The following is a 144,179-nucleotide window of genomic DNA, read 5'->3' as shown; positions in this document are numbered from 1 at the left end:
AGCCAAGCAGCATGGCAGAGGGAGAAACCTTTGAAATCATCAATTTGAAGACCCTGCCTTGAATAGGCAAGTGTGAAGAGGGGGGAGTAAAAATGACTCAAAGTCAAAGGGCCAGCGGTGGCTCCCCAGAGAGAGAACGAAAGCCCTTCGGGAACAGGTTAGGTTGAGAGGGACACTCTTCTGATGGGAGAATGTGGGAGGCAGATGAGGTTTTGTTAACTTGGGTCCTATGAGCATCTGGGGCTGGATGCTTCTTTGTTTCAGGAGCTGTACTGTGTATTGTAGGATGTGTAGCAACACCTCTGGCCCTGAATTGTGACTTCCCCAAAAGATATGCTGAAGTCCTAACTCTTAGTCCCTCAGAATGTGACCTTCTTTGGAAACAGTATCACTGCATATGTCATTAGTTAAAAAGAGGTCATATTGATATATGGTGAGACCCAAATACAATAGAACTGGTGTCCTGGAAAGAAGCTGGTCATGTGGTTTGGGGTTGGAGCTCAGTGGTAAAGCACTTGCCTAGCATGTGTGAGGCACCGGGTTCAATCTTCAGCACCACATAAACATAAGTAAATAAAAATAAAGGTCCATTGATAACTTAAAAATATTTAAAAAAGAAGCTGATCATGTAAAGACAGAGGCATACAGGGAGAATGCCATGTGATGACAGGGAAGAGATTATAGTGAAGACTAAAACTTTCAAACAGCACCAGAAGTTAAGACAAAGGCATATGCCCTCACAACACCTTGATTTTGGACTTAGACCCTTGAGAACAGTAAGAAAATACATTTCTATTGTTTAAGTGGCCTCTTCTGTAGTACTTTGTTATGACAGCCCTAGAAAACTAATGCAAACTCTCTCTAAAGTGGATCTGCTACCAAAGTCACATTGCATGAAGTACATTTTCAGGATTAGTACCCTGAGCTCCAGACAGGTACCTGGTCCTCAGGAGCAGCCTGTCAGAGGCCTGCTACCTCTTTCTAAGCCCAAGTCACTTTGCTTATCTCTCCTTAAATCAGTCAGTCCCTGAAATGGGATCGAAGTTTCTTTGAAGGGACTCAGATCAACTGTAAACATGGCCCAACCCCAAGTTGTGTCCACTGTTGTCCTCCATCCTTTTTCTGTATCTTTGATTTTTTCACTCCCAAACCTGACTCAAGTGTGGTTGAGAAACCAGAGTACAGTCACTGTTCTATGTTTCTGTGTCAAACAGTGGTAAAGTTAGCATCTCAGGCTCCTTGCACTTCTCCCTTCTTTCAGGTTTCCGTCTTGAAAAATATGGCTCAGAGCAGAAATTGTCTTCAAATGAGAATGTGCAGGTTTAAGAGACAAAAAGGGAAAGGGAAAGAAGATGAACTGAAAGGGGTTGAAATAGGCTTTTGACATTTTAGGTTTTTTTTTTTTAAATGTTTGGGTTTTATGGTAGTTCTATTTTTAGATTTTTGAGGCTCCTCTATGCAGTTTCCCATATCACCTGCACCATCTTGCATTTCCAACAATAGTGTAGTAGCATTCTCTTTTCTCTACATTCTCACCAGAACTTATTGACTTTTTGATAATGGTCCTCCTTACTGGGGTAAGGCATCTCATTTTAGTTTTGGTTTCCATTTCCCTGATGTTTAGTGATATCAAGCATGTTTTCATAACTTCTTGCTCTTTTGTATGTCTTTTTGGAAAATTGTCTATTCAAGCTATTTGTCCGTCTCAATCCCATTTCTGGGTATATAGCCAAATGAAACACAGTAACTATTTCAAAGATATATCTATGCTCTTGTGTTCATTATAACATTTTTAAAAATAACAGTCAAGGTATGGAAACAACCTAAATGTCCATCAATGGACAAATGGCTAAAGAAAAAGTAATATATACACAACGGAATGGTATTCACCCATAAAAAAGAAGGAAACCCAGTCATTTGTGAGAACATTGATGAATCCATAGGACATTATGCAAAGCAAAATAAGCCAGACAAAAAGACAAGTACTTTATGATATTATTTATATGTAAAATCTTTAAAAGTTCAACTTACAGAAGCAAAGTTTAGCTTATAATGGTGTTTACAGAGGGTTGGTAAAGGAGGAGATGTTGGTCAAAGGGAACAAACTTGTAGTTCTGAGGATCTAATCTACAACTTTGGTGATGATAGTTAAATATATTGTATTACATACATGAAATTTATTTAAAGAATATACACTGTGTTCTTACCACACCAAATAGCATTAGCTATGTAAGAGGATGGATGTATTAATTTAATCAACTCTCTCTTTATATATATATATATATATATATATATATATATATATATATATCTTTATATATATTTATTTATATATTTAGATATATATTCTTTATATATATATAAAGAATATATATATATATTATGAATAATATATGTATATGCATCATGTTTTAATTTTCAATATATACAATTTTATTTGTCAATTATACCTTAGTAAAGCTAGAAAAAAATAAAATAAAGGGTATATGGAACTAACAAAAAGTCAGAATTTAGATACATTCAAAACTCCCTAAGCCCTTTGCTTGAAGGTCTCCCCAAGGGTTGGAAGTATCCATAAGTCCCAAGTCTGGGGAAAGGCAGACAGAGGAAACAGGAAGCTGGGGTGGGGAGACAGCAGACCCCTAGAGGGAAGTTGACAAGTACTCCTGTCCACCACCCAGCCTGTGACCACAGTTCAGTGGCTTTTTTAATTTAACTATTAGTCTGCTTTGGCAGAGCCACCTAGCCACATAGCCAAATGTGCTCCTTCCAGATAGAGATAATGATAAGAGTTAATTATGTATTGGGCTGGGGATGTGGCTCAAGCGGTAGCGTGCTCACCTGGCATGCATGCGGCCCGGGTTCGATCCTCAGCACCACATACAAAGATGTTGTGTCTGCCAAAAACTAAAAAATAAATAATAAAATTCTCTTTCTCTCCCTCTCTCTCTCTCTCTCTCTCTCTCTCTCTCTTTAAAAAAAAGAGTTAATTATATAAATAAAAGCACTGATTTTTTTCCCTCAAAAAATTTGGGGGTGGGAACATATGAGAACAACTACTATCTTATATTTGCTTTTGATATACCAGGTGCTTTCCAGATTTGTTTCATTGAATCCTGGAAACTATCTTTGGGAGATTAACATAATGAGACCTGCTTTTAGGTGATATAACTGAGCCCCAAAGTGGTACATTTTTTTTGTAAAAAAGTTTTTCTTGAAATTTGCACAATTATGAAGAGCAGAGGCCAATCTGAATCCAGATCTTGCTAAAAGGAAGGGAGAAATTCTTTACTTGGCACCCCAGAGTGCTCCTCTCTGGGGAGCCCTGACCACTGCTGCAAGGTCTGAAGACTCCATGGTGTGGTGAATGGAGCTCAGAGAATTTGATTTGGAAGGCCTAACAATGCCACTTAGCAAGGATGTCTAAGAACATGTGAATGGGTAACCCTTTATGGTATTAGATGTTGAATTTTGTCCTCCCAATAGATTTCTTGATGTTCTAATTCCAGGTGTCGCAGAATGTGACCTTTTTTGGGAATGAGCTTGTTGCAGATATAGCTAAATTTGGATCAGTTCATTCTGGAATATGGTGCACCCTTAACCCAATATAATTGGTATTTTTATAAGAAGAAGGAAATTTAGGCACAGGGACTTAGAGAAAGGAGATTACTAGCTGGAAATGTAGCTCAGGTTTACAGTGCTTGCTTGACATACACAAGGTCCTGAGTTTTATCCCCAGTACTGGAAAAAAAAAAGAGATTGCGATGAGATGATAGAGGAAGAGATGGAAGTGTTGTAGCACAGAGGAACAGCTGTGACTATCAGAAGCTGGAAGAATCAAAGAAGGGTTATTCCTAGAGCATTTGGAGGGGGTACAACTTTACTGACACCTTGGTTTTGTACTTCCAGCCTATAGAACCACAAGAGAATATTTTTTGTTGTTTTTAACCACCCATTTACTGACACTTATGATAGCCTCAAGAAACTAATATATATGGCAAAAAAAGACTTAGCTGAAGTGAGAAGGGGTACAAACCCTGGAATAGGGTTATCATGGTTTATTAGGGTTGCCTCATTATAACCATAAAGTGTCTTTATAAGAAGGAAGAAATGGGGTCAGAGACAGATTTGAAGATACTATGATGCTGGTTTGAAGATGGAGGGAGGGGCTATGAGTCAAGGAATATGGATGGCTTTCTAGAAAGGGAAAAATACAAGGAAATTGATTCTCCTCTATAGCCTCTAGAAGGAAAACAGCTTTTCCCACACCTTGATTGTAGCCCATTGATATCAGTTTTGAACTTCTGATCTCCAGAACTATAAAACAACACAGGGATCCCATCTCATGGACAATAAAACTGAGTTTTGGAGAGGTTAAATTATTTGCTAGGGGTCACAAAACTAGTAAATTGCAGATCTTGGAGTTGAAGACAAAAATCTGATGTGAAGCAAAACCCTTTCCTACTGAATTAGTTTTTCTGGCAATGTAGTAATGTTTGTTTAAAAAATAATTATATGGATTAGCATCTACGTATCAGAGAATACATTTGGCCTTTGTTGTTTTGGGATTGGTTTATTTCACTTAGCATGATATTCTCCAGCTCCATTCATTTACTAGCAAATCCCATAATTTCATTTCGCTTTTTTTTGGCTGGGGCACCAGGGCTCGAACTCAGGGGAACTTGACCACTGAGCCAGATCCCCATCCCTATTTTATTTAGAGACAGGGTCTCACTGAGTTGCTTAGCACTTTGCTTTGGCTGAGGCTGGCTTTGAACTTGAAATTTTCCTGCCTCAGCCTCCCGAGCCGCTGGGATTACAGGCATGTACCACTGTTCCCGGCTTTCATTCTGCTTTAAGGCTAATCCACAGTAAAAGGGGTGACTAGGAAAGAATAGAGGCACTTTGGACTAAGCTGAGGGGAGTGAAGGGAAGGGAGGGGGTATGGGGGTAGAAGGACAGTAGAATGAATAGGACATTATTACCCTATGTACATATATGACTATACAACTGGATTGATTCTATGTCATGTACAACCAGAGAAATGAAAAGTTGTGCTCCATTTGTGTTCAATGTATCAAAATGCATTCTATTATCATGTATAATTAGAACAAATAAAAAATATTATATGGTAGAAAACAAATTTCATAGGCCACAAAACTGAGTTGTACAAGTTAGTTAAATATTTCCATATGTGAACTTAACTTCTTTCTTAAGTTCTAAATCTGCTGGATGCTACAAAGTGAAATGCTGGTGGGCTTCAAGGCATCTAAGGAATTTCAGGACTTAGTTCACATCAGGATCCTCTTGTCTATTCTTTTCCCTGGACTAGGTAATAAGGGGCTTATACAACCTTATGATAAGGGCAAGGAATGTGTGATGCCAGTCTGTACTGTGATATACACAATCTCCTATGCTTTTGTTCAGTGTTATCTCCCATAGAGCATTCTCTCAGAGATATGTCCCTACTTGGCCTCATGCCATGTGATCCATACCACAAACCTGCATCATCCTCTCTTTACAACCAAAAGGCCCATTTGTGTCTGCTAGCTAAAACTTTTTTTCTAATGAATGAGCATCAATCTTCCTTTTCTCTCTCTCACATATACCATTTGATGCTGTTTCCTGGTCCAATTTTGCTATCAACCTCTCCATCAGTTTTCAGTACTGTTCCCACGCTGTGATAGTGTTTCTCTTCTCTACCTTGATTCAGTAATGTTGCTACCATGAAGTCAGTATGTGTGGAATAATTTACCTGGGCTTGAGGTAAAAGGACGTTTGGTGTGGGAAATTATCAAAGGAATATTTTGGAATATTCTAACTTCAAGTCATTTTCACTCAAATATTAGCTATGTATAAATGCAATAAATTTGAGGAAGTTTGACATGACTTTATGTGTCATGGCAAGCCTCATACTAGTTCAGTATGTTAAACCGTGTACATATAATTGAATGACCATTTCATCTTGGAGAAGTTGGAATTTCACTTGGGCTCAATTGCACTTTGTAAAATGTGGGTTGTCAGGACTACAATGAAATTTGTGGGAACAAAAATTAGTACTGTTTGGGAGCCCCTCTAGAAGAAAAACAACTTAAAAACTGCAAAAGCAGAATTACAAATAAGATGGAATATGTGGTTCATTTGTGTCCAGCTAATCCAATTCTGGGGAAGTACCAATTTCTGGGTACTATCTCAGAGTTGGTAAGGAGCCCAGAAGTGATGAATATAAGTGTTTTTCAAACTGTGACTATAAAATTAGGACCAACATTAGAATGATAAATTTGATGTGCTACATAGATTTTCTTGATCTGCATAATTGTATGAAGGGAATTTTAATTTATCTCTCTTCTGAGGATCATTCCATGTTACTCTTGGAAATAATAACCTGAATATAAACCACAAAGCATTTAAAAGGGGGTCTTTGTGCTAAAGGCTTAAAAGAAATTGAGCCAAAACCAACACAAATCTATTTTAAAACAGGTATAGTGAAAATAAAAATGAGAAAGCTGGGAAGGAGGGATCAGTGTAATCAACCAGGATACTATTTCAGCATTGGAATGTGGTGGAATAAACCTGGAATTGAGGGAAAGGATAATTGAGTTCAAAGCTATCTGAACTTAGCTCTCTGTAACTTTGGATGTTTTATCTTATCTGGATCTCATTTTCCTACATTTGAAATGAAAATGATACTAAATAGTTCCCCAAAGTATATACTCATTGATTTAAAAAATTATAATAAGTCCAAATTATTTTGCTCATATTATAATTTTTAATCATTTATTATGTAAGGAATACAAAGAAATATAACAAGAAAGTTAGAAAATCACTTCAAATGGCTAATATTTCAAAACAACCATGTGAATATGAGATTGGCATAATCTCAAGTGGATCTCCTACACATTGAAGGATGGAGACACATAGAGAAATCATTATAAAATGGATTCATACCATACATGCTATTTTTAAACAAAAGATACTATACTTAATTTTACTTGAATTTAGAAGAAGAGAGAATAACTGAAATGAAACCATCTTAACTCTGCCACTAGGTAAAAGAAAACCCTTAAGAACTTTTAAACCATCATATCATATGTATTTTCAGGCCACATTCACTGGAGATGTGTGCTGTAAAAATGGTAAGCAGAGCCGGATGCAGAAGCGCATGCCTATAATCCCAGCTGAGGCAGGAGAATAGCGAGTTCAAAGCTAGCCTCAGCAACTATGAGGGGCTAAGCAACTCAGTGAGACCCTGTCTCTAAATAAAATACAAAATAGGGCTGGGGAGGTGGCTCAGTGGTCAGGTGCCTCTCAGTTCAATTTTTGGTGCCACACCCAGTGAGTTTGATGTGGCTCTGATTTGGTGGAGATGTAGCTCAGTGGTAGAGTGCTCCTAGTTTATTCCGCAGTACAGTCAAAAGCAGGGGTAATAGGAATGATAGCAATGATGAATGACACTTCAATAGTAATGGTGAGAATGAGAAGACAATGGAATCATACCTTCATTATCCTAAGAGAGAATAATTATCAACCTAGATTGCACTCACAACCAAAATTAGGCAATTAAAGATGTCTTTTTTTATTTATATATGACAGCGGAATGCATTACAATACTTATTACACATGCAGAGCACAATTTTTCAGATTTCTGGTTGTATACAAAGTATATTCACACCACTTCATGTTTTTATACCTGTACTTTGGATAATAATGACCTTGAGATGAACAAAACTTGGGTGTCTATTTTTGAAAAACCCTCAGTGATAGAAAATTTCTAGGCAATCCTTGAGATAAGAGAAAAATGATCCCAGCTAGAAAGTCTGAAATATTGTAAGAAATATGAATTAAGATGTTGGTTAGTATATGTATAAATTTGAAGAAACATTGACGATATAGGTAATAAAACTGTAATGTGTGAAGTAAAAACTAATCTAGGAGTAAACTATCAGCCAGTGATATCGTAGTGTTTTGAATTAGTCTGAACCCTTGACTCTTCTGCTTTCTGGACTTAATAGTCCAGAGACAGTTACATCTGGACTTCAGATCTGGACCAATATCTGTTGCTGTTTGTTGAAACCATGGGAAACAGGAGGGATTCATCCAACTGGCTGCCTTTTGAACACTGGGCATGGCTCCAAGCCAGGCAGCTGTGCTTATGCTGGAGCTAGTCTAGCACTCCATACTTGCTGCTCTACTAAGGCTAAATGAAAGAATGGGTGTTGGGCTAGGCATGTGGACATTTCTGCCACAGCTGTAAACCTACATCTGACTTCCTCAAGTTGTGGCTGGGGAAGATGGGGACCAGAGGAGTTACAAGAAAGCCACATGTAATCCCCTTGCTCTTAGAGCAATGTTATTTTGCTTCCATAACTTTTTGACACAGGGCGTTTGTTAAGAGGTTAGCATTTAGATCTGATGTCAGCCATCAGCCTGTGGATTAGCTGCCTCAAGGAGGATTAATTCGGGATCTTAGAGCAAAATTAGACAGAGATCCCATCTTTACGATTTTCAGTACTTTCTGAGGGACGATTTTAGTGAACTGGGAAATATTTTCCTTACTCAGGGAAGTCACTTCAAACACCAGCTCTCAGAGGTCTCATAGCCCTGACCTCCTGGGTGTTCCTCTGACCTTGGAGTAACCCAAGACTATTGTTTGCTTCATTTACAAGAGGAAATCCTTTCAGATTCACAGGTCTTTGTGGATGTAGGTCACATGCCTGGTGTAACATTAAGGCAGAGGTAAATTTCTGGCCTCAAATTTTGTAATAAGGGAATTGACATTTGACAGAGAGGAGCTTGAAGGCTTAATTGGAGTCTTAGATGGTCAAAATAACAATGAGCATGGTGGTTCTAACAACAGTTTATGCTGGTTTAAGGCAGGAAAACTGGCTGCAGAACTTAGAAATAGACCAGAATAGAAAGAGAGGGGGTGTATTTTCAGGGATTTCAGGAAAGGGGCCCTCTAAGATGCCAGCAATATGACTGGCACACTTTGGAAGTAAGTAAATTAGCTAGTGTCTTTATATTTAACAATAGCTTGTTGGAGGGAAGGAAAGTCTTCCGAAGAGACCATGAAATTCTGATAAGAGGATTTGCTTACATCACTCAAGTTAACTCTACATTTTTATATCATGTATGAATTTTTAGTTAAAATAAGTCTTGCAGGCCTGCATATGTAGCTTAGTGGTAGAGCATTCGCCTAGAATCCTACCATGCATTATATCCTGGGTTTTGTTCCCAACACAGAAAGAAAAAAGTTTTGCTCATGTGTTGCTTATTCTTTTTTATTATCGCAACTGATATTTTTTATACTCAGCTTAGATGAAACTTTCCATAGGAAATGTTATAAAACCTTTGTGTCATAAGCAATGCTCCTTTTTCTGTGTTATCACATTTACATGCATGAAATATTGTGGTATAATTTCCTGTTTATTTGTTCATCTGTACCCCCAGTGCTCTCTCTGTACCTGGTACTTGGCAGACCTTGTTAATTATTAATTGGATGGAAGAATGAATTAATAATAAGTAAATTTTTGTAAGAGTTTGTAGGGGTATTTGTATTTGATTGGGTGGAATAGATAGTCCCTAAAATCTTTATCATTAGAAATATGTTTGGAAAATATATAGAACTTCATAAGGGGGCAGGTGAGAGGATTCAAATGAAGAAAATATCCTGGATAAACCATTGAGGCAGGAGAGGTTATTCATAATTTCATGATGTCCTGTTCAGATTGACCAAATTAGTGTGTTTCAACCTTGAGAGTACATTAGGATCCCCGAAAGGTTTCTCAAATGGGATGGCTGGTGCCCACTCAGAACCTGAATTTCTGATTCATTATGTCTCTAATGTGACCCAGTAATATACATTTCTAATAAGTTCCTAGGTGATGGTGGTCCAGAGACTTTGAGACCTACTGGTCTGAAGAATAGTGTATTTGGAAGGAGTGATAATAAACAAAGCTGGAAAGGGAGATTGGAGTTATACTATGGAAAGTCATTAAATGATGAGTATTTTGTTTTATTGGTAGATTAAGGGGAGCCATTTGGGATTCCTGAATGTGGAATTAATTTTATCAGAGCTATTGCTTTAGGAAAATTAATCTTACACTACCCAAAAGGATGGCTTGGTGGAAAGGGGGAGTTGGGGGTTGGGTAGAGAAATTGGAGGAAGAAGACTGTTTGGGAAGTAACTTCAATAATCCAGGTTACAATGAACCATTCTAAATTGCTGAGCCTTACCTTTTAAAATGTTAATAATTTTGGATGGAAATCTTCCTAAAATATATTACACACTCTCAGCTTTCCTACAGAGAGAACCCTGAACATAATGCATCCTCTCGATGGCTCCAAGTTATCGTGGTGCACATCAACGATTGCACTGGGTTGTAACACAGTGTGCTCTCATGGGTATGGAAGTGGAAAGAGCTTTTTGCCTGATTCTAAATGTGCTAGAACTGCTGGGATTTTTTTAGTTTTGTGTTGTCAATTGATAACATTTCTGACTCTCCCTTGGCAGCTCCTCTCTCCATTCTAATTGGCTGATTCTAATCTGCAATGGGCTGGAAAACCAGATATAATTGTGTGTAATGTGAGAGTAAATAGAGTATGGGTGAAGTAGCCTTCTATGATTAAAGTCTATAAGCTTTGGGGTGTGAACACTGCAATGTTTACTTGGGCTGCTTACAGATCCTTTGATGTTCTTCCTATTTTATGGCTCCATTCCAGGTAAGTAAGATTTCTAGGAATATGAGAAATAATGTGTTGTCAGTGGGAGTTTCATGTCTATTCTTCCCATATCAGAATACTCGGAAGTCTTTATAAAATTCATAATTCTGAGTAAATATACTTCAATGAAAAGGGAAATAGCATTTTAAAAGATGAATTGATTGTTCTCAGATCACCTCCATCCCACCTTACCTGATAGTCACTGCAATTACACTCTGGACCTCAAGTGATTTGTGATATTCCTCTTGAGAAGACACTATTAAAGATGCAGAAAAATTTATAATGTTGGATATGATAGTGTTTATTAAAGTGATAAGATAAACTGTTTTGTTGGTAGACTATCGAGCGGTAGGAAGGTAGGGAAGAATCCCATTTGGTAGCATATTGAGTCTCCAAACAGCCTGCATTTTTTTCAAAGGAAGCGAAGGCCCACAAAAACTCTTCAGGCAACTGCATATGGGCCCTGTGGAGTTTATTAACTTGTTTTTCACAAAGTGTAAAATTTGCAGATCCAAATACAGTTGGGGGAGGGGAAGAGAAGAGTGGGTACTAAGACAAAATATTTATCACCACAGTGACAATGTAAACCACTTAGATAATATTTACTCATAAGTTTGAGTTTATATATGTATGCATAATATATATGTGTGTATATATATATACATATGAATATATATACAGAAGAAATTGCTTATGAAGTCATCAAATTTTATCCTTAAAAGAAAAAGCCAGAAAACAAGACCACAAATGACAAAAAATTCTAGTTAGAGCCCAGATGGCTGCATAAAATAAATAGCCATTTCCTTGATGGAAGCATAGGCAATTTGGCTGTGTGAAACTGCAATTCCAGCAGAGATCCTTGAAACAGATGTTGATATTGCTTGTGCATCAAAAGTTTCTCAAAGAGCAAGATGTTCAGGTAGCATGATAAACAAATAACGGGTACCTTCAAATCCTTATGTCAGTGTCGCAGGGAGACAGTGCTCTCCCAAAGGGAGATTGCTTCAAGATACCCTGAGCAGAGCACATTGGCATGACAACTGGAAAGGATAGAATTTCTCTATAGTTCTGTTAACAGACTGAAAGATCTCCCACATCTCCACATTACTTGTGTTCATTTTGATTCTCCTATTCTGACTCACTGTGTAGATCTATGTGGTTCTGCCTCCTTCAAATCATGTCAGAGAAAATGAAAAGAATGTAGAGAGGAGAGTGACCTTCTCTCCTTTCAGGTGCAGCATAGGAATTAGGACCATGTCAGATGGATAAGGGGGAAAAAGCTTTACCAGTACAGGGAGTAGAAAAAGTACAGAGCAGGGTTGGATAAACGTGTGATGTGTTTATGGGTTGGTGACTAGAGAAATGTGGCCAGGCCTTAGGGTTTGTAGTGAGGAGGGAAAGTTGGAAATAAGTCTGGAGAAACTGAGTAAAAATGTGCATTCAAAAGCATTTTTCGAGAAATCTTATAGTAGTGATAATATCCCTTTTGATACAAATCACTGTGATAATTTCTCAATTGATATAATATTGATAAGAATCACTATGTTCCAGTAAGTCCAAAAACATTTACCTTTAGATTGGGAATAAGTATCAGGAATTATTTTATTGGTACATATTAATTATACGGAACGCTGGGTTTCATTCTGGAATATTTATGTATACATAAATATAATTTCATCAGTATCACTACTCAACAACTCTCCTATCCTCCCTCCCCACCCCCAATGAGATCCTTCTTATACCCTGCTGGTCTCTCTTCTAATTTCATAGGTCCTCCCCACCATTTTTTTTTTTTACCCTTCTAGCTTCCACATATGAGAGAACACATATAGTACTTTTCTCTGAGTTTGACTTTTTTGCTCAAAATGAGGTCTTCAGTTCCATCAATTTTCCTGCAAGTAACATAACTTCATTCTTCTTTATGGATGGAAGAAACTCCATTTGTGTGTGTGTGTGTGTGTGTGTGTGTGTGTGTTTGTGTTTGCATATATGTGTGTGTATATTCATCATATATATATGAGGAGGGTACCAGGACTTGAACTCAGGGTCACTGGACCACTAAGCCACATCCCAAACCCTATTTTGTATTTTATTTAGAGACAGGGTCTCATTGAGTTGCTGAGGCTAGCTTTGAACTAGTGATCTAGCCTCCCAAGCTGCTTGGATTACAGGTGTGTGCCACCACTCCCAGTCTTTATATCTATCACATTTTCTTTATTAATTCATTTGCTGATGGATACCTACACTGATACTATAACTTAGTTATTGTGAATTGTGCTGCTCAAAATGTGGGTATGCATACATCTCTTAAAATATGCTGACTTTAATGCTTTTGGATAAATATCAAGCAGTGCTATAGTTTGAACATATGGTAAGTTTATTTTTAGCTTTTTGAGGAACCTCCATACTGATTTCCATAGCAGCTGTACTAATTTACATCCTCAAAGTTTATGAGTTCTTTTGCCTTGCATCTTCACCAGCATTTATTGTTATATATATTCTTGATGATTACCATTCTAGTTTGAATGAGATGGAATCTGAGTGTATTTTGGGGGGGGGCGGGTGGGTACCAGGGATTGAACTCAGGGGCACATGACCACTGAGCCACATCTCCAGCCCTATTTTGTATTTTATTTAGAGACAGGGTCTCAGGGAGTTGCTGAGGTTGTCTTTGAATTTGCAATCCTCTTGCCTTAGCCTACTGAGCCACATTACAGGTGTGCACCACCATGCCCGGCTCAGTATATTTTTTTATATTTATTTTTTAGTTGTAGTTGGACACAACACCTTTATTTTATTTATTTTTTATGTGGTGCTGAGGATCGAACCCAGGGCCTCACATGTGGTAGGCGAGTGTTCTACTGCTGAGCCACAACCCCAGCCCCTCAGTGTATTTTTGATTTGCATTTCCCTGATGGCTAAAGACGTTGAACATTTTTTATATATAGTTCTTGGTCTGTTCAATTCATTTGCCTATTTATTGATTGAATCATTTAAAAAAATGAGTTTTTTGAATTGTGTATATAATCTGAATATTAGTTTCTATTGGAGGAGTAGCTGGCAAATAATTTTTTCATTCTGTTTGTTGTGTCTTTAATATGTTAATTGTTTCCTTTGTTGTGCAGAAGGTTTTTAATCTGATGCCATACATTTATTGATTCTTTCTTTTATTTCCTAAATTATAGGGTTCTTATTCAGGAAGTTTTTGCTTGAACCTGTAAGTTGAAATGTTTTTTGTTAGTTTTTCTTCTAACAGTTGCAAAGTTTCTGGACTTGTACTTAGGTTTTGACACATCTTGAGTTGATTTTTGAACAGGGTGAGAAATAGGAATGTAGTTTCATTCTTGTATATATGGAAGCCATCCACTTGTTGAAGAGGCCTGTTTTGCTTTCTTCTGCTTGATTTAATTTTATTCTTCTACATATGAATATGCAGGTTTTTTTTCCCACCATTTGTTTAAAAAAGGCTTGTCTTTTCTCCAGTGTATGTTTTTGGCATCCTTGTCAGGGATCAGACAACTATGTGTGTAGGTTTGTCTGCATATTTTGTTACATTTTGGTTTACATGTCTGATTTTATGCCATTACCATGCTGATTTAGTTACTCCGACCATAGTATAATTTGAAATCAGGTGTTATAATGCCTCCAATATTCATATTCATGCTTAGGATTGGTTTGGCTTTTCTGTTTTTTTTTTTCCTATGAATTTTGGGGCTTTTTTCTAGTTCTGTGAAGAAGATATTTTGATGGGAATTGCATTGTATCTGTAGATTACTTTTGGTAATATGGCCATTTTAACAATATTGATTTGTGTCTATCCATGAACATGGGAGGTCTTTCCATCTTCTGGTATCTTCTTCAGTTTCTTTCTTTAGTTTTATAATTTTCATTATAAATGTCTTTCACCTTTTTGGTTACCCTTATACCTGGGTATTTTATTTTATTTTTTTGCAGATATTGCTGATAGGATTAGTTTCCTGAGTTGTTTCTTAGAGGATTCATTCTCAGTGTATAGAAAAACAGTTATTTTTTGCTTGTTGGTTGTATATCCTGCTATTTTGCTGAATTTGTTTATTACCTCTTTAAGACTTGAAGTAGAAATTTCAGGGCCTTCTAAGTCTAGGATCTTATCAACTCCAAATATGGGTAATTTAACTTCTTCCTTCCCCATTTGTATCCTTTTTCCTGCCTTTCTCTTGCCTAACTGCTCCAGCTAAAATTTCAAGTATTATATCATATAAGATTGGTGAGCGTGGGAATGTTTGTCTAGTTCATGATTTAAGTGCAAATGCTTTTAGTTTCTCCCCATTAAGTAAGATATCGGCATTGAGTATCCCAAGTTTTTTCAGTTTTTCTTTTTAATTGTGAAGGGTGTTGGACTTTGTTGGAGACATTTTCTGCATCTATTGAGAAGATCATTTCTCAGATAATTATGAATATTGTTCTGTTTTTGTGTTGTACTATAATTATTGATTAACCTATGTTGAACCATCTTTTGTACCCCTGACATGAACCAACTTGGTTGTGATGTATAATATTTTAAATGTGTAGTTTAATTCTGTTTGCAAATATTTTACTGAGTATTTTTTAATCTATGTTCATAAGTAATTTGGTCTATGGTTTTCTTTCCTTGAAGTATCTATATCAGGTTTTGGTAACAAATAGCACATTCTTCATAGAATGAGTTTGAAAGTCTTCCCTGCCTTTCAGTTTATGGAATAATTTGAGGAGAATTGACATTAGTTTATTGTTACAGATCTGGAAAAATTCAACTGTGAATTCATCAGGTTCTATGCCTTATTTTGTGTAAGTCTTTCTATTACTGTTTAAATTTCATTGCTTGGGCAGTTTAAGTTTTTTATCCTTTTTTGGGTTGGTTTTGGTAGGTCATATGTATCTATATTTTTTTCTGCTATTATTTTATCGAATAAGTTTTCAGTAAAGTTTTAATTTATTCCAGATTTTCTACTTTATTGGAATATAAATTTTCAAAATAGTTACTACTGATCCTCTGGATTTCAGTTTTGTCTGTTGTAATATCCTTGTTTTCATCTCTAACTGTATTAATTGGGGTCTTCAGTCTCTTTTGGTTAATTTGTCTAGGAGTTTATTAATCTTGTTTTTTCCTCTCTAGGAACCAACTCTTTGTTATTTTGTTCCTTTGTACAGATCAATTTAGTTTCTATTCATTTCATCTCTAATCTTTTTAGAAAATACTTTATATTTAAGTTAATTTCAACTATAATATTTCTTATTTATTTCCTTCTATGGGTTTTAGAATTGGTTCATTCTAGTTTTTCTAAGATCATACAATGCATCATTAGGCTGTTTATTTGAGATTTTGTATAGGCACTCATAGCTATGAACATTCCCCCTTAGCATCATATTTGCTGCAAATCAGAAATTCTGTTTGGTTGTGTTTACATCTTTATTTGAGGTATTATGAAATTATAATTTATTTTTTCAATGATCCACACTCAAAAGTGCAATTTTCAATCTCCATGTATTTGTCTTGTCTCTGTAATTTTCTTATAAATTTATATTTTCATGTCTTTATGATCTTGAAAAATGGAAGAATTATTTTAATGTTTATGTGTTTGCTCAAATCTTTTTATGCCATAATATACTATGAATTTCAGAGGAGGTTCCATGAATGGCTGAAAAGAAAGTACAATTAGATTTTGTTGGATAAAATATGTCAAGTCCAATTGATTTATGCTAAGGTTTAAATATGATATATATTTTTAAAATTTCTGTCTGGATGACATGTTTATTACTGAGAGAGGATTACTACCCCCCACTATTTTGTTGGGATCTATAAGTTCCTTAATATCTAGTATATATCTTATTTTATGAAATTGGGTGCCCTGACATTTGGAGCATAAATATTTACAATTATTCTATCTTCTTATTGGATTGTTTTCTTTGCCAATATGTAATAGCATTCTTTGTGTCTTTCAAATAATTTCTGCTTTGGAATGAGAGTGGCTACTCCTCCTTGCTCTCTTATTCCATTTTCATGTAATACCATTTTCCATTTTTAAAATTTTGAGTCTATGAATGTCATTGCTTATGAGGTGTGTTTCTTGGGGACAAGATACAATTGGATCTCATTTTAAAATCCACTCTGCCAGTCTATGTCTTTTTTATTTTATTTTTTTTAGTTAAATGTGGAGAGTGGTGATAGTGAGGGGGAGACCAGTGTCTGAGAGTGGGGTCTCTGATGACTTCATGGCTGTGGCATGTTTGGTGCCTGGGAAAGTTTCTGTGCAAAGGTGAAGGATGCCTGGTTGCTATGGTAATGCCCTCATGGGGAGGCTCTGTGCTAGAGTCTTATCAGCCTCCATCTTGCTCTCAGGCATGCAGCTCCTGGGAATGAAGGAATTCTCTTGCTAAGACAACTACAATGTTTCACCAGCTTTGCAGCTCCTTAACTTGCCTGCATAACAGTAACTTTAAACAATGAACTTTCTTGTGAGCTACACAATGCTCTTTACATTGCACACCACAACTGTAAAATGTAACTGAGGAAATAGCTGCATACTGTTGCTAACTCTGTCACTTTTATGAATATAAAGAATAATGCTTACATATTCTTTAATCTGATTAATGAGACATATATAATAAAGATTGCTGGCATAATTTCTTTAGACCTGCTTCTCCATCAGAGAGCAGCGCTCCACCAAAGCCCAGCTGTTTTATCTTCACAATCTGCATATGTGAGTCTTATTTCTTCCAATCTCCCATCAGCTATCACTGGAACCTGCTAGTTTGGACAAACTGCTCCTGACAGTTGGTGGCCCATACAGATCCAGACACAGGAGAACTTCTTCTATCTCAGATGAGGAGACCCTTCCATTGGGCACACGCCCTGTGAGATGAGAAAATGCCCCAAAGTAAGGAGGTGTGTGGGAGGTCATTTATAGTTGGGTGTAAAACATGGGAAATACAGGATACAAAGAGAAGGATCATTATGTGTCTATTCTTAAAAATATGCTTAAGAAGAAAGGTAGTTCAGTTAGAAGAGCACAGCTTTTACAGTTTGTACAATATATTACTGAGACTTTTCCTTGATTTCCTGAAGAAGGAACAGTAAATTTAGATTTATGGGAGAAAATTGGCAAACATCTCTGTGCTGGACTTAAAGCTGAAGGCTGGACAACTTGCCTATACTTACTTTTACTTTATGGACTTTGGTTTGAGACTGTCTTAGTCCTCCTCAAGATAACACACCATGGCCAGCTCTTGTTTCAGGCCCTAATCCTGATAACACTGTTAAAGGTGATAAAAGGTTGCAGAGAGGTATTATACCAACAGCACCATCCCCTCCTCCACCAAAACTTTCATCTTCTGATGATGAACAAGAATTAGATGAAGGGATGGGGCTGGGGATGTGGCTCAAGCGGTAGCGTGCTCGCCTGGCATGCGTGCGGCCCGGGTTCGATCCTCAGCACCACATACCAACAAAGATGTTGTGTCCGCCGAGAACTTAAAAATAAATATTAAAAACTCTCTCTCTCTCTCTCTCTCTCTCTCTCTCTCTCCCTCTCTCTCCTCTCTCACTCTTTCTTTAAAAAAAAAAGAATTAGATGAAGGGATTGATTTGGTCAGACATGCTCAAGGTGGAGGAGATACATACTCTGAAGAAAATTATGAAAATGATATGGATAATAACAGTGTGGCCAAACTAGCAGGTTCCAGTGAGGATGAATATTCCAGAAGAATGCATTTTGACATTTTATTCATATATGGAGTACAACTTTCCATTCTTCTGGTTGTACATGATGTGGGATTACATTGGTCATGTATTCATATATGAACATAGTAGAATGTATTGAACATACCTTTTTATCTTTCCTATTCCCATTCCCCCTCCCTTCCCTTCATTCCCCTTTATGTAATCCAAAGTACTTCTATTTTTCCCTACTCACCCGGTTACTGTGAGTTAGCATCTGCATATCAGAGAGAACATTCAGCCTTTGGTTTGTTAGGATTGGCTAATTTCACTTAGCATGATAGTCTCCAGTTCCATCCATTTACTGGCAAATGTCATAACTTCATTTTTTATGGCTGAGTAATATTCCATGTGTTTATATATCACATTTTCTTTATCCATTCATGTGTTGAGGGGCATCTAGGTTAGTCCCATAGTTTAGCTATTGTGAATTGAGCTGCTATAAACATTGATGTAGCTGCATCAGTGTAGTATGCTGATTTTAAGTCCTTTGGGTATAAACTGAGTGTGACAGCTAGGTCAAATGATAGTTCCATTCCATACTTCTTTCCATAATGTTTGCACCAATTTCCAGTCCCTCCAGCAATGTATGAGTGTACCTTTTCCCCTACACCCTTACCAACGCTTACTGTTACTAGTATTCTTGATAATTGTCATTCTGACTTGAATGAGATGAAATCTCAGTGTAGTGTTTTTTTAGAATCTTTATCTCTTTATTGAAATGTTCTTTCATATTTTGCCTTTTCTCCTTAGTTTCTCCCTTAGGTTTTTTTTTTTACTTCATTGATCAGTTAAATCAAATTTTTACATTCATAGTCTGGCATTTCCTGTACTTTAGTATCTCTAGATTTAGTTTTTGGACAGTTTTGTACTTTTGTAGGCAGCATATTGCCTTATTTTCTTACATTGTCTGTGTTTCTATGTTGAAATTTGCTCTGTTATTGGGATAGTTATATCTAGCACTGTTATGTGAGGGACTTTATGATGTGACCCAGAGTGGGGTTGTTTTAGCCAGATTTTTTGTTGCTGTGACTAAGAGATATGACCAGAATAATCATAGAGGAGAAGTTTATTTGTGGGCTCACAATTTCAGAGGTCTCAGTCCATGGACAACAGGCTCCATTCCTTGGGGCTTGAGATGAGGCAGAACATCATGGCAGAGTATGTGGCAGAGGGAAGTTGTTCACATGATGATCAGAAGGCCGAGAGGGAGACTGTACTCACCAAATACAAATATACACCCCATAGACACTCCCTCAATTAACCACTTCCTGCAGCCATACCCCACCTGCCTCCAGTTACCATTCAATTAATGCCATTAGGGATTAATTCACTGATTATGTTGAGACTCTTACAACCCAATGATTGTCCTCTGAACTTTCTTGCATTGTCTCACATGTGAGCTTTTAGGGAACATGTCACATCCAAACTATAACAAGAGTTTCTTGTAGCTTCAAAGCACCCATTCAATGTGTTTGAGCCCCACTCTACTTTAAGAGGAGAGACTAGCCATCAGTAACAGCTGTAACTTGAAAACAAAGTATATATGGGCATACAATAAAAACTGATCTCTACAACTCCCTTAACCAAAGAGATAAAAGGTAGAGAGATTACATAAAATTGACTAAAAATTAGGCAATAAAGGTTGTAAAGTTAATATTAAACTATATAGAAAATAGAGGGAAAAGGGAAGGAAGTGAAAAGAACAGACAAACGAGAATAAACAGCTTTGGGGAGGGAAGAGGGACAGAAGAAAAAACAAGAAACAAAATATGGGAAAAAATAAGGGGAGGGAATCCAAATTAGAAGAAAAAAATCTAATTAATGAATTAAAAATACTTAAAATTACATAAAAGTGTAAAATAACAAAGAGTGACAGTAAACCAAACACACCAACATAGAAGAAGACAATATAGATGAAACAAAAATCACATTAACAAAACCTAAAAGTTCTCTTTGCTGAGAAAAACAGCCATATGTTATGGGTATAGACAATATACAAACTTTGGATGTATATTTTCTGATTGGATCTAGGCATGGAGACATCATCTGAATCACTTGGTTCAACATTGAAATGTCTAGATTAGACTCTTGCTTCATAAAATTGTGTAGAGATCAGCCTATACATCCAGAATATTCCATCCTCCTCCTTATCTGCTGTGCATTTAAGAAGCTCTGAGTGTTCTGCTGAGGGCCCATGAGCTTGTGGTCTCTCTGGGAGTTGTGCTGCAAGTCCAATAGCTCTCTGGATAAAGAGGTAGTTTTGTGTGCTCTTGGGGTTTACTTGGTACATGGGCAGAAGCACTGCCAGCCAGGATTGCTCACAACATTTTTGCCCTGGCCTTCTCCTCTGGTGCAGACCTAGTTGTCTCTGGAGATTTCACAGCTGGTCTGGAACACGTGGAGACCCTGGTTTTACAGAGTGCTGCTGCTGTAGTTGGGGTTTCCTGCCCAGCAGACCAAACCATCTCCAGCATAGATGGAGTGCTTTGTGTGTACCTTGGAGACTTTCTTGTGTGGGGAGATGCACTTTGTACCCAGGTGGTGGATTAGGCCCTGCTATTTCCTGTGCCAGACAGCAGGTATCACTGGTTTTAGGCTCACACTGGCACGATCTACCAAACATTCAAACAAGAAATAATTAGTTGTAAACAAAATTCCAGAAAACAGAAAACAAGTGAACATTACTTCTCTTGTTTCATGAGGCAAGCATAACCCTTATGCTCAGAGACAAAAGTATTAAAAGAAAGGAAAAATGAAGGACAGTTCTCATTTATTGTCATAGATGTGAAAATTCTAACCAAACATTTGCAAATAGAATTCAGCAATATATAAAAAGGGCAAACCATCAAGATATTAGTCCATTTTTTTCTGGGTAATTTATTAATAGCAGAAATCTATTTTCCATAATTATGGAGATGAGAAAGTATAAGATCAAGAAAAAATATATATATACATATATATGTATGTATACATATATATGTATATATATGTATATATATACATATACACACACACAAACACACACACACACACTCGCACGCACATATGGTAAGCATCGTTTGAAGGCCATCCTACTATTTTATACCATGAAAGAAGGTAGAAATGAAAAGGAGAGAGGGGGAAAAAGCAGATGGACTTGCTATTTTATGGTGAACTCTCTCTCACATTAATTATATTAATCTGTTCAGGAAGGCAGAACCCTCACATGCTTTTCACCTCTTTAAATTCCCACCTCTTAGTACTGCTACAATGCCAATTAAATTTCAACATTAGTTTTGGAGAGGACAAATATTCAAACCATTGCAATGACAAAGTAGGGTGTGTCCCAGGAATATATAATTATCTTTATAAAATCAAGCAATGTAATACACTCCATTTTTTTATTGAGGAAATTTTCTTAATACCTATTATATGCCAGGTGTGTGTGTGTGTGTGTGTGTGTGTGTAGAACCAGTGGCCAGAGACAGCATGAATCTTTGGAGGCACTGAAAATTGGGCAAGTAAAATTGAATAATGAGTAAGGATGCAGAGGGTGACACAATGAGGAGACTGGAGGAGTAAAAGCATATTTTGTGTGGTGGGTTTGAGGTTTCTCACCAGAAATTTGAGGTTTCTCACCAGATGCTTTTCATAGAAGAGTTTGGGGGGTGCTGTGGCTTTTGGATGTCTGTCTCAAGTGTTCACTGTCTCAAAAGGCAAATATATTATAAACTTAATTTTTGTGAAAGAATCTCAAGGATAGTGTAATAAGCATTTCCTAAATGTACTTTTGAAAGTGAGGAGGGTGGTGGATAGGAAGAACAGTATAGATCTGTATACTTCAAGACCTGGATTCTAATCATCTGGAATTTCCAACAATTAGTTACAATCAAGTTGTTATTTCCAGAGATTTTCCAATGCAAATAAGTTGCCAATGTATGGAATATGTCTCTTTGGAGCAATAATAACTGTTATATATGAATGCTATACATTTTACCTGCATTATTTATCTTCACAATAATCTTGTGAGAAAGACAGTATTGTCATTCAATTTTTACACATTTGGGGGGATTAATTAATTTTCCCAAACTCCCATAATATGGTTTTATTCCTGACAAGGAGAAAATAAAATTTTAATAATCGGCTATAATTCTGAAAATACATTCTACTGAAACTCATGAACAGCTACTATATCAGAAATTCTACTACAGCTCAATGTTTTCTTAACTTGTTAACGCAGGTAAATCTATACTCTGAAGGCAGTTATAGCTCCAGAATGATGTGCACATGATATTCTTACCTTAAAGGCATTTGATTAGGGCATTAGGGACATTTTGCCTCCTACATATTGCTTGTCTTGTGATTTTTCCTGCCCAGATTCTGGCTCCCTAACTCTTTTTTGAGGGGTGAACAGGAACTGTAGAGAGAAGCATGGAAACTGGCATTGTCTACACCTGAGCTAAACTTCCATTTATGCCCATTTTCAGACTCTGGCTTTTGGAAAGATTCTTCATTTTATTAATTCCAGTGTTCTCATAAATAAAACATGGTACAAATTAGCACCTATATCATGGCTGCCTTACAAACCAAATGAAGGCAAGTGCCTAGCATGATTGATAGGAAAAGTTTCCAATGGAATAACTTCTACAATGATAGATTTTCTCTAGAGCTATTCTGTCTAAAACATAGGCACTGAACACAGGTGGCTATTAAACACTTAAAGTATGGCTAGTGAAAATAAGGAACTGAATTTTTAGTTTAATGTAATTTTAATTTACATTTAAATGGCCATATGTTGCTCCTAGCTACCGTATTGATCAGTGTGGGTCTAGATTCAGAACTAAATTCTCAATAAATAGAACTGTTTTATTACTGTGCAGACATTTTGCATAAATCACAGATCTTCTAGCTTATCGTCCTAACTTCCTTGGACTGTGGAATTCCTGCATTAACTTCCTTATTCTTACCTATCTTACCTGATTTGTCTATACTTAATCTTGTAATCCTTGAATTATAGTACGTGTCAGTCTAAATTTTGTGATCTGGCATCTTGATGTTACATATTTGAATACAGAAAACCTATGAAAATTCTGGTAATATAATTAGACTGTGGACTCAATATTCTTTGTCTTTATATGACTTGCTGAAGAAGGAAGGTTCTGTATAGTTTATATGAAAGGAATGCATCTTTCTCCTCAGTGAACTCCCAGTGGTGACAAGATATAAAAGGACCCAGTGTATGCTACAGGGAAAATAACAATTTTTTCAAAGTAGTGTTTTGTTGTTGTTGTTGTTTTTAGATTCGTATCATGGTCAATGGGTTGTTAAAGAATCCTGCCTGGAAATAGACATAGTGTGGAATGTCTGACAAAACAGTGAAAAGGGAAATAGGAGTCAGGAATCTATCATGTGTTAATTTATTTTTAGTATCTCCAGTCATGCATCCATACATACTTTTAATTGACATTTATTGGATACCTAATATGTGCTAGTCACCATAAAGCAAGGGATGAGACTTTATAACTGCTAACAAATAAGTGCAATGCAGTTATATGTTATGCACACTGGAGTGAATTTTCCCAGACTCCTTCCCTTCCCCAAGCTACCCAAAGAAATCTCTGTATGTGCCAGCCCAATTATTATTGACCTCTGAGGACAGGTTATTTGTACTTATCCAATTCCTATAATTTTTGGATAACAAATCAGAGTAAAATAGGACTGAATTGAAAGTAGATTAGAACCTGGCCTATTTAGCTAGAGATATAAAGTGAATATGTAGATAACTGAAGGACAGGGAGGAAGGAAGGATGGAAAAACAGACAATTTGAGCCAAGAGTAGAGGTTAGAGTCCCCTAATGGCAGTGGGAGATTGGTAAGTGAGAGTTATGGAAAGTTCAAAGAGTAAAACAAGTCAGGGGCGGGGGGGGAAGAAACAAGTGTCTTTCCTTACAAATAACCTGACAATTTTTTTTTTTTATTGTTGGTCGTTCAAAACATTACATAGTTCTAAAGGGGAGGGAAGGGGAGGGGAGGGGAGGGGAGATAGTAGAGAATAGGATAGAAAGCAGAATACATCAGACACTAGAATGGCAATATGTAAATCAATGGAAGTGTAACTGATGTGATTGAATAACCTGACAGTTTTGATTTAGGAAGTTAGCATTTTATTTCTATAACCAAATATCTGTGATAACCTATAAACAGGAAGAGTTTACTTTGGCTCATATTTTCACAGGTTTCAGTCCATAGTAGTTGGCCCCATCACTTTGGACCTATGGGGACATCACGACTGTAGTTCAGTAGAACAAAACTGCTCACATCATGAGCCAAAGAGAAAAGAGACAAAGAAAGAGGCCAGGGTCTCACAATTTCATTGAAGGGCATGACTCCCATGACTTAAAGGTCTTCTACTAGGCTACACCTGTAATAGGTTCCATGACCTTCCAATAGTGCTTCCTGAGCAACCACACCTTTAATGTATGAGTCTTTGGAGATAAATGAGATATATGAGGATGTATCCTATGAGACACCAAAATGGAGATATCAGTGCACTGTTGTCCATTTTGATAGAGACTTCTAGTGCTCACCTGTTTCTGTGAGCACAAGTGGAGGATTACATTTGAAATGAGATGAGGTCTTCTGACTAATTTTAACCAAACCATTGTGAGCAGAAGTAATTTGAGTTGTTACCTCTGGGCCAAAGCACTTATTTAGGATAGTTCTCTGGTCTCTCTTTCCTACTGTGCTAACCAAGAAGGTTGGCTATCCCATACAGGGTAACCATAGAATAATGGCATTTGCATCAGCCTGATTGCTGAAGGACATGCCTTGCAGTGTTACCCAGATCTGTATTTCACTATAGAATACATAAGAAATCAACTTTAGTTTTGTTAAATCAATGCGGGTTTGAATTTTTTAAAAAATAATGGTTTTTAAAAATACTTTTTAGTTGTAGATGGACTCACAATATCTTTGCTTATTAACTTATTTTTTATGTGGTGCTTAGGTTTGAACCAGTGCCTCTCACATGCTAGGCAAGCACTCTGCCACTTTTTTAAAAAAATTTATTTTACTAGATGGACTCAATATCTTTATTTATTTTTATGTGGTGCTGAGGATCAAACCCAGCGCCTCACAGGTGCGAGGTAGGTACTCTACCACTGAGCCCCAGCCCCAGCCCCAAGGGTTTGAATTTTTAATACCAAATAATAACATATTCCATCCCTATTAATAGGGAAATTCCATCTAAAGTTCAACACAGCTTCTGGACTACACATGGAGATTTGGAATCACTGCAGTGTGTAGATGTAACTGAAGCTCTGGTAATGTATGTGACTGCCCAGCTGGAATGGAAGAGAATGAGCTCATGATAAGAACCAAAAAACCCTGGAGTCTAAGGGAAGAGAAGCCTACAGAGAGTGGAGTTAATGGGATAGGAACAAATCCAAGAGAAATATAGCATCACGGGAACAATGTGAGGAGAATATTTCCAGAAAATTGATTACCAGAGTCCAATGTATCAGGAAGGTCAAGTGTGATTAAATTCTGTGACTCTTGCAAATGATTTTTCAGCCAGAAGATGGTTAGAGACCTCAGTGAGACCATTTTCAGAGGAGAACTATCCTCAGATTTAGGTTACATTGAACTGGTGATTGGGAATTGAGTATATCATGAATGTCAACATAGGTGATTCTTTCAAGAAGTTTAAGTGAAGAGAAAGTTACAGGTTTGTGAAAAGAAAAAATATGAATACAAGAGAGATGTAATTCTGACAGCTAGAAGAAGATGTAGGTGTCCAGAGAGTGATGCTGCTCCAGGTAATGCTCATATACTCCTACTGGAATTGCTTTGGGGGTAGTGGTCCTATGTGGCCAGGACAGGACTCCACACTGGATGTTCCTAAACCAAGAGGAAAGGGCAGCATCTGGGAGCAACATACACAGAAGACTGATCTTTACCAAAAAGATGATCTTTAAGGGAGCCAAAGATTTTCCTGCTCTAAGTGGTCCTAAGATTTTAAGCTACAAGTTGTGAGCCAGGAGGTAGTGCCAAGAGTGAGCTCTCTACATTCCAAATTGCAGGGCTATAGGCTCATATAGGTTTCTAATGAGGACAAGTCAACCTGTGTAGGGGGCACTGCAAGGGCTGAAACAGCCAAGTCTAATAAATGGGAGCAGGGAATGAACCAGCAACCTCATTAAGGTGAATGAGTCAGAAAACAGAGCAAGATCAGACCAGTTAGGCTTGGTAGAAGCAAATGATGAACTATTCACTGGAAGGAGCCTTCGAAGTAGAGAGTGTTCTTGGTTCTTCCCTTTTTGGTTCTCCAGATGCTAGCTCCAGGTATTTAGGCAAAGTTCACAGATGGAATATGTGTGGCATACAGGCATGCAGGAGGACTTAGGAGTCACCTATAACTTTGGCACTGCCCTCTAAATTAAAATATTTCCATCAACTCTTGAAAATTGCCTGAAGAATAATACAAAATAAAATTGCTTTATTTTTCAGCCACAGTAATAACATAAATCAGGTAGATTTTCTGACTAGACTACAAGGACTAGGTGTTTGTCCAACTGTTTCACCATGGTGTCCTGACTGCTAGGAATAGTGTGTGGCTCTAAGTAGCTGTTTAATAAATGCTAAATGTACTAGCAACATGGCTAAGTCTTTTAAATAAAGAAAGATTTGAGGGAACAGTGCAATGATAAGGTGGATCAACTGATGAAGAAGTGTTAGGTGAGCCACATGCCTGTATCAAAGTCTTCAGAAGGATAAAGTGGAAGAAATGGGAGGTAAAGATCAATCACAGGGAACTGCAGAATCTTCTAGAAGCCTGAAGACCAGGAGCAGTAACAGAAGACTAAGGAGAACATAAAAAGGAAATGCTACAACTAAAGCAACAAAAAGTACCCACCTTTCAGTCCCAAAGCCCTGGAAATTTTGCATAGTTTAAGTACCATCATGGAACTTAAAAAATATCTATTGGAACTTCAGGGATGATGTGAGGATGTTGGAAAACAGATTGTGTTGAAAATGTCTGGTTGCGTACTGCTGGGTTCCCAAGAACCAGAAAAAAAAAAAAACTTTTAATGATATTAGCCACAATTGATTGACTGCCTTTGATGTATCAGGTACTTTATATCCATTATTTTTAACTCTCAGCAAACCTCCAAGGTGGTTATTGTTATCCATGTATACAGATAGAGAAACTAAGGCTCAGAAGACATAAGTGCTATGCTGAATATCCTGCACTCAGAAGTGGTAGAACTGGGATTCTTGCTACTCCTACAATTGGACAGTTCTCCTACAAGAAGGAACAAAAAATAGCTGGAAATCACTACATGGATTTATTTAGTATAGTTTTCCAAGAATATGGCTATAATTGTCACTGATAAACTTCTGTTCAGTATCAAAGACACACAGGTCTGTGGTGCAGAGGGCTGGAGAGTAAATACTAAGTTAAAACTGCATGACTCTTGGAACCATCCCCAAGGGAAGCTTTCCATGCACAATAGGGGACACTGATGTTATATTCCACATAGGAAAAAAAAGGGAAGAATTCACTGTAAATAAAATCCCTATGAACCCACTTCATATAGTAGATAATTAAATGAGTTATTTCATGTAAAGCATTTAGAATAATGCCTGGCATATAATAAGCCCCCAGTAAATGTTAGCTGTTATTGTTGCCATTGTCATCTTATTATCATCATCAACATCATTATCACCATCACCAGCTAAGTACAAACAGTGAGCAAGGCTGTATGGAATGCACTTTTTTTTTTTTCATTTGGCATCTACAGCAAGACTCCTGATTGTCAGCAGCAATTTATCCAAAAAAGTAAGGGCATGTTTTTCTACAGAGGAAGAAAGCAGTAAAATCAGTGGCCCCACACCCAAGGACAGGTGGTACACGAAGAGGCAGGGAACTCCCAGCTGAGTGAGGACATCTCATAGTCCTGATTCTGCTTCTGCACTAGGAACTTGCTGTGTAGTCTTGGGCAAAACATTTACCTTCTCTGAACCTCAGTTTCTTCACCTGAGTAACTCGGACATGGTTATACCAACATTCTTTTTGCCCCTTGAAATTCTATGATACAATTACATTGTATATAGATCAAAGCAAGCTGGATTTGATAACCACATATAATACACCTCTTAGGGTTAGCATCAATGCACTGATAAAAACTGCCTCAAATCATTTAGATCATTCAATTAAGAAGCTGATTTTGTTAAAGGGCCTAAGAATCAAGTTTTTACAAAGAAGTAATTACAATGGATTATATTTTAAAAAATTTTATAAATGGAATAATACTTTGTATAACCTTGTGGAATTGGCTTTTCTTTCCCGCCTAATCACAACGTCCTGAAATTTCATCTGAGGTGTATATTGCTGAATAGTAATGTATGGGATGGCTGTACCACAGTTTGTTTATTCATTCATTTGATGAAGTATATCTGGGTTGTCAATTTGGAGTTATTACAAATAAAGCTGCCATAAAAGATAAAGCTGCCATCAACATCTGTGTATGGATTTTTGTGGGAACTTAAATTTTCATTTCTTTAGGGTAAATGCCCAAGGGTGCAATTGCTAGGCTGTATGATCACTGCACGTTTAGTTTTATAAGTCACTGGCAATCTTTTTTTTTTTTCCCAGAGTGGCTGTTTCATATTATGTTCCTACCATCAATGTATAAGTCACCCAGTTTGTCAACACCCTTGCCACCATTTGGTGTTCTCACTATTTTTTTTTTAATTTTAGTGATTCTGATAGGTATATAGTGATATCTTTTTGTGGTTTGAATTTGCAATTCCTGTGTGGCTAATGATGGTGAATATATCTTTTTAATTTTTAAATTTATTCTAATTATTTATACACGATAGTAGGATGCATTTTGTCACAACATACATAAATGGAGTATAATTTCTCATTGTTGTAGTTGTACATGATGTAGAGTTATACTCGTTAGGAGCCGATTCTTGAATATATCTTTGTATGTGTATTTTTTATCTGTACATCCTTTTCCCTGAAACATCTCTTCATGTTTTGCCCATTTACTTACAGTGGAAATGATTAGTGGCTGCCAGGGGGTCAGGGAGGAGATGAAGGAGAAGGTAAGTATGGTATAAATGTTGTGGTGATGGACCTGGTCTGTGTCTTGACTGTGGTGCTAGGCACGTAAATCTACATGGTTATAAAATCACATATAATTAACTCTACATAAGCATAAAAACACAAGTGAGTATTAGTAAAACTTGGGAGATACTAATAAAATAAGAAGATCATCAATAGCCATACCCTGATTGTGATATTGTACTTGAGTTTTGCTAAACACTATCATTGGTTAAACTGGTCAAAAGGCATATATAATCTCTCTGTATTATTTATTATAAGTACATGTCAATCTAATTATCTCAAATAGTTTAATTACAAAAGTAATTAGAGATAGTATATATGTTAAATACCTCTAACCCTCATATACAAGACTGGTACATAATTTATTCAATAGACAGGGGGTCTTTCATAGCCTCTGTGGAGATGGTGGGACTAAGAAGAGTACAGGTAACTATCTGCAAAAAATCAGGAAATCTTACATACCATTTATGATCAATCAATCATACAATAAGTTTTAACTCTGTCTCCTAATGTAGCTTTGTATGTGCAATGTTCATGTTTGTGTATTTCACTTATTTGTTGCTTGCTATACACTGGTACATGCTCAATAAATATTTACTACATGAACAAATGAATTAATGAATGAATGAAAACACAAATGAATGTTGACCTGGAGAAACTTGTCAAAAGCTATATAAACTACCAGGGAACAATGGAGCATGAGATTAGGAATTACAATGAAACCATGGTTAGCTGTAGCCAAGATGACTAGCTTTAATTTTTTCTGGATTATAAAAGTAATACATACTCATTGTAGACAATGTAAAGAAATACAAAAAGGAATAAAGACTTAAAAATTTAATATTTTAACCACTAAGATATACTTACTAATGTTCTGGCCAATTTCCCTCTCATCTGATATATCCATGTTGCATATGAGTGTGCATGCATGTGTGTGCACACACATACATTTTCTCTTTGGTTACTTGCTATACCTGCCTTTGATCTATTTTTCTACTAGGATCCTAGTGTTTTTCTGTTCAGCTCTTTACATATTAAGCATAATTACCTTCTGATATGTTTGTTATTAATAGTTCCCCAGTTTATTATTTGCTTTTTAAATTGTGTTGATAGTTTGGGGCATGCAGGAGTGTATGATTTGCATGCAGCTAAGATAATTCTCTTTTTCTCAAAGAGGCAGTTCAGTAAGGAGTGTGCCTTTGAGTTGGAAACTGCACTCTGCCAAATGATAAATGGGTGACTCTAGGCATTTTACCTTATCTCTCTATGACTCAAGTTTCATTGCCTATAAAATATGGATAATGATACCTAAATTATTATTTGTGAGGGCTAGAAATAATGTCCTCAGTGCTAACATGGGAAAAATATAATCTCTGCTTGATTGCTTTGATGTGAAGATTAAATGAGATAATGAACTTAAAAAGTTATCATAGTACCTGGCACAGAATAAGTGCTCAATGTTAATTATTATTATCTATTGCATTTATCCATAGAAATTCTTTTTAATTCAGTAGAGAATCATTGCCTCTTTAATCTACTTAGAATTTGTTTTCTAATAATGCTGTAGCTCTGCCTCTTGAATCATCAGACACTTTCTTCACACAATTTATTGGATGGAAGTCTTTGATTGGTTGAAACAGGCCCTAGCTTATTTGTCAATTTTGAGAATCTAATGTGACTATAAGTTTGTTATGAGGCCTTAATGATGTAAATTTCCTGCAATTTATATCAATAAAAATGATTATAAATGAAATTGCATTTACTTTCTATTCCAAAGAACTGTTTTGTGATCATTTTGAGCTTGGGTAAGCTATATGTCTCATATTCAAAAATGGACCTGTAACATGGGCATAGTGTGAGAGGTTGCTAGAAATGCACTATCTCAGGCCCTATTTTAAATCTTCTGAATCAGAATTTGTATTTTATATCATTCTAAGTTAAATAAGGCAGTGCCCCCAAACCAAAGGCCAAAGTTATTTCTGATATGTGGATTTTAACCTACAACAAGGAAGGGTGGGTAGGGGAAGATTAGAATTTCACTGGATTAGTCAAAGGGGAATGAAGTCAAGGAAGGGGCATGGGAATAGGAAAGACAGTAGAGTGAATTGGACATAATTTTCCTGTGCTCATGTATGAATGAATAAACAACCAGTGTAACACCACATCATGTACAATCACAGGAATGGGATTCTAATTAGAATAAATTGTATTTATATATGCATAATATGTCAATATACACTCTATTCTCATGTATAGCTAAAAAGAACAAATAAAAAATAAAACCTATATAAATGAGAATATGACCAATTAACCCTCACACAGATGACATTCTACTCATATAAGAACACAATACATTGAAAACTTTGTATTTTTTTATAAAAGTCTGTATTTTATTGAGAGCACATCAAAGTCCCCAAGATAGCAAGCTAGACCAAACACAGCATACATACATATACATATGTACACATACTTTTTTCTTGCAAAGTAATGTATGCTCATTTTATATTTGAAATTTTAGTAAAGTGTAAAGAGATAAAAATTTCATAAAATCTAACCACCTAGAGATAAATTCTGTGAATATTATGGTATCTTTTCTTAAAATTTATTCATAATTTTATTTTTGTGTTGGCATTATAGTATACATATACTTGTGTATCCAGGTTATTATCTAGCATTACCACATGTGCAAAACATTCTTCAAAATGGTGTTTTTTTATTGGTTACATAATCTACCTTAGACAAAGTTATTTCTGATATGTGGATTTTAACCTACAACAATTTTTTTCTTAGCCACAATTCTACCATTAAATAGGCTGTTTCTAACTCATTGGTGGTGTGCTGTAAATATTCCTGCACATGTGTTTAAAAAATATCTGATTATGGGGGGGGAGGGGGGATATTAGAGGATAGGAAAGATAGCAGAATACAACAATTACTAGTATGGCATTATGTAAAAATGTGTATGTGTAACCGATGTGATTCTGCAATCTGTATTTGGGGTAAAAATGGGAGTTCATAACTCACTGAAACTAATGTTTGAAATATGATAGGTCAAGAGCTTTGTAATGTTTTAAACAACCAATAAAAAAAAATCTGATTAACGTTCAAAAATAGATTCCTGGGTTGGGGATGTGGCTCAAGTGGTAGCACACTCACCTGGCATGTATGCAGCCTGGGTTTGATCCTTAGCACCACAAACAAAGATGTTGTGATATTGTGTCCGCTGAAAAAAAAATTCTCATTCTCTCTCATTCTCTCTCTCTCTCTCTCTCTCTCTCTCTCTCTCTCTCTAAAAAAAATAGATTCCTATAGAATTAAAGAGTAGGAATTATTCTAAGAATTTTGATATGTATGCTCTAATTGTTGCATAGATACATGTTTCTTGTGGTACCTTTGCTTTCCAGTGTTTTTCCCCCATTTAAAAATATTTTTAGTTGTAGAGAGAGAAAATACATTTATTTATTTATTTATTTATTTATTTATTTATTTATTTATAAATATTTATTTTTTAGGTGTAGATGGACACAAAACAATGCCTTTATTTTTTATGTGGTGCTAAGGATTGAATCCAGGTCCCACCCATGCGAGTCGAGCGCTCCACCACTGAGCCACAATTCCAGCCCTCCCATTTTTTGTATATTGAAATTATTATAGATTCATAAGAAGTTGGAAAAGTGGTACTAGGTTCCCTTGAGCCCTTTATCCAATCCCCCAATGGTGAGTTTTTATGTATCTATAGTAAAATATCAGAACTAAGAAATTGGAATTGATAGAATACTGTTAACTAGACTACACACCTAATTTATATTTTACTAGTCTCCCCAACCCCCATGGGCCTCTGCATCTTTCTTTCTTTCTTTTATATTTTATTTTCTACACAAACAGAGCACAACTTTTCATTTCTCTGGTTGTATATGATTTAGAGTCACACCATTCATGCAATCATACCAGTATATAGGGTAATAATGCCATCTCATTCTACCATCTTCCCCACCCCCACACCCCCCCCTCCTTCCCTCCCTTCCCTCTGCTCAATTCAAAGTTCCTCCATTCTTCTCTTGCCCCTGCCATTATGGATCAGCATCCACTTATCAGAGAAAACACTAGACCTTTGGATTTTTGGGATTGTCTTACTTTGCTCAGCATGATATTCTCCAACTCCGTCCATTTACCTGTAAATGCTCTAATTTCATTCTTTCTTAAAGCTGAGTAATATTCCATTGTGTATATATACCACGGTTTCTTTATCCATTCATCTACTGAAGGGCATCTAAGTTGTTTACACAGTTTAGCTGTTGTGAATTGAGCTGCTATAAACATTGAGATGGCTGCATCACTGTAGCATGCTGATTTTAAGTCCTTTGGGTATAGAAAAGAAGTGGGATAGCTGGGTCAAATGGTAGCTCTATACCAAGTTTTCTAAGGAATCTCTGTACTGCTTTCCAAAGTGGTTGCACCATTTTTCAGTCCCACCATGAAAGAATCAATGTACGTTTTCCCCCACATGCTCGCCAACACATATTGTTGCTTGAATTCTTGATAATTGCCATTCTGAATGGAGTGAGATGAAATCTTAGTTTTGATTTGTATTTCTTTAATTGCTACAGATGTTGAACATTTTTTTAATATATTTAATGATTGGTTGTATTTCTTTTTCTGTGAAGTTTCTGCTCAGTTCCTTAGCCCATTTGTTGATAGGGATGTTTGTTTTTGGAGTGTTAAGTTTTTTGAGTTCTTTATACATTATGGAGATTAGTGCTCTATCTGATGTGTGTGTGGTAAACATTTGCTCCCAAGATGTAGGCTCTCTATTCACCTCACTGATTGTTTCTTTTGATGAAAAGAAGCTTTTTAGTTTGAATCCATCCTATTTATTGATTCTTGATTGTATTTCTTGTGCTTTAGGAGTCTTGTTAAGGAAGCCAGTTCCTAAGCTGACATGGTGAAGATTAGGGCCTACTCTTTCTTCCAGTAGACACAGGGTCTCTTGTCTAATTCCTAGGTCCTTGATCCACTTTGAGTTGAGTTTTCTGCAAGGTAAGAGATAGGGGTTTAATTCAATTTTTTTTAAAGAGAGAGTGAGAGAGGAGAGAGAGAGAGAGAGAGAGAGAGAGAGAGAGAGAGAATTTTTAATATTTATTTTTTAGTTCTCGGCGGACACAACATCTTTGTTGGTATGTGGTGCTGAGGATCGAACCTGGGTCGCACGCATGCCAGGCGAGCACGCTACCGCTTGAGCCACATCCCCAGCCCTTTAATTCAATTTTGATGCATACAGATTTCTAGTTTTCCCAGCACTATTTGTTGAAGAGGCTGTCTTCTCTCCAATATATGTTTTTGGTGTCTTTGTCTAGTATGAGATAACTATACTTATGTGGGTTTTTCTCTGTATTTCACTGGTTTTTATATGGGTTTGATATGTGTGTGTGTGTGTGTACATGTGTGTGTGTGTGTGTAGCTCTAAGCCATTTGATTCATATATAAATTTGTGTAATCACCATCATAATGAAGATACAAAACTGTTCTGTTATTACAAAGGAAGTCCCTTGTGCTACTTCTTTATAGTCACACCCATTCCTGGTCCCTGTCCCTGGCAACAACTGATCTTTTCTCCATTTTTTTGTGGTTTTGTTACTTAATGGCTATTATATAATTGCTAAAATGCAGTATGTAAAATTTTGGCTTTATTTTGTTTGTTTAGTTTTATGAGGTGCTGGGGATTGAACCCAGGGCCTTATAAATGCTAGGCAAGTGCTCTACCACTGAACTGCAACATCAGCCCAGTATGTAATCTTTTTTTTTAAGAGAGAGAGAGAGAGAGAGAGAGAGAGAGAGAGAGAGAGAGAGAGAGAATTTTTAATATTTATGTTTTAGTTTTCAGCAGACACAACATCTTTATTTTTTAAGCGGTGCTGAGGATCGAACCCAGCACCCCGCGCATGCCAGGCAGTGTGCTACTGCTTGAGCCACGTCCCCAGCCCCAGTATGTAATCTTTTGATATTGACTTTCTTTCACTCAGAGTGATGCATTAGAGGTCCATTCAAGTCGAAGCATATGTCCATATTTTATTCCTTTTTGTTGATGACTAATATTCAATTATAGGTACATACTAGAGTTTGTACAAGGCAAAATTTGGTTGCTTTCTGTTTTCAACCACTATGAATATTCACATATTCAGGTTTTTATGTGGACATAAATTCTCATTTATCTGAAATAAATGACCCATAGTACAATTGCTAGGTTTTATGGTAAATAATTATATAGTTTTATAAGAAAATGCTATATAATTTCTGGAGTGGCTGTGTTGGTTTACATTTTTTACTAGGAATATATGAATGATCTAGTCACCACTTCTTCTATAGCATTTGGTATTGTCACTATTTTAAAATTATGATTATTAATAGAAATTCATCATACCTATTGATGGGGTTCACTGTGACATTTCCTTACATGCATATATCATACTTTGATCATGTTTCACCCTCCTTTTTACTCTCTCTTGCCCTCTCCTCTTTACCTCCTCCCCTGGGTATCTTTTCCTTTCTCTAGTAATCCCTTTCTTACATTAAGGTCATCTTTTATTTGTTTTTAAAAATTTCTATATGTAAGAGAAAATATGGGATACATGTGAGAAATTGCTCAGTTTGGTAAAATAGCTATTTTAATACCAACCTATTTGAAGCTGAGACTGACCTCTGCACCTATGTCCCAACTATCAGTGGCCTGGAATGAAAATACGAAGGGTACATAGTCAAAGCACTCCACTTTGTAGGATCATGCCCTTCTCAACTTGAGAGAATACAAAATATATGAAAAAGGCAAGAGGATGGAGGGAGACAATATGCACGTTTATCCTGTCTGAGGTTGGTTATCATAAAAGTCAGTATCTGCTTTTGTTTGACAAACACCATTAATCCTACACATGGACATTTGTTAATTAGAGGAATGGACATTTCTCTTTCCTGTCATTCAATTCCAGACATAAATTCATCTTGTGAATTTAGTAAATGTTTAATGAGCACCAGGGGTATGCTAGGACTAATGCATGCCCTCTCACAAGAACTCGATAGTGCACATCTTTCCCCAACTCTGCATTCAGTAATATAAGATTGGCAACTTGAAATCAGCCATGCTGGGAAAATTTGCATGAAATCTTCAAATACTACCAACCACTCATGGATAACCAGTTGTTCAGCATTTACCTGTTCATTACTAAGTGCCTACCAGTGGGCGTTGTGCAGACTCTGAGAGGTGAGACACAATCCCGCATTAGGTGACCCTCTAGTCCAGGAATCACAATCCTATTTTGGAAACTAAATCTTTTCTGTTAGCTGTTCTCTTCAGGAGTCACCCCTGTTCCATACCTTTCTTCCTTTCCCTCTTAGCCTTTTCACTTTGCTTCTGGAAACTCCAGTTTCACTATTAAGAAGTTTCATGTTATCTCCATACTTTCTCTAACCACCTCCAACATCTCTTGCTTTGACTGAAGATTGAATTTCTGAGTACCCCTGTTTTTGTACCACTGTCAAGAGTAACATGCCAATCTCTTATGCTCCCAGTCTCAAAGGGGTTTCAAAGTGGGGCTACCTTTCTGTTGGCTTCCCATGGCTATTTCCAGATCATTATTGAACCACTATTTTGAATGCCCAATATTCATATATGATTCAGTTAGACAATCCTCCTTTCACTTATGCAAAGAAAGAGAACAATAGGAGGAGCAGATTTGAGAAGGAAGAATTTGACATAGGAGATTCTGTTGACACATCCAGGTGGAAGTTTTCCAGTCAGATATTGGACTTGCATCTATACCATACGTCTTTGTAAGTAACTGTGATGTTTTCTAGGGGTTAGTATTGGCAGTTCATTTCTTCATCCTATATCTTTTCTAATTATAAGGCTAGATAAGGAAAGAGAATGATAATAATCTACTGGAGATAAGTAAGTTTTTATTATTATCTTAAAAATAATCAAATTAAAATAAATTTATCTCTAGTGTTGTTTCAGTGATATGTGTTTCTTTTCTCATCCTTCAAAAATTGAATCCATTAGTGTATGATATACAATGGTGCTTTCCAAATCAGTTTGCCTCTTAGAAGTATCTGTAAAATACACACACACACACACACACACACACACACACATTCTTGCTAACAGAATATCTCTCAAATTCTTCCATGTTTAAGTAACCATAAAATCTCTTTCTCATTAATCAAACTTCAGTGAATGAGTCCATGACAGCAAAGCACAAGATTGCACTCTGATAACCCTAATCTCTGGTAGGAGGAGAGTGAATCACAGTCTTCATTGGGATTTGTTTTCCTTTCCTCATATGCTACCCTATCCTGAGTGTAGTACCATAGACTATTGCAGGTACTCTAGCAACTCACCACTGCATTTCCCTGGTACTCACTAGTTTATCATGAACTCTGTTTTTTTCTGGTACTGGTGATTGAATCCAATGGTGCTCTACCACTGAGGTATGTCGCTATTTCTCCCCCACTTTTTTTTTTAATTTTCAGAGAGGATCTTGCTAAGTTTTTGAGTTTGTGATCCACTGCCGTAGCCTCCCAAGTCTCTGAAATTATAGGCATGTGCATCATTCCTGGATGATCATGAACTTTTTGATAGATTTCTTTGAAAGCAAATCCTAACAGCTTTATTTCCCTCATCCTACCTATTATTGTCTAAATGATTTTAAACTCTTAAAGAGAAAGGCCAGGATCTTTCAATGCAGTCTTCTGTTGCAAATAGTTTTATTATTTTTCTTAAAATAGTAATCCAGATTTTACATAGTATATTAATAATAAACCAGGTTGATGAGTTACCTTATTATCAATCAATGTACTGAGCAATCATCATTATAAACTATTTAATCTGCACCTTGACAACTTGTGGTAATACTGAAAGAACTTCTATAATTATTTACAATTCATTTAAAATCCATATACATCAACTAGTGAATGTAGTGGCATTTCCTACAGTTAATATAAAAAGAGAAGGCTGCAAAACAACTTCATTATGATGTGGAAATGCATCCTTCTAGGAAGAAATCAGGATTTGAAGTGCAGTTATGTATCTAACTAATATGTGCAGTCTTCATAAATCTTTTGAGTAGTACATTTCATTTGGCTTTACATATCATTATCTCATGAATATTTAGCATCCTAAAAGCTACTGTTCCATTTTACATGAATAAAAATCAAGGCACAGAAAAAGTCTATCAACATCCTATAAATAAGTAACATACAATTCTACATTCTTCATTCTAAGCTAGCTGCTCAGTGGTATTAATGATATCATGGAAATATAAACCAAGAAAACAGTAACACAGGTTTGGAAGAAATCTGGGGCAGTTTATTTTTTCCATTATTTGGCAACAGTATATTAAATATAAATATAAATGGTAAATATAAATTTAGTATATGAAAGATAGTATAAAGTAGTGCTTAAGAGTATGGATTCTAGCATAACATTGGGTTTGGATTTTGGTTCTAGCATTTCTTATTTGTATGATATTTGATAAGTGTTACATAAAATTTTGTAGAAGAGCATGGATTTGGACTGAGCACTTGCACTAGGCCCAAAAGACTAAACTAATATAGAGTTTAATCATACTAACTCACATCTGGCTGGTTGCAGGGCTCAGTATCCATTAGCTAATTAGGCTGTAAAAAATTAACTAGTTAAGCTACAATCAGTTGATTGACTAGTCTGTAGCCAAATAAGTTATTTTCTACATCTCTATTCTGTTTTCCTACTTGCACTGTCAAATCATATCTTTGTTTGGAGTTCTTAGAACCTGCTCTGGTTTGAGGAGCTGTCCAATTTATGAATGGGTTTTGTTTTACTTTGCTCAAATAAACCCTATTCAATTGAATTGGTTTAAGGAATTTTCTTCTTAATGCAAGTAGATTAATTTATTGATGACTTAGTTTCCTTCTCTTTAACAACAGGGATGATGGTGATAAAGACAGCACCTGCATCATTGGATTGCTAACATTAAATGGTCAGTATTGACAGTGCTCTATAGGTATTAGCTTACATATGAAGATTTTGAAGGTCCTCTAACTCATGGGATAAGTGTCAGCTGATTGATTGTAGCATGTCTAAATCTATTGTGTTGGTTTATTTGTCTGGTTCTATTCTGAACAGTTAGGGAGAAGAAGTATTCTCATTACTACGTAATCCCTGTTCATCTGCTTCTTCAAGATTAAGTTCGCTCCTAGGCTTCTTGCTTCAAGTTAAATAATTACAGATTTTTTCATCTTTCATGAGAGCTCGTATTTTTATACATGTAATCACTTTTTCCTGTGCCCCTAACTTATTGTCAGGAATGATTTAGCCCACTGAGTATGACTCTGGATGCCTTTTGTAATGGAATAGTGGAAAGTCTCATAGGGATCCAAAGGACCATGAAATATTCTCAGGCAGTCCTCTTCAAAATGTCACATACATCAGAGTCATCTGTAGCTCTTGTGACAAAGATGCTTTTACCCCATTTTGAAAATTCCTCAGCGGAAGGGCTGGGGTTGTAGCTGAGTGGTACAGCACTTGCCTAGTATGTGTGGCACTAGGTTGAATCCTCAGCACCACATAAAAATAAATAAAAGGTATTATGTCCATCTTCAAATAAAAAAAATTAAAAATACTTCAGTGGAGCTCTTAGAGCTATATCTTTCAAAACCTTGCAGTTATATTCCATAGTAGAGGGGGTGGGAGCCACTGCACTAGGGCATATGCTTAACCATAGAATCAGCTAGCTCTGCTGGGTTCAAATTCTCAAGAGACTCCTCCAAGAAAAGCTGGCGCTTAATGAAGTCAGGTTTTACAGTCCCATGATCTCAAGGGGCTCTGTGATTATTATAATTATTAACAGTATTAAAATGGAATAATAAATTATTAACACTTGTTTGGCACTTACTACATGTCAGGCAATGTTCTAAATTCATCAGATTGACATAGACAAATCAAGGAATTTAATTTTCACAACCCTATTAGGTGGGCACAATTTACCTAATCTTATTTTGCAGAATTATCTACCATTCTTGTTTTCAGACCCAGAATCAAAGGCACAGAGAATAGTAGCTGATGTTATTGACCCCTTAACCTCTGGCAGGTGCTGGGTGCTGTAAATTCCACAGGAACATTGAATCCTCACAATCTGTAGTAAGGAGAGGGAGGTGAGTTCTTTTTTAAAGTTCCTCCTGCTGGTGATTGAAAGCACAAAAACAACAGACAGCTCTTCACTGATCTAAAAGACTGTGGGCTCTGGCTGTCAAGATAGGTGAGCCATTTTTCTTTTAATAATATTATGAGTAGGAATGGGGTGTATGGTTGCTGACTTGTTGATACTTTCATGATGAGTTACAGGAGTTGGAAAAGATATCATTCTTTGAAAAGTTTCTGGAAGCCCTGTCTTGATAAAAAATGGAGGAATTTAACTTAATATATTTTGAGACAGAGCCCTCTAAGTGTGAATTCAATAACTTAGGGCAGAAACTTTACCATGCCTCCCTCCATGGAGTTTTTATGGAAATGTTTGTAAGGCTTTATATTTTTCAGAAAATGAGACAGTAGAGATGGTTAGTTGGAAATGCTCCCTGCCAGATAATTTTCACTTCCATTTAAGTCTAAAAGAATCTAAAACAAACCTCAGAGCATATGACAAAATTACTTCTGATGTGTCTAGATAAGAGAGGAAGTACTTTTGGGTAAAAAAAATAGAATTTGAGAGAACACTAAAAAGACAGAAAGCCCTTGAACTTGGAACTGTCCTGAAAAATCTGTTTACTATGCATTAGTTGGGGAGGGTTAATCAAGATGAGAAGCATTTTAAGTGTTTCATCAAGGAATTATATATATGGTTCTAGAGACAAGATGGCAAAACTCTTGCTATACTTCCATTGATTTCCTATGTAATGTTGGGCAGAATTTTTGGATTGTTCCAGCTGTGCAGGAAGCTATAGTTTTGGGCTAGAAGGGATTCTAGAGATACCAAGGGGAAAAAAACAACTAAATAACTTCACTGGAGTCCAGGTGGCTCCTCTCCTCCAATTAATGTAATACAAGAAACAACAGGTAACATTAATAAGCAATAATAGACATGGAAAAATACTCAATCTGTCAATGTGTAGCAGAAGAGAAACTGTGTGTATGTGTGTGGGGGGGGGATAAATAAGGTGACAAATGCCATGTCTATATTTAGTGACAAAGATGGGCTACTTTGCAGGCAGGAATAGGGTGTTTTGGAGATAGGGCAAACTCCTTGTTTCTCAGTATATGATCTGCAGATGAGCTACACAGGCCTCACCAGGGAGCTTGTTAGAAATGTAGAACCTGCAATTTAACAAGCTCCAGAGATGATTCGTTCTCACATTAAAGTTTGAGAAGTACTGGGTTAGAAGACTGATTTAAAGTTTTCCTTTGCTTACTTCTCCATTTTTGTGTATTCTCTAAGAGGAAATCTTTTTTTTTTCTTTTTGGCGGGAAAAACATCCCTTGACTGGTGAATGTAGACATCAATCTTGGAAAAAGCATGGAAGTTTATTAGTGTCACACTTTCTTGTCCTAAAAAGAAAAAGCAAGCAATGGCTAGGTCTTTCTATTTACAGTGCTCTATATGTTTTAAATAGGAACACAAGGATCATTATCATCCTTATTCTCCATAGAAATCTATGGACAAGGCTTTGTGGCTGTGACAGTTACTTGGTTTTGACAGTTTTGTTCAGAGTTGGAAAGCATTGAGAAGCATCCCTAAATTGGCTTCAAACTTGGGTGGTTGAGGATTGGCTGGGGTAGTTAAGTGAAGTTGGTAGATTTGTTCTGACAGGATAGGTATTAAGACTAAACACTTGTACAGTGGTGTGGGAGCCTGGAGCACCAGCTGTAATTGCAAGCCTGAATCTCCCTTTTGTAATACAAGTTGACAGTGAAAGCCCCATAGTTGAAAGTATTCTAAAGTTGTTTCAGCATATACAGGGACTTTCTCTCAGTAAATGGCACCAATGTGAAACCATTTTTTGTAGTATACTATTGACAATGCAATCTTTGTGGGTTCTTTTTCATCATGGAATTGAATAAAAATACCCACGAAGCAGTTTAACTTCTGACTGGTTAAATATACAGTTTAGCAAAAGATGTAGTAGCTGTCAAAAATTCCAAGGTGTAAACGCCCTCTAGAGGTGGCAATTGGAGCTGTACTTCTGAATGTAACACTGTTTTGGAAGGTTTACAGACTAAACATGATTAATGCATACTTGCCCATTGTCATACTGAGATAGTTCCTAAACAGAATCTACAAATTATGCCTGGACCCTGAATCCTGAACAAGATGATCAAGTACATTAACAATCTTAGTAAGTCTGATTTGCATCTTGTCAGCTGAGGCTGGTGTTCCTTATTGGGGGAGGAGATCAGAATTTGAATCCCAATCCAAGTGCTGGAGACCCCACAATGTTTTTCATCTGAGTGTCATAATCAAGAATGACCTTATTTAGTTATATTGTCTGAGATAAAGGGAAGAATTATGTAGTTTTATCTAAGAAATTCTATCAACCAAACAATGAATCTACTTACCAACCAATCTTAACTTTGGCCAACATGCTAAGGCATCTGTATTGGCAACATTTTTCTTCATATTTGGTTTATATTTTATGATTAAATAATGTTTTTCATTAAAATGTATTAATGAATTCGTGTTATGATATGTCATTGTGCTGATTTGCTTGTGATACCTACTCACTTTCCTTTTCTATTTACCTGTCCCCATCATTCTCCTTTTCCTGAGATGGTACCACATGAATATCTGGAACAAGGAGATATTTTTGGCAAATTTATTGAAATCCCTTGCACATAATTATAGCGTTAATCACTCATTCTATCTATTTACATGTTGAGCCTTGGATAGGCCTACCTGCTTATAAGACAATCATGGTTTTAAACAAAGATTTCCTTATCCAAACTTTAGACAGGCTCTTTTGAGCCCTTGTCTCAAGTAGGCCTCTACATGCTCTACTGAATTCTGTTTTAGCAAAGAATCTTGCTAAGCCAGTTTATCCAGAATCCTCCTACCCTTGATATCCAGTCAAGCTCCTATTTCCCCTCTCTTGATGTTCAGTCAAGTTCTTCACCACCAACCCTTGATATGTAAGTTCTGAGCCTACTATTAACAAAAAAATTTTTAAAGCTGAGTTAGCAGAAATCTCCTTACTTGATATCCAGTTAAGATCCTCTTCATAATTTTCTATCCACTGATTCCCTCATTCTGATTATTGGCTGTAAATCTCCAGCTGTCTTTGTTGTATTTGGGGTTGAATTCAGTTTCTCTTCCCTATTATAATACTCCCTAACATATTTAAATAATCTTAAAATCTGTCTTACAATTTTAAAAAGTGTCAGAATAATTTAATTGTCTACTTAGGTCTTTCTGAGACAGAGTTTTATAAGATGGCCACCATGACCTTTACTGGCCTTGTTACTTCCATGATTATGTTATATTATATAACAAAAGGAACTTTACAGATGACATTAAGGTTACTAGATCTTTGGCCTTAAGGATATTGTGGGGGCTGACCTAATCCAATCATATGAACCTTTTTAAAAGCAGGGAGTTTTCAACAGCTTGTAAGAGAAGATAAAGTCTGAGGGATTCAATGAATGAGAATAGATTTGATACACTGTTACTGATTTTAATATGGAGGGACCCTGTGGAAGGCATCTGAGAATGGCTTCTTGGGGTTAAGAGTGGTACACAACCAATAGTCAGCAACAAAATGGAGATTTCAGTTTGATAGCTTTCAGGAACTGAATTCTGTCAATAATATAACTGAACTTAGAAGTCAGTTCTTCCCTAGAGCCTAAGGATAAGGGCCCAACTTAGCTTCCTTGGTTTAAAAATTTTTGACACCTTGATTTTTGTTTTTGTGTGACCCTAAGCAGAGAAACTAGATGAGTCTGCCTGGACTTTTCATCTATGGAAGAATGAGCTAAAAAATGAGTACTGTTTTGGGGTGGAGATGTGGCTCAGGGGTAGTGTGTTTGCCTTGCATGCATGAAGCCCTAAGTTTGATACTTACGACCAAAAAATAAATAAATAAATGAATACAATTTTAAAAAAAACCTTACATATGGCATTTCCCAGAAAAAAATGGGTATTGTTTTAAGCCTCCAGTTTATGGTAAATTGTTATGCCACAATAGAAAAATAATATGTATTGTTCAAGATTATCAGGGAGAGGAATTGAATTCAGTTTAATAATTCAGTTGAATTCAGTTTAATAATTCTCCACTTCCAGTGAATTTTGTAATTCTATGTGACATAAGACCAGGTCTTCCTTGAAATCCAATCAATTCCCTATTTGTAATATAGGTAATGTCAACTATTATTGTATGCCACATTTATAATACAAATTAATTCATTCAACAAATATTTATTAGATGTCTAAGGGTACAAAATATTCAATAATACATAAAATTATTTAGAACATTTTTGGGGAGTTTTGAAGTCAAATAGTTGCATATATCTGCTTTCCCCACCCCTAGAATTGGAACTAACCTAAGAAAAATAGACTTTTTGCTAGATTCATGTCGCAGTCTGGCTGGGCACAAAATCATGAGCCACTCACAGCCTTGTAGATTCAAACAGCAACTCTTTATTCCCGAACTCTCACCGGCAGTCTACACACACGTTCTGGGGAAATCCACACCTCCACTTGGCTCTGTATCCCCAAAATACTCTCTGAATCCCAAGAGAACTCAACTGGAACTCAAGGAGCGGGCGCACCTGAGGCAGCAGGATACGCCCTATTCCCAGCAGGGTACACCTTAAACCTGGAACCGCCCTAAACCCAAGGAGCACCCTAAACCCTGACCCACCCTGGTCCTTGAGCAAGGTCACCTTACATGCAATGTCACTGCAAATGACCTGGGTCATGCCATGCGTCATTCCTACTTGGCAATGGCTCTCAGCAGATTCAAACAACTTTACCTATATTGGAGCCTCCCAGAGAAAGAGACCAATAGAGTGTGTGTGTGTGTGTGTGTGTGTGTGTGTGTGTGTGTAGAGAGAGAGAGGGAGAGACAGGGAGGGAAGAAGGGAGGGGAGCAAAGGAGTCAGAGAAACAGACATTTATTTTAAGAAATTGTCTCATGGGACTGGAAGGTTGGCAAGTCCAAAATGTGTGAGGTAGGGAAGCAGGCTAGAGATCCAGGGAAGAGTTAGATGCAGTATGAATCCAAAAGCTCTATTGGCAAAGTTCCCTATTATTTGGAGAAGATTAGTATTTTTCTATTAAGGACTTCAATTTATTGGATGAGATCCATCTACATCATGGAGGAATATCTTTTTTACTTGGTCTACTATTAAAAGACCTAATGTTATACAATCAAGAATACAAGCTACAATAAGTGTAGGTGAGGATGTGGGGAAAAGGTTATACTCATACATTGCTCGTGGGACTACAAATTGATGAAACTAGTTTGAAAAGCAGTAGGGAGATTCCTCAGAAAACCTGGAATAGACCACCATTTGACTTTGTAATATTATTCCTCAGTATATACCCAAAGGACTTAAAATCAGCATACTATGGTGACACAGCCACATCAATATTTATAGCAGCTCAATTCACAGTAACTAAGCTATGAAACCAACCAAGGTGCCCTTCAACAGATGAACGGATAAAGAATGTGGTATATATACACAATGGAATATTACTCAGCCATAAAAAGAATGACTTTATGACATTTGCCACTAAATGGATGGGTCCATAGACTATCATGCTATGTGAAATAAGCCAATCCCTCCAAACCAAAGGATAAATGTTCTCTTTGATATGTGGATGCTATCCCACAACAAGGGTGGTGTGAAAGAATACAAGTTCAGTGGATTAGACAAAGCGGAATGAAGGGAAGGGAGGGGAGATAGGAATAGGAAAGACAGTGGAATGAATTGGACATAACTTTCCTATGTTCATATATGAATATACCACAGTGAAAGTCCACATCATGTACAACCACAAGAATGGGATCCTAATTAGAATATGATGTACTCCATGTATGTGTAATATGCCAAATACACTTACTGTCATGTGTATCTACACAGAACAAATAAAAAATAGAAAAAAATCAAAAAAGACCTAATGATAGGGTAAATATTATGAACCAATTATATAAAAACAAATAAATAGCTTCCCAGAAACATTGTCACATGAAAATGAAGAACTTTTTTTCAACGTGGTTTCAGAGAGCAAGAAGACAGACATAGTGAGGGAGGGAGGGGGAGAGAGAGAGAGGGATGGTGGGAGGGAGGGGGGAGAGGGGAGAGGAGAGGACAAGAGAGTGAAGGAAAGAGAGAAAATATTCTTTGCTCGCCTAGTGACTTCTGCCTCACACCAAGTAACGTGATGCATCATTCTTCTTTCCTTGGGGAGAAGACAAGAATTGGTCAGAGAAAAGGATAGAAGGTTTCTGATATGCTCCCAATAGAGTGGAAATGTCCTACCTGAGAGAAGAGAAAAATTATAAAAACTTGAAGAGAAAATTATTTTTCTTCTTAAGATCCAGTGTTTGTCTTCTAAGAGTTTATAACCTTATTGGAATATTACAGAAAGAACTGTGTGACCTGTTCCCCCATTGTTCTTGGAAGAAGAAATAAACGATTGGGTATAATAAGCATTATAAGTCATATATAGAGAAATAATTTCAACCATGAGTTATGAACTCTTTGGTTCTAAGCTGTCAGTTGGGACCAAGGGAAAGAACCCACTGCTGCTGTGCTCAAGAAGAACATGATGTTGAGAATAAAACTTTAGGGTAAGGCACACCTGAGTTCAAATTGTATCTAGGGATAACTGTCTTGTATGTTTGTGTGTGTGTGTGTGTGTGTGTGTGTGTGTATGTGTGTGTGTGTGTGTGTGTGTGTGTGTGTGTGTGTGTGTGTGTGTATCTGGTCTATAAACCCAGTGAATGAATATCTACCTCACAGGCTTTTGTGAAGATAGTTTGAAAACAACATCAAATAGTCCCCATAACAAAGTAGGAGATAGCAAATTAAAAAACATCAGTTGTAGTACCATCAGGAGAGAGATCAGGAGTGGAAGAGTCTTTAATACTTGCTTCTGTATAGATAACTGACTTTTGCTAGTGGACATCACATGTGAAGATACTAATCTTTCCTTAATCCTTCTTCTTTTTGCCTCATAAGTGGCCTTAACAGGAGCTAAGAAATAAGAAAATTAAGTACAAAAAGTTTTAAACATATAATTTGTTTATTCTGCACATTGCTTTCTGTCCATATTGTGCCATGACTTGGTATCAAGTTCTATGACCCTGAATGGAAACAGCAAGCTACTTTCGATTTAATTGTCATAATTTATTGCTTTTTCTGCCTTCAGCTGCTAACTGTAAATTTTCATACAGAAACAGAAAACCACTTCCTGTTCTTGACACATAAAGGGCTTTTTCCCCTAGTTATGCTCATAATTTTGGGTTGGGTGACCTTTGCATCTGTGACTTGGTTTCATGATTTAAAAACTGCACTTCAGCTGGCAGACAATTCTGGAAATGATTTTTTTCTTCTTTTCCTAATGCAAATTGCCTGAGCCTGAGACATAATGCTAGTTCCTCTCTTTGTATTTCCTGTTACCATTACCAGTGTCATGCTGCCTATAAATCAATTAATCTGCCTTGGATGAGAAGCCTTTGAAAATTTTGCTTGAGAAAATACTTTTGTCTCTACCAACTCTTATTTCCAACACGGAATTAATGTAGAATCACATTAAGGCAGCTGGAAATTGAAAACAATCAATTCGTTTCCTGTTTAGATAAAAAGTCTTGATTCTGATCTATAACAGGGTCAGTGTGAGCAGGGGAGAAGCCTTTTTATACTGATTATTGCTTGGTTGTGCCTGAAGCTTTAGCTTCTTTCTGTTCCCTGTTGTGTGAAGAAAAGTGAATATCATACATAATGAAGAATGTTAATGCAGCCCCGATTGGCTTCTGATTGTGGAAACACGGGCCAAAGCCTGAGCATCTTGTTGACTCAGTCGAACAGATGGAAAGCATGAAGATTCACCCTCATCAGCAGGTTGGAATTTGGTAACTTGAGTTTATGAAATTTAATATACATATGAATAAATAATAAGGAGCAAAAGTATACCCAACAAACCGAAATAATCTTTTATTGCACAGAAATGCAATAAAAACAAAATTAAAAGAAATATTTTATTTCCTCATAAGTTCCAATGAACAAGGGAAAAGTGACCCTGAACTTGGAATTGTAGCTTTTAAGTCTCATTTAGGGTCATATCACCCATGACCCTTTAGCAGGCCAATTTCCTTTTTAAATCCATGGGGGACTCACCCACTTCTGGAGAACATCAGGTCCTAGAGAAACTTCTGCTGATAAATTTATTCACTTCTCTCTCTTCTTTTTCTGTTACCAGGTTACAATGATCAGTTGTTATTTTAGTTAGAACCATTTGAGAAAAAATAGGCTGGCAGATGATAAAGGACCATATCCATAGGTGAAACGAGGATATCTTGAAGGCCTTGTTCAAACAGCATAAACCTATGTACAGATTCATGGGATTTTGCATCTAATGCTTTATATATTATCTACCCACACAGGAACAAATCTGGAAATAAAGGTTTAGAGCAGAATCTAAGGGATGAGAAACATTGTCATAGAAATATCTTGTCAGTTTTCTAGCATCCTCTTATTTTTCAAGATCAGAATGCTCTTGATGCCAAATAATTGGCATGACTGCAACTGGAAGTTACCATGTCTCCCTGTATCAATCTAGTACCCTCATTGCCCCATGAAATTTCTGAACACAAGTTTGGATTTTGAGGAGAGTATTTTTGAGGTGTGGCTTTTTGAGCATAATTGTAGGTCAAGTGGATGTATGGCTGATAAGTAAAGCAAAATGAAAAGCCTGCGAAGTGCCCACCACTTTAGTGCGAATTTTAATAAGGAACTTCATCTGACAGTATAAGCCTTTCATGTTACTGAGATTATGGTTGGAGTTCTGGCAAAGAATTGAAAACCTCAAGTTGGAATCATTATGGAAAAAAAATAGAAATGCCAGCTTTGAAGTTTCCAAAAATTACTTGGCGGATAGGCATTGAGGTATCTCACACATTTAAAAAATGATATTGTCAGAGCAAAATACTTTGGGGAAACAATTTTGCCTAATAGCGAAGATTTAAATTGGTTAACAATCACATTCATTGTTTAACTCCAAATTTAGCACATTCCAGTTATGGATTTCTATCAGGTACTAAATGTTGGTAATTCAACTTCCAAAGCAACATGTCCTCTGTAGAAGCCGATATAACAAAGTGATTAAGAGCACAGACTCTGCTCTGATTAAATTTCTTAATGTCCTTTTGTCTCAGTTTTCTTGTCTGTAAAAAACAGAAAGAAAGAAAGAAACAAACAAACAAACCAACAAACAAACTTGGTGACTTTCTACAAGAATTAAAGGAGTTAATGGACACAAAAGCCCTTAGAGAAACATCTAGAAGGTATACACAGGGAATATTTATGAGCAATAGTTATTATCTCCTTACTGTTCAAGCTTCTGGATCATTTTATTTACAGAATATAGTGAGATTTTGAGAAGATTTAAACAAACCAATATTATTTATAGATAATTATTTATATGAATCATAATTTTGCTGATACTAGGCCAACAATGGATGCCTGGAAATAAATTCAGGATGGAGGCAAATGAGACCCAATTTTAAAACTTTCATTAACTGACTTGATAAAAATAATAGTTAGACATTTGATCTTTTTGTATTAATCTTTTTTTTCCAGTTGTAGATGGACACAATGCCTTTTATTTATTTATTTATTTTTATGTGGTGCTCAGGATCGAACCCAGTACCACACACATGCTAGGCAAGTGCTCTACCACTAAGCCACAACCCCAGCCCACATTTGATCTTAATACAATAAATTTGTGGTAATAAAATATGTTCTCTAAATTAATATTCCATGTGAGATTATGTTTTCAAAAGTCCAACTTACTGATAAAAACTGAAAGTTTGTTTCATCAATCTAGATATTGTTTTTTTAATGTAAAGATAATATAATTTTTATGAAATACTGTCTCACCTATGATCTCATTTGCTACAATGACCTTGTAAAATAGTGTCAGAATTATTGTTTCTATTTTACTGATGAGAAAATGAAAACTCAAAAATGACTTACTCAAAGTCATAAGGCTATTGTGACCCAAAGTCAGAATTCCAGTCCAACTCTTGATTCCTCATTCAGCATTTTTATTAGACCTTGCAGCCCACCTACCTAAGTGTTCCTGCTCTGGAAATGAGGGTACTCCTGTTGCAGTGATTAATAGAAGAAGTTCAGCATCAAGGCCTCCATTCATGAGGGAGGGTCTTGGTGAACCTTGGCTTCTGATCACCCTGTGTAGTGAATTGGGCAGTGGCACAATGAACTTGATTATTAGTGTGAACCTAGAATGAGAAGTTAATTAGGCCTTTCTCTATCTAATGAAGTTTCACATCATTTATCACCAGTAGAGAGCACTATACGATTAGGATTAATAGCAGGCTTGCATAAAAAGGATTGTTTGTATCATGAATGTATTACAAAGGCAGAGTTAAAATGATTGATTTTTAGCAAGCATGATCTGCCCTTATACTGGTAGTTCATTTCCATCAGTTGAATCTTTAGAGAGCATTCAATCAAAGCTTGCATTTAAATGTACTATCAATATTAAAAGAAGTAGGCTTTGCTTGCTTACTGAAGTTTGGTAAGAGGTTCCATCCTGAATCAGAACCCAGGCTTGTCTGTATTCTTGAACATCTTGCCTCCAAATCAATTCAGAGGTGTTTATATCATACAGCTCCTTCTCTCTTCTGGCTCTTGCATTGCATAGAGGTCTCCACACATGCAGAATAGGCTCTAACATAATTTAGTCAAGATTATCGCCAGCCTTCATTCTGATCCCCTTTATTTCTGTTACTCGGGAATTGCAGCTATTGGGTTTTCTTAAAACATTTTTTTCTGGTTGTAAATATAAAATCAGGCTTCATTTCATAAGTAGCCTTCGGTGTATTCAGATAGTTTAGAGACATGCAGTAAATACAAATCAGTGCCCCAGCCGATGGACTGAAATATTGGCATTTAGTTGCAACCCGATTACAGTATTTTACTAGTCTAAACACTCAGATGCATCACACAATGACTTTCATGCTGTGGAAAGCTTTGAAATGGATCTGCCTTAAAGATAGATACATTTACACTTCATATGTTTCCCATCATTTTTCTTACCATTTTGCCAGTTCTCCAAACTAGCTGTATTTAAACAAATTCTTCCCCCACAGCCATTTTGTTCTCTGATTTCACCCTGCCGTGAAGTCTTGATGCAAAATTGGTGATAGCATGATTGATCATTTAGCTGACAGCATAATCATGAGCATAGGGTAGAACCTTCACTTCACAGCCAGTAAGGGGAGAAGCTGGAATGCAGAGATATTAAAATACGAATACCTCAAACAGAAACAGAGGTAACATGAGAGCTTTAATGTTTGAATAAATCTCTCCTCCCCACCTCACTGGCAAATGTATTTCCCTCTTCAATTTTGTTTCACAATTCAAGTTTTTGTATAAATTGTATATTTATTGAAAAAGGCCCTCTCCCTTTGCTTCCTCCTTGATCACACCAGATAAAGAATGCTCTGCTTTCCATCCTCTTGGAAAAAGAGCTCTTTCCTCTGAGTCCTCATTTCTTGTTTGCCTGAATGCAGAATGGCATGTCTATAGTAATACTTGCATGTTGGATGAGCCCCATTTGGAATACGATCACATCAAGGCTTTTGTTTATACAGGTGCCATTAAGCAGACTTACTGTCACAGTCAGAGGTTAGCTAGCTAACCAGGTGCATTGCACATGGAGGTAAGGATTTTGAATTTTAAAAACTGCAAAGAATCTCACTGCTGGCATGAAGATCAGTTCTCCCAAACATAGGTGCTATCATTCTAGTTCCCCAGGGGGGCTCTCTCTATATTTGTGTACTGAGTGTCTATGCCCATGGTTGCTATTGAGGATAAAGTCCACTTTATACATCATTAGCAAAGATTTTTATGGTCTTGGATAGCACTTTATTTGGGGGCTATTTTTTTTAACTTTGCCTTTTATGTAAACCTTGACATTTTAAGGCTACTGCCAAAATTGATTTACAGACAATGATGGCATCATAAAATGCAGAATACATTTACCTAGAGAATATTAGTGTGAACATATGCATATCAGAAGAATATGTGATTAGAAAGTTTTGAATTATTTGTGTTACATATCCAATGAAATAGTGGATATAATCACCTTTTCTATACTCAAGTCTCATCATAGTAAGGTAGTGTTCTTGTAATAATTTTTTGAATATCTTATCTGGGGTTAAAAAATGTACATATGCATGAGCATCTCTGAAGGAAAGGGGCATAGCAGAGTATAGCTGATAAGCTGAAGTGACAAATACGAGGCACTGCCACTCAGCCTGTGTGAAAAGAAGGTAAGGAAACCAGAAAGTAGCTCAAGGCTTCTGCAAATTACAGAGCCCTTGCTATTCCCAGCCTTTGATACTTCCTTTCCTCTTGTTGGCTCATTCAACAATTGCTTATCATTTTTATTTTGTATTTGACTTAGCTTGTTTTCATAGTTAGGCTTATGAATGATAAATAAAAACATGAACAGAGAAACTTAATAGCAACTCCCAACAATAAGCAAAACACTCAGATTTGGGGGTGTGGTTCACTTGTTTCTTTTATGTAATTTTTGCTCTTTTGTTTTTTTAAGAGCCCAGCTTCATTTTTCCAAGAACTTGTGTTTGCTCCAGCTTCATTTTCCCAAGAACTCGTGTTTGCTGGTTTTCGCAGTATTTCCTGATTTCAGGTTCCAGGAATACATGTGTATGGGGCTTTTAAAAATCCTTATGTCTTATCCTCTTAACATACAGCTTAAACTCCTGGGTGTCAGGAGCAGTAGATGGAACTCAAGTCAAAATTTTTTCTTGTTCAAAAGTTCTTTTATTACAAAATAATAGAAAAGTAGATGATTTGGAACCAGAACATGATATATAGGCCTCTAAACATCATGAAATCCTCTCTATATAGTACATAGCATGGAATTTAGCATAAGATCCCCTTGGACCAAGCTCAATCACTGGCAGCGATTGAAATACTTTGATGAATCATGGACTCAATATTACCAAGCAATTTCATTGCCCTAGTCCAAAGATGGTGTAATAATGGGACTTCAGTGTAGTATATGGCAAGAAAGCCTGATAGGAAAATAGAAACATGTACAAATACATGGAATGATCTTGTCTGTCACCCCCTCTACCACCCAATGATTTAAACACAGTCTTTATTCCTTCGCATTTTGCAGACTAGTATTTATGGTTGCCTCCGTGACTAAATGAATCTTAATGTTCACTCAAAAACAACTTCAAGAAAAATCCATTATCTCATTCTGCCATCATATGGAGGCCCACATAGTAGGTGCTCAGTATATATTCATTGTAGTAAAGAGTGAGTACCTCTGTCAAGATGAAAATAGGGATGTCAAAATTAGGTTTATTGTATTGGTATTTCATGTTCAGTAACTTGAAATTTCTTTTCTTCTCTGAAAATTCAACAGTTTAAAATTTTTATTAGTACATACATAATAGTAGGATTCATTATGCCATATTTATATATGTACATAACATAATCTGATCAATCTCATTCCCCATTACTTTTGCATTTTTTCTGTTTGCTTTTTAAGTCTTCAACTCCTATATTAATAGAGCAAATATGTATAAAGTGCCTAGTACATGATATACAGGCACTGTTAGAATTCAAGTTTGTTGAAAACAAGTCATTTCTACTGATAGGTTTGTTTGCATTGATTAAAATAAAAACTGGAAATATTCTAATTATGACATCTGTGAACTGTAATGAAAACAAATGTAATGCAAAAAGAATGTAGGGATGCAGATAAGCCTTATATCATTCAGAAAAAAAAGGTGAAATGAAGGAAAATTGAGGAAGGAAGAAAAGAAGGAAGAATTGGTTCATCTTCCTATTTATTAAAATTTCATTCAATTTTAGACAAAAATAAATGTTCTTCATAATTTTTGTTATTTGACTTTTTGAAATTGAATATAACATTACCATTTTAATCATTTTAAAGTACATAATTAAGTAGTAGTCAGTGCATTCATAATGTTGTGCAACAATTACTGCTTTATGGTTCCAAGAATATTGTAATAACCACCCCCCCAAATAAAACCCAGGATCATTGAGTAGTTACCCTCCATTCCATCCTCACCCAGTCCCTGGAAACCATTAAACTATTTTCTGTTTCTATGGATTTGCCTGTTGTGAATATTTTATATAAATTGAATCTTAAATTATGTGGTCTTCCTGACTGGTTTCTTAGCATAATTTTTTCAAGGTTCATCCATGTTGTGGTATATATAAGTACTCAGCACTTCATTCCTTTTGGGGGACTACTGGGGATTGAATCCTGGTGTTCTCTACCATTGAGCCCTTTTTACTTTTTTAGATTTTGAGACAGGGACTTCTTAACTTTCCCAGGCTGGCCTCAAACTTATGATCCTTCTTCCTCAGCCTCCTGAATAGCTGGAATTAAAGGCATGTACAACTGCACCTGGCTCTTCATTTCTTTTAACGGATGAATAATAGTATATTGTATGGATACACCACATTTTGTTTATCCATTCATTCATTCTTAGACATTTGATTTGTTCCCACCATTTTTCTGTTGTGAATGGTGCTGCTGTGAACATCTGTGTACAAATTTTAGTTTGAACACCTGTTTTTGATTCTTTTGGATGTATATGCAGGAGTTGAGTTTCTGGTTGTGATGAATAATTTTATATGTCTACTTTGATGGGTTATGGGATGCTCAAAAACTCCCCAAATAACACACTGGATCATGAAGTAATTCAAAACTGGCTTACCAAGGGACCACTATGGTCTTTTCCACAGTGGAGTAACAATGGTTTCACCAGCAATGTAGGTGGGTTCCAACTTTTCTACATCATTACCAATGCTTCTTAATTTCCTTTGTTTTAAAACCATTGTCACCCTAATGGGTGTATTCACTTTTTACTCTAAATGTCCTCCCATGCCCCTCAATTAGAAGTGTACTGTATTGTACAGTGCACATTTGAAATGTTATATGCCATCAGTGGTGCCTCTTCCCTTCTTTTCATATGTTTAGTGTCTGCCTTATTCAAGGTCTGACTTACTTGCTTTAAGAGATGTGTGTAGCAGCTCCTTCCTGATGACATTTTTAAAAAATTTATATTTTATTCTAATTTATTATATATGACAGAAGAATGTATTATAATTCACATTATACATATAGAACACAATTTTTCATGTCTCTAGTTGTATATAAAGTATATTCACACTACTCATGTCTTCATACATGTACTTAGGGTAATGATGTTCATTTCATTCCACCATCATTTCTAACCCCATGCCCCCTCCCTTCCTCTCCCACCCCTCTGCCCTATCTAGAGTTCATCTATTCCTCCCATGTTCCCTCTCCCTACCCCACTATGAATCAGCCTCCTTATATCAGAGAAAACTTTTGGCATTTGGTTTTGGGGGATTGGCTAACTTCACTCAGCATTATATTCTCCAACTCCATCCATTTACCTGCAAATGCCATTTTAACAGGTTAACTATAAATATTTCCAACATTATTTGGTAGGTATTATTTAGGAGTTATAGGGGAGACAGTGGACTTGCTGTGAGTGTCTATTACAGACAGTGGTCCTGAGCTCATACTCTGTTGACTCTAAGTGATGCCCCGTGTGTGAGCATTGTCATGCTCACATAAAGCACACGAAAACGAGACTATTGGTCAATTCTCAGGAGAGCAGTTAAGTCATTCAATTTTGACGAATGCTTATTTTGTGCCAGGTGCTTGATGAAACACTGTACATTGAATCTATGCTGGATCTTACCCTCAAGAAGCTTGTGTTAGAGTTGTTGTTACAAGCAGTAGGGCTGATGTTGTAAAAATAAGCATTATCCTCCTATAGTGTTGCCTTGTGACTACTGAATGACATGTGTGAAATAGCTGTCCAGGCATACACATATATTCTGTACTTCTGAAACAAAAAAGAACAAAATGATGTTAGAAATACTTGCTGTGTCTCTGTGACTCATACGCTAAGGCTTCCACTCCCCACCCCATTTCTCATACTCTAGACATGTACTGTTCAATACAGTATTCAGATTTGGTCTTTGAGTATGTGAAAATGGTTGTACAATATAGGTACTGAATTCCAAATTAAAATTGATTTTAATTAATTTATAGTTTAAAACCAATGCCTGATTCAGTTATTGAAAAAAGAATTATTGTATATTTGGAACAACTTGGGTATGTGAATCTACTTTGTCAGTTATAAAGGTTATGAGATCTAAATATAGATCAAATATTTCCATTGAGTATTTAGTCTCCAAATTGGGTCAGCTATAGGTGTGAAATATTTACCAGATTTCAGGAATTTGCTATGAAAAAGGAATGTAAATTGTCTCCTTAATAGTTATTATGTAGATTACATGTTGAAATGGTATTTTTGGATTTATTGAGTCAAAATACAAAATTAAAGTTAATTTCCTTATAGTTTTTGATAATATGGCTGGTATGAATTTTACATTAATTCTATGACTTACATTGTGTTTCTAATGGGCAGTACTACTCTAGAATAACATTATTTTCTCTACTGTATTATATGCATCTTTCATCCCAACTTTATTGAGGTGTAATTGATAATAATTTTAGATGTTTATAGTATACACTATGATGTTGTGATATACATACACATTATGAAATAATTACCACAATCAAGCTGATTAACATATCTATCACCTTACATAGTTTGTTTTTCTTGTGAGAACACTTAAGATCTCTCTAGAAATTTTCAGCTACACATTATTTTTAACTATAGTTACTATATTGTACAATAGAGCTCCAGAACTTTTCCATCTGATGTAACTTAAAGTGTGTAGTTGTTCACCAACATCTCCTCAATCCCCTTCCCCAGCCCCTGACAACCACAATTCTTCTTTCTGCTTATATTGAGTTCAGCTTTTTTAGATTCAACATTTATGTGAGAACATGTGGGTTTTGTCATTTTTGGCTTATTTCACTTAGTTTCTTTCCATGTTGTTGCAAATTATGGGATTTCATGCTTTCTTGGACCTGATAATATTATATATAATAATATTCCTTTGTGGGTATGTCACATTTTTTTATTCTTTTGTTCACTGGTAGACACAGGTTGATTCTATATCTTGACTGTTGTGAATAATGCTGCAAGAACATGGGAGTAGATTTGGAGTAAAATTCCCCCATTGGTGTCTCAGTGTCATCCACCATAACTCCTAAAGGTAATAACCCCTAATGACTTATCATCTTACTAAGCTTCTCATTGCTGACATCAAACAAACATCAGACATGAAGCAACATCTGGGACATTCTCATACCGCCCCCCATTTAAAAAAAAGTACATCCTCTCCTTTTTGGTGCAGGCTCACTTATAAGTCCAATGTACTCAAATCATGCTACCCTAGGCTTACTTCAGTCACAAAAACATCCAATAACATAACAGATACTAAAATGATTTTAGTTTAATGTATTGTTCCTCTTAGGGATATTTGCATTTTAAAATTGTTGCTTACATAGAACAGCAGTTAACTCAAATATATGAACTTAAGGGTGGTATTTGGGACACTGTGACCTCTAAACTTGATGTTGTTTTCTACTTAGAAACGAAACAATCAAAACAATTTCAGCTCTTCCTCAATAGACTGTCTTCCAGTATCCAACTCTGCCCTGTGAATAAGTAGCTATTGATAGAAAAAATATTCTTTGCTTTAGATAAATTTGTTTCATACTGGCAAGAAGGATAGTTAGGGATAATCAGAGGTAAGATTTGAAACAAACTAATGTGCCTTTAATTTCTTTCTTTGTTCTGGAAATGATAATGATGAGCAGCTTCTTTTCATAAGACTGCCAGCTTCTCTAGGGTTGGCTGCCTACAACTAAAATACTTAGTAAATGTTTAGTCAATTCATTTGAATTATTTTATTATGAGCTCATTTAAAAAATATGTCCAATCTGAGTGGAGCTATTTGTTAGCATGAAGAATCCAGGGGAAACTAAGTGTCCATTCTTTACTTTTTCCAAAAGAATTTATAACAGGAAGAACTGGTAGTCTGTTGTAATTGGGTAATCTACAATACAGACTCTTTATATTTTATCAGGGAATATTCAATATGTTATAAATTTAACAAAATATATATTGTTTCTCCCAATATAAGAATAAACATGCAATCCAATTAGGTTTGTGAATGGCTCTTAGTTCCTTAAAATTTTCTCTTTTGATAAAGGACTGATCTATTTTTCTCTGAAAGGTGACACAAAATAAAAGTTTAGTTTTCTTTTCTTTGGACCAAACTGGAGATACCACTTTGAACCGGAAAGTGAAGTACCTTAGGACTTTGTAGAAATATTGTACCTATCACGAATATGAGAATGTGATTTTGGAGTATCCCCCAGAGTGTTTATTTTACCACCCCATTGCTAATGGAAACTTGAGACAGAATAGGGTTAAGCAGGTTTCCTAGTGTTCCACAGTAAATTGGCAGTTGAATTGGGATTAGAATCTAGGTCTTCAAACCTTGGGGACTTCTCCATTAGCCAGATCATGTACGGCTCAGCAGTTTCTTTCAGAAGATCCTCCTGACATGACACATGCCATCAGTCTTATTTTATAACAGATGTTTTGAGGGTGGAGCAGATGGTCTCTTCCCTTCACCCTCCCTGCCCTTGACTCCAGAGAGTCAGATCATGTCAGAGATGGCAATCACAGCCCTCTTTCCCCAGGGGTCTACCTCCCCTTCTGCTCCTCGTTCTCATGTGCTCATCTTTTCCATACTCAAGAAAATACTATTCTTAAATAGTATTTAGGAGGCTATGTATATGCCCCTAATGCATTTTTTCTCACATGTACTTATTATCTTGTCTCTTTTTGGATTTTTATATTAGATGGCATTGTCTATTAGGTGGCATGAACACTGGCATCTAAGACACTGACCTCTACCAATTATTATAGTTCTTGATGTAAGGGATGACCTATGACAAGTTACTTTCTACTTTTGTGTCAAGACTAACTTTGGTTCCCTGGAAGACCCCTCTGGATAGTTTTTAAGGAATCATTATCTTAATTTAATGGTGAATTTAGAGACAAGAAAATAAGGCCAAACCCACAAGTTCTTGATGCTCCATTGACTATGTCAGCTGTAATTAACATATGGCTTCCTGTCTGCATTATCACTTTTATTCTTGAATGATATTCTTTCTACATTTGCTTCCTGAATGTATTAAAATGACCTAGCATTTATTTTCTTCTTAAATAACCAGTGAGCTTCAGTTTATGTTCTGAGGCCACCCAGTGCAAGATGCAAATGTGTGTATTTGCATGTACACATATGTGCCTGTGTGCCTGCTGTATATGTGTTCATCCTCTTCTACCCATTTGAGGAGATTGCATTTAATAGCAGAAACATTACTCTGAAGTCAAAGACACTTTTAATTTCCAAACATGACATTTATATGCTTGTTACTCTGGGCAGGTCCTTCTACCTCTTGTCCTTCGTAGACACTTAGGACATTGCTGTTGCTGTGTGGAAGTGTCTGAAGAAGGAAGTTTTGTTGGAAAAGTCATGAAAGTTAAAAAGAGGAAAGAAAGTTCCTTTCTGTCATACTGTTGCCTCCAAGAAGAAATAGCTACCCAGTGACCCTTCCCCTTGCCTCAAAGTAGGCAGTCCTGAGTAGCTTGAGCAGCTAGGTTCATGTGAACTTGTTCCATTATGGGAAATCCCCTAAGGGAAACTAATCAACTTTTCTTTCAGTACCATAGACAAGCTACTTCATTTACATATTAAATGCAAGAAATGGATAGAAAATGATGGTCATTTGCTTCTGATCATAGCCAGTTATTCCGTTTTTTTAAATGTTATATTATTACTAACAAAACACCCTCATTATTAATGCCAACATACTTTCCTATGTTGGGATGAGTGCATATAATCCGAATGCTTATGTTGATCTATAAACAGAAAGATTCTCATTTTCCTGGTGAGTCTATCACGAAGCCCTCCTGTGCCCTTTTGTCTTAACAAATTTTAACACTTTTATCTGCAATCAGTAATAGGTCCTATTTCTACTCTCTTCTGTTCTAATGTAGGATTCAGTTACCTTTCACTGTTTGCTTATCTCTGATTGAGGAAGTGCAGAATGCAGATTGAGAATGCTGATTCTCCTTGGACATAACTTTGAATTTGGACCCTAGAGGATCCTAGGAATTTTCTAATTATTTATTCCAGTGTTAACATGTTTTATGATCTCCCTGGGCTCTTCTCTGCTCACACTAGCACTGGTTAGAATATTGGATTAAATGACCCCTCATTAAGTATATATTATTGCCCTTGGGTTTTTAATTTGGCCACTAGCCAATATCTGCCCTTTTCTACTTTTTGCATCCAGAGTCTCTCTCCTTTGGGTCCAAAGCTGATTCTGAGACTATTCCAAGTTAGAAATACACTTTTAAAATAATTGAAGGGATCAATTGATTTTAAACATTTCATTTTATTTAGTCATTTTGAATATTGATATATTAGCAGTGAAATCTGGTTGTAACATTGTCCCACTTACATGTGTAGCCACCTTGAAATATATTGATTTATGATCCCAGAAATAAAAATTCCTCGAGGTCATTGAATCTATCTTCTACTTTTAGGCCACTGAATTCTCCATGATAGATATTTTGCTCAGTAGGGTTGGAAAATTCTACAATGTTTGATACCATATCCCAGTGTCTAGGTGGTTGTTCAGTGGAGACTCATAAGCTCTTATTGTGTTGCCCTAGAAATAACATGAAATCCTCGCTCGCTCTCCTAATTTGTTTGAGTTGACAAAACACCAGCCAATATTTTACTGGCAGAGATTCAGATGTAAGGGCTGTGACATCTATCACCATAGTTGATTCATCTACTCTACCTGACTGGAAAGCTGTCCCCTTCCTCACTGCTCTGGGCTCATCTAAAGTGGATAGATACTTACAATATTATAGTAACTAGTAGCAACACCAAACAAGCATCAGCCTGTGAGCTTGTGTTCACAAGAATCTTATTCTACTACACTAGAATATGCAAGGATTTCAGTTCTCATAAAAACCAGAAGGGCCTAATAATGATGCTGTCCTGCCTGTATTGACTCCTATGGAATGAATTTTCTGTCAAGTTTTCTAATGATGCTCCAGGGACTTTCCATCCCATTAGTCCTTTGGCAACTTCTTGTATATTTACTGACTTCAAACATGCCTTAAGGCCAACCCAGAGAGGGGTTAAAATTGGTTTCCATGGGTTCGGCTGCACGTTCAGCAATTCGATACCCTGGATGATTTTCATTCTGATTCTTTGTTAGTTTCCATGACCTTCAATATTCTGTGTGTAATCACAGATAAAAATTGAGTGAGTCTTGCACATTATTTTATTTCTTCCAAATTCTTTCACATTGCTGAGGATGTAGAGGAAATAAAGAGGAAGCTGTACCAAACTTGGTCTTGGATCATAGGATCCCCAAATATTTTTCAAGTATCTTCTCTCCTTACTTCTTATACCATGGGCATCAAGGTCTTCCTACTGCAGACTTTCACACCATTTTTTATGTTTCACTCTTTAAAGCTCTATCCTTCCTTATTACTCAGTAATCCCCTCAATTGTTCACCTAGATCCATGGCCTCAACTTAAGTGTTATCTCCTTAGGGATGCCTTTCTTGACTCCAGAAATTATGGTCCAGGTATTCTGAACCACAGATCTCCTTGGTAGTAATGGTCAGAGGCAGATACTGGGTTGGGCAAAGGGACCTGCTCTCCTATAGCTTGTGAGATATACACACACACATATATATGTATATATTATAATATATATATATGAGTGTGTGTATTACATATATACATATATATTCCTTGAATATGGGTATGCATTGTGACTTGCTTCTAACCAATAAAATATGACAAAGGTGACAGGCCGTTTATGATTATTTGTGTGTGATTGCATCATCATCACTCATATCTCTATTTCTGTTTCTTGCTTTGAAGAACTAAGCTGTGAAGAATCCTATGGACAAATGCAAGAAAATGAATTCTTTCATTAATTTGAGGAACTTTGGAAGTAGATTCTCCCTCAGTCAAGCTTTCAGATGAGATCCCAGCCTTGATCAGCACCTTAATTGAGCCCAGGTAAGCTGTGCTCACATTCCTGAAAACTAAGAAAATAAGTGAGTGTGGTTAAAAGTATCTAAATTTGTGGTAATTTTTACACATCATAGAAAACTGACACTGCTGTTGAATACTTATTTATGAAATCACAGTCCAAATGTTTATCTCCTTTTCAGGAACCATCTTTCTCTCTCTCTCATTGCTAAATCTTATATACATATTACCATTCTAGATAAGGAGCTGCCACTAAATAAATATAGGTTGAATGAGTAAATCTGTGAATAAACAAACAAATGAATTGGCATGATAAACGTAATTCTGGGTAGCATACCTGCAGAAACAGAAAATTTGGGCATATTCAATCCCAGTCCTTCTTAAAGCCACAAGAATGAAAGTGAGAAGTGTGAAACTCAGGGCTTGTAAGGAACTCTCAAGAGAGTTGCAAATGTTTGGATGGAGAAGTGAGAATATCACAAGAGAAGTCATGTCTATTGCTCAGGCATATAAAGACATGTTCCATGGCATCAAAGCCATTCCCATGGATTCTATATAACCCCAAGGATTAGTCCAACTCCCGCCAATAGATGGGTATTATTGGAAAATAGATTTTGCTTGGTCTAAGGAGAAGTATATGTGGTGGTGGCATTGGGGTCACCAATTAAAACTGTTTTAATTCCACCAAGTAATATTGAGTTTCATGTCACTTGAGGTGCTTAATTAGAGAATCACAGCCACTTGTTACACAGATGTTGTAAAAGGGATCAATTCATTTAAAAGACTTACTGTCCATGTGGGCAAGAGGACATACACAGAAGATAACTATTAATGGGAGACCATGCTAAGTGTCAAATGATATGTATAACATAAGTCAAATCTGTAGTATTTTAGAGGGATGTGTGGCCCTAAAGACAGAATAATTGAAAAGGAATTTGTAGAAGGGACAGTACTTGAAAGAAGAGTAAGTAAGCCTTGGATGAGTGAATCCAATGGGTGTGGAGTATTTTGTGCAGGCATAACAGCACAGGGCAAAGGGAAAGCAGGCACACTGCCATTCACAAATTACTAGTTCCACCTAGCCATCTACTGTTTAGCATCATTATAGGCTGCATTCTCTGTGCTTTGAAGTCTTTCTGCAGAGATAGCCCTGTTGCCTCCTGTCTTAACCATTCAGATGCTCTAGCTTCTCTCTGAGCCTTGAAGTACATAGACAACCAGAACCTATTGGTGGATAGGCTTTTTCTTCAATCATGAATAAGATTATCTCAAAGTTCTTCAGCTGAAAACACAAAGTCATTAGTCAAGTGCTTTCCCAGCCTCAGAAACACATTAATGTGAAATTTAAATTCGAATACATTTCTTGCTTCTTGATTTTTAAGTTTCTGCTGCAAAATGATAATGCTTTTTGGTTTCTCATTGAAACATCAGGGTGCCGGGTATTAACTACAGAGAAATAGCAGTGACTGGCATACTCTGTGTTTACTCTATTACTGAAGATGTCACCAACAAAAATAAATCCTAGACCTTGATTCACATCCACTATGGTGGGCTCTTTGGAGAGCTAGGATGCCAGAGAGGGAATTAATGAAGGCTGATGATGAAGTATTGCCTTTTCAAATGGAAAAAGAGCTCTTCCTATTTTAGTATAGTTTCTTGCCTTTAAACACTGGGTAAGTTACTGATTTATGGAGTGGCTTTTGACAACACTGAGACCTAAAATTCTCTTCACAGCATGGTTACCAGCAGCCTGAACTTTTTCCCTATCCTACTTCTAGGAACTTTGACCCCAGGGGGCCATCCCCATACTTCTTCAAAAAGAAACACATATTTCATTCTATGCTGCCAGAACATTTTAAAGCTAAATAGTGAAATCTGAGATGACCTACCTGGGAAAATAGCCACTTGAATTATAGCCAAATCTTTCTTTTTTAAAAACATATATTTTTTAGTTGTATTTGGACATAATACCTTTATTTTACTTATTTATTTTTATGTGGTGCTGAGGATTGAACCCAGGGTCTTGCATGTGCTAGTGAGTGATCTACCACTGACCCACAACCCCAGTCCCCCAAATCTTTCTTAATATATAGTCTTTATTATGGATTTGAAATTTAGAACTATCTTTTTTTGGGGGGGCGGTGGTTATAGGCTAAAGGAGGCTATATCTGGGACCCTAAATTAATGATCTTTGTTTAAATCTGTTTTCATTTTAACTTCTTTTGGCTTCCTCACCAATATAGTTTACTTCATAATATAGATTTTACTGATTTTTTAAAATATTTCTATCCCTGGGGCTGGGGATGTGGCTCAAGTGGTAGCACACTCGCCTGGCATGCGTGCGGCCCGGGTTCGATCCTCAGCACCACATACCAACAAAGATGTTGTGTCCGCCGAGAACTAAAAAAATAAAAAATAAAAATAAATATTTAAAAAAATATTTCTATCCCTGAATTCAAGAAGATTCCACAAACTATTTTAACTTACATATGACAGACTGCTTTAATGTACCCAGAGCTACTTTCAACAGAATGGGCTTAAATCCTATAGAGTGAAAAAATTTACTAATTGAAGGTCAGAATATAAACCTAGGGATAGTGCCACTAAAGGCAAATGGCTGGTCTGTATGAATAACTCAAAAGAAAGAGTTGAGTGTAAGTAGGCCAATATGAAGAAGGCGAAAACATAATATATGGTTTGAGTTTTACCGAGTAAGTTTAATTTGGCAACATGTAGACCAGCAAATAGGTGTCCCTCAATTAGGTGAAGCATGCCTCTTCAATGATTAACCACCATTTTTTTCAGTACAAAACACTTTTCTGTCCCCAGCACATAGCACAGTACAGGACATTAGAGGGGATAAGTGAATATTCAAAGAAATAGTGAGTCGATCACTCTTCCAATTTATTTGTAGCATGGGATGTGACTTTAACTTCAGCCTTGAAAGTTCTTTATATCAAAAGTATTCCTCTTACAGAAAGTAGGTGACTAAAATTACTGATCTTTGAATTTACAACTAAGTGATGGCATGTAATAGGTGTTAAAAATATTTTCTAAATGCAGCTTTTATTTATCTTTATACTGTAGATTGAACCTAGATGTGCTTTACCACTGAGGAATATCCCCATATTATTTTTTATTTTGACACAGGGTCTTTCTAAGTTGCTGAGGGTCTTCATAAGTTGCTTAGAGCCTTGTTAAGTTGTTGAGGCTGGCCTTGAACTTGCAGTCCTCCTGTGTCAGCCTCCTGAGCTGCTGGAATTACAGGCATGCACCACCACACTTGGACTAAGTGCAGCTTTTTTTTTCATTGTGTCAATGCAGATTTATTAAATTTATTCAAGATAGAATTCAGCTAGGAGCTCAAGGAAATCATGTGTGTCTTACTTAATTGCTCAGATGCCTATCTTAAAAATATTTTTATTTGTTCTAATTAGTTATACATTTTAATGAAGATCTTAATGCTTTCCTTCAACTTTCAGGATAACCCCCTTCTACTTTATGAGTTATTCACATGAATCTCTGTGGAAACACCAAGTGATCTTATATCTAAGGGTAGAAAGTATATGAATGCATTAGGTAAAGAGTATATTATCAATTTGATTAACACTCCAACTTCAATGTTAAAACTAGAGGCACATACAAATTGTATGGAATTAAAGTTTGGTGGAGTCTGGGTGCAAAGAAATGAAAAATATTGTGGTATCCAAAAGAAGTAGACAGTAAAATACTCTCTTTTCCAGTAAATTTTGGTTTTATTGTTAGCATCTTATGAATAAGAATATGGACCTTCAAGTTATTCTTTACATACATACATACCTGTGCCTATAGCACTGATGAACAGATAATGGCAGATGTCACTCATGGGAGATGTGAACTTGCATTTGCATCATGCCAGGAGCTTCATAGCAGAAAATTAATTACAAAATGTATGTGTCAATTGTTAGATGATGTGTAGGAAATAAAAGTTCTTAGTTAAATGGAAATAAAGCAAGAAGGATAGTCTTATAGTATCCATTCTGAAAATGCAATGTCTATCTTCAAACTTCTCATATGTCTCACTGAAAAACAGCAACTACTGTTAACCTACAACAAGTTTTCCCAGAGCATGAATCTACTTTGGAATCAAATGAGAACTTGTTAAAGTGGACATCCCATCAGAGAAATGCAAATCGGAACCACAATGAGAAATTGTGAAATTGTGAAATAGTAATTTCACACATTAAGATGTGTATATATTAAACAACAGAAAATGGCAAGTACTTTCAAGGATATAGAAAAATTAGAATCCTTATGCACTGGTGGGGTTATAAAATGGTGCAGTCACTGCAGAAAACAGCATAGCAGTATGGTGAATCCTCAAAATATTAAAAAATATAATTACTATAGGATCAAGCAATCTCAATACCAGGTATATGTCCAAAGGAAATGAAATCAATATGTTGAAGAGACATCTGCACTCCCCCATTCAGTGCACCATTATTTAGAATAGCCAAGAGATGGAAACAACCCAGTGTCCATCCACAAATAAGTGGCTAAACAAAATGTAGTATATCCATTCAATGAAATATTATCCAGCCTTAAAAAGGAAAGCATTCTAACACATGCTGTAAGATACATAGACTTTGAAGATATTATGCCAAATGAAACAAATCAGTCACAAAAATATACAAGTTATATGATAACATTGATTCTACTTATATGGAGTTTCCCAGAGTGGTCAAATTCATAGAAACATGAAGTAATTTTTTTACCAGAGTTTGGGGGAAGTAGAAACAAGGAGTTGTTTAGTGCATATGGAGTTCTGGAGATCTAGTGTACAATAATGTGAATATACCAAATCTTCTGAACTGTATTCTTAAAAATTTTGAAGCAGAACATTTTATGTTACATGTTTATTTTCAGTACTAGGGATGGAACCCAGAGGGGCTCTACTGCTGAGTTATACCCCCAACCTTTTAAAAAAATATTATGACAGGATTTCCTTAAATTGCCCAGGCTGTCCTCAAACTTTCAATCCTCCTGCCTCAACCTCCTGAGTTGCTGGGATTACAGGCATATGCCACCACACCTGGTTGTTGTGTAGTTTTTAATAACACAATTAAAATGCATTCTACTGTCATATATAACTAATTAGAACAAATAAGATAATATAATTTTTTAAAATGGAAATCTTAGAACTCTACCGAAAGTATACTAAATCAAACTTTGGGGCAAGGGGGCTGAGAATGTGCATTTTCACATGGTCCCTGGGGATTCTCAGGCACACAGAAAAGTTTGAGAAGAGCTGAACCTGGCACTTAAAAATTCACAGTGTGTGTGTGTGTGTGTGTGTGTGTGTGTGTGTGTTTCATTTAAACTTACAACAGCTCTGTAAGTGGCCATTACCGTAATCACTGTTTGTCAATAAGTGGTGGAGCCAGGGTTCAATCTAGGTCCAACTGACATAACACCCATTTCCTTTCCATGTGTGTTTCCCTTATCCCTGGATGTGAAATTTAGATTTAACCCATCTTTATGTATCTGACAAAATGTTAAATGTCTCAAAACAGCATTTATCTAATATCTTGTGGTTCTTCCCATTAGCAGTTTAAAGGGTGCTCATTCTTGTTTAGTGCTATCAGATTTGTCATCCACTCTGATGCCTAGGTTTATTTTGCCTGCTTTAATCAATGCTCTCTATTTTTAGTTTCCCCATGTATAAATTCTATATATTTCCCTATGTAGATTCATCTGAGGTTTTCTGAATTTTTCTCAAACTTTAGGGTATAATTTTAAATTCTGATAAGTCTCACAACTAGATTATTGAATTAATTACTTTGGATCTTATGCATATTAATCCTTAATGGTTCCTGTGTGAAATTCTACTAAATTCTCCACTGCATACTGTCCAAACTTCTTATTCATATATGGGACCTCTGTAAACTATCCTTCAGATACATTTCTAGTCTTTTCTCTCTCCACATGCCTGACATTGCACACAATTAGATTTGGTGTATTTGTCATTTTTATGAATCTGCATTAGGCTTTTCTACTTTCCTTCCTTTGTTCCAGACATTCTCAGTGTATGGAATCCCTCTTCTAACCATTTTTTAACCCAACTTTAGAAATTTGGCCCAATTCTATTTTCTTCTCGACTTTCTCTACATACGTCCTCATCCTAAAGTGAACAGTCATTCCACGTATGCTTGTTGTAGTAATTTATTCTATTCATAGGATCCAATTTATTGACTGCTTTATATTACCACAATTTTTGTAGGTGTCCAGTTTTCTCTGATACATTATAAGGACTCTAATTCACAGACCCTGAACTTATAGTTCTTAGTTTAACAACATTATTTTTGAACCTACAATGTGTCACCTATTGTACGCCTGGGGGCATGGAGGTAAAAGACAATTCCTGCCCTCATGGGGCTCACTGCAAAGAAGAGGAAACAGTTTTCTAGCTCTTACAAGTATATCCACTTGAGTATGCACTTCGAAATGCCTCTTTGTATATATCTTTTAAATTTGAGTGATTACAATCTAATTTCTGCAATAATTGATTAAATCTTTCTATCACTTCAAAAACTATTAGCCAGTAATGACATGAATTCTGAGCTAAAAGCAAATATAAATGGAAGTTCACATGACTGGCCTAGAATAATTTAATTCATGTTTCTAAACTCAGATGAGATCCACTAATTTCTTTCCGATAGTCAATAAACCTTTTGCAATAAGGCTATGTATATGAAAGTGACTGAATAATTGTTTCTCATACACCAATAGATGGTTGTAGATTTGTGTTGACTTATTTAGTGGGGTTTTCTTTGTAACCTATGATTATACTCATTTGCAATTATGAAAAAATCAATGTTATTTGATTAGCTTTGGATTGGGGAGGGTGGATGAAAGAATAAAGAAAAGAAAACATACAAAGTTACTTCATGATAAAGAATTACATAGAGAAAATACAGGTTGATAAGTTTTACCATGAAATTAAATTACCCCTGCATTCACTTGATATTCTGTAGCATTTATAGTAAAACTCAAAGTATTTCTTAGGCCCATGAAAGTAGTCCCCATGGACTATACAATAAAGTTACAAGACCTGCTAGTTGAGGAGTATAAGTGTATTATGAGATGGAAAGTTTATCGTGAACTAAAAATAACAAGCATGGAGTATTTGTGTGCCCTTGTTATTGAAAAAGACAATATGTAGTATTCTTGGGTATTGTCCTGATTTTTCTTTGAAAAAAGCAAGGCTGTAATTTGGGCTCCTGGCCCTCTAGGGGTGATGGTTATCTTCATTACTGTGTATTTGTTTAGTGCTTCATTGTTGTCAAAGACCGCCCTTTGTTCCCCAGCTGGATAGTCAGATGTATTACTGACATGTTTTAAGTCAAAACTCATTGGTTTCTTTCCATTTTTTTTAGCTTACAATTCGAGTTAAAGTTGGAATTACAAACACTGGTTAGGTATAAGATTACAAACAATATCTTTAATTAATAGAGCACCTTGGTAAACAAATACTTCAGACACAAAGAAAGCTATATTTAATGATACTCTTCAGTTTTCTGAAACACTTAAGAGATTTTCCCAGGGAAACTGGTTGTTATTTTTCAGGTTTCATTTTTGTTTGTTAACATTTGACCTTAGTATTTTTTTTAATATGTGAAGTCCAAAAATGAATGAAGAATAAACATCTTTACTATGTTTCTTAATATGCACATAAATATGTAAAAATATTTCTATGTGTTTGCATATGTGTAGTATGTATACCTCTTTGCTTTCACCCTAGCTCTTCAAATTCAGCTAACCCACCTGCATGCCCCATATTCTGAAACTGTGGAAAAGGTTCAAAGATTCTAGATTTTCCAGTGATCATCTAGGCCATCTCCCTGCCTGTTCCCCATTTGATTTTGATCTTGGCTCTTCTCTCTCTTCATTCCATATCCTTCCTCCATACCTATCTCTGACCACCTATTTTTTTTTTGTACCAGGGATTAAACCCAGGGAAGGTTCCACTGAGCTATATCCCTACCCTTTTATTATTTATTTTGAAATAGGGTCTGTCTAAATTGCTTAAGGCCTTGCTAAGTGGCTGAGGCTGCTTTGAACTTGACATCCTCCTGCCTCAGCCTCCTGAATTGCTGAGATTATAGATGTGAACCACTGCATCTGGTTCCACCCTTGTTTTTTTTAATTTTTAAATTTTTGTATTTATTCTTCTTAGATACACAAGATGGTAGAGTGTATTTTGACATATTATTCATATATGGAGTATATCTTATTCTAATTTGGATCCCATTCCACCTTTGGTTTTGACTTTATTTCTTCTTCAGTCTCCTTTTCCCTTTGTATATTATTAGGCACAGTGCTCTAGGTTGTGTGGCTTCTTTCGGTTCTGGTGCTTCTGTTGAATATATATATATATATATATATATATATATATATATATATATATATATAAATTTGTTTGTTTATTTTCTCTAGCCTTGCTTTTCTCTATGCCTAATCTGGGCATAAACATATACCAGTTTTCTGGTGTGAGAAAATAAGAGTTGAAGTAAGGAAAAATATGGCATTTCACTTATTGTGAAATTCATATTTAATTGTTCAGAAAATATATATTGAGCTGAATGACAATCTGCAGTGATCTCCCCCTCACTCCAGTCTAAGTCATAATCTGCTTTTGCCTGAAATACTACAATACCCTTCACCTGACATACTGTATCTCATTTTACTTGAACTACTATATTTCTGGGCTTTAATTCTTATCCTCTATAATCCATGTACGTACAGCTTTGGAATGATTTTATAAAAATATACATCAGAAAAAGCCTTTCACCTGGTGCATGACCTTTCATTGGAAAATTATGTGAAAGCACATTCTTGGCTGTGGCCCAGGAGGCTCTGTATGATCTGGGACCTTACTACCTCCTCGCTGCCTGATTTCACTCTTGTCTTCCCTCTGCTTTCTCTGTTTCAGCCTCTTTGGCCTTCCTGTTGTTCTTCAAGAATACCAAAGCCTTTCCCATTTGAAGGCTTTGCAATTGCTCTTTCTTCTTTCTGAAATATGTTGCCCTTTGAACCACAACCATCTGAGTCTTACCTGTCATTCAGATTTCAAGCCAGATATTACTTGTTCAGAGTGTTCTCTGGCCTTCCAATTGGATGTGTTCCTTAGTCACTCAGTACCACATCATTCTGTTTTATTTTCATTATATGTTCTCGCTCATTTATGTATTTAGCTATTTACTACCTGTCTTTCTACCATTAGTGTACAAATCCTTAGGAGCAGGTATCTTATCTGGCTTGTTCACTTTTGAAATCCTAGCAACAGGAACAATACCTGAAATACTACAATATTAAGTGGGATTCACTAAATATCTGTTTATTTACATTTCAAAATTCTAGTGATAGCTAGAGTAGACCAGTACTTAATATTTTAAGTATATTAACAGAATAAACATATTCAATAAATATCACATTGGCCTTGTGAGATAAGTTGCATAATCTTCTTTATTTTTTCTTATTTATTTATTTATTTATTTTTAGATGTTGATGGACCTTTATTTATTTGTATGTGGTGCTGAGAATCGACCCAGTGCCTCATGCATGCTACACAAGTGCACTACCACTGAGCCACAATCCTAGGACCACATAATCTTCTTTATATACATGAAAAAGACCCAAAGTGTAAAGCAACATGAAGGAGCAGGTTGATGTTATTATTAGACTACAGGTATATGTAATGCTTTGTTACTTTTCTTTTGCTACATGACAATTACCATAAAGTTTACAACTTGGACTCATTTCTTATCTTAGAGTTTCCATAGGTCAGATGTCCAGGAATAATTTTATTGTCTTCTCAGTGTTTTGCAAGGCTGCAACAAGGTGCTAGCATTCTCATTCTGGAGGCTGCCCAAGGGAGGGACTAACTCCCATGTTGTCTCAGACTGTTGGCAGATTTTATTTTTATGCATAAATTAAAATTATTCTGACTGCAGTATAGATGGAGAGTTAGCAACATTCTTCTTTGTTTTAATTAATTCACTGTGTCCATTCTTTCCCTTTCTTATAATCTATCAGATTTTAATTTGTCATTGTTGAGACAGAATATTTGTACATCTTTATGGGCTACATTATGGTAATTTGGTTTATGGATATAATGTGTAATAATGAAGTTAGGGTGATATACGCTTCCATATCTTCATATGCTAATCATTTTCTGTGTTGAAAATTTAATAATCCTTTAATTATTTTCAAATATATCATAGAATTCTCTGAACCAATAATTATTCTATCGTGCTATAGAAAATCAGAACTATTTTTTCTTCTTCATGTTTTGATGACTATTATATCTTGGATCCGGATTGAACCGCCCCCCCCCCCCCGGCCAAAATTCATGTGATGAAGACTTCATTCCCAATGCACCAATATTCAGAGGTAGAGATTTTAGGACATGATTGGATCATGAAAGATATAACCTCATCAATGGATTAATAATTTGATTGGACTACAGAGAAGTGATAGGAACTGTAGGCAGATGGGTATGATTGGAGGAAGTAGGCCAATGGGGATGCCCTTGGCAACTGTATCTTGTCCTTGGCCCCTCTCCCTCCCCTCTCTCTATCCTGGCTGCCATGAGCTGATCTGCTTTCCTCCACCATGCTCTCCACTATGATGTTCTGCCTTATCTCAGGACCAAAGCAACAGAGCCAATCAACCATGGACTGAAATCTCTTATACTGAAATCTCTTGGACCCGGAAAATGAATGTTTCAAAAATAAATTTTTCCTCTTCTAAGTTATTTTTCTCAGGTATTTGTCAGTGATGAAAAACTGACAAACACAGTGCCCCTTATTTAATTTATTTTCTTCTTCCCAGTCTCTAGTAACACTATTCAATCCTGTGCTTCTACAAGGTTGACTTTTTAATTTCCATAAGTGAGTGAGAACATGTGGTATTTGTCTTTCAGTGTCTGGCTTATTTCACTTAACATAATGACCTCCAGTTCTATTCATGTTGTTGCAAATGACAGGATTTAATTAGTTTTGTGGCTGAATAATACTCCATTGTGTATGTACACCACATTTTTTTTATCCACACATCCACTGATGAGCATCTAAGTTTATTCCATAATTAAGCTATTGTGAATAGTACTATAATAAACATGGGAGTACAAATATATCTTTGGTATAATGATTTCATTTTCTTTGGATATATACCTTGTAGTGAGATTTTGGGATCATATGGTAGCTCTATTTTTAGTTTTTTGAGGAACCACCTTACAGTTTTCCATAATGACTATACTAATTTACATTTCTCCCAGAGTATATGAGTTCCCTTTTTCCACACCCCTACCAATATTTTTATACATATTTTGTTTTTGATAATAGCCATACTAGCCAATGTAAGTTAATATCATGGTGTGGTTTGACTTACATTGCCCTGATAATTAGTTTGAGTATATTTCTTATTCATTTGTATGTCTTCTCTTTATTCAAAATCTTGAATCTTTTTATTCAAATCTTTAAGCAAGAAGAATTTCCTGTGGTCATAGAATACAAGGCATCATGCTTCTTCATTCTTCAAAGTCTGCAAAGAAGACAGACAGATTTTCTGTTCCTACGAGTCTCTGACTGACAGTAAGTTCTGTACCCTCTTTTAAAGGGCTTCAACACACCCAAGAGAATATTAACTAAAAGTTAACTAATACAACCTTATTTACCTTTGCAAAATCCATTACATTTGCTATATGATGTACTATAAGTATAGGACTAACATTCTTTCACCTTTGCCACATTATTGCTTAGAAATAGCTTCTAGATACTACCCATACTCAAGAGGAAGAGACTGTATCAGAGTACAGGCCATTGTAGACCATCTTAAAATTTTGCTATCACATGGTACCAAAGATCCTGCTACCTATAATAGCTGTTTTGGGTAGATGAGGATCAAAGTCTTTAATATTTCAAGATACTATTATTGCATAAATACAAATGAGAAGCAATATATCGTAAATAGAGGAACAAATGGCTTGAGGAGCAATTACCTGAACTTATGCTTGAAAATATGATGAAAATTACAAGAAATAAATGGAGCATTGCATATGATCAAATTTAAGAGGTTGACTTTCATCACTCATGTTGGATCACAGTTTACTTTGCAACTCTTTGCTCCTGTTGGCCATCTCGTTTTGTCATTTGGAATGGAGATACTCTGTTTTAAAGGTAAACTCATGTTGTCAGTTATGTGCCTCACTGAAGCAAAAAGATAGCTTTCTATGGGAAGTGAACAGATTTAACAAGGCAGCTGGATTAACCACATGCCTTTTTGAATTTTCTGCTTTAAAAACTAGGAAAAAGGGACAAACCATGTCTCAAGAGTCCTCATGTATTCATTCATTCTCTGTATTTCCACAGAACATCTACAAGGTACCATATTATGAAGCCTAGGCACAGAGGCCCAAAGAGTCACAAAAGATGGTTTCTATCTCAGGGAAGTTACAGTTAAGTGGAATTAAAACACATGTAAGTAGAAAAATAGAGAGTTGTGTGTGAAGTTGGGCATCATAGTAGAGACAGAAAGCAACCATATCTGCTACCACACTGTGTGGAGGTTTCCAGAGGACAAGCCAAATCTTGAAAAATGGTGTAGGTATATATTTTGTAGACAAAATGGGTAGGAACAGAAAGGACATTCTAAATACTTTTTAAAGTTGTCAATGGACCTTTATTTTATTTATTTATATGTGGTGCTGAGAATCAAACCCAGTGCCTCACACATGCTAGGCAAGCACGCTACCACTGAGTTACAACTCCCCCCCCCAGAAAGGATATTGTAATAAAGGGGAATAACATACATAAAGAAGTTTAGATCTGAAAGGGTGTGACACTTGGGCAGTGTGAAGGATTCAAAGGAAAGAACACAGGGTGAGTATGGGAGACCGAAGAGCTGAGGTGAATGAGTGAGATTGTACCAGGAGAAAACTGCATTACAGAAGAGATTTTACACTGTGTGAGTGGTCCTGGGATTGTGCTTTTAGGTGGCCTCACTCAGACAAGTTAGAGGATGACCAGATATAGTGTGATCATTGTATGCCTCTGTCAGTAGCACAGTGCAAACCATACCAAAGAACCCCTGTGGAGGGTACATCATGTCTGAGATTTTCTCCCACAAAGCTAATCAGTGAAAATCTGCAAAATTCCTAATGCTGCTTTTGCTTTTCATATTATTTCAATTGAAATTAGGCATTCACTCAATCCTAAATAACCAACATTGACAGTTGTACAAAATCAGAGTATATGGGAATTTAAAAAGGAGTTTTTCTTCATTTCTTTTCCAATGAAGTCCAAAAAAGTTATCCTTTGAATTCATAATATTAAATGTCTTTCAGTATGAATGTATTTGCCTTTGTGTTAATGTGAAAAGTGTGAATTTGGTGCAAGGGACTGATGATGAACAAGAGTGTCTTGTATGTATTTGAAGTGACACCTGGCTGGTGTTTGGAAAGTGGATTTCAAATGATGCTAAGCCCATAGCCTAAGAGGCCAATAACAGTGGTATATGTGTCCACATATAACATGTATAACATGTATTAAATGCCTAACATGATATCAGGAGCAAAATATAGAGAGTGGATCTTGGAAATGACAACATGCAGAGTGGTGAGAGCACCAATTTTGGAGTTATTCCTTTATTCAATAAGTACTGATTGAATTAGGCATTCACTTAGTGCTAGGCACTAAATGCACAAAGAATAAGATTACATGATCTCTCCTAGAAATTAAAGAACACAGCTCTGCCACTTGCCAGTTATTTAAACTTGGAAAGTCATTTCATCTCTCTGAGCTTTTAGTACATCTGTAAAGTGGGTATAATCCCACTTCCTTCAATGTTCTTGTGAGGTTAAATGAAATAATATATGTTATTATCAGGCTTATAGCGTATATACAACAAATTTTGGTGACACATCATCATTGTCATCATTATCTTCATTATCACTGGAATCCTGTTATTGACATGAGCTGTTTAGAAGAGTTGGTCATGAAAAGTTGTTTGAGGCTGAAACTAAAGACTCCTGGATTGAGGTTCTGTGGAATTTCCAATGCCTTCTCTAATTTTTCAACATATTGTGTCACCCATTTACCTCAGCCCATTTGGGTTCAGGGATAAACATTAAATTCAACAGTAATAAGACAATACAAATGTAGCCCTTGAAGAATCTTGATCCAGAATTTATTTCATCTTCCAAAAATGGACAGGTGGGAAAGTAATGGCCAGCTAGTGCCATTGAGGACAAGAACCCAGCTCTTTTGACTCCCAAGTTGAATACTTGAATATTGCCTTATTGCCTTACAGAATAGAGGAGCAATAAGGCAGATGTATTGCAAACCATACATGATACAAAACAAATGATCCTCAAATATGTCTGAGAGTAGAGTGATATCAAAAGAGAAATTTCCTTATAAGAGGATGATTGTCACCAAAGTGGTGGTGGATCACAACTCTGGTTTGTAGATCTTGCATTGGTGACATTAAGGCAAAGTTGCTTTTAGTTTTCTGTATAGTTACACCATTGGGATGTTTGTTTCTATTGAGAAACTGCACAGAAAACCTAATTGTGGTTTGTTATTAACAATTTATATTTTTATACACATTTTCTCCGAGATTTACTTTTGGATTAACATTATGGAAAAACACAGATTCTATAGTCAGTGACAGAGCTAGATTCAAATTCAAGCTTTCTTACTCATCACTTATGTTGGTGACTTTAGCCAAGTTACTTAACCTCTCTGGGCCTCAGTTTCCTCACACATAAAATGAAGGTAATAATATTTTTATGTTGTAGGACTGCTGTGAGGATTAGAATAATTAATTTGTACAAGAAGCTCAGAATATTGCCTGATGCCTAGTATGTACTCAGAAAATATTAGCTCTTGTTATTACATTCATATAAAACCTTATCAATCAGCAGCTGCTACCCTCTTAGATTTGATGAAAATATTGAAAGCCTAAGAGACATCTAAAATAATTTGCTGTGGTGACAATGCTTTAATATTACTTCATGCTTTGATGACACTGTAGATTTCCGGTCTTTTAATATAATAAAAATATTGGTTGTCTGTTCTATGCCAAGTACTGTTTCCTCCCAATGAAAGAGGCAGGATCATTATAATTATCTCTAGTAGACAAAGGAGAATGCTTCTGTAAGAACAGGTTAACAAATTTTCTTCATGTCATGCTGCTTGTTAGTATTTCAGCTCTCTTACTTTCTCCCCAAAGCTGTTCCAGCTTTATCATGCTTTTGTGTCTAATGCAATGGGCCCAGCCAGAAGCATGCAGTAGGCGTATCAGCGCTGCTTCTTGCAGGAGCAATATTGGTGCCAAAACAGGAAGCTGATTAGAAAAATGAAGGTGAGGAGGTGCCAACAGTTAGGGGAGGGTCAGAATTCCAAAGTCCAAACTAGATAGGTGTTCGGAGCCCATTGGGGGAGCATAGCAAGGTGCAGCCAGATGGCCTGTCTGACTTGAGTGGGCTTCCTGTCTGTGCATAGTAAGATGGCTTGCCTGACTCTTGATCATTCCTCTCTAGCAATGAGAATAGATTTGCACTGATAAGACCACATTTTCTCTTTGGTTCTCCTTATGATCAACAGCGCCATTTACCAGATGGTTCTATGGGTGAGGGGACAGCTCATGGCTTTGACACATGATGGAGTGAAGTTAACTGACTCATGTGGGATTTGGAATGATAGCTTTCATATAAGGCTTTCAAAATCTCAGGTAATAGAAACTTTAAAATTAAACAAAGGTTATGTAAACAGATCTAAATCATTTGACTTAGGAGTAAGAAAACAACATTCATTCTGATTTCTAATCCTCTTCCAGAAGAGTAGTTTGCGGAACTATAGCTAGTATAATGAGAAGCCTTGTAAGTTGAAGATGAGGTAAAACCAGAGCATCTGTCAGTCCTCGTGTGCCAGATTGGAGATGCTGCAGACAAACTAATATTTCAACAAAAAGTTGAAGCGAAGTATAGATTTGTGACCACAATGATTGCATTTGATAAAATGCCATAGCACATGTCCTAGGGTTAGATGTTCAGTTGAAGACTTACTCCGAATATGACAAAGCTCTCAGGTGGCTGAGGGCTATGGATTGCTAATAAGAATGTACCATGGGGTCATGAGCAGGCAACTTTAAATGTCAGGAGGTTCAGGAATAAAGGGCTGAATATCCCCTAAGTCAGAGTCTCCAAATCTCAAGATCCTCAGTACGATTCATCTTGATCTCTAGCACCTCTGCTGAAGAAAATACTGGCTTTAAAGTGCCCCTTGAATTTCTTGAAGTATAAAATTCCTGTCCAGGTTGAAAGTTCTTTTCCATTGCTGTGTTTCAAATCTAGGGAAGCAAAGGAATCAAAGCTAAACATGCTATTGCCCATAAAGTTCAAGCTCCACACTTTGCTGCAGATAACGAGTTGAACATCTGACAATGTTGCTTTGCAGTTACCTCTGGCACATTCCTAGCCACACTCTGAGATTTAGAGCAAACAAAAATCTCCATGACATTTTTTTTTTTAAAGAGAGAGTGAGAGAGGAGAGAGAAAGAGAGAATTTTTAACATTTATTTTTTAGTTTATTTTTTAACATTTATTTTTTAGTTCTCGGTGGACACAACATCTTTGTTGGTATGTGGTGCTGAGGATCGAACCCGGGCCGCACGCATGCCAGGTGAGCGTGCTACCGCTGAGCCACATCTCCAGCCCATCCATGACATTTTAACTATCTCTCTGTTGCCATCTTCTATCCTTCACCCTTTTCCTCCTCTACCTGTTCCTCCTCTTCCTCTACTTTCCACCTTCTGACTTGCATATTATAGTATGTAGTTGATATTTGCTTGTCCTTCCATGTCTACAAAGCCCTTTCCTGTTTTCTTTTTCTCTATTGTGTCTGAATTTAGCCTGATTTTTTTCTTTTTACAGTAAGGCTCCCATCTGCTTTCTGTTGCAGAATGACCTTGGAATCTTGCTGGGGGAGAACAGTTCTCTTGCCTTCTAGCTGGTAATTAGTGTCAGATGATGTAAACTGCGTGGGTTACAAATAGAGCTAAGAAAGGTGAGATGTGCCTTTTGGTTGAAAATGTTCCCATGATGGAATCATTTGACAACTAGAGTGGGGAGCCATACATATATATATATGTACATGTATATATATATATATATATATATATACACACATATATATATATGCATATATACACATATATATATACATACACAGAGCAAACACATATACACACATATACATATATATATACATACATACACATATATACATACACACGTACACAAATACTATAAATGTAAATACGTATGTAAATATATAATTTGAAATTGGATGTGGATGAAGTATAAGTCTTTACTCTCTCATTTTGGAACCGAGTTTCTTCATACTGCAGTATTCGTTTTGATAACCATGCAGAGACAGATGGCATTTTGTCCCCCTTCCAGAACAGAGGAATAGTTTGCCGAGCTATAGCTAGTATAATGAGAAGCCGTGTAAGTTGAAGATGAGGTAAAACCAGAGCATCTGTCAGTCCTCGTGTGCCAGATTGGAGATGCTGCAGACAAACTAATATTTCAACAAAAAGTTGAAGCGAGTATAGATTTGTGACCAAAATGATTGCATTTGATAACAATGCCATAGCAGATGTCCTAGAGTTCATGCTTGGTTTTTATTACTGCTCTGTGAGTGTTTTTGGAAGCAAGATCTACCGGCACAGCTTGTATGGAGCATGTTCGTTATAAAATTTTATTTTACAGAAAACAATGAGATGGAAAATTTGTAGCTAATTTGGTACTTTCCTACTCTATCATGCTTTTTTACTTATTATTTGGGGAAAGATTCTATTCTTGTTTGATTTATGTTGGCACTTACTAGCCTAATGAAAGAACATCATGTTAATTTGAAATAGGGAATGAAAATCCACGTTAATTTTAATTATCTAATCTGTTTTCAGACTGGACCATGGAAAGATGCACCTTCTTATATGTAAAGTCTTCCTTTTTGCCTGTTCTATCTTATGTTTTTGTTTCCCAAGAGTAATTTTTTTAAAATGCTCTTCTTTAAGATCCCACATAGAAAAGAAGCAAGACACAGATTTCAAAACATCATTTTATGCACAATTAATATATACAACTTTTGTCAATTTAACTTTTAATTAGTTAATTGTCAAAAAGAAAGAAAAGAAAAGAAATGGAACCATGTTTTTCCCCCACAAACATCTTTCTTCTGTAATTAGTAGTTACTTCCTCAAGAAAGCAATTCTTTTAGATCTAGATAATTTAATTTCTTTCCATATTGTGAAGAATGTGTTTCTAAGTGTGCATGATGCCTTTTTGGCATATAAAGCAATGTTAATCTAACTATGTAAGAAAGTCACTGGCACAGAACCCAGTACCCATGATGTGTGTATTACATGAAGGACAATTACTCTGGACTTGAGTGAAATAGGAAAGAGCTATATAACCTGATTGCCTTATAATGGATCCTTATTGTGAAAGGGCAATTATTTTCAAAGGTTGATGAAAGTTAATAAAAGGTTACATGTAGTAGTCAAAATGTTATAGCATTGAGTTTACACATAGGAAGAGAGCCCAATTACATGCAAGAAAATTTCCTATTACAGAAGCTGTTGGGGCCATTTCTCTGGTACATCATGCAAGTGAGTCACACCCAAGGACAATTATTCCTTTCTCCTGCTCTTGAGAAATATATGGTTACAATTATGGAGCTCTGCTTTTTGCTTTCCTTGGAGGTCTTGACTTGGATTATTCTATTTCCTAGCAGATTGTTGTGTCAGAGTCTTTGAATTACATTGAAACCATTAGCATGGGTTTGGGTTTGACTGCATCAATTGATGTGCAGTTGCTTTGTAGAGTGCTAAACCACACTCCCAGCAAATCTCAGTTTCAATTGAAAATGTTATGATATAGTAACACACTAGTGTGTTAAAATAGATATGCATGTAATTAAATAAACATGTCTAAACTAAATGAAGATAACTCATTCAATTTTACTCTCATCTACTTAAAGGCAGTCTTGCTTGTGTGTTCTCCTTATATTGCCTGCTTTCTCAATGCTCTTTTTATGAAAAAGAAAATAATATTTTAAAAAATGATTGAATTGCATATTTTAAAACATTGAATATATTATAAATAATTATCAGACAAATCTAATTTAATGAATGACATCTGAGATATTTGGCTTCTGGGATTTTAAACTATTTAAAACTTTAAGATATATGTACATTGCAGAAATGTTTGGGGTAATTTTAACTGTCATGCTATGGAGATTTTCTTCCTCCCATTAAATCAGATCATTTCCTTCCTTGCAAATATTCAAAGGCCTAGAGGACAACCATATTTGTATGGAATTCAAAGTCTTTCACATCTGTTCCTTCCTCCCTAGTTGCATCCCAATCTGCTTCTTACCATATCCCCTTCTCACACCTCACACATCAATCTCTAAGCCTCAAACCCAAGTTACACCAAGGCTTCCTCATGCTGCCATGCCTTGCACATGCTGAATAAAATGTCCTTTGTATTAGTTGCCCTCTGTTCTCACTTTTTTGTCCCTATCAGAAATGAAATTCATATTCTAGTACTGAGATTCTTGAAATTACCAAATAGGTGGCGATATAATAACTTGTGTGAGCTGTTTCCATAAGTTCAAATAAGCCTATACCTTTCAATTTTTCCCATTAATGCTCAAGATCAATAGCAGGAAGAGCACAATATTACTCTTGACCCTTCTCCTCTCACTCTCACCAAATTGATAGAAACTACGGCTTCCCACAGATCAGACAGGATGGCTGTCTTGGTTTCTTCACCCAAATAAAGAGAAACTGGATGGCAAGGATGTGGGGGGAAAGGTACACTTATACTTTGCTGGTAGGACTGGAAAATGGTGCAACCACTATGAAAAGCAGTATGGAGATTCCTCATAAAACTTGGAATGGAACCACCACTTGACCCAGCTATCCCACTCCTCGGTTTATACCCAAAGGACTTAAAAGTGGCATACTACAGTGATGCAGCCACATCAATGTTTATAGAAGCTCAATTTACAATAGCTAAACTATGGAACCAACCTAGGTGCCTTTTGACGGATGGATAAAGAAAATGTGGTATATATACATAATGCAATATTACTCAGACTTAAAGAATGAAATTATGGCTTTTTCCAGTAAATGGATGGATCTGGAGAATTTATGCTAAGTAAAATAAGCCAATTCCAAAAAAACAAAGACCAAATGTTCTCTCTGATATGCAGATATCAACACACAGTAAGGGGGGAGGAGGGAAGAATGGAAGTTCATTTGATTGGACAAAGGAGAATGAAGGGAAGGGATAAGGGATAGGAATAGCAAAGATTAGTAGATTGAATTGTACATAACTTTCCTACATTCATATATGAGTTCACAACCAGTGAAACTCCACATGATTTACAACCACAATAATGGAATCCTAATTAGAATAAGTTATATTCCATGTATGTATAACATTCAGAATACACTCTACTGTGATGTATATCTAAAAAGGACAAATGAAAAAAAGAACAAACTGTACTCCATGTTCCTTTTGCTACTACCATACAAGGAAGCATTGGAAAATTGGCAGTGTTCAAAGATTTCAAGATCATTTTGATCTTTTACCTCTCATACTGAAAGAAAAACATACATTTGATTTCTATGGGTAATCCTTCTTAGAATTTTAAAAAGGGGAATTCAAGTGATAAAATAAAATATTTGTACCTTAATAAATAAAATCATACATTTGTATAAAGCTTTAAAAATATATGCATATGATATTAATGGAGCAGCTACAATAGCTGACTTTTATAGCTGGAAAAGGCTCAGGCTCAGAGAAATCAAGCAACATGTTTAATATAGCAACCCTGCTTTAAGGTACGTGAAATGTACATACCGTCTGGCCAGACCCTCAACATTCAGCCCTGACCACTGTGCCCAGGCAGAGGCAGGAAAGGATGGTTATAGACTTGATTTAAACCAAAGTTATTTTTCCAATGCTTTTCATGTTAAAATCAAATAAGCATCATTTTTCTTTTTTCATACTTTAATAGATTATCTTATCCCAATATAGGAAAGCCATTTTAATGTTCCATCTTCTCACTGCAAATGTGCAACTAGGGAACTATCATGATTTTCTATGTCCATATGGACATTTGCAATTATCAAGAACTCACCTTTAGATTGACTTTGTCATTGTGCCACTTACTGAGTATGGTACACTAATTTAAAATAAGAAATCTGAGGATAGTTTGTGGGAGAAGTTGCATTGAAGTTGGGAAGAGAGAAGATTGTACTTAATGTATAGTTGATCAGGGTCAATGTTCAGGCACTGTTTCTGGTTAGATAAACATATGACTTAGACATAAAGATTACTCAGGAAAACAAGTGCAGTCTCATTTTGTCTTGTGATGACTTAATCCTGTACATAATGCTAAACTTAGACACTACAGTATTGCCTATGCAAAATCAGAGCTTTCTTGTCAAATGAACAAGAAAGAATACATTAAATTTAAGATTGAAATAAATTAATTTAATCCTTTTCTGGTCCACATAGACCTGTTCATGCAAAAAAAAAAAATGCACGTAGCATAATTTGGTCAACTTAATTCCCCAGATCTCCCCCTTTCAGTCCCCTCCTCCCTCTGCCTTGGTCCTCTGCTTCTATTATACTGATTTCCCTTCTATTTTGTGTTATCTACTCCAGTTTTTTTTTGGTACCGGGGATTGAACTCAGGGACACTTGACCACTGAGCCATATCCCCAGCCCTATTTTGTATTTTGTTTAGAGAAAGGTATCTTTCACTGAGTAGCTTATCACCTCACTTTTGCTGAGGCTGGCTTTGAACTTGTGATCCTCCTGTCTCAGCCTCTGGAGTCACTGGGATTACAGGCATGGCCCACTGCGCCCACCTTTCCCCCTTTTTATTCCTTTTTTTCCTCTATGCATATGAGAGAAAACCCTTGACTTTCTGAGTCTGGCTTATTTCACTTATCATGATGTTCTCCAGTTGTGTGCATGTATGGATATATCATAATGCATTCCAGTTTTAAATATATCAATAATGCATCAATTAAATAAAAAATAGAAGGAACACCTATATAGTAGATGAAGGGGATCAGGGTGAGGGTGAAGGGAAGAAAAGTAGGTAGAACTGGGAATTGAAATGGAGAAAGCTCTGTTATATGCATGTCCAAATGAATCCCTCTATTATGCATAACTATAATGCACTAAAAATTAAAAAATCAATAACTCAATGGTAATAAAAAAGTTTACACATCAGTAACTTGGCAGAATCTTATCAGTTTTTCCCTTCAAGTAACTTAACTTGAGAAAGGATAACTTGTTCCTAGGGCCACTGTAATGGGATGGAGGGTTCAACATAAAAGTGGGTGGCAGATCTCATGTTTATAAATGATGATGAGTCATTGTTCTGAGGGATAGTAGTCCTTGTTCTTGATTATGTAGAAAGATGGTACTATCGGTGAGAAAGCACGGCTGGCATTGCTCCTTGTTTCCATACCTTATCAACCCTTTTCTTTTCTTTTGTACCAGGAATTGAACCCAGGGACACTTCACCACTAAACCACATCCCAGCCCTTGTTTTATTATTTGTTTTTTTTTTAATTTTTTAAGATAGTATCTCACTAAGTTGCTTAGGGTCTCTCTAGGTTGTTGAGGCTAGCTTTGAACTTGTTTTCCTCCTGCCTCAGCCTCCTGAGATGCTAGGATTCCAGGTGTGCAACACCATGCCCAGCAATCCCTGTTTCTTAATAGTGACTTGTGGAGAGTAGAAGAATTTCTGTTACTTATATCAACATTGCAGATGAATATTGAGATGACTCATTTGTATTTTGCTGCCTAGGTAGGTTGAATATTTTTCCATGCCCCAAGTATATTTTTATGTACCCTTCTCTATGTTAAATTCTATCTTTAATGATATTTGTGTTAGTGTCTATTTGAAACAAATTAGTCTCTTAGGTTTGGAGAAAATATATCAAAAGTGTTTCTAACAATGATAAAATATATATCACAGATTTGTACTTCAGAATACAATACAAAGTGACCTGAATCTGTACAATTTGTACAAATCAATGAGGAATCATAGAGCATACATTTATTCTACATAATTGGTAGCATGCTGTATATTTAATTCTATAGCTACTATTATTATTATTCAGAAAACTAAAATAGAGAAAAATGATTATTGAGGTTGAATATACTTACGTATGCTTGTTGTCATGTCCTTGCTTATTTTATAAAATTCATTTTTCTATTTGTTTTAATATTTTTAAAAATGTTTGTTTTTTTGGAGGAACTCATATTGGGTGTATGTCCTTTCTTGTGAGTATATGTGGCTGAAAATATTTTTTTTGAACATACTTTGTTTTGAAAATATTTTTCTTTAAACTTTGTGTTATCGGTTTATTATATGTCATTTTAATGTTTTTTTTTTCAATTTTTTAAATTGTATATGAACAACTACTTTTATTTTACTTATTTTTTTTATGTGGTGCTGAGGATTAAACTCGGTGCCTCATAAGTGTGAGGCAAGCGCTCTGCCACTGAGCCACAATCCCAGCCCTAATTTTTAGTTTTTATATATCCAAATTTTCCAGACTTTAAAATTATGACTTTTGATTCTTGGGACGTGTTAATCATTTCTCACCCCAAGATTTTAAGATAAAAAAAACTCAGTTAAATTATCCTTTTGTATAATCTTTGTGGAATTGCTTTTTAATATTGTCTTTCTGATCCAACTGATTTGAATTTTGATATAAAGAGTTAGACAAAATTTGAACTAGTAATGTAGCTTATGATTTCATCCCATACAATAACTTTAGTTTTAGTTGGGATTAATTTTTTAATAATGATTTTCTCCAAATTGCTGGATAGTTGACCAAATATTATATATTAAGTAATGTTTTATCTTTTACCATTTTTTTTAAATTTTTTGACATTTTCCATGTTTTTTGACATTTATTGTTACAGCCAAGTGATTTTTATATCATATACTAAATTACCACATATATTAGTTTCTACTTCTGGACTGTATTTAATGAAACATCCATATTAGGAAGCTATGTCACTTAGAAGAAAGAGTCTGACACACTTTGAAGAGAACTGATTTTTTTTTCTGTATGCCTGCTGTTTGTTAGGTAGTTTATATACAGCTGTATCATCTCTAAGCTGTCTGACCTTTAGTTAAGCATTTAACTTCTCTCTTCTTCTTCATTCATGAAATTTGAACTATATATCTTCTCCCTAGGGTTTAGTGTAAGGTAGTCCACATTTTGCATAATATTGCAGTTCTGAAAAATGACCACACAAGCTGAAATCAAGCAAAGCATTTCCATTGATTAATTGAATATTACTATTGTTCTCTGACCTTTAAAAATGTTGTCAGAATGTCACCATGTTACTGTCAGTTATTAATGTATAGGGGAATATACACTATAATTTAAAGCATTAAGTATTACAAATTAAAAAGTGTTTTATTACTTTGCAATACATGTATCAAGAATAGTTTGAATGGTGTTTGCCTTCTTGTCAATAACTTATGATGTGCATCAAACAATTTTTCTATGCATTGGTGAACCATTATGTTCCTTTCTAAGTTTGGATCAGCTTTCAACACTTTATCTTTTGTACTTTCAAAATTATGAAATATGTCCAAGAGCTCTCTTAATGTGAAAGTTTTTGCCAGTTTCACATCCTCTTGGACCTTGTCATTCTGTTCTTATGAATGCTTTCCTCATTTCTGTTGATTATCTCACCTTCACTAAGTTTCTCTGGCTTCATATCTAGGGTCACTTGAATGGTGGTAGTGTCAGCATTTCCATGGTCATGTATTTCTTCTCTAACTCCATTTATATTTGATTCCATCCTCACAAAGTCATCACTTATTGTCTCTTTGCTGCACTTTGTCTTTGTTTCTTTGTTTCATTTATCGATTTTCATAAAATGTCACTTGGATTTCTCACTGGGAAATAAGGAGGCAACACAACTACCCACTTTGCTGTTTGTGCATGAACTGAGTAACAGATGCTCACCTCACTAATCATTGACAGAATTTGAGGGAAGTAATGGAATTGATCACTGGTCATAATGCACACCTATTATTACAGAGTAAAGTTATGGACTGAAGAGCCAGCAGTAAAGTTTGTCCTTTATGAAATTACTTAGTTAATAATATACTGTGATAACTGAAATTTCAACTGTGCAGTTGGGATCTAGTGTTCTTTAAGTTGTGATAACTGAAATTTGTGCATATTAGAATTGTGCAACGAGAGGCCTGCTTGTAAAGTATAATACCACAGTATTTGATGCATAGTAGGTGCTGATAAAAGTTAGGCTTTCTTTTCTTTTTTCATCAGATGGATCTAAGTTGACATTATACAAACTTCAGTATTGATTGAAGTAAGTCATTTAACTACTAATATCCCCTTATTCTCTCCTTTCATCAAGGAGATGATGATCATCTTTGTATGTGCAATTTTTTTAGGATGATTTTGATTATCTATATTGGTAATTTTTGGTGTGACTGAAACAATCACTGAGCTTCATATCTAACATTTGCAAGCATTATTTATAAGTATGTGAATTTTAAAACTAAATGTTCTCCCTCAAAACAATGATGTTCTCGAATCTTACAAGTGTGGTAAATGGAAAAAGTGTGTTTGATCAGTGGGAGCAGATGTAGGTAGGTGACCAAGCAGAAAGTTCATTCTAGAAACTATGTTTTAAAACATTACTTATAATGACATTGAACTTGAATTATTTACTGGCTCTAGGAGACAAGATGTTGAATTTATGATTGAACCTTGAAGTGTGACATTCCTTCCTTTTGCTAGCGCCTGAGCACATATACACCACTGTTGCAGTGCCATTTCTCATATGGGTCTTAGTTTCGTCTGTGAAATAACTCAGAAATGCCAATTTTAGACATGTCAGTTTTAGGTCATAGTTTATCGTGTACACAAAAGTAGACCACCACTTTGTCATTCTTTAGTAGATGCCAATTGCTGTTAAGTTAAACTTGCTAGAAACAATAGTAGTTCTCTGGCATGATGACTCTCATGGCCATCTGTTAGGGTGGCACTGTGCCCACCCACAGGGTGGTATGCCAGTTTCAACAGGGCACAGGTGCCAGCCAAACATAGGTTTAGAAGGATAGCCTGCAAGAACTCAGCAAGGAGATCCTCCAAGTGGTTAGTGATGCCAAATTAGACCCACATGCTTCATTACAAGGGATCACATCTGTTGATGCTTGTGGGCATTATATTGTCAATTAAGGATTTTTTTTCTGTTCCTTTATTCATTCTGACTCTGGACTGGGAATACTGAAAATCAGGAACAAAACTATTCCTTGGCCAAAAAAATAATCAGTATTTCCCCTGTCATTCTCTGATGTCAACCTTCTGCAATACTAAACTTTATTCTAAATTATGCTAAAATTAAAAGACACATGGCACTAGCTTATGAGGCTCTGTTATTAAAGATAACATTTAGGAAATGACCAACCAGCTTCATCTCTGACTATCTACAATATTCTAAGAGTGTGTCTGCTGCAAACAGAGATGTAATCCTAGTTAAGCATGTGTTCCATGTATTATCTCTTATTTCTTTATTGAGTAATTATTTTCAACCAAGGATGAGACAGACCAGAGTGAGTCATTCATTATCCAGTGTTCTCTCTCAGGTCTGGTCTGAAGTGCATGGCTTGACTCCAGAATAGTGTTATTATACCTTTGTGTTTTAAACTACATTACAGGTTAGGTACATGAGGCACGAGGGAAATACAGCTATCTATGCTATATAGAAAGACAGAGTTTCAAACATAGATTTTTGAAATTCAGGAGCAGAGTCCGAACTGGGAGGAGGTTCTTTGTTACCCACTACCTCATTTTCTTTATAGACAATCTGCCTTTTAATTATGAGGTAGCATTTAAAGGTTCACACCAGCCACTTTTGTCTCCTCCAAATGTTTATGCACAGAAAAATACACAAAAAGTTAGTGATACATTGCCCATCATTTAAAGAATCTAGAGGATATCAGACTATATTCCTAAACTTTAATGATTATTAAAGTGATGTGGCATATTTTGCCTTTTTCACCTATGTTAACACTACCACAATCAGAAATCAGAATTAGGCACTGTTTGTTTTGTATCCCAGTATGTTTCCACATGGTAATGTATTCATCTTAATCATGGGGCAGGTTAGAAGTAAATAAAGCCAGGTACATCTCATGGAGACCTAGAAATCATAGCATGGAAACAACATAAAGGGATATGAATTGATAAAGTGGGGGGAAGAAGATAGTAGTGTGGTGAACACACAGGCTTTGGGGTCACACAGACTTGGATTTGAATCCCAGCTCTACTCTAGTTCTAAATACCAACTATGTGACCTTGAGCAAACCATTATACATATCCATTTTTCAGTTTCATCACCTGAAAAATAATATATATATGTATGTATAAGGTCACTGGTACCTAGTTGGCACTCAAAAATAATTGTCATTAATATTAGGGTATAGCTATGTTATGGTGTCAATGCACAGAAGGAGTAGCAAAGGTAATGTTATTTTGGCAACACAGAACCTAAGAGGGCCAACTGGGCCCAACTTTTTATTTATTTATTATTGATTTCCTATAACATTCCCCACATGGGCTGCCCAAGTGCCCATTATCCTCCCCCAGCCTCTAATCTCATTGTAATGCCTCTCACTATGTGAGGCTGATCAGCCTCCTCTGTGTAATTAGCCTTTCTCTTCTCTAGTGTTATGGAAGAGTTAACTAATTTGTGGCTGAATACTGAAGTATGTGTGTATGCATATGCACATAAATTTTTTATAAAAGGTATACAGAAAACCACAATGAACACACATGTATCCACCCTAAAGCTTCAGAAGCAAACTTTACTACCATCATCATGCTCCCTCCATCCCAAAGGAGCAAATACTACTCTGAATTTTCTTTTTGTCTTTTCCATTGCTTTCTGTTATAATTTTTTCATGTGTGGATATTTAAGCAATATGTTTTGATGTTTTGAGGAGTGTACAAATGGTATCATACTGCCTATTTTTTCCTGCAAGTTCCTTTTTTCAGTCAGTATTATATTTGTGCAGCCCATACATTTCAGTGAATATAGTTACAGTGTATCCATTTTCATCAAAATAGCATGACATTAAATGACTGCAACATTATTTACTTGTTCTTTTTGGATGGCTGATCTTTGGGTTGATTTTCATGGGTCCATTTATTTGAGTAACACTTTTGGCCTTAAACTTGATCTTACCTGGTATCAGTGAGCAACTGCAGCTTTCTTTGAGGTATCATTGGCTTACTATAGCTGTTGCTTTTATGTTACTTTCATCTTGTTTGGTACCCTATGTTGAAGATGTGTCTCTTGTAACTAGTACACTGTTGAATTTAAAAAATCATATTAATAAACTTTGTCTTTTAACTAGAGTATTTCATTACATTTTGTGTAATTAATGATATATTTGGGGATAAATATACAGTTAAATTTTCTTGTCTCTCCTGTTTAATTTCCTTCTCATTAATTTCTGACTTTCAGAATGATTGCATGTATTTTCATCCCTCCCCCTTCTCTTTCATAAAAATAGATACCTCGGGGCTAGGAATGTGGCTCAGGCGGTAGCGTGCTCACCTGGCATGCGTGCGGCCCCGGGTTCGATCCTCAGCACCACATACCAACAAAGATGTTGTGTCCGCTGAGAACTAAAAAATAAATATTAAAAATTCTCTCTCTCTCTCTCTCTCTCTCTCTCTCTCTCTCTCTCTCCTCTCTCACTCTCTCTTTAAAAAAAAATAGATACCTCATAGCTACTATTTTAATGATGATATACATACTTTACTTCTATTATTTTGGTTCATAATATGCATACTTACTTTATTAAAGTCTAATGGTAATGAATAATTTTACCCTTCCACAGGGAATAAAAAAAACAACAAAAAAACAATTTAAGATATTTTAATTGTTTGTCCCCAACCCAACTTACATTTCCATTATAATTTTATTTCCTTCTTGTTTTGTAAGCCCACCAGATGTCATCACTATAGTTTTATATAACCAGTGTTCATTGTTTTTGCCCACATATTTACTATTTGTCTTTTTATACTCCTTGCATCTCAGACCTTCCATCTGTGATAACTATCCTTCTGCTTGAAGTGTATTTTTTGAATTTCTTTTGGTGAGACTCTGTTGGTGGCAAATTCTAGTTTTGATAATTTAAAAACATCTTTATTTCCCCTTCATTTTTGAAATACTTTTGTTCTGGGTATAGCATTTCTTTTAGCACATTGAAATTTTATTCCACTCTCTGATAGCTTCTATTGTTCATATTTTTCTGGCTTGTTTAAAGGTTCTTTTTTTTAACCTGTGATGTCTCTAGTTATAGATTTCTCTCTTTTTCCCTATTTAGGAGGCATTATGTTTCTAGAATCCGTAAATTGTGTTTTTTAATTATTTCTGGAAAATTCTTAGCCATTATTTCTTCAAATATTGCTTCTCCTCTATTTTCTCTAGTTTTTCTCTCTGGGATTCTGATTAAACTTGTGTTAAACCTTCAAATACTATATTCTATATCTCTTAACATCTCTTTCATATTTTCAGTTTCTCTCTAATCCAGTCTAGGTAATTTCTTCAGATTGATATTTTAGTTCACCACTTTTTCTTTTTTATTTATTTATTTTTTAAATACATGACAACAGTGGAATGCATTACAATCCTTATTCCACATATAGAACACAATTTTGGTATCTCTTTATATAAATAAAGTATGTTCATGCCAATTATGCATACATTTATGTATTTTTTGCATTACAATTCTTAATACACATATATACCACAATTTTCCATATCTCTGTTTGTATATAAGGTATGTTGAGTGAAGCAGGTGGTATCACTATACCAGACCTTAAGCTATACTACAGAGCAATAGTAACAAAAACAGCATGGTATTGGCACCAAAATAGGCTGATAGACCAATGGTACAGAATATAGGACACAGAGACTAACCCACAAAATTACAATTATCTTATATTAGACAAAGGTGCCAAAAACATGCACTGGAGAAATGATAGCCTCTTCAACAAATGGTGCTGCAAAAACTAGAAATCCATATGCAACAAAATGAAATTGAATCCCCATCACTCACCATGCACAAAAGTTAACTCAAAATGGATCAAGGACCTAGGAATTAAACCAGAGACGCTGTGTCTAATAGAAGAAAAAGTAGGCCCTAATCTCCATCATGTGGGATTAGGCCCCAACTTCCTTAATAAGACTCCTATAGCTCAAGAATTAAAAACAAGAATCAAGAAGTGGGATGGATTCAAGCTAAAAAGTTTTTTCTCAGCAAAAGAAACAATCTGTGAGGTGGACAGGGAGCCTACATCCTGGGAGAAACTTTTTACCCGCCACACATCAGATAGAGCACTGATCTCTAGGGTATATAAAGAACTCAAAAAGCTAAGCACCAAAAAACAAAAACAAAAACAAAAACAAATAATCCAATCAATAAATATTTTACCACTCTTTCTTTGGCAACATTTAATCTGTTGCTTCAGCCATCCATTAACATTTATTATAAGTGGTTAGATTGTTGATAGTTTTATTTTATGCCCATTTTTGCTTCTATCTTTTATTTCTCTGAAGATCCATTTTATTGTAGATTCTTCTATTAATAATACCTATATTTTCTGTCTTCTTTCTTGTTTCCCCTCAGTATTGTTCACAGTTGCGTATTTCCTTATGCTGTTAGTGAATGATTACTGTGTGCTTCATTTGACTAAAACTTAGTCTGTAAGACTCCTATAGGTCTAAGTTGGGGATGCCTTTTTCAGAGATGACTTATGTGCTTTTATTGGTCAACAGAGGTGCACTTTACTAGAATAACTTCTAGCCTTGGTGTTTCCCAATCATGCTGGTTGAATAAATTCAAATCCCATTTTCTTCTAAAGCACATCTCTGGAAACAAATTATTGGTTCGGGGGTATGGTAGGTATTCCTACTGTTAATATTAATTTCTGTCCATCTGCTGCTATAGTGAAGAACGATTTTCTTGTGGGCTTGCTCTGATGGCTGACAGATTTCATTTCTGGCCTGTCTTTCACTTAGGATGTAGCACCTCAAAGAGAGCCAGATTTATGTAGGCATCTCAGGTTGTAGCTTCACTTATTTAGACCCAACAATTAGGATTTCATGGTTAGCTTCCAGAACACCAGGTTATTGGCAGGAGTATTTTCACTCTGGGACCTCCTAACAAAATTTAAGTCTGCTTATTACTCCTTTGCTCTACTTTCATCTACTGCCCTCCCCACCTTTTGTATTTCTTTCACTTTCCTGTAAGCCCAACAATGAATTTCTTAATTTCTAACTCTTAAACAAGAGTGCTTTTTTATTTTGTAAGAGAACAACTCTTCTTGCATTCTTGATCTTGTCTCTGCCTACTTCCTCCCAACTGATTCTATTATTTCTTTGACTTCATCTTCAGTATTTCTTCCCTTCTATATCCAACGATCTTTGAGTTCCCTCCCTTCTAAGAAAATTCCTTCAGCGCTGGGGCCCCTCTAACAATTAGTGTATGTTTTCCATTTCTTTACTCAAGTGGATAGTAAAAAATTGCTACACATCAGAAACTAAGATAGGGTTTAGGAGCTGTCAGACAGTTAACATCCTGCCAGAACTGGAACTCAGGCCTGTCTGTCTCTGTGGCCTAGACACTTTCCACTACAGCTCACTTTCAGCTTTTGGACTATAGAGTCACTAAAGAGATGCATATCAACTTAAGGAGCAAATATTTAATGAATACCCACTATAATCCCAATAATCTACTAAAGGATGTGACACAAGAACAAGAAAAGGGAAAACAAGATCTTTATTCTTATGGAACTTATGGAAAATAATTTAGCAAAGGAGGTATATGGGACACTTGGAAAGATTATAATAGAAAGGTTGTAATAGTCAGAAAACTCTTTTCCCAAAGACATGACAGCCTCATATTGAGTATTAGTTTCTCTACTTGCACTACCGTATCAGTGGTTCAGTTTCATCTTGTTGCTAGAAGACTATCTTGAAGATTATGAGTGACTGTCAGAAGACTAAATCCTATGGGTTTTTTCTATCTATCCTTCTAGAGTTTCTGTAGCAGGCCACATTCTTTGACATCAGCCCTCTCTCCTCCCTAAATCCTTGAATCCACTGGGTTCCTCTCATTTTATATACAGGCAGTTGCCTAATCCTATACCTCTGGAGCATATTTTATATTGATCTTTGTTTTTTCTGTCTCAATACACAGCCCTAGTTGAGGACCTCATTATATATATTCTTTTACTTGTCAATGGGCCTTTATTTTACTTATTTTTATGCAGTGCTGAGAATTGAACCCAGTGCCTGACACGTGCTAGGCAGGTGCTCTACCACTGAGGTACAACCCCAACCTATCTCATTATATTTTGTTGAAATTACTGCAATACTATGCCTAGTCTCTATCCCTGGGCTGGTCCTCACCAAAGCTGCTGTTTCAATTCAAAACTGCTCAGCCCTGGTTTTCCATTAGAATCACTTGAGGTGCTTTAGAAAATGTTAATACCCAGGTCCCACCCCCAGATTTCCAAGTTAATGGAAATGGTAGGGGGCTTTGTGCATAAGGGGTTTTTGTTTTAAAGCTCCCCAGGTGATTGTAATATGCAGCCAAGATTGTGATCTATCTCCAATCTGGTGGTTCTCACATTTTGGAGTGCATCAGAATCCCCTGGAGGGCTTATTTAAACAGACTGCTGGGCACCACCTCCAGATTTTCTAATTCAGTAAGTCTGCAGTAGGCCTGCATGTCTGACAAGCTCTCAGGTGAACATGAAGATGCTGGATCAGGGTCCACAGCTCGTACTTTATAGCTACTTCAAATTTTCCTGAACATCAGGTCTTATAATATCACCCCTCTGCTCTAAAACCTTTAAGACTTCCCTGTTCTGTATCAGAATAGATACAAACAACTCTTGAAGTCATCCCAAGCCCTTTACCATGTGTTTCTGCATTCATATTCGGCTGAATTTCCCACTACTTCCCCTCTGCACCACCTAAGCAGGACTACTGGCTGTTCTTTGAACACATCCAATGTGCTCCTGCCTTCATATGTTTTCTCACATTGTTATCTTGCCTGATGCTCTTTTTCTCATGTGTTCACCTGTTGAAATTCCATCCATCTTTTAAAGTTCAATATACTTACCTCAATGATATTTCCCTTTTCTCAGTTCCCAACTTCTCTCCCCCACACTCATTAATTCACTCCCTCAATCAGTATCACAATTTTTCCCATCCTCCAACTGGATCTCCTGAAACTCTTTGTACTATCACAGGCAGGCCAGCATGATCTGCCTCATATTATGAGTTTCTCCCATTTATCCAAAGAAAACATAAATGTCTTGAAGGCAAGGAATTAATTATATTTACTTTTTTGTACCCTGTATTCTTGCTATTCAAAGTGTAGTCCAAGGCCCAGGAGTACTGACATTACCTGGGTACTTATCAGAAATATGAAATTTCAGGTCCTAACTCAGAACTATTATATTGGAATCTGCATTTAGATATTTATATGTGATTTGTATGCATATCGAAACTTGAAAAGTATTCTGTATATAATACCTAGAACAGTGCTAGGCACAAAGTAAATAGGTGGTAAGTAAGTGTTAGAATTAGCTAGAATAGGAATACACCAGAATAGATCACTGCTTCTTTCAGGGGAGTAATGCATCAAATTGCCTCCTACCTCCTGCAATAAACAGTAGGCTCCACAGAGTCAAGACTGAGTTAGAACTTAGGGATATATGCACAGGGGAGATATCAGAAAGTTAGAACACTCTTGAGGAAGAAAATTATCTTCTAACTCATAGGCTTAAGAAGATAATCACAGTTTGAGGTGGATAGATCATAGCCTGGTTACAGAACATTTCAATGCACAAAGTCCCTACCTGCTATAGGATGTTGGCACAATGAAGATCATTCAGTTCTTGAGAATTTATTTCTTTCCTTTTAGAGTTTTGAGTATCTTTCCTCTGGATATTTTTGACATTTTATTCTGATTCGTAGAAGGGAGATATTGGGCAGAAGAAGTATTACCAATACTTCTTCAGCAGAAGGGCCTGCCTCAAATATGTGCACAACTCAATAAACCAGGATTACCTGTCAGAAATTTTGTTGTTGCATTGTTGATGCTACAATCTGTGTACACAGTCCAGTCCCTGCTTTCTCTGACAGGAATTGAATTGTAATTTAATCATTATTTTTAAAAAATAAACATTGATTTTACACCTCCATCTGGAAAAAGATTTGAGGAAATTCACATTTACATGCATATGAATCAAATGTGGAGAAAATACAAATCAAAACTTCTAAAACTTTTTGCATCTATTGAGATGATCATAAGATTTTTATATTTAAGTCTATTGATATTATGGGTTACATTTATTGATTTCAGTATGTTGAACCAACCTTGCATCCCTGGTATGAACCTCAGTTGTTCATAGTGCACTATCTTTTTAATATGTTTTGTATGCAATTTGCCAGAATTTTATTGAGAATCTTTACATATATGTTCATCAGGGATATTGGCCTGAATTTTTTTTTCCTTGTTGTGTCTCTGGTTTTGATATCAGGATGATACTAGCTTCATAGAATGAGTTTGGAAGGGTAAAACTTCTAAAACTTGAAAGAACAATATCATCACATACATAAAAATTATCAACAGAATTACTATAGCTGAATCTAAAAGTTGGTTTGAAGCTTTCTGGCAGCTAAAGTACAAAGAAAGACATTCCTGGGTCCAGTACTTTTTTTTTTTCTTTCAAATTCAGCAATGAAAATAACACATTTTTTTGGTACTGGGGGTAAAACCCAGGGGCACTTAACCACCAAGCCAAGTCCTCAGCCCTTTTTATTTCTTATTTTAAGGCAGGATCTCACTAAGTTGTTCAGGAGCTTGCTAAATTGTTGAGGCTGGCTTTGAAGTTGTAATCTTCCCGCCTCAGTCTCCAGAGCTGCCTGGATTATGGCATGCACCACCACACCTGGCTAAGAACATTTTTAAATGAAAAATAAATTACCACAAAACTTCTGTAATAGTCTAATTACTTTTATTGTTATCACTATGCAACACATAAAAGTGGGTAAAAACTTCTGATGTGTATGGTCTTACACAATTATAAAATTGAAACAGAAAGAAACACAAGCAAAACTACAAAATAAATGACATGCAAAATAATTCTATTAATTTCATGGGCAGATAGTGATGTTTTGCTGAAATTAAATCTTGTATGTTGGGCATAATACAGGAAAGATGTATTAGCATCATTTATTTTCTACTTTTGATTTGACATTTTCATTCAATTTTGCATGATGAACCATTATTTGGGTCATCATTGTTCTCATTACTGTTTTCCTCTTTAATAAGGAACTACTTTTTACCAAACTAGCCATTATTTTCGATGAGACAGTGAATTTAACAGTACACCCCCAAATTGACTAATGATTTCTCAAAATACCATTTACATTAAAATTCTTCACCACATATTTTCTACTCTTTCTGTGAAAGAATTTAGGGAAGTGGATAGAGTATATTTTTTTCCAAATATACTACACTATTTTCATGGTCTAGTGCTAAAAACAAGGGCTTAGTGTCTCATAAGCAGGGTTAAATCCTGCCTCCAGAATGTATCAACTGTGAAACTTTGGGAAAATTACTTCTCTGGTTCTCTGTGTCATCATCTGTAAAATGGAGATAATAATAGTACCTATGATTAGGATTTGGAGGAATAATAAATAAGAAAAAGCATGTAACATGGCCATATTTTTCAAGGTTTAATCAGAGAAGCACAACCAGTAGGATATATTTTGAGACAGTCACTCTAGGGAATCGGCTTCCACATTTATGGGAGTTGGCTAGTCAAGTCTGAATAAATTGGACAGGCTGTTAGGAAGGGACTATTGGGCACAGGCTAAAGCTGTGGTCACAGGCTTCAGAATTTCATTTTCCTCAGGGAAGTCTCAACTCTGCTTTCTTTGTTTTTATTAGTGCATTAGAATTATATGTAATAATGGGACTCATTTTGACACAATCATAAATGTATGCAACATAAGTTTTCTCATTCTCAATCCCTAGTACTTCCTCTTTCCCTGCCCTCCTCCCTCTCTCTGACCACCTTTCTCTTCTCTGATGGCCTTCCTTTTATTTATTTTATTTTATTTTATTTTATTTTATTTTATTTTATTTTATTTTATTTTATCTTTTGTTAATCAGCTCTAATTTTAAGGCCTTTTACTAAATTGAATTGGGTTTACCCAGATTCTTAAGGATAATCTCCTTTACTTAAAGTTAAGTGTGTATCAACTTTAATCACATCTACAAAATATTTCCACAGCAGCACCTGGATTAATGCTTGATGGTATCACTGGGGGTTGTAATCTAACAAAAGTGATCATCACATTGCCTAAAATGGTGTAACTGTTTATTTTAGGTGTTAAACTTTACTGGATTAAGAAATATCTAGAAAAGCATTATTTTGGGTAGGTCTGCAAGGATGTTTCCAGAAAAGGTCAGCATGTAATTCTGAGTAGACCAGCTGGGGAAGACCTATCTTCAATGTGGGTAAGCACCATCTGATTGGCCAGGGCCTGGAGAGAATAAATACAGATTGTGAATTGGTTTATTTCCCCCAAATCTGGGATATGCCGTTCTTCCACCTTGGACATCAGAAATTCAGGCTTCCTGGATTTTGAATTAGACATAGGCTTTTTGTTAAAATATGACTAGTTAGAATAATAGAATAAATAATTCCACTTATTATTTCATATACAAACAGCTATAATTTGTTGTACAAATTGATCATTTTCTCCATTTGACATGGTTATCCTCAAAATAATTCTCATTGGTTTGCTGTTTTTATTTTTACTTAACTATATTCCCAATGCCATGGCTCTTTAACTCAGTATTAGCAGAGACATTTTCAGCATCCATTACCTTATATCCCCAAGTGTCTCCAATTAACTTGAGGAATGTTATGATGGTTTTTACCATGACCATGCTATAGAATTCAATTTCAATGGCTGTATTTCTTAAAATAAAAACAAAACAAAGCCATTCTTTGAGAGAGGAAATAAGTAGGTCATCAGATAAAATAATGACAATATAAGGTTCTGTACTCCAAAGATTGGAAATTACTTATGTTATCTTTTTTAGAGTCATCTTCCCATCTATGATTTTTCTAGTGTCTCTCTTGGCTAAAAAAAAAATCACAGCCTGACCCTGTCTATGAACAATGAACATGTTACTCTAATTTCAATATTTTAGTTTAAAAAAATCAGTGATCATTTCTTTGTTGTTAATCACTTGCCCTACTTAATTCATTCATTCTACTTTGAAGCTTTGAGATTAAGCCCTGGGGCTGGAGAGCTTCATATGAATCCTTTCTTTTTTTTATCTATTCCAAGTTAGATTAAGTCTAGGTCCTGTTTAATGAGGTGCCACTTGATGAGTTTTTATGCAGAAAGAATTCCTTATTCCCAGTGGTATGTATATAACAAATAAATTATCTAGGATTGTTTCTTTTATTCTTCTTTTTTTTAAATTTCCAGCTATTGCTTCCTCTAGAAAAGACTGATTATGCACTCCCTGGGATTTGGGCAGCTGGATTTCTTTGATTTGGATTTTTTCCCCATTTTCATCAAAGGCCTCTCCTGTTTTACATTATATTTAGGGGTCATGAGGTTATGAAGAGATTTCCAGAAACACTAAGTGCCATGCCATGAGGAACAAGGGGATGTGAGAACTGAGTCATGTTATGTCATTAGAACTTCATCTACTCTATTCCATTGGTACCTTTTTTATTGTCTACTTAAAAATGAGTAGAACTAGTTCATGTTTCTGTATCAAATCTTCGTGTTTGTGTTTGGGAGGTGTGAGTTTTGGGGAAAAGTGTTACCAATGGTTTTTATTTTTCATACATGGTTATGCACACAGTTAATAATTGGATACCATTTTAAATGCTGGATTTTCCTGAACATCCAAGCTCCAGATTCAAAATATAGATGTGGGACTGTTTGCAGTGAGAGCCACATTTTGTTCAAGACTGGTTTCATAGTGCTGTTACCATTATCCAATAATTTTCATCCTGGCACTACAAAAGTATTCATTGCTATTGCTAAAGTATTGCTTCTCTAAGGGCTTGCTTGGCTAGACTGGGACTCAATAGTTCCATGGTAATTTTGGGGAAATGATCAGGGAATTAGAGAAAATAAAGCAAAAGGGTGTGAGTTGGGGATAGAAGTTGATTCCTGTGGAAGGCAACAAGAGACCAGTAGTGCCAGCACATGACCCCCAATGGCACCATTTTTTTATATTTGTTGTTTTTAGTTATACATGACAGTAGAATGTATTTTGATATATCATACATACGGAAAGAAAGGTGGCATAGGACTAATTACACACATATCTGGGATAAGAAGTGGATTTATTTGTCAGAAATCTGACAAGGCTTCTTTATGCAGAGAGAGGGAGATCAGCAGCAACTCCCCCCTTGAATGTTACTTTTTATAGGCTAGAATCATGGCTGCGCACTAGGGATAGGCTTGTTTGTCATAACAAGCATCTCCTGATCTTGTGGAAGACAAGCTTGTTTCTTGGGAACAAAGACAGGCAGTTTTCTTATTTCTCAGAGAGGGGAGAACAAGAAAACCATCATGTCCCTTTAGCTTCTCAAGGAGAGAACAGGGAAACTAGTATGTCCCCCATCTCAGGGGCCAGTAAGTTGTCTCCTATGTCTCAATGAGAGAACAGGGAGAGACTGGCATTTCTCTGGACCGATAGGTTTCATCTCAGGCTAATTTATATTTCATGGGAATAAGAACAGTATTCACAAAAAGGGGGTGGGGAAAAGGAAGATGGCTGCAATTATGCTAACACATACATGGAGTATAACTTCCCATTCTTGTGGTTGTACATGATGTGAAATTACACTGGTCATGTATTCATATATGCATGTATGAAAGTTATGTCCAACTCATTCTACTGTCTTTAATATTCCTATCCCCCTCCCTTCCCTTTATTCTCCTTTGTCTATTCCAATGAAGTTTTATTCTTCCCTCACCCCCTTATTGTTAGGACCCACATATCAGAGAGAACATTTGGCCTTTTGTTTTGGGGGATTGGCTTATTTCACTTAGCATGATAGTCTGTAGTTCTATCCATTTACCAGCAAATGCCATCATTTCATTCTTTTTATGGCTAAATAATATTCCATTCTGCTTGATTGGACAAACTCATGGGTTTGGTGAGAACCTACTTGTAATGTAGCCAGTGTCTTGTTTGACATTATAATGAGGTCCACTTGACTTTGTATAGAGGAAATATGGCTTCCATACTAATTATTGCCACTAATTACCAACAAAAAAATCAAAGCTGTAATGTAAGAGTGTAGACTACTCCCAACATCTACAAAGCAAATGCAGCAGCAAGTTATATGATTAAAACCTATTCTCATAAAAATTATGAAATGGACAAGTGATTTTGCCAAATTTAATGCTAAAGAGAACTGTGTATCAACAACATTCAAGAGCAATGATTCTCAAATTTTTCATGCTATGAAACAACTGGAGTTTGATAATGTCTATCTGTCTAAATATCTAGGGTAACCAGATGAGTCTGTTCATCATTGGTTGTGACAGGCCTAGAGGTTCCAGCTGTCCTGGATCTTACTCAAACACCATGAAAACTGAAGGGATCAATATAGGGGCACCCCTCCAACACACTAGTTTTATGGGATCTGTTTCAGAGTATTTCAACAGAATTGGATTCAGTTTGTTTAGAAATGTCCTAGAAGGAATTACTCTACCAAACACATTTATGCACTTAACCTCCAGGATATGTGTGTGTGTGTGTGTGTGTGTGTGTGCGCGCGCGCGCTCACATGTGCAAGTGTGTGCACATTCACATATGAATATTTATATTTCTTGAGACTATTTCAATTTTCCCCCTATCATTTCTCTCTCTTTCAATTTTCTACTTCCAAAACTGAGTCATGAAGCTTTTTGCTTCCAGGAAGGATATGGCAAAACCTGCCCCAAACAAAGAGGTTACTGGTCCCCTTTGTCTACTATTTGAATATTTTGAAACCATGAAAAGATCATTATATTGAAAGTCCAATTCCATTAACAAAGATGATGAATTCCTCAATCCTTTTAATTCTCATTTAACATATGACAAACAGAGCATAGCTGACAAGATCATGGGCTAAATAGGCTATGGATTATAGTACTAGGTGTCATCTGATTGCCCCTAAATGTCTGATGGAACCCATGTACTTTAAATGTCACCAATCTGAAGAGCAGAATAGAATAGTGCTACAGATGCCAGCAGGAATATAGGTGACACCATACAGACCCAGGGAGACTTTCTTCTCTGTCCGTACCATCATGGCTATAGCAAGAAGACTCCAAGGTTTTTCCTCATGATCCTTAGCTGCAGATGGTCTCAACTTTGTATCACCCCTTCCACTTAATTATATCCTTGTGACTTGTTGCTAACCAAACCCAAAGAGTATGCCAAATGAAGTCAGAGGGTGTCATCCATATCATTGAATTCTGTAATATGCCAATGATGAAGGAGTCTCTTATTCTCTGTGATTGGCTATGAAGAAGCAAGGTGTCATGAATCATACCACTAAAGAGAAATGTATTATATCAACCTATAGAAACTGTGAGATAATAAATGAGTTTTTAAAGCCATAGATGCTATGATAATTTGTTGTGTAGCATAGAAATCAAATACAAGATCACAGAAGCCTCAGCCTCTTATACCTGTATACTACCTTGAAGACAAAAGGAAGAGGAGGTAAGAATCTGAAAGAAACTAAATTAAAGAGACCTTTAAAATTACAAGAGACTAACTAGATTGAATTTATTCAATTGCAAGAAATTTTTGCTAGTATCCAGGAGTGTAAGTGTAGACAGGCTCATGTGGAAAGGTTAAAGAAATTGTAGAGAACTAAGGTCCTTTTGGGGTGTTTAAGTCTAGTTGGAGTGGATCAGTGATACATGTGTAAATACTTCAGCTACCACATTATGGTTTGCTGAGGGGCCTGCCCTTCCAGCATTGACTGTGGGGATCTTGAGGGTATGGGAAAAGCCCTTCAGAGATGGTTTCAGAGAACAGTGTCTGCTTTATTACACAGCAAATATAGCTTTTATAGTGGGTATGTGCCAATTTACATATAACAGTCATGATAGGCCAGGGATAATACAAACATATCATTTTATGGAAGCCAAGATGCCAAGTGTCCAGAAACTGCCACATAGGCTGACCTTGCACCATCAGGGGAATAACTTCTTGTCAAAGAAGCAAGGAAGTGGTGCTTGCTAGTGTTCTGACAGCACTCTCTCCCTAAACATAGCATTCTATGTTAGGAGTTCCCTGCTGCACAATGAACAAGATATGCATTCCTCTGTGAGGGTCCAAGGTCAGGCTCTGCAACAATGGTTATCTTCAAATTTATGGTTGAAGTCATTTGGTTCCAGAGTGTTTGTAGCTATGATACCTCTTTACTGTAACCTTATGTTAAATCAAGATCAACCATGGTTGTAAAGGAGGGAAAATAGATTAAAGAGCCCAATGAAGATCCTGTTTCTTTGAACACAGTTCAATAAAATGAATACAGCTCAGTTTCTATGGCTTTTGTTGTGGGGTTTGGATTGCTCAGTATAACGAGCCCTCATTTGTGAAATTGTATCTTCATTTCTGAGAAGCCTTAAGATCCTGAGGGAAAATTAAAATGGCCCAGTTGATTAATTATACTTGGATGGACTTCAGATTTGTTCATGGCACTACATCTGGGAAACAGTAGCCAGTGGCAGAGTTTAGGCATCCCTCAGCAGCCATGTGGCTTGTGTTGACAGTATGAAATGCAGGTTTTACCCTCTGACAGGGAAACTGGCATAGATCAATTGCAGCATCCAGGAGACTGTTTACTTAGGATTCTCTGAGTGGACTTGGATCTTTCCAAAAAGGCGGGCACTGACGGAGTTTGTTAGATTCTGGCAAAATGAAGATTGGCATAGTATTTGTCTGTCCTCTGCAACTCTCCCAGAGCCAATCATTCCTGAATAGTATCTCCCCCATTGACATATGGGAGAGTGGTGCCCTTGCTGGGTGTCAGATTCTGTGTTTCCTCAAAATTTTACTGAGTGTGGGCAGTATGGTTAGGACTTGCCGAATTTCCATCTATTTGGTACCTGGCAAAGATTTATCTGCAGACTCTTACAGTGATGATCCAGGACCCCTGTGAATTCTGTGCTAAGAAAATGCCTCAGGGCCAGGATCAACCAGAAGGAAACAAAAGGCTGTATTGTTGTCCTTCCAGAAATGGATATGAGCTTGGGGTAGAGGGAATCCATCTTGGAGGGCAAGGACTTGGCAGTTACTACCCAGCAGCTGGCAACTCCATGGGGTTGGCAAAGCCCGGGTGCAGCCCTGGGCCTTAAGTACAACAATGCCTACAGAGCAAGGGGGAAGGAGGAACCAGGCGGCTGGCTGGTAGCATTGAGAGGCTCTTCTCCTTCCAGTTCATTGTCAGCAAAATTAAATAATCAAGTGATCTTGTGCTTTTTCTCACATATGCGCAAACCACTAAGGCAGCAAGGCATGGAGTACAGTAATCATATCCTGATTTATACTAGTTTCCTCAAAAGTTAGTTCATTGAAAGTGAAAATTATTACTGTTGGTAAAATGTGGTGGGATAGTATTGCTTCTTTTAATAAATTTAAAGCCACTATAGATGTTGCATTTTTAAAAGAAATGTTTAAAGATAGGGAAAGGCAGAATTATTTATGTCTATGTGTCCATGTATGTATACAATTTCTTGAAACAGGCATGATATTTCACAAGCCCCTCCATCCGTCTGAGCTTAAGCAATCTGGTATGTGTGTGTGTGTGTGTGTGTGTGTGTGTGTGTGTAGCAAATGGTTTACATTCCTCTGCATCTGGATACCATTTTGGGGGCACTATGCAGGAGGCCTCCTTCCCACTGACTTCTTTAGAGAAAAGAATGGTAACTTTTCAGCTCCATAGTGGGTTGTTATCAAACATTTTATACTGTAATCTTGTAATTGCTATTAAGGTTGCATTAAAAGATTATTTAATGAAGGAGATCATGCCGGGAACAAGCATTATAATGGCTGTAAGCAGCCTGCCTCCCACATACCTGGAAAAAGTCCCTACTCTTGTGGAAAGTGAAGATGAGCACTGCTTGCCACTTCCAAACAATAGACTTCACACTAGAATTGTCAAGACCTGTTGCTTTTGGAAAGTGCATGTACACATCTGAATACACACACACACACACCTCAATGAGATGAACGAAAAAATTATGCCAGTGTTTCAAGAAAAATTGAACAGTAGTTTCCAAATTTAAATGAAGTATTTCATTTGAAAGACTTCATATTGACAAAGTGTTGGGTCTTCCTTCAATTATTCTATCTAGAAAAGCATTTTTTTTTGTTTATTTCCACCTGTTTCTGGGTCCTCTTTTTCTTGGAGCCAGATTTTGAGAGGCTTGTGCCTAATTCTAGAGTAAAAGTCATGTCTATACTGAGAATTTGGTGACAATGTATGGAAATTACCTGATTTGCAAACTAGTATAGGTGTTTCTTTGCCCAGTTCTGTTGGGGGAAAGTAGCTTTTTAGAATGCTTATATGATTGGTGTACTTTTTGATCCTTGTTTGGAAAAACCATTTGAACATTGACCTATATAGATTGAGAAACAGTACTTGCATAAAAAGTGGGAGTTATTTTCCATAATCAAGCACTCCAAACACGTAGAGCTCATTGCCATACACACGTCTTTAGTGCAAGATCTTCCAACCTCATCACTATTGACATTTGGGACTGAAAAACTATTATGAGGGGCTGTTAAATGTCTTGTAGGACAGTTACAGTGTCCTTGGTTTTGCCTATTATGTTATGGTTTAACTATGAGGTGTTCTGCAAAAGCTCAAGTGCAAGACAATATAAGAAATGAGTGGGTTATCAGACAGAGCTTTAACCCAATCATTGTATTAATTCCCTGGTATAGATTAACTGGGTGGTAACTATATGTAGGTAGGCTGTGATTAGAGGAGATGGGTCACTGGTGGTGTGCCTTTGGAGTTTATATTTTGTTCCTGGTAAATGGTGGTCTCTCTGCTTCCTGGTTGTCATATCCTCAATTACTTTCCTCCTCTATACCCTTCTGCCATGAACCTCACCTCAGGCTCAGAGCTATGGAGTGGGTTGTCTATGGACTGAAACCTCTGAAACCATGAGCCCCAAATAAACTTTTCCTCTTCTAAAATTGTTATTGTCTTTTTTATTGGTTGTTCAAAACATTACAAAGCTCTTGACATATCATATTTCATACATTAGATTCAAGTGGGTTATGAACTCCCAATTTTACCCCAAATACAGATTGCAGAATCACATCGGTTACACATCCACATTTTTACATACTGCCCTATTAGTAACTGTTGTATTCTGCTACCTTTCCTATCCTCTACTCTGCCCCCTCCCCTCCCCTCACATCTTCTCTCTCTACCCCATCTACTGTAATTCATTTCTCTCCTTGTTTATTTTCCCATTCCCCTCACAACCTCTTATATGTTATTGTCAAGTCTTTTGGTCACAGCAGCAAAATGTTGACTAAAACACATCATATTCCAGTTCCAACCCAGTCCATAATCCTAACAACCAATAATATCACTAGACATTGTTTAATGTCCCCTGGGAATACAAATTAAGTACCATGTGAGAGCCACTGCTAATAATCCTATGTGGCAAGTGCCATTGTCCTGCCCATCTAATAGATGGGGAAGTTGAGGTTCTGAGAGGTAGTGGTTCACTCAAGATCACAAGCTAATGTGTGGCACAATCCCAAGCTTTGTCCCCTATGCTGTCACTCAGATCAGAACAGTGAGTCTGAGTGTCAGCTTTGGGTCACCTGGGTATTTGATTACCTCACATGTTGAAGCCTTAGTTTCTGTTCAGTTGCTTTCAAGGAGGAACACCAGAATTATGGCTGGAAGCCTGAGGATCTTCCCCAGAATTCTTCACTTCCCAATCTGCATAAACCATCATCGTAGGGTTGGAAGAGATTTCAGATTTTGAGGATGATTTTCTTTCTAGAGGCAGGCCACATAATCTTTCTGGATAGCTTGGATTTACCTAGAACCAAACTGAGGAAAAGGGGAGTAAAGCATCAGGAGGACTGGGTTTGAATCCTGTGTGACTTTAGGCAATTTCTTGCCTTTCTCTGGATCTCAATTGGATATGTGTATAAGGAGAGACTAAGACTTCATCATCTCAAAAGGTCATTTAAGCTCAAAACTCTAGCAAGAGAGCTTAGCTGGTATGAACTGAAACATGCATTAGTAGCCCTTGGGACTTGGTATTATGGCTTAATAAGTATGAATTTGGTGAATGGCTTGGGGAAAGCTTATAGAGAGCATCTCAGAAATATTTTCCTTGCTCAGACTTAGGAGTCCCTAGACACAGGTAGTTCTGAGGGAAAATGTACAAAAGGGGAAACTCCTTCTCCTTGCTTGTTTTTCTAGGTTCTAAAAACCACTACCACCAACCTGGGGAAACACCACTGATTTGGCATCATAAAAGAGTATGAAGACTTTTGCTCATGGTGCTATGGCTTTTATTAGGTTGCTGGGGAAAGAACAGCAGAGCATTCCTTATTATATTTCTTCAGGTCAGAATTTTATTGCTTTTGGCCAAAGGCCATTGTGAAACTTATAGAGCAAAGGGTAGATACAATGTATTTTTAAAGAAATTATAAAGATCAAAACAGACCTAAGACTGAGTCTCTGAGTGTAAGACTTGGCAACATTTTAGCATTGTTTCATAAAAGGAATCCTCCTCCTCCACTGTTTTAACTAGAGCTTTCACTAGCTTATGCCTTGGCATTTGAAGAATCCAATGCAAATAGACACTTGAAATATATGCCTGCAAAATGCCACACGTGGTTAGAAATAGCCCCCAAACTTTGTATTTTTCCAGAAACAGTTGACTTTGTGTACAACCATGGACTTGGCCCACACATACAGATTTCCCAAGGCTAGGTGATTCTGGCTTGCTCTGCCTTTGATCATTAAAGTAAGCATGACTTGCAAAAGGGTGCTGGGCAACGATGGTCTTCCACCTTGGCTTTACATTTGAACTAGCTGGAGGAGATTTAGAAAATACTGTCACTTGTGTCTCACTACCTAGAATTCTGACTCCATTGAATAAGCATGTGGCCTGGGCATTGAGATTTTTAACTGATTCCAATGACCATCCAAAGTTAAGAACTGCACTATAGAGACTTATTTCTGAGAATTAAGTTTTCCACTCTTTTTCATTTTTTCACAATAATCTGGGAAATAATATATGGAATGATAACCATTCTGTACATGTAATAAGTGATCCATCAATGCATTTTCAAACTGAACCTGAATCTAGATCCTTTTAAAAGAACCATCCCAACTAACAGAGGATCTGATTAAAGGTCTATTCATATAGATTCTCTTTGCCTCCACTTCTCACCTCAACTGCATATCTATCCATCCAGTTGCCCAATGAATTCCCCTTATATGTCCTGTGAGGACTTCAGATTCCACAGGCCTGAGCCTGTACTCAAATTTTTCCTCCTCAAAACCTGTATCTCTCTTTTCATTCTCTATATCAGTAGTGAAAAACGCCATTATATAATCAGACACCTAACTAATTTCCTGTTTCCTTTCTCTCCCCTACATCCTTTCAGTAAGAGACTCTTTAATTCTACATAAGAAATATTTATTCTGTCTTCTGCCTACTTTTCCTACTTCATCCTCCATCATCATCATAGCACCTGTTATCTCTTGCTACTGGAGTCCTAGTAGATCTCATCACTGACTATATAGAATCATCTAGGGGAGCTTCAAATATGTCCTGATTTCTTAGATCATCACTTCCAGATACTGCATTCAAATGCTTTGAAGTGGGTCAGCACAAAGGCATGTTAAAAAATAAGCTTTCTCATATGTGGCCAAGGTTGAGGATCTTTGCATCTTGCAAACTTCTCTGAACCCCCTCCTATCCTCCAAGCATGCACTCTGCTCCTTGTTGACATAATCTTATGATGTTCCCTTTGAAACCTTTCATTGGCTCCCTAAAACTTCTATAGTAAAGTTCAAAGTCTTTGTCAGACATTGTTGGTACTTGGAGATGTTGTCCTGGCCAACTTTTGTGCTTCATGTACCACCATTCCTCTTTGGCACTCTATTCTATGGGCTCCTGTGCCTCTGATTTTGTTCCCCCTGCTCTGACCTCCAAATACCTTTCATCCTTCCCTGCCCAGCATTAATCATTCTAGATCCTATAATGTCCTCTGGGATTCCCAAAGCACATTGCTCAACCTTTGTTCTAACATTGATCATGTTTTATATTGGTTAAGTTTTTGTTTCTCTATCTCTATTCCAACTGGATTGTCATCATTTTAAGGACAAGGAACATGTCATTTTCCTCTCGTATCCCTAGTCCCCGGGTCACTGTACATTGTAGAGAGTCAATAAATGAATTGAACCAATAGGTCAATTACTACTTTGACCCCTTAGATCAACAATAATGAAATAGAATTGACACAGCACACATTATTTATAAAAATTTTCTTGCTGTTATGAGGCTGATCCTGACATAAATGAGTTGCCTGGTTCTCAGGGGAAAATGATAGTTTCCCTAGGCATTTTGTTATTCCCAGGGATATAGATGTGATATGATTCTGAAATGGCTGAATTTATGCTTCCAGTATACTGAGAAGGAGGTTATGGTGACAAAAATAAGGGTGTTTTTAGAAAATTATTTTGTAATGTTTACACTCTTTATTATCCCAGTCCCATTCCTTTGTTTATATAGAATTTGGGCCACTGAATTGCATACACTGTGAAAGAGTTTTAGAGGAAAATCAATTAAGTGGCCCCCTTTGGTTCAGGATAGTTTCAGTCTGGCTCCTATGGCTTTAGACTGTGGCCTTTACTGTCTTAGCATGTCATTTCTAGGAAAGTGCTTAGTTAAAATAAATACCTAGCTATTTAAATATCCAGTACTATCCATTGACCCATAGTTTAGAAACCATCAAATTATCCTAGTTTGCCTTTCTCCCAATCATCAATTTACTTTTTTTTTGGATAATTACTATTTAATAATGGGTCTTTAAGTGAATCATTACACACACACACACACACACACACACACACATAGACACAGACACACACACGTATATATTGGGGGAATTCTTAAGTGAATTTAAAAAATATATTTATATCATACCTTATTTCACAAAGGAGTTGAAACACTCATAAATAGATACAAAAATCATATAATTTTTTTTTAAAAATCCAGGGATGTAAAGGTGACAAGCTGTTATAAAATATTGGTAAACATAGAGATAGAGGTTTCTAGGTTCAGCAGAGAGGAAAAATACCTGACAAGATAATAAACTAATACCAAAATTTCAATAGTTTTCCTGGATCGTGTAAATAAAGCTATGCCACAGTACTTTACAAAATATTTATTTAAAAGGAAAAAAGTCTCATGACTGTTTATTCTATATCTTATTGATTTTATATCAGTAATGTGAACAAGGTTTATCAGCAGTATCTACTCTGTTATTTGAGAACCCCCATAATTAAGTAACATGTTGTAAAACTATCTACTAGTACCCTGTCAGGACAGACTAGGGCCCCAAACCACCTCACTTTTACAAAATGACAGAAAATAGGAGGAAAGCACAAATATTTAAGGATAAAAGTCACCAGAAAGAGTCAATACAGTAAATAAATTGAATAATAAAAACAAGCTGAAAACTTAGTTTATTACTGCACACAGAGTGATTTAGAATTTGTATGGGGGTAATGAAATACCCTATAATCAGATTTCAAGATTAAGTATGCCATTAAAGTGAAGGTTGAATAGAAGCAGGACTAAGATGCCCTTGCTTAACCCTATGGTCAGAATACTGGAAATTTCTACCTTTATTTTATCTGAGGTGCCTACAAGGACCTGCTGAAGCAGAACTGAAATGTCTATCTTTGACGGTGCAAGACCATTGGGCTAGAGGTGATTTCTGGTAACAGAGCCAAAGGCTGTGGCAAAAATCTACAAATGCAGCAGAGTGGGGTTTAATAGGGCTTCACGTGCTCCGGTACAAAATGACAAAGAATTGTTTTATTATGTATAAAATTCTTTGTGCTCTGAGAGCAAGCCATGATAAACTAAATTTAATGCCTTAAACATCTGTTTTAAAAGTCTGTTACTAGACTCTTTGATCAGGAGAATGCTATGGATGTAGTGCACCTAGTTTTCTGCATGTGTTTGATATTTGTTTGTTGAATAAATATTTCTCTAACAGCTACTGTCTGCTATTCTAGGTTAAGTACTCTTCCAGGATTGGAATACAGCAATGGACAAAATACAGCAATGGACAAATTAGTCAAAATCCATGTTTCTTGGAGCTGACATTCTAGTGAGAACGAGATAAAACCAAATAAATAACTAATATAGTTTGTTCATTTATGTTACTTCTTGGTGCTACAGAAATACATGGCTACCAGCACAAAAGATGGGGTGGAAGATATTACTTAATATAGGATGATCAGTGTATTCAACTATTAAGTTGACTGGGAACAAAGACGTCAAGGCAGAGAAGGAAAAAGCCACATGGCTGAGCAGAGTATTCCAGGTAGAGGGAACAGCAAGTGCAAAAGTCCTAAAGTACAGAGGTTTGTGTTGGAAAAGGTTCAAGGAAGCCAGCATGGCTAGAGCTGATTGCACTAGAAAGAGCATGAAAGGATAAGAGGACAAAGTGAAGGCAGGGGATGGGAGCAGGGGATACATAATATTGTTTGGTTATAGAGAAGAACTGGGAGTTTCCTATCAGCAGAATGGGAAACCAAGGTGTCTAATGACATCATGGTGATGGAGAAATGAAAGCTATATGGGAGGGTAGTTAAATGAATTCCTGGCTGGTGGAGCCACTACATCCAAAATGGTGACTAACGGATCAATACGAAAGTCGGGGGAGGTCTCTGAGTGGTCTTTCATGGAGCTCTGCACTTGGCTGCACCATCATATGCAATTTGTTTGACTTGGGTAAATAATCATGATTATATTAATAATAGCTAATACTTAAATAGCACGTCCTGCAAGCCAAGCACAGTTCAAATTGCTTTACATATATTCACTCATTTAATTCTCACAATAGCTTCATGACTAAGCACTATTAATAATCATCATTTCACCAGTATGCTTATAGAAACACTAAAAGACAAAATAAAATACTCTGGGTCATGAGGCTAGCATGATGTTGGCCTGGATCCAAAGTTTACAGTCATGTTCACCATGCCATACTTTCAGCATAGAAGATATTCATACCCATCACATTTTTAGATAAAGCAAAGCTGGATTAAGAGAAACAGGGTTTATACAGACGGAATTTTTACATTGTGGTTTAGAACACACACACACACACATACACACCAACCACTCAAACATAAGTTTTATATTGTATTCACTTTTACTATGTGAGATATATAAGATTTTCTGTTCTAATTTAATTTTTTTTATACTAATTTAATTTTTAAAAACAGATCATGACAACCAAATCAATTTCACATCCCAATAATGGGTCTCAGCCTACAGTTTGAAAAACACTATGGCAATGTGTTAGTGAAACCTAGTCTTCCCAGGGTGCAAAGTACCACTTGTTTTTACTATTTGACCCACCATGCATACATATACCTCCTGTCCTGGGATATTGCCTGGGAATCTTATTCTTTAACTAAACAACAAATACAAGCTGTAGAAAATGGCTGAGGAAAGAATAGAATTGTGATTATATTATAAAATTGTCTGATGAGATAGAGGGACAATGACCCATTTTTCATATTAAGGGAAACTCACGTAACTGAACTAGTGGGGAGATGGCAGGAAGACAAGTTCTGTATTCAGTTATGTAGCACTAGGGCATGGAATGCATTATTCAGTCCAGTGTCAATGACTTTGCAGTTATGGTTGGTAGAAATTTCTCTGTGAATTTGGTAATAGATTTTTCTTCAGTCACAGTGTTGCATATTGTGAGTTCCATCCTTTCTTGAGTATGTTTATCAGTGTTTTATGAGAGAAACTGAATAAAGAACTGATAACCCTACAGTTATGTGGTAGAAGATTTTTGCTAAATGTTAATATTTATTGTTGAGCTTAGGAGTAAGAAAGATATAGTCCATGATTTATAGTCTAGATCCTTCTTCATGTTTAGCATAACAGACCATAATTTGGGGCCTGGCCATTTTTTTGTTGTTATTTTTCCTTTTTAACAAAGAACTAGATTTTTAGGAAATAATTAATTCATTTGATCTGATAGTAAAATTAATATCCCTAAAAGTAACATTGAGATACAGAAAAAGACATTTGAACAGAAATCCATTTTTATATGCTGAGGTTACCATTAATTGAAGGAGTTGGTGTGTTGACCTATTTGCCATGAGTTAACCAGCCTGCTGTGCTGCAAGTTCTTAGGCAACCTATTGTCTCAGTGCTCTCATCCTTGTCTTTGAATTGCTCTATTTTCTCTGGGTCTTCCATGATGACATTTGACCTTCACCTGGTACCAAAGCTCTTGTATAAAAATGCAGGTGTGAGTTCTGAAAGTATGTACCAGTATCTATCTATAAGCTGACGACTGATAAAAAGATCCTTTTAGATTATTATAATAAATTAGAATGTAAGACTAAATAATTCTTGTAATCCTTCAAGATCCCTAAAACTTTGTCATTTGATTCCAGTTTGAAAAACACTGAGTTACACAATTCATATGTTTCTAATGAAAGACACTGCTATTTCTTCAAGGGAAACAGTATTTCATAGTGCTTAGGAGCACAGACTGCCAAGAAAAAAAAGGAACAGGCTGCAGAGTTGCAGATCTGGATTAAAATCCTGGCTTCTCATTCTAGACTGATCTCTGTTATTTTCTCATTAGTCCAAGATACTTAAAATATTTCTAACTGGCACCAGGGTGGCTGTAAACACAAAGGCCAACATGGGCATTGAAATCATAAGACAGTGCCCAGCCATAGGTGGTCATCCAGATGGTTTCTAAAATTCATAAATTGGTATTAATTTTTAGACATGATCAGAGTTAAAATTCCCACTTTAAAGCATTTTTTTTGCAACTACAGACCCTGAGAATATGACAGTAGATCTTATTTTAGTGCACTAGATAAATGTTGCTAGACTGGAAAGTTGAGTGGCTAGGGTTCAGCTGTAGGGTCAAAAGAGGTTTCAGTAACCCACAAATAGATATAGAAGGGTCAGGGGAAGTCCCAATTTTTTGTGATGACACTTGGGTCAGATGAGACCTTGTCTTATTTGAGGATCACATAACTAACCATAAGATCTAAGTAAACAATATATCTAAACAGGACCAAGACTGAATGTGCCTTACAGCCTGGTCTCTCACAGTGCATTATGCACAGGAATCCCAGTGCGTTTTGTGAAATGCAGATGGTCATTAAATATGGCTGAGGTGGAGCTTATCCTTCATTTCTAGCTAAGCTTCCAAGTCAGGCCATGCTGTGGGTCTGTAGACCTCTCTTTGCATAGTGAGGGATTAGGTCCCTAGTTTTCAAATTTGGCTGCCTATATGAATGCTTCTGGGAGATTTTAAAAGTACTGATGCCTGGGGTGCACCTCCTGAGATTCTGATTTTATTGGTATGGAGTCTGACATGAGCATCATGATTTGTAAAAGCTCTCAGGGTGATTTTTTTCTTGCGCAGTCAAATTTGAGAAGCATTATATTATAACACCCGGAAGCCAGAGAATAGAGTGGTGGCAAGAGATCTAGAAATCATGCCACATGAGAGACGAGTGGAAGAAAGCAGGTTATTTAAATCAATCTAAGAAAAGTGTGTGGGTGGGTGTCTGTGTGTGTGGGGTGTGTGTGTGTGTGTGTATGTGTATGTATATGATGTGTGTATGCCTCCTGTGGTCACGTATTTGTTGACAAAGAGAAGTACATTAAGTCTGATTGTTGCAGAGGATAAAGCTAGGGGTGAAATATGTAACCACAAATGTACCTGATTCGAGGTCTTCCGTTTAGCACAAGATGATGCTTTCTGACCCATTAGGCTGTCTGGCAGAAGAACAAGCATATTCACAGGTTAGTGAGCTCTCCATCATTCAAAGTGTGCATGCAGAGGCCAAGTAATGGCCTGCTGGCTGGACATTTCCAAGGGCTCACTTCAAAGGCAGGAGTTTGGACAACTTGAACTCTGGGTTCCCTTCTGAAGGTCAGAGATCTCAGAGAACCCTGATTGGATCCCAGTGTCTGCCCTCACCATGTCAGGTTGTGACTCTAGTAGTTACTTTACTCTTCAAAAATTCTAACAACCAGAGAATAGATATAGCCAACAAGACCTCATTATCCGACTAGGGCTTTAATTATAAGATGACTTTCTTTCCTTTTAAATTTGAATAGTACATCATTTTTATGCAGTTGATTAAATAATAAACCTACCTTCTCACCCTTATTTGTGATTGCATTCATAAGCCATGAATAATTAGAAATAATATTTGAAACAAAGGCCTTCTGGGCTTATCTCATGAAAAAAATAATTAAACCATAATGAAATTTCATAAGAATAATCAGCCTCCTTACCCCCCTCCCAAAGACCACACGCATGCGCACATTGTTTAACACTTTTCAAAACCAGTTGTTTGTTCTTCTGTGCACTTCAAATAGTGGTGTGGGGGTGTTTAGGTTATTTTGTTTATCTCTGTTATATTTCCCTTCTCTTTGTGTCATCTAAGAGGTCAAGTCCCAGACCTCTCAACAGAAGCAGTGTAGGGAAAAGAGAATTGGCTTGGAGGTAAGAGAACTGGGGTGAATCCTGGAGTTGCCATTCCTTAACTGCCCCATGATCTTGGGCAAATTACTATAAGTCATAGAAATAATAATTTATATATAAGGTTGTGGCCACGATCACTGAGATAAGTACCTACTGCAGTGCTGGGCATGTTCAGGGGTTCAACAAAGGCAGCTGTCATTATTGATATGCTGATTATGATTTATATACCCCTGGCTCCCAAGCACCTCACACATGTGAATGAGTAATGGAGAATACAGGGTAATCCCCAATATGATACCTGTTTTTGTTTGCTGATTCAGGCCACCTGACAAGTGATTAATCTAAAGACATGCCATTTTTGGTACAAACACAGAGATTTAGCAAACCCTGGTATCTACAATTCTCTGCCACTCAACTCCTCAGTCCCTTTCAGTTCCTACTGTGTGGAGGGTGTGAATGAAGGTCTTAGCAACAGTAGCCATGGAAATAACATTCCTTGGGCTCTCAGCATGTTTCAGGCACTGCTCAAAACTTTACATGTGTTGGCTCTTTTAATATGAGGTAACTATGTTGATACCATTTTACAAATGAGGAAAATGATGCTCAATCAGGTTGAGAAGTTGCCCAGCACTACTTGACTGGTAATGTATATATATGAAGGTAGAAGCTCACAATCCCTTCCTTGTTTGCAATTCTGAAATGCAATGTGTATTGAAAACTTAATTTCCTTTGTGAAGTTTCAGCAAACTTTTCTGGTGTTGGAATTGACCTGAACTCACCATATGGCCATTTACAGTTTATTTATCCTACTTAATCTGAGTATACATCTGCTTCACCTCAGAAAAGTTATTGTCTTGATTCTAGGGTGCTGCTCCTGGCTCCAATAGGGGTGTTACATCACGTGCAGCTATATGCATCGGGTGACACTTCTGAAATCAAATAATTCTAATTTCTGAAACATTAGGCTCCAGCAGTTTGGATAAAGAGTCTTGGTCCTGCTATTGTAAATATCCATATTCAGGTTACTCCCAGTTTAGGTAAATATTTGTGAGCTAGTCTGGTAAGCTCACCATGTAAGGGACAAACTCACCAATAACTTTTGGAACACAGCTCTTCTGTTATGGTTTAGATATAAGGTGTTCCCCAAGGCTTTTATCCAAAAGCTCATGTTTGAAATAATACAAGAACATTCATAGGTGAAATGATTGGATTATGAAAGCCTTAACCTAATCAGTGAATTAATACCATGATGGGGATTATCTCAGTGGTAACTAAAGGCAGGTAGAGTGTGGCTGGAAGAGGTGGGCATTGTCCTTGGGGTATATATTTTGTATCTGGCAAGTGGAGTCTCTGTCTACTTGCTGGCCATGTCCTGAACCATTTTTCTTCACCACTTTCTTCTGCCTCATCTTGAGCCCTAAGGAATGGAGCCAGTCTATTATGACTGAGACCCCTGAAACCATGAGCCCCCAAATAAACTTTTCTTCCTCTAATTGATCTTGTCAGGTCTTTTAGTCACAGCAGTGAAAAAGCTGACTAAAACAGCTTCTCTTTACATTAACCTCTGTCTATAAAACTGAAGACAGAGAAATTGTCAGACCCTGCCCTCTGTGATATGCTGGTATCATTTGAGGGCCACTGCTCCTGGTAGGATACAAGGACAAGGGCACCTAAGTGGAGAACAGCTGCAAACCATATAATCTAATTTCCATAATTAAAGTTAAATGAGACATTTGGGAAAGGTAGGAAGCCGAGTTTCACTCTCTAGCTCCTAGAAGTAATATCACAATTCCCTTTCTCCTTTGCAGCTGTGGTTAGACTAGAAGTTCAGTGATGTGCAGAAGAAACACAAAAGCTGTCCTTTTTATCCTAAAGCTACAGCTGTCCCTCAGCTGATCAACAGTTTGGGTTTGATGATTTTTCAATTGCTTCACCTTGGAACAATCACTAGATCTATCTATCTATCTATCTATCAATCATCAGGTTTTCACAACCTGATTACTGCTATCCTATATGTTTACTTCTGTTTTGCATTTTAAAGGTAAATGTTTGTTTGAAGAAGTACCTGAATCTTTTGAGAGAGAGGGAGGGTGGGGCACAGAGGATGGGCAGTACAGGAAAGACATAGGCAGGAGCATCTCCCTGATGATTAATCAATTCCCAAAAAACAAACAGGAGGAGGCATTTTTCCACCGCAGTTGGTATTTCCCACCAAAATAATGGTTTTATTTTGCTTTTGTTTTTCCCTTATTTCTCTCCTGCAGTTTGGCACTTCTCACGTTGTGTTTCAGATGACAGGATGGAGGAGACTTAACAACTTTCAGGAAAATACAATAAAATCAGAGTGAGAATTGAATGTGATTCCTTGTGATGCCCAAACAGGAACCAATATCTCTATTCCATTTTGGTACATTCTTCCTAACTTTTATAAGCATAAAAATAGCTAACTTGTATGACATGCTATCCCAGTTCCATGCACAGTCCTTGGTACTTAAATTCATTTATGCCAAACAAGAATCTCATGTGATTAAGCAGTATTTTTAAATATTTGTTTTAGTTGTTGAAGGTCCTTTATTTTATTTGCTTATTTGTATGTGGTGCTTGGAATTGAGCACAGTGCTGCTCATATACAAAACAATCTGTCTACTGCTGAGCTACAACTCCAGCCCCTGATGAAGCAGTATTTTTAAAAACATATTTATTGAGTTATAGTTCACAGACCATAAGATTCACCCATTTAAAGTACACAATTTGATGGGTTTTAGTGTATTTATATATACATGCAATAACCACCACAATCCATTTTGGAACAATTCATTACTCCAAAAAAGAACCCCCCTGCCTATTACCAGTCACTCCCTGTTTCCTGACCCTTTAGTGCTTGGAAACCACTGCTCAATTTTCCCTATATACACATGTCCTTATCTGAATATTTTATATGAATGAAATCATATGTTATATGACCTTTCATTTAGCATCATGTTTTAGAGGTTTATTCACATGGTAGCATGCACCAGTATTTCATTCTTTTTTATTGCTAAATAGTGTTCCATTGTACAGATAAACCTCAGTATGTTTATACATCTACCTATTGAAGGACATTTTAGTTGTTTCCAATTTGAGAATATTATCAATAATGCTGCTATATACTTATCTGTGCAAGGTTAAACATAAAAATTTTAAAAAGCATATAAACATGTTTTTTAAAATTTCCCTTAGGTATAGACCTAGGAGTGGTTAAGGCAGTATGTTTTATGGGCAAGTACTGGGGATTGAACCCAGGGCACTGAGCCACATTTCCAGCCTTGTTTTGTATTTTATTTAGAGACAGGGTCTCACTGAGTTGCTTAGTGCTTTGCTTTTGTTGAGGCTGGCTTTGAGCTCATGAGACTCCTGTCTCAGGCAGCTAACCAAGCTGCTGGGATTATAGGTGTGTGCCATTGTGCCTGGCAAGGCAGTATTTTTATTGTTCCCAATTTATAGGGAAGGGAACTGAACCACTGGGTGAATAGAAGAGGTAGAGCTAGGGTCACTCCAGGAAGGCAGTACAGGAGGAGTCCATAATCACATTTTGCCAGTAGGACATGTATCACTCTTTCATCAGGAAATCAGTGTATTCAGTCACACTGTTCCATTGGAGTAGACTGACTTTAAAGTTACAAGGACAGAGAATAAAATTCTAGATGTCCCACTTAGACACTGTGTGACCTTGGGTAAGTTAATTAATCTCCATGCACTTCTGTGTCCTCTTCTGTAGAATGAAAACAATAGTAGCTACATCATGGATAACTGTTCTTTTGAGGGTTATAGGAAATCTGACATATGAAGTGATACACATAAGACCTGCCTGACATCCACATTGTTCCCCCTAGGTTTTAGCTTCTGTTATTATTCTTAGCCTATCCAGCAACACCTAAGAGAGTACTGATAAGGCCTACTTCCAAGAAACATTAAGAATGAGCTCTGTGATGTAGGAGTTGTCATTGAGTCCCAGAAGAGGGTTAGAGTCTGTAGCAAGAGTTGCAGGAACTAGAGTAAGCACGTTCTAAGCTGGAAGACTGACATTTGGAAATAGACGTACATGATCAGTCAGACTGAACCAGGGGCAGAAGAGACCATGGCAGAACTGTCTGGAAACACCACTCCAGATGGAATTGGTGAGTGTAAGAAGGACCAGAAAAAAAAGCCATCTTGATGCCTTTTGTAAAGGCTTTCCTTCCAACAATGCTTTTCCTTCCATTCATGTTTTTAGGAGATCCAGACACCTTGATAAGGTTTCTCTTCCATATTTGATATGAGTGAAGTTCTAGACAATAGCAGACCACCTGTATCCAATCCCACTCTACCAACAACTGCTGTGGGAGGTTGGATAAGTCACTTAATTTCTTGGTGAGTCAATTTCTTCCTCTATGAAGTAGAGATAATAATAGCCCATTATCTCACATAGCTGTAGTTAGGACTAAATATGTTCACATACATAAATCACTAGGAGTAGTGCACAGCAGAGAATGAGTCCTATGTATGGGATTACTGTTGCTGGTGTTCCTCTTATTACTACTACCCTGTCAACTGGTAGCAGAAGTTCTGTCCAAGGTCTCATTGGCCTGGTGAAGTGATGCTTATGTGGGTCAATTCTTTTTTCTATTACTATCGGTACTTAACAAATGACCCCAAACTAACTGGTTTAAATAACCATTTTATTAGGTTCAAAGATTCTGGGCAGCTAGAATTCAAATGATTTCTTTGCTTCTTGTGGCATCAACCAATATCACTCAGTGACATTCAGCTGGCATATGCATTGGTCTAGAGAATCCAAGAAGCCCCTTTGACTATATATGATGGCAACATAGGGATGGATCAAAGATCATGATGCCAACAGAACAATTTCACCAAGCTTCCTCATAGAATGGACAACTCAGGGAAGTAGGATTCTTTATGTGGCAGCCCAGGGCTCCACATGGGGATGGCCTGGTGGCTAAGCAGAAGCATTGTGGCCTTTTAATACATAGCCTTGAAGTCTCGCACTATTACTTCTGCCATGGCACTTATGGGTGGTAATGGATCTGCAACCAAATCTAGCTCAAATCCAGGAGTTCAAATCAGATATATTAGGCAGAAGAACTACTTCCACTTAGAATGAACCTTTCGCTTTTCTGAGGAAAACTGGGATGTACAGAAAGATGTCCCATTGGCCTGGTATAAAGCTAACTACATATGACAGTTTTCACTGAAATTATTCATTTGGTTTCCTCCAATGGTCACTTTATTACAAATAAATACGGCTGACAATTCCACTGCATGTGATCTGATTTTGAGAGAAGGGAAAGGAGACAAAAGAAATTCCTTTTTCTTGAAGACAATCAGGTTTATTTTCGCCCCCAGAGAACTCATGGCTTTCACTTAACTCAAAATGAAAAAAAAAGAAAAAGGAAAAGAAAAGAAAATAATAACCATGAGCCAACTTGAAGAAGCAGCAGTTGGGAACCACTCAGAAACATTTCTTTGAATTACCAAGTGTTATGTGTATGGGAAAACGGGTTTATTGAAATGCAAAAATATACAATACATGTTATGCTAAGAAGTGTTGATACTGTAATTTAAATTTAAGGATGCTAAAAAAATCCAAATGTGGAGTAGGCCCACTTTTTCTTTCTTCATATTGAGTCTGTCCTTAATATAGTAATCACAATGATTATGCAATCATTATTTAAAGGGATCAATGATTTTAACATGACTGATGTCACATTCAGTGCAGTCTTTAGAAAACATTATGCTTGTGAATGAAACCAGGCCAAGAATTATTGAAATTCAGGTGTGTGCAGCTTTCTTTGTTTCATTAAGACAGCCTTGTCAGATAACATGGAAAAATGAAAACTCATATCATCTGTTTGGGTCTTTAGTGCTTTCAGTAATGAATATCAGCTTTACCAAACCCTTAAGAAGAAGAAAATTGAAGATTTAAGTTTACTGTATTTTCTAAGGTAAGGGTTCAAGAGAGATTCTCAGTAGATTCAGATTCAGGTAATATTGATTTTGTACATTTTCTGTCCCCAGCACCAGGCTAAGCATTTTCACCTCATGTTCTCTCAGTCTTCCAACAAATGATTTGTGATCACCAGCCTTAGCTCTGGTTTTATAGATGAGACAATGGAGACTCAGAGTCCCCTTTGGAGAAAAGGCTACTGTTCTTTGTGGCCCTGAGCAGGTTTATCTCCATCACTCTCATTCTGTTCAACTCTGATTCTTCTTCAACTGCCCCAGGATTCTCGATTCTTCAATGTTCTCTGATCTTTTTCAATTCTAGCTTCTAATCCGTGGTTTCCGCTGCCTGTAAGGCTTTTCCCACCTTGCATAGAGCCTTCAAGTTTCAATTGAAATGTCTCATTCCTAACAATGACAAAAGAAATTCCTTTTTCTTTGACTCCTCAGTTGGAGTTCGGCCTACCCTTTAGAACATACTCCACATCCCTTTACAGTTCTTTGTAGATTCTTAAAAAAATTGAACAAATTTTGGCATGTACATATATGACTATACCATGATGAATTTCACCTTTATGTACCTGTATATAAAGCAACAATTAAAGAAAGCTGTAAATAATAATAATAAAGGTAGACACAGGGTGCAGAGGCAGGGGAGGTGGCAGAGTGGCTCCGTGTCCCAGCAGCCACGTTTGTTTATACCAGTAGGTTCCATTAGGTCATTAGTACCATAACCACATTATTGTTTAGAGTATCAGTAAGGTTTGCTTATGCTGCAGTGACATTTCACAGTTACAATATGCAATGTGAGGAGCTTTGTGAGTTCTCAAGAAGGCCCGTTGACTGAAGTTACTGTTGAGGGGGCAGATCCAGGAGCACCAGAGCTTGGTGAAACATTGTAGTTGTCTAGCAAGCAAGTTCCTTTATTCCCAGGAGCTATGTGCCTGCAATCAAGGTCGAGGCTTGATGAGACTCTAACACAGAGGCATCTCAGGGCATTGCCATACTGCACATATATTAGCTATATGACTAGATCCTAAGAGAGATTACAGGACATTCTAAATGTGGGAAGCAGGGTGCCTGTTACCCTTGGCTCACCAGAACAATGCTTCCCTGTACATTTTCACGGTCAGGATCCCTATAGAAAACAATAAGTAGAAGGTAGACAAGGAGAACAAAGAGAGGGGAACAGAGAGAAGAAGGATGGTATGGAAAGTGAAAACACTGGGAAGTGAAATGGAGAAAATTATATTTCATCCATGTACAATTATATAAAAATGAATTCCACCATTATGTATATTTATAATGCACTAATAAAAACATTTTTAAGTGTATCTTGATGACTCCTTGGTTACTAGTTTGTTTCCCCCATTAGCATTCAAACTCTAGCATCCCAGGTTTTTTGTCTACCTTGTGCATTGTAATGTCCTCATACCTAGTCCATTGCCTGGAACATAGTAAGTACTCAATAAACATTAATCAGCAGAATCATCCAGAGAAAAAAATTGACTTGTCTATAATTATACAGGTGGCATCTACAACAGGGAAGAGCAATTAACAAATATATGATTCATCCTTCTGTTTAGACTCTAGCAAACAAACTAATAATTTAAGGATTAGGTTCTGACAAGAAGTGTAAGTATGAAAGTATGAGTAGTATTGGCTGAGCCAAGTTTTCTTGTAAAAATACATGCATGAGAACTTAAAATAGGTGTTTTTGGTACTGTGGATTACACCCAGGGGCTCTTAACCACAGAGCTATATCCGTAGCCCTTTTAATTTTTTATTTAGAGACAGAGTCTCCTCTTTTTAGTTAATTATGGCCTTGCTGAGTAGCTGAGGCTGGCTTTGAACTTGCAATCCTCCTGCCTCAGCCTCCTGAGCTACTGTGATTATAGGCATGTGCCACCACCCCTGACAAATAATTCCTTTTTAAAATAGTCACAGCAGAGTCTTGTATTGGTTTGGAGCATGGTCTTTGGATCCAAACTGTCTGGGTTTAAAACCAGTGGGGTATTTCCTCAGTATGTGACTTCAGGCAAGCTGCTAAACCTCATTATTATTCACTATCCTCACCTGTACAACAGGAATAATAGTATCTACCTCATAGGAAAATCGTGAGGATAAAAATATTTAATACATGCTGGGGTTGTATCTCAGTGCTTGCCTCACATGTGTGAGGCACTGGGTTATATCCAAGGCACTACATAAAGATAAATAAGTAAAGATATTATGTCCATCTACAACTAAAAATATTTTTTAAATTATTTAATATAAGTAAAATTCTTAGAAACATATCTGATTTATAATAAGTCCTATGTGTAGTGCATTGAATAGGGTCCCTCAAAAATTCAAATCCACCCAGAACCTCAGAATATGACCTAATTTGGAAAAAAGGTTCTGACAAAACTAATTAAGGATCTTCCCACTAATCATCCTGGATTTAGGATTGCCATATATCCAGTGATTGCTGTTGTTATCAGAAGGCGGGAGGACACAGGGAGACATAGAAAAGAAGGCCATGTAAACAGAGGCAGAGATTATAGTTACATATCTACAATCCAAGGAATGCCAAGGACTCCTAGCAAATACCAGAAACTAAGAAAGAAACTTGAACAGATTCACCCAGTGGTCTTCCACTGAAGAATAAATGTGAGGGTGCAGGGTAGCCAGAGTGCCCTGTGTGGTTGTGAATCCAAGTGCTCCCTGTCACCTTTTTGTCCCCTCCAGTACCCACTCAGAGGTCTCTGTAGCTAGAGACTCTGCATCAACACTTTTGTGTGATTCCTTCCCCTCTCTTCCTTCCATGGCCACCTGACCTTCCTCATAGTTTTTTTTTTTTTTTTTTTCACTATGCCCCCTAAAAGCCTCACCTTGAGCTTAACTATTTTCCTTATGGAAATACCTTTTCATAGAATTTACTCCACACTCCTGCTTCAATAAAACCTGACTCTGTACAGACTGCCTGTTCACCATGGGGTCAGGAGCTCTTTCCTCAACTCCTCTTTGACACATGGCTGTCTGGAGTGATGTGGTCACACGCCAAGACACAAAATCTCTGACTATGTGGGCCCATAGCCTGCACTTCTATGTGTTTTACCTTGTTTCTTCTTCAGCCCTTCCCACACTATCCTATCTGGTACCAGGGATTGAACTCATGGGTGCTCTATCAATGAGACACATCCCCAGCCCTTTTTATATTTTATTTAGAGATATGTTCTTGCTAAGTTGCTCAGGGCCTCACTAAGATTTGAAGTTGTGATCCTCCTGTCTTAGCCTCCAGAGCTACTGGTATTAAGGTGTGTGCCACCATGATCACCTGGCCTCTCCCTTATAAAGACATTTGTGATGGCATTTGGTGCCTACTGGGATAATTCTGGATGATTTTCTTATCACAAACCCTTAACTTAATCACAAGTGAAAAACTTCCAAATAAACTCACATTCAGAAATTTTAGAGAATTTAGGCAGCCACTCTTAGCCTCCCATAACACTTCTGACCTTTCTCTCCTTCCTTGTTGAAGTTACTGGACCTTGTGTTGATTGCAGTCTCCTATGGTACCCTGCTCACACCCTCACACCTCCTTGTTTGGGTTCTTCCTCTAAACTCTAGGGCCTGAAAATGCCTTGTGTAGTGTTCATGCTGAAAGCCTGAGCATCTCCTCGGTGTCACAACTCTCTGATCCCTTACAACCCCGTGAGCTCCACACTACAAAGATCCCTTATCCTCATCATTGTTTTAGTCAGCTTTTCTCACTGCTGTGACTAAAAGACCAGACCAGAACAATTGTAGAGAAAGAAAAATTTATTTGAGGGCCCATGGTTTCACAGGTCTTAGTCCATAGAAGTCCACCTCCATTCCTTGGGGCTTGAGGTGAGTCAGAACATCATGGCAGAAGAGTGTGGCAGAGAGAAGCAGCCCACATGGTGATCAGGAAGCAAAGAGGTCTCCACGTTCCATATACAAAATATATACCGTAAAGCCATGCTCCTAATTCCCACCTCCTCTAGCCACACTCCACCATTTCAGTTACCACTCAGTTAATCCCTATCAGGGGATTAATTCACTGATTAGTTTAAGGCTATCACAACCTAATCATTTCCCCTCTGAACCCTCTCACATTGTCTCACATGTGACCTTTTGGGAGACACCTCACAAATAAACCAAAACAATCACTGACTTCCATCTTGAAATCTGAAACTTCAATATCTCATTCTCTGGCCACAATCACCAATCCATTCCACTGTTTCACATCCTTGATTCCTTTTACCTGCTTGTTTATTAAGTTCCAACTTGATCTGTGCTATAATTAGACCCCTCCTGGCTTCATTGACTTTCCTATCCAGAAGTATCCCAGCAATCCCATAAATTATTTTACCTAATACTACCTATCTCTTTACTTGTATTTTTTGTGATACAAAATTCCTGGTGGTTTTTAATCATCCCGAATGTATGAACTTTTTATAAGAAGCACTTTTATTTTTCCAGTATCCCGCCCATTATCCTGTAGAGTAGAAGATTTATCCCATTAAAACACAAAATAATAAAGCTGAACTATACATTTTAATCCCAGTAGAATTTGAGTAAGGATTCAAATACTTTGAATCTAAATCAGGATTCTTACTCAACCTGTCCTTATAGGAGAAAATCATCATGGCTAGGAAATTACTCTTCTTTTTGAAAGTACCATTGACCCCATTCACTGGTTCCTTCAGGTCATGTTGTAAGACTTCCATAGAAAGGTCAAGTTTCTTCATTGTTGAAGCCTCAGTTTAATAAGATAGATAGATAGATAGATAGATAGATAGATAGATAGATAGGAAGAGATATGTTGGAGTACAAATAATTTTCTGTTACATGTGAGCAATAGGATACCATATGTCATCCCCTATCCCTTTGCATCACCCCATTCCTGCAGTTGGTACTTTGAAATAGCATATAACAGTTTCCTTGAATAATGTTGCCTTACTACTTGCTTGTCTCAAGTCTTAAATCAGACCTGGAGATATTCCAACAAATTAGACAAAAATAACCCAAGGAGTTCCTGACACAATAAGACTAGGCCTCCAAGTCCAACATACAGTTGGTTTTCTGGTCCTGAATTTACCCAGGGTCTCTAACTGGCTATCTTGCCACTTCCCTCCATTTTGACAATGATAGTATCCCAGCATTCTAGGTCTTTAGGTCTTTATGGACAACTCTTTTTAGAGTTTTACTCTAGCCCAATCACGTGTCCATATCAGGGTGAAGTTCTATATATTCTACCATTTTTCCAGAACCTACTTTTTACAAGGTACCAAGCAGGCACACAGAGATTATTAGAGACACAGCATCTTCATTCTGTGGAGATTGGGGGCAATCGTAGGCTTGAAATTGTTTAAACCAGCTCATAAACACTGATTTTATAGTTTTAGGGGTTTTGTCATCTGGTTGTTAAACACCACCATTGTTGACAAGTAAATTATATAAGTCTACAATTAAATGCATTTTATTAAAAGGTAACTCATTAACCTCTAATTGTTTTGCTATATTTTATTTATGTAGTTGAGGTTATACACAGTCATTTCATCTGTATGACAGAAAGAATATATATGTGTTTTCTATTGTGCAACCCTCATGTATAGTGACATCATTGGTAGCTGAACATGGAGCATGGAGTCATGGTAGGAGTATTTACACCATGGGAATTGGTGAATAAAATTTTTTTCAAGGGGGTCAGTGGTTAAACATTCATAAGCCAATCATAGGGTTGGGCAGGGAAGGACTTAGAGAAATTTCTCAATGAGTAATGCCATAATAGAAGTTCAAATCAAGGTCTCTGTTGAGGTTGAAGAAATGCTTTAGGGAAGTAAGGACATATCTGATTCATCCTTCAAGGACTTTCTTATATTATCAGGCAGAGATTTATAGGTATTATATCCTTGATAGTGAAAATAATAAGGTCATGGCATTGAGAAAGCATTGAATATACTTAGGAAACAGCTAGGAATATAACTGACATACAAGATCTGTGTAAAGGTGATAGTAAAGATTAGGATAGAAAAGCAGTCGAAGCCCAAGTGTGAGGATTTCAAAGCCACTGTGAGGAACTAGGAAAAAAGTTAGTGGGAAATATGGATCCACTAGAGATTTTGTAACAGAAGCAAAACATCTTGAGTGCTCTGCTTTTGGAAAATTAATATATCAGATAATAGGACTAGACACCGGAGACTGGTTGGTTAGGAAGTCACTACTTGAGTATTGTACTCATAAGGATTTTAACTGGGGTTCTGTTACAGAAATCAGAAAGGAGACCCCTGGTACAGGAGAAAGTTTGAATCTGGATTTCATAAGTCCGGCTCTGGTGCTGACTGGTTCTTATGCCTGTATTTGTATAACATTGTATTGTTATCTGAGTGGTCTCTCAGCCATATGATAAAGGCAAAATTATATAGTCAGACAAAGTGCCTGTTTTTAATGGGAACTCTTGACAAGTTCACTAATTATTATTATTATTTTTTTTGATTCAGCTTCCCTAAAAGACGGGAAGAATAGAAGTTCAGTGGATTAGACAAAGGGGAATGAAGGAAGGGAGGAGGACAGGAATAGGAAAGAGTGTGGAATGAATCTGACCTAACTCTATAATGTACATGCATGAATACACAACAGTGAATCCCACCATCATGTACATCCAAAAGACAGGGATCCTAATTAGAATAAGATATATTCCATGCTTATATAACTATATCAAAATAAATTCAACCACCATGTATAACTAAAAATAATAAATAAAAAGTGATGTGGCTCATATCTTCAGTGTGCAATCAATAGAATGAATAACATGATTTTAAATATTTCATAGGTTGAACTTAATTCCTGATGCCAATGTAGTGGGAAACTTCTATGACCATGTTTCCACAGCTGGACCTTTAGAAAATTAATATGATAGAAAGTTCAAGTGGAGCCTGAAAAAATATCTCTCTTAACAAATCACTCTACCCCTCTCTCTTTCCCTTTCTTCTCTCTGTCGTTCTTTCAAAAGATTAATTCAATCAGTATTCTTTTTTTCTTCAGTATTATTCCTGACATCTGAATGTTGGCCATGGGATTCCAAGAGAAGAGTTTTGTTGTCCTCATTATACCATTAGAGAAAGAACTAGATCAAATTTTAAGAGTTTACTTTTAGGAAGGATTATGTTCTTAACCTGTTTTTCTGTTCCTTCTCCTTTATTGCTCTTTATCAATCATCCAGGATTCTTAGTTTTATCAAAAAGTGCCGGAAAGGTTTACAAGTTAGTGGTTTAGAAAGCTCCTGGTTGGACTTTAACAAGTGTGATGTTTCCACATCAGGCACCCAAATAATCTTCATAAAAACTAGGTTCAGCACTTTATTCTGAGATTTCTTACAGGAATTCAGCTCCCTACATTCTTCCATCTTGAAATATCATAGAGAAAAGTCTTCTGCTAGTATATATCAGTATAAGATGGTTATATTTAAATTTGCTGAAAAATTTTGTATATCGACTTTAAATTTCTGTTGGGTGAGAAATGGAAAATCAATCTTGTGAGTTGGAGGGGCCCTTTGGAACTGGATGAGGATAGGAATATCTGAAGGTTTCAAGAAGAGGCAATTGTAGAAGATTGGTCTGAAAGTTTCAGAGGTAGAGTAGGGTAAGAACTTGAACTAAATGGATTTGGTAAAATGTGCCATGGATCATGATCAGTGTTGTGGTGATAAACACTGGGAAAACATGGGTACTACCCAGAGGGCAGCTGGGTAATTGTTTTATTGTTTGTGGGCAACCCTTTGGACATGATGCTGAGAAAAGGATATGAGAAAGGTACAATGCTTGGTGTTCACTTTGAAACTTGGTTACCAGAGTCTGACATCCTGGATATGTTTTTTTCTTTAACTAATGAGTCATTTTTAGAAGGTGTCTCTATGAAATTGTATGGGAAGAGGGACAATAATGGGTGCAAAGACTATTGGTGAGTGTTCTGGTGAGGTGATGGTAGCCTGGCTGGTGTGTGAGTGGTAGAAATAGAGAATCTTAAAGGTGGGAAATAACTATTAAGATAAATTCTAAGGGATGTAAGGGGAAAAGAAACTTAAGAATGAAATCTTAGAAAAAGGGCATCTGATAAATTTATTTGATGCCAGAAAGTGTTGGCTCCAGACAAAAAGTTGGGAATCATGGTACCAGAATGGAATGACTTGGGGTAATTACCGTTTCTCAGTTGTGTTCTGCAACTGTCAGAGCTCACAGACAACAGGCGATCTTTGAACCCTGTTTTCTCCTGAACTCTCCAGGAGCAGATGTGTTTCCAAATGTCAGTCCCTTCTGTAGCAGGCAACAACCTTTTCCTCTTTGTGTTTTGTTTTCTTCCAAAGCTGACCTCCGGACCTCTTTCCACATCGTTTTCTAACCTCCTGACCTGACCTCCTTTGGGCTGCCCCCAAGAGAGGCCAGAAAACCTCAGCTGGGGCAGAGAGGCGTGTTTGATTAGAGCAAAGCCCAGCACAAAAACACCTTCTCTTCCATCTGTGTTGAGTTGGCTTCAGGGGCTATCTGCTTGCTTCCAAGGACAATTCAAGAAAACCCCTTTGTATCACATCAGTTTGTTTTGAATGACCAACAATAAAAAAAAAAAAAAAAAAAAAAAAAAAAAGAAAACCCCTTTGTCCTTTGTTTCAAGGGTAAAGAAGTGATGGTGTTCTCTTCTCCTGAAGAAAGATTTGTGCCTATTGCCACTTTAATTCAAGGCTTCATCTTTAAAACTCCAGCTCCTAGAAGAAAACTCCCATTCCAGTGGAAATCTCTTATCTTACAGGATACAGAGGCCTAGTAAAAGGTGTACTTATTCCAGATAACAGTCAATATGATCACTCTTAAGGCAACAAAAGCTTTTGGACAGTGTCTAAGACTCTATCATAACTAAATTAAATATAAAATGAGACAGTGCTAAGCCAGCTTTGATGAGCCACTATATTGCAGTATCAATCTGTGGGGGTAAAGAGAATACCTCTCAAGCTCTGTCCCAGTATTGATAATTCCTGCGTGAAAGTTCACCTTTTTCAATGTTTTATTACTGTTCGCCTAGTAATAGTAATTCATCTTCAGCATATTCTGAAGTCAGGCCTTGGACTGGTTTGTATTAATCCAAAGGCAATACCTGGGGATCAGGAAGAAAAGAGAAAAAGGAAACTTGCCAGCAAACAATATCTGTGGGAATATTTGCCCCTTGATTTCAGAGATTCCATAGGCTGGGGAGCAAGTCGGGTAGGATTAGGATTCTGGCTGTATGACCTATCTACAGAACAAGGATCTAACTTTTTCTCACCATAGTATTATACATTCTCATCACACCCCAAACTTATTCTTCTTTCGTGACTCCTGTACTCAGAAAATGGGACCACTATAATTTCAGTTATTCCCATAAACCCTTAACTCTTCTCCTTTCCCTACACCCACAACTAATCCATCAGTGATTCCTGTAGGTTTCATCTCAAAAGCATGGCCCATCCTTACTTACTTCTCTCCCTGTCTTCCAGCAAATCACTGTCCAGTCCCTGGTCATCGCTTGCCAGCACTCTCACCCTAACTATTTTCCTTGTACCCATTCTTATCCCCCTCTAATATTTTTTGCTGAGCAACCTTCTAAGAATGCAAATTGGTTTCCAACCCTCCAGTGACTTGCCATTGTACTTGGAGTACAATCCACACTCCATCTTCTTTTCATTGGTTACAAAGCCCTCACCAATGATCCCTGCCAGATCTCTCTGGCTTCATCTCCTACACTCTTGCATCTGGCTTAATACATTCTAGCCATTCTGGTAATATTCTTTCAGTTGTAAGAACATGGGGAACTCTTCACTGAATCAGGGCATTTTCCTAGTTGTTCCCTTCACTGGGGACACTGCTTTCTGTATGCCTACCCACCTCCAATCTTTTCATGACTGGCTTCTTATCCTTCAAGCCTTCCCTCAGATATAGCCCTTATCATGTGCACTACATTGAAAGGTGCATCTGTACCCCGATACTCTCTATAGCATCACTCTATTTCAGTTTTATTCATAAAACATATCCTCTGGGCACACTATCTTATTTGTGTGATTTTCACGTTGACTGCTGGTTTCTCCCCAGACCATAAGCTATTTAAGAATAGGGATCTTATCTTTCTTATTTTCATGGTCTTCCAGCACTTACAATGGGTCCTGATACATAGTAGGTACTCTATACATATTTGTTGAAAATCAATAGATGAATGTGAGTAAGATGAATGAATTTTTGTGAGGATTGGGTGAAATAATGGGTTGGGGGGGCACAATGATCTGGGCAATTCTTTACTACTGTTTTGTCCACCCATGTGCTGCTAATTTGTTTGGGGAATTTTCAATGGTTGTTTCTTCAGTGCCCGAGCATATCCGGCACTTATTTTGGCTTAATGGTCCATCACCCCATTTTATATTTCTAAACACTGCAAAGCATGAATTATTAGGTGAAAGAATGAGAATTTACTTTAGGGAATAGTTTGTTTATCAATTCCCAGTGATTCCTGCCCCTGTGCTGAGGGGGCTGGTTTAGATATACCCAAGGCCCATAAACCACAGGTTTTTAGATAAGCTGTGTCAACAGAGTCCTTTATTTTTGCAAGGTAGATAAAGTGAGAAGTTTATTCCCTCTTATGCAGTATTCCTTAAATGGAAACGTATAGACAACACACTATTGTTTTTGTATAAATATTAAAAATCCTAGGATATTTGTCCCAAGGGTATTGCTTATGCTTCTCTATTTTGTCTTTTCCCAAGTCATTGATATAGGTGTTTCTAACTGGTTGCTGTGTCACTCACCATAGGCTTCCCAAACAGCTAATTTTGTCTTTGCCTTTTTCTGCCCAAGCATCTCTCACACTATAACAGAAGTGTGGGTTGAAGTAATGACCATAGCTGTCCTGAGTAGTAATGAGGGAGAGTCAGCCATATGGCAGGCTTAAGACCAGCACAGTGGCAACAGTGACATTGCCATAGTTGAAATCAGCATTGCCAAGAAGGTTGTGTACTTCCCAATTCTTTCCCATAAACTATGGGTTTCTTCAAGGGCATCATGACGAAGCTGCCTCCAGAATAGGATAGCTAAGTTGTTTTCTGCCTCCACAGATTTTTCAATAAGGGAAACTAATTTCATGTTTCCTAAAGCCACTAACCCTTAACTACAAGAAGACTCCTGATTTTCAGCACTCAGACATTTGTTGCTCAGCAAACAAGATTATTCTTGTTGTTGGCCCTGAATTTCTGTTTATAGTGCTATAGTGCTATATTTGTCTCATTTGTTTGAGTGTAGATGTGTCTCTCAGGAATTGGATTTTTGTTTGCCTTATTCCTTTGGTGGTGGTGGCTCTTACACATGGTAAACCTTACAGAAAACGTAATATCAATTGCAGGATTCTGTTCATTTTCAGTGGAATGAAAATAGAGAATATCATCAACCTCAGACAGTCCATGATATGAGCTTACAGCTGCAAATTTCTTATAACCTTAATTATGATCTTTCACATTTTTCATCTTTTATCATCTTTCAAATGGCATTGTCAAATCAATTAAGACTCCTAGGACATTAACCATTTGAAAATCTCATTCTCCATATGAAGAGACTGACAAATGACATCATTTGTTCTGAGAACATGTTGAGATTTAGCTTCCCAGTCAACAGATTTGCAACCATCTCTTGCCTTTTCACTGTTAATTTTAGGGATTACCATAGTTAGCATCCTGCAAGTCTTCACTCAAAAAATAAATGTCTCTTATAAAAAAAAAAAAACATTCACTAGCTGAAAACTGCTGGATATCCATAAGGATTCTGAGGGTCAGGGAAACAAAGTCCAAATCATTGCTAAAGCAAGTTTTTCCAATATATTTACTACAAAAACTCTCCTCACCATTTCCTCTTAGCCTCAATCTTGTTGTATATCTGTAAATCAAATGCCTTATTGCTATGAATAAGAAAACCACTTTTATAATGTGCAGAAAAGAGCCTGGCCTGGCTGTGGCAGGGGCCTCTCTTGGGGTTGAGGTTAGCATTGGGGGATGCATCTTGCTCAGAGCATCTGGAGCTAGGGAAATCAAGGAGAGGTGGCTAAGGTCAGTTCACCAAAGAAGGGAATAAATAGGTCATCAGAATAGTATAAAGGTTGAAATGCTACTGTGGAGACAGGGAAGAAAGAAGCTGGGAGATGAGGGTCAGAGGCCATATGTTGAGAGCTAAGTGTGTGGGCGGGCATGGGAAAATCCTTGCTGGTGGAGGTAGGGGGCTATGACTTCCTGGTTTTTTATTTTCTTTTCATGTCATGTGCATGGGAGAGCCAATCACACTTCCAACTGTGACCAATGACCCTAATCAACTGTACCCTGAACTGGCCAGGCATATTCCTTCCTCCAATAGTGAGCAAACTTCCATGCATGGGGAAGAATTTTGTAAAATAATGAATATTTTTCAGCTTCATGTTTTCCTATTTCCAAATGAAAATTGCTGTAACATGTCTCATGTCATAAATGCAAATACTTGCAACTTAGTTTACCTATCTTATTGAAAAACATTCACAAGAACATTGGCATTGATATTTAGTCCCAGAGGTTAATATATGGACATATTTGAGAAATGGTGCTTTGGGAGGCAATCTTCTAACATTTTCTCCTGATGTGGAGGAGCAAGCCATAGTAAGAACTCAGGACCTCCGTTAGCCTCAGGTCATGAGGTGCTTCTTGCTCCTGGGTATACCAGAGGGAGTTCTGGATATATTTCAAAATAGCCCCTGACCAGATACTAGGACAGTGATCTATAGAATTGTGGAAAATGAATCTTGTAGAGAAGGCAACATTTGACAAAAAGTTTGTAGGAAATAAGGGAGCCAAAATAATATTTGTGGAAGGATATCCCAAGAACACAGAACACTAAGTGCAAAGGTCCTGAGATACAAGCTGCCTGACATATTGAGGAACAGGAAAGCTACCAGTAAGGTATGATCTGCATACGCTGCTTGAGGAGAGAGGAGTACTGCAAAGAATGGAAAAGCTTTGGCTAAGGCATTTTACATCGCGATTAGTGGCACCATTCAAGGCCCTGAGTGGGTGAGAAATGAAGGACTCGAGATCAAGGGTGATTGTCAGTTAAAGTGAAGATTTATAGAAAACTGAATTTAAAACCAAAGGATATAATTTTTTAAAAATTTCTCTATAAAGGATACTATTAAGAAAATGAAGCTACAAACCCAGATTAGCATAAAATATTTGCAAGTCATGGATCTGATAAAGACCTTGTACCAACCCAGGCACTGTGGCACATGCCTGTAATCCCAGTGGCTCTGACGCCTGAGGCTGAGGCAGGAGGATCACAAGTTCAAAGCCAGCCTCTGTAGGGGTTCTGTGTTTGGGATTGGAGTACCTGATGACTTTATGGCTGTGGCATGCTTGGTGCCTAGGAAAGTTTCTGAGCAAAGGCATAGGATACTTGGTTGCTATGGTAATGCCCTCCATGCTAGAGTCTTATCAGCTTCGACCTTAATCTTAGACATATAACTCCTGGGAGTTAGTTTCACCAAGCTCTGGTCCTCCTGGAACTGCCTGCATAGCAGTAACTTCAGACAATGGACCTTCTTGAGAGCTGCACAAAGCTCCTAATATTGCATATTATAACTATGAAATGTTAACTGCAGAATAAGCAACTTTACTGATACTCTAAACAATAATGTGGTTATGGCACTAATGACCTAATGGAACCTATTGGTATAAACAAATGTGGCTGCTGGGACAAAAGTCACTCTGCCACCTTCCCTGCCCCTGTATCTTTTCTCTGTGTCTCCTTTCTTTGAGATTCTTTATAAGCTTCAGCAACAGAGAGGTGCTAAGCAACTCAGTGAGACCCTGTCTCTAAATAAAATAAAAAAATAGGGCTGGAGAGGTGGCTTAGGGGTTGAATGCCCCTGAGTTCTATTCCCAGTAACTCCCCCCCAAAAAAGAGCTTATACAAAAACATGAAGAAACTCACCAGTGAAAAAACAAAGCAATTTTTAAAAGGGCCAAATATCTAAGTATATACTTCAGCAAAGAAGACACAATCGTGTTTGTATAAATATATAAAATGTGCTCAACATTATTGCATTAGAGAGATGCAAATCAAAACCACTTTGAGATGCTACTACACACATATTAGATTGTCTAAAAATCCCAAACACTGACTGTACCAAATGCTGGTGTTCATGTGGAGAGACCAGAACTCTCATTCATTGCTAATGGGAATGCAAAATGGTATAGCCACTTTGGAAGGCACTTTTTCAGATTAATATACAGTTAAACACGTGACTTCAACAGTCATACTCCTAAGAATTAGTCCAAGTGAATTGAAACTTATGTTCATATAGAAAATCATTAATATTATAGTAGTTTCATCCATAATCATTAAAAATGGAAACATCACGATTTCATTCAATAGATGAATAGATAAACAAATACCCATCTATTTGATGGTATACCATTCAATAATAAAAACAAATGGATATTGATATGCACAAAAACTTGAATGAATCATAAATTTACATTACTATGTGAAAGAAACCCGTCTGAAAAGCCATCATTCCATTTACATGATATTTTCGAAATGGCAATACTCTAGAACCAGAAAGTGAATGGATAGTTTCTGGGGTTGGTGGTAGCAGGGAGGTTTAAATACATGAAGCATGAGAGATTTTATAAGAATGATAAAACTATAGTGGTACATTTGACACTATGCATTTGTCAACACTCACAGAACTTCGAGGCACCAAGAGTAAACCTTAATGCATACAAAATTTTAAAAAATCCTTTGGAGCTGGAAAAATCCCAGGATGGAATACAGACTGTGTCACAGGAACCTAACTGCTTTGTAATACATAAAACAATCTCAACGAAGGGGATTGAAGAAAAGGTGCTGACATAAGTAATTTTGAAAACATATGGGGTCTTTAAAAATGAAAGAAACTGCACATTAGCAAGAACCTTGGTTAATAAAGTTGTTTCCCATAGAAGAATGGATTAACAATTCTAATACTTCTATATATGTATACTGGAATAGAACAACTATGTAAATTTATGGTAGATGGTAGGAACCAAGATTTTAATTGTTGGAGTGGGAGTTTACAGATAAGCAAGGGGAGGAAGTTAGAATGATCCATATGGTAATGAATTGGAATTGGAGGCATCAATATGAATTCATGTTTAGGTTAATATGTCTACAGATGGTTACATATACATACAGAACTATTTATAGATATGTGTATATGCATAGTTAGTGTACACAAACCTCCTTGCTCTATTGGCAGAGAGGACCAAGAAGTAATGACACTGCAGTAACAAGTATCCCTAGTGCTCACATCTGTTTCTAATACTATCCTCCAATGAAAGACACTTGGGACTCCTTGGAGAAATGGCTGATTCTAGGAAATATGTAATGGGCATAATGTTTTTCCAGAAAGTGATTAAATAATTTAAAAAAACATATTGATGGGTATATTTCTTTGTAAAATTTTTATTGGTTCTTTGTAGTTATATGTGAAAGTAGAGCCAATTTTCATAAAATTATACAAACATGGAATATATTTTATTCTAATTAAGGCCCCATTCTTGTGGATGTATATGATGGTGGGATTCACTTGGGTATTTTCAGGTATGTGCATAGGGAAATTATATCAGATTTATTCCATTGTCTCTCCTATTCCTATTCTTCTTCCCTTCCCTTCATTCCTCATTGTCTAATCTACTGAACTTCTCTTCTTCCCCTCCCTTCCTTTATTGTGGTTTAGCTTCTATATAACAGTGAAAACATTTGACCTTTGCTTTTGGTGGGGGTTGGCTTATTTCACTTAGCATTATGATCTCCGGATCCATCGATTTATTGGAAAATGTCATAAAGTCATTCATCTTTATGGATGAGTGATATTTCATTGTGTAGACATACCATAATTTCTTTATCTATTCATCCATTGAAGGTTACTTAGGTTGGTTCCATAGTTAAACTATTGTGAATTGTGCTGCTATAACATTCACATGGCTGCATCTCTGTATTATGCTGATTTTAACTCCTTTGGATATATACTGAGGAGTGGTATAGCTGGGTCAAATAGTGGTTCCATTCCTAGTTTTCTGAGGAATCACCATACTGGTTTTCAGATTTCGCCAACAATATATACATGTACCCTTTTCCCCACATCCTTGCCAAAATTCATTGTTATTTGTATTCATAATAGTTGCCATTCTGATTGGAGTGAGATAAAATCTCAATGTAGTTTTAATTTGCACTTCTCTAATTGCTAGAGATGTTGAACATTTTTGTTTCATATATTTGTTGACCATTTGAATTTCTTCTTTTGAGGGGAGTCTGTTCAGTTCCTTTGTCCATTTATTGATTAGATCATTCTTTTTTGTTGTTAAGTTTTTTATTGGTTCTTATATATCCTGGAAGTGAATGTTCTATTTGAGGTACAGGTGGCAAAGATTTTCTCCCACTCTGTAGGCTCTCTCTTCACACTTTTTATTATTACATTTGCTGTAAAGAAGTTTTTTAGTTTGATGCCATTCTATTTATTGATTCTTGATTTTATTTCTTGTGCTTTAGGAGTGTTGTTAAGGCAGTCAGTTTTTAAGTCAATACGTTGAAGTGCAAAATAGGGAAAGAAACAAGATAAAAAATTCCTAAGGCCTAAAGCTAGAACAATTTGAGCAAAACAAACAAATGAAGTGTTGGATTATAATTCGATGTATAAAGTAAATGTCAATGAATCCATGCTGATAAAAATTAATGATTGAATATATAAATGAGTTGAAGAGAAAAGACAACTCTCCCATGCCCAAGAATTATCTAGATACATTGTTTTCTAGGAGAATTATCTAGGTACTATGTTCTCTAAAAGGTGGATTGTTACTTCCTACTCCTGGACTGGAAATAGTGATTTCTTCTAAATAGTACCATGTGGGAAGGCCAAATAAAAGTGTAGCTTTACAGTGGAGAAATCTGTCAGGCATTATGTTAGCCAGCTGATAAAGGTCAATATCAACAGTGATAAATTATGTTCATAAAATATTCCCTTGATGTGATGAAAATGGCACTTTACCTCCATGGTGTTCCTTCACAAAACCCATAACCCCAGTCTATCCAGGTAGTAGGGGTGGAGGTACACAGGAACACTCCTTGCAGCTATCTTTGCCACTTTTTCTGTAAGTCTGAATCTGTTCTGAAATATAAAAGTTTATTTAAAACAAACAGCTTAACTTTCCTATGTGCATATATGAATACACCAGAGTGAATCTCAACTTTGTGTACATCCACAAGACTGGGGCACTAATTAGAATAAGATATACTACATGTTTATCCAAATATATCAAAGTAGATTCTACTGTTATGTATAAATAAAAAGAATCAATAAAAATAAATGAATAAAAACAAAAAGTATAACAAACAGCCTAAACTATACCACACTGGCTTCTGGAGTCACATTCATGTAGGTTTAGACTCTAGAACTGCCACTTACTAGTTCTATGAACTTGGCCAATGTATCACTGGGTCCCTATTTCCTCCTTAATAAAATGGAATAAGAAAATTGACACAATAGGCTGTCATGGGAAGAGCAGGAGGCAAATGAGGTAGCATTTAAAAACATTGTGGCAAATACAGTTGAAAGTTAAGTGTGGTTTTCTCTCAGGTAGGTGGGAGGACCTTGTTTGCTTCCTGGAATAGGGCAGAAGAGATCAGTAAAATTTAGAATGTAGATGAAGCAGAGAATAAGACAAGCCAGGAACATCTACCAGATGCCAGAGCATTGAGCCAGGGTATGGGTGCACAGTTGAGATGAGAACAGGTAGCACAGGTCAAAGGGGTAGTTAACGTAAGACTGAGATGTTGTCTGAGCCTCAGTTATAGTTTCTTGTCATAATCTTGGAGATGGAAAACCACCTGTATTTAAAGTCTCACGGATGGGGTGACCAGTGAGACAAACCTCTTCAAGTAGCACTGTCATTTTCTCAAAGGATATTTTTGTCACCGTCTCCCCCTTTTATTATGTTTGATCTTTTGGCCTGATTCAATTTTATGCCAACCTTTCCAGCTGGATGAAAATAAAGCCATGGCTTAGAGATCTGAAGATGTGTTGCTTATTAATATTATTGGAAAGGAAATGTCACTGACAATATATTATACACTTCTATCTTGGATAATAGTAGTCAGATTCTCAAAATATATGGAGGCCAGGTTTCAAATTTGCATGTGCAGAGTTACTCTTTGAAAATGAGCACCACTAGTCCTTGCTTCATTAATTTTGTGGTGCTTACTTCATTAACTAATTTAGTTTCACTTCATTAATTTTCCCAGAATCTTTTTAACTTTTTCTATGCCAGCAGAAATTCCTCTTCCACAACTATATGATGAAGATGCATTGTTGGATTTCCTTTTCCCACTTGCTCCCTTCTGCAGTCTCAATATGCATCTCACATTTAATTGTTCAACTTGATGATTATCCATGGAAAATAGTTAATCCCATTGTGTTTTTTCCATAATCCCAAGACCATCTTCTAGTGCTTTTCCCTGCTTCTGTCTTCAGTTTTCCTGCTCTGGGGAAGATCCTAAAGGTGGCTTTAAAGTTAATGACCATGAATTATATATTTCTGAGACCTCTGAATCTAGATTCTTAATTCTTCCAGAAAGAAACTACTTCATATTGCTCTTTTGAATTTACATTAATCATATGTGAATTAAATATCATGCATAACCACTGTGAACTAGCTACTGAATCTTAGCAGGGAGAAATCCCATTATAGTATCCATATCTAACTAGAAATGGAAGAAGGGAATTCCAGAAAATTTCAGTGTCTGCACTTCAATATTCAATATGTGCCACTGGGCATGACTAAAAGAAGATAGAAAAATGGGAAAAGTCAATGGTACAAGTTTATAAACACACATACACACACATACTTACAGCTACATATAGATTCTTCTTGTAGGACAATAGCCACTCTCTGGAAAACATGCTGGTATTTTTAATTCTCAGAATTAAGTTGCCTGGAAGCAAAAGGGGCCCTGTTCCCATTCTCTCATTACTGCACAGCAGATGATGTTCTTTGATAGCAGAACTGATCCATGGGGTGTGAGGACCTTCTTTGGTGGGCCTTCATAATTTCGACTTGGTTATGTATTCTTTGTCAGTGCTGCCTAGGTTTTTTGAAAGAACATTTTTATTGATGCAATCCACAGCTGAAATCAAAGGCTTAACTTAATACATTTTTTTTTCAATGAAATATCATATATTTTAAGAAATTACTAGGAAAGGCCCAAATACCAGGCTAGATAGATAATTTCTCTGACCCAGCAGTGATGTGTATTCCTTGGAAGGGATAGTGTCTTACTTTTTGAACATCTAATACATGTAGGGGTATTCAGTAAACTGTTATAGAACAAAAGGAGCTATCATAGAATGAAATTTGGTATTTATTGTGTATGTTACAGAAATTTAAATGTTTAAATTATTTTAGGAGAATCTGCATCTTGATTAAAGATAGAATAAAGGAAGAATAACTAACAACATGATAAATTTCTATCCTGTACAAGTGAGAGCCTGCAGTAGGGACAGCCTCTTAGTCAAAGGTAGCTGTTTCATTTTCTATGTAAGTAATCACAAGTCAGGCATACATAATAAAGTCAGGCTTATCCCATTTTTCTTGGTTTAAGATATTTCATAAGGCAGGAGGACATAATTAAACAATAATTGACTTTTGTACTAAGGATAGATTCACAAACACAGCAAATTAATTAAAGACAACAAATTAATTTGATCATTTTTCCTGCTATGACTAATATTTGACATTTGGTATATTACTTGTAAAATTATCAACTCCAATTTGCTACTACAAAGTTAAAGCACTATTTTCCTTTTCTTTTTTAATAAATGAATCAGAATTTTTCTTTCTCTTAATGAGCCTTATCCTTCAAACAAGTCTTCTTAGTAAAAAAAAAAAAAAATCAGTTCAAACCATTTTTAGTGCTCCTCATTCATTCATTCCATAATCATTTATTAAATGACTACTGCCTTGTTGCAGCCACTCTGCCTTGTTGCAGCCACTCTGCCATAATCATTTATTAAATGACTACTGCCTTGTTGCAGCCACTCTGCTCCACTCACTGGAGGCAGAGTGGAGAAGAAGAACTAGCCAGTGACTTTCCAGAATTTTCAGTCCAGTCTCACGGCACTGCCTTTAAACTTCTTTGATTTTAATAAAAAAAACATTTTGTTTAAGACTTTCTTTTCCTTGGCAAATCCTTTCTTCTATCAGCCCGATTGCCCACCTGATTCATTGCACATGTGTCTGAATGAGTTTTCACAAAACCAAAGAAATTACCACATTAGTAGCCTTCTTTTATCCACTTGTACCTTCCCTTTGGGTAATTGCCACTGTTTTTCCCATCCACTAATTTAGTTGAATATCATTTAAAATCCTTCAATAAGTTTTATTTCTTCATCATCCTAAAGAGAAAGTCAAAACTACTGTCTGGTCTCATGTCATCTTCTTCCTTCCATTTTTAGAAATCTAGAACACCTCTCGAATGGGTATTATCTCAGACTTTGCAGATCTTAGGATGCCCTTTATTGTTTTTATATTTGCTGAATCTGAATGCTTAATTCACCAGCATTCTCTTTCAAAGTCCTGCAAACATTGTTCCTTTGTCTCCTGGTGGTTGTCTTTTTCTGTTTTGTGGTGCTATAACAGAATAACCAAGATAGGCAATTTTTAAGGAAGAGAGATTCATTTTGGTTTACCATTCTGAAGGTCCTATAACATGGTACCAGTATCTTCTTGGCTCCTTCTGTGAGCCTCATGCTGCCATAGAGATGGTGGAAAAATGGAAGGGGAAGTGGTTAGGTGCAAAAAAAGGGGGGAAAGAGACTGAACATATTCCCATAAGGAATTGAGCCACCAATTCATTAGGCAGACTCCTCATAACCCCAAACAACTCTTAAAGGCCATGATGCCCTTCAATACTGTTGTTTTGAGGATTGTAATGGTTTGAATGTGAGGTGTCCCCAAAAAGCTCATGTATAACACAACAGAAGAAAGCTTAGAGTTGAAATGATTGGGATATGAGATCCTTAACTAAATCAGTGCATTAATATCCTGATAGGAATTAACTGGGAGGTAACTGTAGGCAAGTAGCATATGGCCATTGAGAGTGGGCC

Source organism: Urocitellus parryii, chromosome X, assembly GCF_045843805.1.
Source record: "Urocitellus parryii isolate mUroPar1 chromosome X, mUroPar1.hap1, whole genome shotgun sequence".
In the NCBI taxonomy this organism is placed as follows: Eukaryota; Metazoa; Chordata; class Mammalia; order Rodentia; family Sciuridae; genus Urocitellus; species Urocitellus parryii.
The sequence above is the reverse complement of the archived record's forward strand: the minus strand, read 5'-3'. Positions refer to the sequence as shown.